General features: G+C 46.3%; 2 protein-coding genes across 4 annotated transcripts; one reads left to right on the forward strand and one right to left on the reverse strand.

Moving 5' to 3' along the window:
- The first annotated feature begins 23,071 nt into the window (after nt 1-23,071).
- On the forward strand, nt 23,072-121,496 carry il15l (interleukin 15, like). 3 transcript variants are annotated; one of them, XM_073063784.1, is made up of 7 exons: nt 23,094-23,191; nt 26,487-26,663; nt 75,335-75,551; nt 88,357-88,407; nt 91,465-91,605; nt 104,830-105,204; nt 120,418-121,496. In XM_073063784.1, exons 3-6 carry the CDS (start codon nt 75,435-75,437, stop codon nt 104,947-104,949), a joined length of 429 nt encoding a protein of 142 aa, XP_072919885.1. In that variant the 5' UTR covers nt 23,094-23,191; nt 26,487-26,663; nt 75,335-75,434; the 3' UTR covers nt 104,950-105,204; nt 120,418-121,496. The 3 variants fall into 3 exon arrangements, with proteins under 3 accessions (XP_072919884.1, XP_072919886.1, XP_072919885.1); XM_073063783.1 differs by lacking the exon at nt 26,487-26,663 and having other exon boundaries at nt 23,072-23,191; XM_073063785.1 differs by lacking the exons at nt 26,487-26,663; nt 88,357-88,407 and having other exon boundaries at nt 23,072-23,191.
- On the reverse strand, nt 31,206-46,380 carry LOC140736646 (uncharacterized). The gene is made up of 4 exons (XM_073062457.1): nt 46,283-46,380; nt 34,036-34,165; nt 33,259-33,528; nt 31,206-32,861 (listed from the first exon to the last, which is right to left on the reverse strand). The coding sequence occupies exons 1-4, from the start codon at nt 46,378-46,380 to the stop codon at nt 32,493-32,495; spliced, it is 867 nt and encodes a 288-aa protein (XP_072918558.1). The 3' UTR covers nt 31,206-32,492.
- Nucleotides 121,497-131,255: the final 9,759 nt, after the last annotated feature.

Genomic DNA, 131,255 nt, shown 5'->3' on the forward strand with positions numbered 1-131,255 from the left:
CGTGCTAATTTTCAACGTATAACCAAATTATCCACTGTAAATAACCTCATCCACTCGGCACTCTGGAAATCCCCACAAACTTCTGGCCAAAGACTTTGAGCTTTCATTTTGGCAATAGGCATTCGCCCAAAGCTACTTTCCAGTGAGAAAGATGGATGCTGCTCGACCCGGGACTGACTCCAGCAGATTATTTCCCACTTCGAATTTCGGAGTGGACGTGGCTGTCAGCAAGTCGGTGAAGGAAGCATCGTCTGCCAGACAAGTAGTGCAAGGCCTATTCCCACACAAAATATGGTGACGGAGCTGCCGCATACTTAATACTTCAGTAAAATTCTAAATATGTTGTTTGATTAAGCATTCTTCCTTACTTACAGAATGCATTGTGGATAAGTAGCACACGTCAATACACGTCATGTCACGTGTATGCATCTTGCTTACAGTAAGAACAAAGTCAGATTCACATTCATGGCTCCCTTGTTTTCTTTTCTATTAGCTTTGTTTTTGGGCTTACGGAAATCTTACAGTGGCGACGAGGGGGGTGGGACACTGTGGAGGGCACAAGCAGTATGCCGGAAGTTCGAGAGTGCCGGGGCAGGGGTGCGTGAAGTTGCCATTACTAGGGAGAAGGTGCTTGGGAAACTTGAAGGTCTGAGGGTCAGTAAGGACAGTCAGTACACCCCAGGGTTCTGAAAGAGGTGGCTGGAGAGTCTGCCAGGGCATCAGTAATGATCTTTCATGGTTCCGGAGGACCGGAAAATTGCAAGTGTTACTCCACTATTCAAGAAGGGAGAGAGGCAGAACAAAGGAAATTATAGGCCAGTTAGTCTGACCTGAGAGGTTGAGAAGATGTTGGAGTCGATGGTGAAGGATGTGGTTTCGGGGGACTTGGAGGCACGTGATAAAATAGGCCGTAGTCAGAATGGTTTCGACAAGAGAGAATCTTGCCTGACACATCTGTTGGAATTCTTTGAAGAAGTAACAATCAGGATAGACAAAGGAGAATCAGCTGATGATGAGTATTTAGATTTTCAGAAGGCCTTTGACAAGCTGCCACACTTGTTTAACAAGTTACAAGCCCACGGTATTACAGGGAAGATTCTAGTACGGATAAAGCAGTGACTGATTGACAGGAGGCAAAGAGTGGGAATAAGGGGAGCCTTTTCTGGTTGGCTGCTGGTGACTAGTGATGTTCCACAGGGGCCTGTGCTGGGACCGGTTCTTTTTACGTTATCTGTCAATGACTTGGATGGCTTTGTGGATAAGTCCATGGACAATACGAAGGCAGGTTGAAGGGGCAGGTAGTTCTGAGGAAGTAGAGATGCTACAGAAGACTTGGACAGATTAGGAGAATGGGCAAAGAAATGGCAGATGGAATACAGTGTCGGGAAGTGAATGGTCATGCACTTTGGTAGACTGTTATATAGAGAGAAAGAGACTCATGAGTCCTCATTCAGGATTCCCTAAAGGTTAACTTCCAGGTTGAGTCAGTGGTGAGGAAGGCAAATGCAATGTCAGCATTCATTTCAAGAGGACAAGAATATAAAAAGCAAGGGTGTAACGTTGAGGCTTTATAAAGCACTGGTGAGGCCTCACTTGGAGTGTTGTGAGCAGTTTTGAGCCCCTTATCTTAGAAAGGATGTGCTGACATTGGAGATGGTTCAAGGGAGTTTCACGAAACTAATTCAGGGATTGAAATGCTTGTCATATGAAGAGTGTTTGATGGCTCTGGGCCTCTTCTCACTGGGATTCATTAGAATAAGAGGAACATCAGAAGTTTTGAGAGGATGGGACTTCAATCAGGCCCACTGCCCAAGTACAAGAGGTAGCAGCAGATCACTACAGCATAAAAGAGCTTTGACCAATGACCAATCAGTGTTTATGCGCATGAAAGGAAGGTGGGGGCAAGTGCAGTGGCAGTCATCTGAGTGGGCAGAGTCAGAGTGGTGATCCTGGGACTTCAGCTGTTCGAGGCTTCAGTCAGAGAAAGCAAAAAAAAAGAAAGACTTCTTTCTTCTTCCCTCCTTTATATCTGCTCAGCTAGGACATTAAGGATGCCAGGCAGGATAGTGGAATGCTCCTCTTGCGGGATGCGGGAACGGAGGGGGGCCTCCAGTGTCCCTGACGACTACAACTGCGAGAAGTGCGTCCAGCTGCAGCTTGTAACAATCTGCGTTAAGGAGTTGGAGCTGCAACTGGATGAACTCCATATCATTCGGAAGGCTGAGGGGGAGATAGCTAGGACATGTGCAGAGGTAGTTTCACTCAAGGTGCAGGACACAGTAGTCTAGGTGACAGGAAGGGGAAAGGGGATAAGGAGCCAGTGTAGAATACCCCTGTGGCCATCACCCTCAACAGAAGGTATATTGCTTTGGATACTGTCAAAAGGGGTGGGGGGAGAATGACTTTACAGGAAAGTCACAGTGGTTGGCTCTCTGGTGCTGGGCCTACCTCTGTGACTCAGAAGGGAAGGGTGGAGGAGGGATTGGTTAGGTGGCGATAGGGGATTCGTTAGGTAGGGAAATGGACAGAAGGTTCTGTGGGCAAGAACGGGATTCCCAGGTGGTATGTTGCCTCCCAGGTGCCAGGGTCTGGAATATCTCGGACCAAATCCTCAGCATTCTTAAATGGGAGGGTGAACAGCCAGAAGTCGTGATCCATGTAGGCACCAATGACATGAGTTGGACGGGTGACAAGGTTCCGCATAAGGAGTTCAGGAGTTAGGTGCTAAGTTAAAGAGCTGGACCTCCAGGGTTGAGAGTTTAGGATTGCTACCCATGACACATGTTAGTGAGGCCAGAAATAGGGATATTGTCCAGGTTAATGTGTGGCTGAGGAGGGAGGGCATAAGATGTTTTGGGTTAGTGGGCTCTGTTTCAGGGAAGGTCAGACCTGTACAGAAGGGACGGTTTGCACCTGAACTGGCGGGGGACTGATATCCCAGTGGGAAGGCTTGCTAATGCTGCACGGTGGGGTTTAAACTAGAGTTGCAGGGGGTTGGGAACCAGAGTGCAGATCAGTTAGTGGAGAAGCTCTGGAGGCAGATGTCGGTAAGATCTAGACAAAAAAAAAATGGACAAAGTTAGGAATCAAAAGTTTGAGCAAGGTGCAACTAGTCTCCTGGGCTGCAGACATTTCAATGCAAGAAGTATCATAGGAAAGGCGAATGATAGTGCTGATGATGAGGTAGCTCGTTTACAAACAGAGGCAATGTGTAGTGAGGAGAGGCTGTTGACTGGGCAAAATAGCAGTCAACAGGATGAGTCGCAATGTAAAAGGCAAACAAAATCAAAATACAGGACTGAAGGTGTTGTATCTGAATGCACGCAGTATATGGAATAAAGTCGATGAACTTACAGCACAGTTACAGATTGGCATGTATGATGTTGTAGGTATCACTCAATCGTGGCTGAAGGAAGATTACAGCTATGAGCTTAATGTCCAAGGACACACATTGTACTGAAAGGACAGGCAGGAAGGCAGAGGGGTGGCAATGCTCTGTTGGTAACAAATTAAATCAAACCATTAGAAAGAGGTGACATAGAGTTGGAATGTGTTGAATCATTGTGGACAGAGCTAAGGAACTGCAAGGGTAAAAAGACCCTGATGGGACTTGTATACAGACCCCCAAACAGCAGTAAGGATGAGAACTACAAATTACATTTGGGAGATAGAAAATGCACGCCAAAAGAGCAGTGTTACAATAGTCATGGGAGACTTCGATATGCAGATAAATTGGGAAAATCAGGCTGGTGTTGGTTTCCAGGAAGGGGAATTTCTAGAGTATTATGAGACGGCTTTTTAGAGCAGCTCATGGTTGAGCCCACTAGAGGATCAGCTATTCTAGATTAGGTGTTGTGCAATAAACCACAATTGATTAAAGAGCTTTAAGTAAAAGAACCCTTAGGAGAAAGTGACCATAATATGATTAAATTTACCCTGAAATTTGAGAAGGAGAAGTGAAAGTCAGATGGATCAGTATCACAGTGGAGTAAAGGGAATTACAGAAGCATAGGAGAGGATTTGGCCAGAATTGATTGGAAAAGAACACTGGCAGGGATGACGGCAGAGCAGCAATGGCTGGAATTTCCGGAAGCAATTCAGAAGACACGGGATAGATACATCCCAAAGAGGAAGAAGTATTCTAAAGCAAAGATGACACAACCGTGGCTAACAAGAGAAGTCAAAGCCAACATAAAAGCCAAAGAGAGGGCATTAAATAGAGCAAAAATTAGTGGGAAGTTAGAGGACTGGGAAGCTTTTAAAAACCAACAGAAGGGAACCAAAAATGTCATTAAGAAGGTAAAGATGGAATATGAAAGTAAGCTACCCAATAATATCTGAGAGGATACCAAAAGTTTCTTCAGATATACGAAGTGCCAAACTGTATATCAAACTGCTGGAAAACAAGGCTGGAGAGGTGGTAATGGGGAACAAGGAAATGGCGGATGGACTGAATAAGTATTTTGCATCAGTCTTCACTGTGGAAGACACTGGCAGTATAATGGAAGTTCCAGGTGTCAGGGGCATGAAGTGGGTGAAGATACCATAACTAGATAGCAAGTTCTGAAGGTAGATAAGTCACCTGAACCAGGTAGCATACACCCCGGGGTTCTGAAAGATGTGGCTGAAGAAACTGTGGAGGAATTAGCCATGATCTTTCAAGAATACCTAGAATGTGGAATGATTGCTGAAGACTGGAAATGTCACTCCACTCTTCAAGAAGGGGGAGAGACAGAAGAAAGGAGGCTACTGGTCAGTCAGTCTGACCTCAGAGCTTGGGAAGACGTTGGAGTCGATTATTAATCGTATGGAGGTCTCAGGGTACATGATAAAATAGGCCATAGTCAGCATGGTTTCCTCAAAAAAATCTTGCCTGACCAATCTGTTGGAATTCTTTGAAGAAGTAACAATCAGGATAGACAAAGGAGAATCAGCTGATGATGAGTATTTAGATTCTCAGAAGGACTTTGACAAGCTGCCACACTTGTTTAACAAGTTACAAGCCCATGGTATTACAGGAAAGATTCTAGCATGGATAAAACAGTGACTGATTGGCAGGAGGCAAAGAGTGGGAATAAGGGGAGCCTTTTCTGGTTGGCTGCTGGTGACTAGTGTTGTTCCACAGGGGCCTGTATTGGGACCGATTCTTTTTACATTATATGTCAATGATATGGATGATAGAATTGATGGCTTTGCTGTAAAGTTTGCTGATGATATGAAGATGGGTGGAGGGGCCAATAGTATTGAGGAAGTAGAGAGGCTGCAGAAGGACTTGGACAGATTAGGAGAATGGGCAAAGAAGTGACAGATGCAATACAGTGTCAACAAGTGTGTGGTCATGCACTTTGGTAGAAGGAATGAAAGGGTTGACTATTTTCTAAATGGAAAGAAAATACAAAAAACTGGGGTGGAAAGGGACTTGGGAGTGCTTGTGCAGATTCCATGGAGGTTCATTTACAGGTTGAGTCTGCAGCAAGGAAGGCAAATGTAATATTAGCATTCACTTCAAGAGGACTAGAAGATAAAGCAAGGATGTAATTAACGTTGATTCTTTACAAAGCACTGGGGAGGCCTCACTTGGAGTACTGAGAGCAGGCTTGGGCCCATTATCTTAGAAAGGATGTGCTGAAACTGGAGAGGGTCAAAGGAAGTTCATGAAAATGATCCCAGGATTGAATGGCTTGTCCTACAAGTTGTGTTCGATGGCTCTAGCCCTGTACTCACTAGAATTCAGAAGGCTGAAGGGTGACCTCATTGAAACCTATCGAATGGTGGACGTCTTTAATAATGTGGATGTGAAGAGATTGTTTCCTATGGTGGGAGAGTCTACGATCAGAGGACACAGCCTCAGAGTAGAAAGGTCTTTTAGAATGGAGATGAGGAGCAATTTATTTAGCCAGAGAGTGGTGAATCTGTGGAATTCCTTGCCAAAGGTAAATGCGGAGGCCATCTTTATGTATATTTAAGGCAGAGGTTGATGGGTTCTTAATTAGCCAGAACACGAAGGAGAAGGCAGGAGATTGGACTGAGAAGAAAATTGGATCAGGCATGATGAGATGGCAGAGCAGACACAGTGGGTCAAATAGCCTCATTCTGCTCCTATATCTTTCAGTCTTATGGTCTTGTAAACAAGCTCAAGGTGGCTGTTGAAGTGCAGCGAGATGTTTGAGTTTTTAAAAAGCATTGCAAGACATTCCTTAAGAAGCGCAGCTCACTTTCTTCACAAGAGGAGAAGACATTTAAGTTTTCAAGAGACAAGAATCAGACAAATTTGCAGGTTTGTAAACATTGAGTACTATGTAATAATAATGATCATTTTTTTAAAAAAGCCGAAATACTTGGCTACATCAGAAAAATAGACGTGTTTGAATGCACAAGGGATAATTGGCTACTGTATACAGAACAAATTGAGCAGTATTTTGAAGCAAATGAAATGAGAAGCAAGTGCCTGTTTGCTGAGTGCATTAGGGGGAAGACCATACAGTTTGCTTAGAAGTTTAACTGCCCCCGGGCAAACCAGCCGAAATGAGCTTTGCTGATGTCATGAAATTAATGCAGGAACATTTAGAACTGAAGTCATTGATGATTGCAAAATGATTTAGGTATCATAAATAGAATCAGGAGGAAGGGAGTCCATTTCAAAGTACATGGCTGAATTAAAGAGATTGTCTGAACATTGCTTGTTCAGTGATGAGCTTAATGATGCACTAAGAGAGAGTCTGGTGTGTGGAATCTTACAAGAAAGCATTCAAAAAATCAGCTCCTAACTGAAGCACAACTCACATTTAAAACAGTAGTTGAAATAGCTGTTATCAATGGACACAATTGAGTTTCAGTCACGAATGAAAAAGAGCACAAACAAAATTGCAGCGTCTAAGCAGAATCCTGTCTGGCCAAACAAATTGTGTTACGTTTGTGGCAGACGCTCACCTACACCAGACCAATGCAGGTTCAAAGGCGAAACTTGCGGAAAATGCAACGAAGTAGAACACATACAAAGAGCATGTTAGGTACTCAAGAATTAATGGACTCCACAGGGAAGAGAAAAAGATAAAAAGTCAAGTTGCAGTTTCAAAAAGAACACTGATCTGCATGCCGTTGATAAAAAATCTGATAATGATAAGAATGATGCAGGACTGGGTAAAGTTGAGGTTTACATTTGGAAGCTAACAATAGATAAGCACGAGGAGTGAACAGCAAATTAATTAAACTAGAACTGGACTTTGGCTCGGCTGTTTCAGTCATTCCACAAAATGGGTTTAAATAGCATTTCAAAGATCTGAACTGAATCCTGCAGATGGATTGTATCTTGAGCTGGAATTTATAGCAAAGCGAGGAGGAGTGTTGTGTATTTATAATTTGAGTAGAACTATAAACATATCATTTGATTAAGCACTATTTGATATTTACATAAAGCATTGTGGGTTATATGTAAAGTCATGTAAGTGGCATACGCCACATCATACTTACATGCCTCACCTAGAGTAAAATCAGAGTTAGATTTGCACTCCCAGCTCCCTTTTTTTCCTTTCAATGAGGGTTTTGTTTTGGAGTTACAGTGATAGTGACCCGGGTGCAATTGCGCCGTGTCCTCAAAGAGTTTGTACGTTCTCCCCATGACTGCATGGGATTTCTCCAGGTGCTCCTGTTTCCTATTATCTTCCAAAGACACGCGGGCTAGTGGAATTGGGCAACGCGGTCTTGATAAGCCAGGAAGGCCTGTTACCATGCTGTGCCTCTAAATAAACTAAACATGAGTTGTAATGAGTCCTTGAAAGTGAGTCTCTAGGTGTACAGGAGCGAGACAGATCTGCTGGTTGAGCGGTGTCGCAGCAACAACCTTGCCCTCATCATCAGTAAGACCACAGAATTGATTGTGGTCTTCAGAAATGGTAAAACGAGGGAACACACATCAGTTTTATCGAGGGATTATAAGTGGAAAGGGTGAGCAACTTCATAGTTCCTGGGTATCAACATCTATGAGGATCTATCCTGGGCCCAACATATTGCAGACATCCCACCTCTCCTGGAAGTTCTGGGAGTCTCCTGCATTTTGGTAGTGGCTCCCTGACGCCCGCAAATTATATACAATATCCTGGAAATAGACTTTTTGAGAGCGAGCGAGCAAGAGGGAGAGAGAGAGAGAGAGAGAGAGACAGAGAGAGCAAGTGACAGACGTAGTGAGGGAGAGCATCCTGATTGGTCTCTCTTTGTGCTAAGTAGACCAATCAGTTTTCTCTGTCGGCGGGCTTTACAGTCAACCTCTTTCTCTCTTTCATTGTCGGTCAGTTCAGTTTGGTGTCCTGCTGCGCCATGGCAGAGTGTTCCGAAAAACGAAAATATGAAACGTACTTCACCCCAGACTACACTAAAGTGTAGCCCTGCTTAACTGGGGTCAAAAATAATGACAGTGTTGTTCTCGCTGCACTGTTTGCAACTGTGACTTTTCTATTGCCCGTGGTGGGTTAAAATGTAAAAGACATGTTGAGGTGAGTTTAACAGATGTCATTCGTTCATTAGCATAGCTAACGTTATTTAAACTAGCTGGCTAGCTGCTAAGGAGCTACTCTATTGATGTCCTACGTGATGAGACCAAACTCCCTGTAGACTTGCTTAAAGTTGTAATAGAATAAAAGAATGACTCCATGATAATATAAGTACATATTTTAATGTCACATTTTCTGAATAAGACGATATAATAAGGATACAACTTGTGCTTCTATTTCTTTTAGGGACCACAATGAATCAGGGAGGCTAAGGCTGCTCAAGTATTTCACGGTTCTTTTCAGCAGAAAACCAAAGTCTGACAGAGAAGGTCACTAGAGCTGAGGTGTACTTTACATCGTCCATCGTTGAGCATAACCTGCCATTCCAGGCGTGTAAGTACACAGGCGGGCTATTCAGGAAAATGTTTCCTGATTCAGAAATAGCAAAACACTATGCCCACTCATCAACCAAGACAGCAGCTATTGTGAACATGGCACTGGAACCTAAATGTTGGGAGGTCTACCGGGGGGGGGGGGGGGGGGCGGGGGTAGTGGTGCTACCTCCCCGAAATGAGTTTTTGCAGGGTGTGATGTCTGATATTGATACAGTTACAAAGAATGCACAACAGAGGTTATATTTCATTAGGAGTTTGAGGAGAGTTGGGATGTCCCAAAGACACTTCCAAACTTCTACAGATATACCGTGGAGAGCATTCTAATTGCCTGCATCACCGTCTGGAATGGTGGAGGGGGTCTGCACAGAATCGAAATCAGCTGCAGGAAGTTGTAAATTCAGTGAGCTCCATCATGGACACCAGCCTCCCCAGCGTCCAGGGCATGTTAAAGGTGGAGTCCGACATTGAGAGCCCTCATCACTCAGGACCTGCAACCATCGGGGAGGAGGTACAGAGACTCGGGAACAGGCTCTGCCGCTCTCCCATCAGATTTCTGAAAGGACGCTGAACCCATGAACACTAACTCACTACTTTTTTCCCTCTTTTTGCAGTTCTTATTTAATTTAATTTTAAAAATTTTAAAAATATACTTAAATGTAATTTACAGTTTTTATTATTATGCATTGCAATGTACTGTTGCCACGTAAAAAAATTTCACAACACATGCTGATATTAAAGCTGATTCTGATTCTGAGGTTGTGGAATCAGTTCAGAGTTGATGTGTGAAGTTATCCACACTGGTTCAGGAGCCTGATGGTTGTGGGGTAATAACTGTTCCTGAACCTGGTGGTGTGGGACCTGAGGCTCATTGTGGTGAGTGAAGTTATCCACACTGGTTCAGGAGCCTGATGGTTGTGGGGTAATAACTGTTCCTGAACCTGGTGGTGTGGGACCTGAGGCTCATTGTGGTGAGTGAAGTTATCCACACTGGTTCAGGAGCCTGATGGTTGTGGGGTAATAACTGTTCCTGAACCTGGTGGTGTGGGTCCTGAGGCTCATTGTGGTGAGTGAAGTTATCCACACTGGTTCAGGAGCCTGATGGTTGTGGGGTAATAACTGTTCCTGAACCTGGTGGTGTGGGACCTGAGGCTCATTGTGGTGAGTGAAGTTATCCACACTGGTTCAGGAGCCTGATGGTTGTGGGGTAATAACTGTTCCTGAACCTGGTGGTGTGGGACCTGAGGCTCATTGTGGTGAGTGAAGTTATCCACACTGGTTCAGGAGCCTGATGGTTGTGGGGTAATAACTGTTCCTGAACCTGGTGGTGTGGGTCCTGAGGCTCATTGTGGTGAGTGAAGTTATCCACACTGGTTCAGGAGCCTGATGGTTGTGGGGTAATAACTGTTCCTGAACCTGGTGGTGTGGGACCTGAGGCTCATTGTGGTGAGTGAAGTTATCCACACTGGTTCAGGAGCCTGATGGTTGTGGGGTAATAACTGTTCCTGAACCTGGTGGTGTGGGACCTGAGGCTCATTGTGGTGAGTGAAGTTATCCACGCTGGTTCAGGAGCCTGATGGTTGTGGGGTAATAACTGTTCCTGAACCTGGTGGTGTGGGACCCAAGGCCACAATCAGGAGATTTCCGAGGTTGCTGGGAATGTTGGTGAGTTGATCCATTTGTCCTATGAGTATTTCTGTGATGAGACTATTCCCGTCAGTACCTCTCTGACCACCACAGCACACATGCATTCCTCAACACCCTGGTGCACTTAGCCTGTAGAGAGACAAGGAGGAGACCTGATGATAGCAGCCTACTCTGTGAGGGCAAACACCTTCCAAACCTTGCTCTTCAGTGCAGATTGGAAGTCATCCCATTCAGCAGCAAATTCGAAAAGGCCACCCAGCAGTTGGGAAATATTAGTAAGCTCGGCCAGAAGCTACTCCTGGCCATTGTGAAGTTTAAACACATCACCTTGGACCAGATCCTGCTGGCTGTAATGACCAAAGCAAAATTCCATGGGAAACTAAAGATGAAGTGGTTCCATCTGTCTTGCACTTCAGTAACAAATTTAGCTCAGACTCCAGCTAATGAAATGAGGCATATGCTAGCCAATGGGACACAGACATGGATGAGTTTGGCCAAGGGACTTGTTTAGGATTCCCTAAATGTAAATGTTGTGTATTTAATATTTCAGTAGTATTTGAGTAATATTGTAAACATATTGTCTGATTAAGCATCCTTGTTCATTTAAATAGTTCAGTGCAATCTGTAATATCTGCGAAAATATGTGAATTGCATGCATCTGCACACTATCATATGATATGTAAACAAATCCTTTAAAGTAAACACGAATTTAGACCCACCTTTCAGACTCCCGTCTCTTCCATTAAATTAGTTTAATGTTTTGAAGTTACAGAACATAATATTGGTGACTTGATATTTTTAAAACGGACCCGAGAAGGCTACTGGCCTGTTAAAGTGCAGTGAGACGTTCGAATTAAAAAACGCGGCAAGAAACGCTTGATTTAAAAAATGAAAAGCAGCCCAGCAGGTGCAGGCACAGTCAAGATTTGCAAAAAAACAGCACAGCATATGCTCTTCAGAAGGAAGATGCGGTCCAGTTTTTGAAAAAGTCAGAAAATGGACGACTTTATGGGTTTATAAAGGGAAAGAAAGAATTCACGGGTTCCTAAAACGTGAGCACCGGGTGATGATAATCATTAAAAAAGCAGAAATGACTGTCTATATTGGAAAGACTGACACGTTTGATTACACAACAGATAATTTATAGATAGATAGATAGATAGATAGATAGATACTTTATTCATCCCCATGGGGAAATTCAACTTTTTTTCCAATGTCCCATACACTTGTTGTAGCAAAACTAATTACATACAATACTTAACTCAGTAAAAAATATGATATGCATCTAAATCACTATCTCAAAAAGCATTAATAATAGCTTTTAAAAAGTTCTTAAGTCCTGGCGGTAGAATTGTAAAGCCTAATGGCATTGGGGAGTATTGACCTCTTCATCCTGTCTGAGGAGCATTGTATCGATAGTAACCTGTCGCTGAAACTGCTTCTCTGTCTCTGGATGGTGCTATGTAGAGGATGTTCAGAGTTATCCATAATTGACCGTAGCCTACTCAGCGCCCTTCGCTCAGCTACCAATGTTAAACTCTCCAGTACTTTGCCCACGACAGAGCCCGCCTTCCTTACCAGCTTATTAAGACGTGAGGCGTCCCTCTTCTTAATGCTTCCTCCCCAACACGCCACCACAAAGAAGAGGGCGCTCTCCACAACTGACCTATAGAACATCTTCAGCATCTCACTACAGACATTGAATGACGCCAACCTTCTTAGGAAGTACAGTCGACTCTGTGCCTTCCTGCACAAGGCATCTGTGTTGGCAGTCCAGTCTAGCTTCTCGTCTAACTGTACTCCCAGATACTTGTAGGTCTTAACCTGCTCCACACATTCTCCATTAATGATCACTGGCTCCATATGAGGCCTAGATCTCCTAAAGTCCACCACCATCTCCTTGGTCTTGGTGATATTGAGACGCAGGTAGTTTGAGTTGCACCATATCACAAAGTCCTCAATATACTGAGCGAATTGAGCAGTATTTTGAAGCAAATGAAATAACCAATGAAAAACAAGTACCAATTTTAGACAATAGATAATAGACAATAGACAATAGGTGTAGAAGTAGACCATTCGGCCCTTCAAGCCTGCACCACCATTTTGAGATCATGGCTGATCATCTACTATCAATACCCGGTTCCTGCCTTGTCCCCATATCCCTTGATTCCCCTATCCATAAGATTCCTATCTAGCTCCTTCTTGAAAGCATCCAGAGAATTGGCCTCCACTGCCTTCCGAGGCAGTGCATTCCAAACCCCCACAACTCTCTGGGAGAAGAAGTTTTTCCTTAACTCTGTCCTAAATGACCTACCCCTTATTCTCAAACCATGCCCTCTGGTACTGGACTCTCCCAGAATCTGGAACATATTTCCTGCCTCTATCTTGTCTAATCCCTTAATAATCTTATATGTTGCAATCAGATCCCCTCTCAATCTCCTTAATTCTAGCGTGTACAAGCCCAGTCTCGCTAACCTCTCTGCGTAAGACAGTCCTGACATCCCAGGAATTAACCTTGTGAATCTACGCTGCACTTTCTCTACAGCCAGGATGTCCTTCCTTAACCCTGGAGACCAAAACTGTACACAATACTCCAGGTGTGGTCTCACCAGGGCCCTGTTACAAATGAAAGAGGATTTCCTTGCTCTTGTACTCAATTCCCTTTGTAATAAAGGCCAACATTCCATTAGCCTTCTTCACTGCCTGCTGCACTTGCTCATTCACCTTCAGTGACTGATGAACAAGGACTCCTAGATCTCTTTGTATTTCTCCCTTACCTAACTCTACACCGTTCAGATAATAATCTGCCTTCCTGTTCTTACTCCCAAAGTGGATAACCTCACACTTATTCTAAGTGCACTTTGCTAAGTGCATTGGGTTCAAAGGCATATGGTTTGCTTCAAATTTTAACTACTCAAACCAAACCAGCAGAAATAGGCATTCCTGATACTGTTAAAGTAGTGCAGGAACATTTAGAACCAAAGTCATTATTGACTGCAGAACGCTTTAGATTTCATAACTAGAATTTAAAAAGGGATGCCCATTTCAGCATGCGTGGCTGAATTGAGGAGGTTACTAGCTCAGTAATGGGATTAATGATGCACTGAGGGATTGTTTTGTTTGTGGAATCTTAGAAGAATGCATTCAGAAATGGCTCCTAATTGAAGCACAACTTGCATTTAAATGAGCATTTGAGATCACTGCTTCAATGGAAACTGCAGACAGACCCAATTGCGTTACAATCAGGGATGAAAGTAAGTGAATAAATATCCTCAACCAATCATTTCTAGTAACTGTTGATCAGTTCTGCACATCGGCTTGGAGGAATTTTAGGTCATCCCTCCTTACAAAACTGTTTCAACTCTGGGATGTTGATGGGCTTCCTTGCATGAACCGCTCGCTTCAGGTCCTTCCACAACATTTCTATAGGATTAAGGTCAGGACTTGGACTCGGCCATTCCAAAGCATGAATTTTCTTCTTTTTAAACCATTCCCTTGTCTTTTGGATTATTGTCTTGTTGCATTATCTAACTTCTAGTAAGCTTCAAGCTGACGAACTGCTACCCTGACATTCGCCTGTAAAATGTCTTGATACAATTTTGAATTCATTGTTTTCTCAATGATCACAAGCTGTCCAGCAAAGCAGCCCCAAACTATGCTGCTCCTTCCTGCAAGCTTCACAGGATGAGGTTTTGGTGTCGGTGTGCAGTGCTCTTTTTCCTCCAAACATAGCGGCGTGCATTTCTGCCAAATAGTTCAACTTTTGTCTCATCTAGGACAAAAGCCTATTGACATTGTCCCAGAAGCATTGTAGAACATCCAGGTGGTCTCTTGCAAACTTGAGATGTGAAGCAGTGTTTGTTTTTTGGAGAGCAGTGGTTTCCTCTGTGGTGAACTTCCACCAGCACCGTTCTTGCTCAGTGTTTTTCTTACAGTGGGCACGCGAACAGAGACTTCAGCAAGTTCCAGAGATTTCTGCCAGTCTTTTGTTGTTACCCTTGGGTTCTTTTTCACCCCCTTAAGCTTTGCATGCTGTGCTTTTGATGTGATCTTAGCAGGGCGCCCACTCCTAGGGAGAGTAGCAACAGTCCTGAGTTTCCTCCATTTGTAGACAATTTTTCTGACTGGGGAAAGGAAAGATTAAGTCAGATCATAAATCTGCCTTGATGAAATGGCAGAGCAGACTTTACGGGTTGAATGGCCTAACTCTGCTCCTATATTTTACGGTCTTAGGTAGGTACATGGATGGAAAATAAATGGAGGGCTACGTGGAGGAAGGGTTAGATTGAACTTAGAATATGTTAAAAGGTCAGCAAGGCATTGTTCAAAGTAAATCTATTATCGAAGTACATATATGTCACCATATACGACCCTGAGATTCTTTGTCTTACGGGCATACTCAGTAAATCCAAGAAACACAGTAGAATCGATGAAAGACCACACCAAGAGGATGGACAAAAAAAGACAACAAAATGTGCAAATACAAATGAAAATAATAATATTAGTAATAAGAGAACACACTCACACAATTGAAGAAATGCAAACACCTGATGTTACGATGATATCCTAAAAGAGGTTATAAAAAATCCCCACAACTGAAAAGTACCAGAGTGATAATATTCATAAATTTTGGTCTAATAATTTACTTGTCTTCATCTATTAATAAATATCAACAGTTTTCTCAAGACTCCTGAAAAAGAACCCGGATTTTTGACAGGAGCTAAGAGGGGCAACCCTATCACTTGTTTACAAACTCTGTATAAAACTGCAGCATCATGTATCTCGCAGCTAATCACCACTCACTTAGACAACCATGATATACCTACAGAAAAGCAGAAAGCATGAAGTAACGGTGTGAAAGAACGCTGAGAGCAGCTGATAACAGATTCCACAATTCGAAATCAAGCCCAGCGGAAAAGCTGAAACCTTTCATGCTGTTATAGTGACTACCAAAAAGCATTGGATTCTGTCCCACACTCATGGTTAATACGTGCAAACTACACCCAATACTTCAGAAATTCCTTCAACTTCTGATAAAGCATTGGTATACACCCTATCTATTAATAACCGAGGAAGAATAACCATCGTTATCAGAATAAACCGACTGCCTGTAAGAAAACAAATCTCAAGGTTGTATAATTTATACATTCTTTGATAATAAATGCACTTTGAAACTTAAACATTTTGGAAACTTTGAAAAAAAGAAAGGGATTTTTTGAGGCCGACTCTCTAAGCTCACTATGGTTCTGTCTCGCTCTCTGATGTATTGAATTCAGATGAAATCAGGGTATCATATCTGGACCAACTAAATGAATTATACCTTGACACACTTTCTGTACGTGGATGAGTTGCCATTATCTGCTCCTTCATCAGTAAAGCTAAATTAATTAATTCAAACAGTAAAACTATTTTTGAAAGATATAAACATGAACTTCGGACTAGATAAGTGCAGAACATTAAACATAAAGAAAGGTGCGATAGAGCTAGTAGAACACAAAACAGAGCAGCCGGGTACAATACAACCGATGGATGAATATGAAACATATAAATATCTGGGATATCAACAAGCCAAGGAAATAGATGATAGTGCAATAAAGGGAAAAAGTCCAACAGAATTTATTTAAAGGCTTATGAAAATCTGCCAAACAGCTCAACAGTGTAAATATAACAAAGGCAATAAACACTTTTGCTATACCTATATTAACATTTTTTGGCTTAATATCTTGGTCCAAAACTGATCTGGAAAATTTACAAAGAAAACTAAGAATTGAAATGACAAATTTTTGTGAACACTGTATATTTGAATGCACTTAGATCAACACCTCCAAGGGCAGAAAGCGGAAGAGACATAAAAAATGTACACAACAGTCAGATAAAAGTTCACGGGATATACTTCCATCCATGAAGACAGGATTCAGCGCTCCACGCGAGCATGAGCAATTCTAATAAGAAGTACACGCCACTGAGCTTAAATGAAAGCACAACCCAGGAAATTGAAAAGGTTAACCGGTGGAAGACCATAAGAGCTTTTGTATCCACTGCCCAAGGTGGCAGGATGGTGAAACATCCCTACTAAAGATAGATAGATAGATAGATAGATAGATAGATAGATAGATAGATAGATAGATAGATAGATACTTTATTCATCCCCATGGGGAAATTCAACTTTTTTCCAATGTCCCATACACTTGTTGTAGCAAAACTAATTACATACAATACTTAACTCAGTAAAAAATATGATATGCATCTAAATCACTATCTCAAAAAGCATTAATAGTAGCTTTTAAAAAGTTCTTAAGTCCTGGCGGTAGAATTGTAAAGCCTAATGGCGTTGGGGAGTATTGACCTCTTCATCCTGTCTGAGGAGCATTGCATCGATAGTAACCTGTCGCTGAAACTGCTTCTCTGTCTCAGGAGGTGTAAGGCAATCCTTCTCTCCGCTAACCTACAGGTCACTCTTGGATAAGGTGCAGCGCCTGCTTAGTCCACCCCCCTCCCCCAGTCAGGGTCACGTGAAGCCACGGGAGCAGGTGGCAGACGGCCGTATGAGCAGCCGGTGCAGATCACAAGTCCTGGCTATGTGACCACTAACACCAGGCAGACAATCTCTGAAGAGTATTGATAATGGCTGGGGTCACCCGACTTGTAAAGACACTGCCCGGAAGAAGGCAATGGCAAACCATTTCTGTAGAAAAATTTGTGGAGAACAATCACGGTCAAAGACTGTGACTGCCCACGTCGTACAACAAACACGGCAAATAATGATGAGGATGATGCATTTCTTTGTTCTATTGTGAATGCCTGCAAGAGAATGAATCTCAGGGTTGTATATGGTGACGTTGATAATAAATTTACTTTGAAGGTTGAAGTTGAATTTTCAGCTTCTGTGGGATCTGAGTATTCAGTAATCAGCCATCGTATTTCTTCCTCTCCATCTGCAATTACACCGTAGGCACATCAAGAACTATAAAGCATTTCAAGACATTCTTAAATGCGCTTCGAGGCACTAGACAAATAGGTCATTCTTTCTTTGACAAATAATGCGCTGATTTATATTTCTTTAATTTCCTCGACAAATTACACGCACACATTACATTTGAAACAAGCCAAAGACAAAATAAACTTCCTCAGCAATGATTGACAGAGAATTACCCTTTTTCTTTCCAGTCCTGATGAAGGGTCTCAGCCCAAAGCATTCACTGCTTATTCCCCTCCAGAGATGCTGCCTGACCTACCGAGTTCCTCTAGCATTTTGTGTGTCCTCTCCTGCCTTCATGATATGCCCATCAATGCCTCCGGTGCCCTTCCTCCTTCCCTTTCTCCCACGGTCCTGCTCTTCTCCTATTGGATTCCTTTACCTCTTCCACCCGTCAAATCAAATCAAATCAAGTTTAATTATCATATAAATACAAACAAGCAAAGCAGCGTTCCTCTGGGGCCAAGGTGCAAAACATACACAGCACTTTCAAAGCAGTGAACAAATATAGTCATGCAAGAAAATACATATATAGTCCAAGACACTGAGAAACATGTCCCACAAATTGATGGTCCAGTGCCCAGTCATCCAGCCTGTCATCCCACTGATCAAACAGTGGGGGGCAGCACCAACAGGAAAGACAGCCTCCAGCGCCTCGTTCTCCGACCCACCTGTCAACTCCTCTGATCAACACTGATACTGTAGAGCTGCTGCACCCAAAGTTTTTGGAGTTGAATATACTCTTGCAATCATTAAAAAAAAAACACATTTAAGAAAGAAATGTTAAATTTCTTAATCAGCTCTCAGTTTCTCACTTTATTATCCCCTCCCCCGCCTACCCACCTCCTCCCTCACCTGGTCCCACCTATCACCTGCCAGCTTGCACTCCTCCCCCTTCCCCACCTTCTTATCCTCACTTCCACCCAATTCCTTTCCAGTTCTGTCCGACACGTTGACTGTTGATTCCACTCCACAGACGCTGCCTGACCCGCTGAGTTCCGCCAGCATTTTGTGTGTGCTGCCCTGGATTTCCAGCTTCTTCAGAATCTCGTGTCTTCAGCTGGGCTTCTGCCACCTTCCTTTCTGGTCCTGAAGAAGCGCCTAGGCCCGAAACATCGACTGTTCATTTCCCTCATAGATGCCGCCTAACCTACTGAGTTCCTCCTGAGTTTGGTGTCTGAATTGCCCAGCAATCTTTATTCTGAATTAGGGCATTCTTTGCAGTCAATCACAGCAGGTCCAGGAAGCTCTTGTGCAGATTAAATTTCAATGTTCCAACACAGAACAAATTTTAGATCGGGTCACTTATGGTTGGAGAGACAGCGGAGAGGAGAATGGTGGAATCTGTAATTAACTTATTACTGATAAAATGTCAATTGAACAAAAGAAACTTGGCCAAATGTAACCGAAGTTAAATTGTAATTGGGTATTACTCCAGTTAGGTAAGTGCTTCAATGTTGTTCAATGTGGTTCACATAATCTTACCAGGTAATCAGTGCCATGTTAACAAAATAATATCGCTTCTCTGAAACAAAGAGGGCTCTGCGTAGACCAAACATTTCTTGTTTTTTTTTAACCTTACTTAGAGATACAGCGCGGAACAGGCCTTTCCCGTCAAAACATTTGCAACGGCCAAGTGCGGAGCGAGACAGATGCTGAGGCTGTCGACAGTTCACTGACTTTAACGAGAACACTTAAAGGAAAAGAAATACAATAAAAACTAGGCCAACTTGACCATAATCTAAAATTCTCAAACTGAAAGTTAACGCCAACACCGTGACTGGAAACAATAACTGAATATTAAATGAATAGCTCTTCTTTATGGCATCTTGTGGAGGCGGTAGTCCTCTTTCTCGGGCAAGGGTGCGGGAAAGCAGGGAGAGTAAACATGATTGTGCTTTTGATCAAGTATCAGCAAGACTAATGTGAAAAGAAGGGCGTTAAATACTCCCATAATGAAACTCTGGTTAGCTGGAGCGTGCAAACTCACGGGCCAATTGCCGAACCTTTTCCACGGTCTATGTAGACCCTGCAGCAGAGACCATGATAGTGACACTTACATCCCACACCACCCAGCAACCCACCCATTCCACACTAGCCTCAGCGCAGGACAGTTTACGGTGACACATTAACCTACTAGCTGGTACGTCTTTGGACTGTGGGAGGAAACTGGGGCACCTGGAGGAAGCAGGTAAGGACACATAGAAAAGGCTTGGTCCAAAAACAGAGCAGCGGTGAACAATAACTGTAAAAACAGATTGCAAAAATATCAAGCCAAGAGCGGGCACAAAACAAGAAAGAACAGAAATTAAGCACAACAGGCAACAAGGTAAAGTTTAGACACGGAGAGTGAAGGCCAGGAGCAAATGGTTGAGTCAGCTGGTTCGACGAGTGAACAAGGACTGTGGATGAGAACCGGGGTTAAATAAGCTGCCGGTGATGAGGCAGGTAACTTTATTGGCTAGGTGGAGACTGGGAGGTGCCTGCGTGTGTAGACTGGCGGTGCCAGTGGGAGCAGGCCTGACAAAACTCATATGTTCCTGAGGAAGGGCTCACAAATTCCTTAAGATAGCGTCGTAGTTGAACTCTGAACCCTGATGCCCGAGTTGTAATAGCATCCTGCTGACCCTTGCGTGTACTTTTCAGAAACAGAATCAGGATTGATTCAGAATAGAATGGAATAGAATCAGAATCACTGGTCTTCTATGATGTGAAATTGGTTGTTTTGCGGCAGCTGTGCAGCAAAAAGGAATGAACTTACTATAAATGACAAAATAAATAAATTGTGCAAAAATAAAAGAACAAGGCTGTAGTGTTCATGGGCTGTTCTGAAACCATCAAAGTATAGGATTTGGGACATTACATTGCGGTTGTGGAAGTTGCTGATGAGGCTGCACTTGCAGTGCTGTGTACAGTTTGCAAAGTTCAAAAGTACACTTATTATCAAAGTATGTATACTTTATGCAACTTGAGATTCGTCTCCTAACATGCAGCCACTAAACAAAGAAACCCCAATGAACCCGTTAATAAAAGGCCAACAAACACCCAGTGTGCAGAGAGTAAAAAAAAAACAAACTGTGCAAAAAGATGCAAAATCCTGACAGAAGTCTACAAGGTAAGTCCAGAGACCCTTAGTTCAGCGCAGAGTGGAACAGCGAGCTGAACCGGCCCATCCCTTGCCTCAGGCCCCGACGCACAAACCTCTTCAACCTGGCCTGGTGCCTAATTCATCATCCAAATGTCGGGTGTAATGGCTTCGATATGCTCTGGGTCCTGGACCCTGCCTCCACGACTTTGCCTGTACCCCACCTTTCCAATTTGGCCTGGCGCTTAAATCGATCGAACCTCAGGACCTCAGTTCCTGAGCCGCCGCCTCGCCTCACGTTGGTTCTGCCACATGGAATCACCTCCAAGTCCAAAGGGAAGTTACGGGCCATTGTTTACGGGGATCATTTGCCAGCAAAACAAAAAAACAGCGATTAACAAGTACTTCATTGTTTTCATCGTTTGACTGGCCACCAGCCAGAAGTCGCTGAGATTCACCAGCACCAACTTAAGCCAGAAATAGGAAGGCATGCTTAAACTGGAAAGTACACTTAAGTCATTTACAAGAATGTTGTCAGCCCCTGAAGACTTGGCTTAGAGGAAAGACTGTCCAGTTTAGGTATTTATTCCTTGGAATGTAGGAGGCAGAGGGGGTGATACCGAAGGTTTAAACCGGAAGAACAAAGGCTGAGGTCAGTGAGTCCGGAGATGGACTCAATGAGCTGAATAGCCTAATTTCACTCCTGTGTCTTATGGCCTCACGATGATTGGGGTCTTATGCTCATCCACTAGCCACACGGCTGAGCACAAATCAGTGGCCACCGCCTGTTAATGAAAATTTCTAATCAGCCGATCGCGTGGCAGCAACTCAATGCACAAAAACATGGACGTGGTCAAGAGGTCCGGCTGTTTTTCAGACCGAGCATCGGAATGGGAGAGAAATGTGATCTCAGTGACTTAGACGGTGGAATGGTTGATGGTGTGGTCTGAGTATCTGGGATCTGCAGGCACAGCAGGTTCTAGAACGTGCAGAGAATGGTGTAAGAAACAAAAAAAACATTCAGCGATCGGTAGCTCTGTGGGCAAAAGCACTTTGTTAATGAGAGCCGTCAGAGGAGAATGGACAGATTAGTTCAGGATAACAGGAAAGAGACAGTAACTCAAATAACCACACATTACAACAGTGGTGAGCAGAAAAGCGTCTCTGAATGCACAACACGTCGAACCTTGAAGTGGACAGGTTACAACAGCAGAAGACCACGGACATACACTCAGCGATCACTAATTCGTGACAGGAGGTACCATTGTGTATAGTTGTGAACGATCCAACATGGCCTTTGGCGCTCCCTCGCTGGTAAAACCATGGCTGAGGATGAGGAGACACCCCTCAGAACCTCCTTCCGCCTGAGGTGCGAGTACTCCTACCATTCACGACGAGATGTGGCGGGACAGCAGGATATGAGTCACTTCTCCGGGTCTGAACCAAGTGTGCCGCGCCCTTCTGCACACCACCAGGCTCCCCCCCAGAGGGCTACAACCTCAGAACAAGGGATAATCCACAACATGAGGCCATAGGCCAGCATCAGGTCTGTCCCAAGTCTCTACCACTGAGGGTAACTTAATGTCACACAATACTGGGGAGGGGGAGGGGAAGGGTAGAAGATCCTTGTCTGCACAGGGGTTAGTCGGGGGTGAACAAAAGATCATCCATTACTCCCTCTGGTCCATCACCGACCGACCACCATCAATCCTCGGCAACAGCCCTCTTCAGGAAATGGCCGGGTCAGTCACCACCCACTCGTTGATAGTTCCCCCCCCCAGTGGATATTCTGTGCCCCGCTCCCCCCCCCACTGCTATTCAGTGTGGTGGAGCTTGGAGCAAAGGAAGTACAGGGAAAAGGCTGAAGAATGGAGTTGGGAGGGGAAAGTAAATTTGCCATGATAGAATGGCAATGGGCTGAATGGCCTAATTCTGCTCCAATGCATCATGGAGTTGTCAGCTGAGGGAGGGGTAGGAGGAGGAAGGAATCCAGAAGAGATTTCCCTGCCCATGTTTGACCAGACTCCAGGAGATTTTGTGGGATTTAGAATCCATTTCCCCTGGACCACTGGTTCCCCTAGGTAGCCTTGCCTCTGTTGTGGTGGTTCAAACGTGACACTTGGAACGTCTTCCAACCCCCGACCCCTCAACCCCCAAAATCTCTAGATCGCCGCCAAACGTAATTACCCCACCCCAGCTCAAATACCCCCCCCTCCTTCGTCCTCCCCTCCTCTTCCCCCACCACCCTCCCCGCCCGAGGCCAACCTCTCCAACGCGCACATAACGCTGGAGGGACTCAGCCGGTCGGGCAGCATCCACAGAGATTTCGAGCCGAGGCCCTTCTTCAGGTCTCAAAGCTGAGGGAGAGATAGGAGGTGGGAATCAGGATTCCCTTCCTCCAATAGATTTCGTGAGCCCTCCCCTTTGAGATTCCCGATATTATTTATTTTGCTTCTGAAAACCTTTTTCTACGCTCCACTTCCTTCTTCTGGGAGGGAGTGTCTCTGATGGAAACGAGCTGGCGGGACAAAGTTCCCAGCTTGGATGTTGGTCGAACTATTCTGTCCCGGGCGGTGATCGGAAGCTCTACGTTCATTTACATAAGGTAAGGGAGATAATAGACGCGGTCTTGTAAATTATTGATGCGTGCTTTCCAGTTTAAGGTCAGTCAGTGTGTGTGAAGCCACAAAAAGAAACTGGAACGACTTATTGAGGTCTTAAGCCTCTCCTCCAGGTTTCCTGCGGCTGAGGGAATACCCTGCTTCTTGTCTCCTGACAGATCCCTCTTCACCTGCACCTTGGTCGTTTAAAGATAACTTTTACTTGTGACGCGTACAGTGAAGTGTGTGTCCTTCTTGTTTTGCGCCGACGGCCAGCACAGTCCGAGGATGCGCCAACATAACCTGCCCTCGACTCACCTTAACCTATTCGCCTTTGGAATATGGAAGAAAACCGGAGCCCCCGTTGGAAGCTCATTTACCCTGATGAAGGGTCTCGGCCCGAATCGTCGAATTCGTTTCCACAGCTGCTACCCGACCTGCTGAGTTCTTCCAGTAGTCTCTGCGTTTTCTGAATCGTTTGGGTATATGGGGAACCCCACGTGGTGGTGGGGAGATCGCGCACACTCCCTACACACAGCGACGGGAGTCCAACCCGCTGTCATAGGTTTACTACCCCCCGACTCGGTTTCCCGGCGGGCAGGACCCACTCGGCCCATCGTGAATGCGCCAGCTGTCCAGCACAGGCAGCGCCGTCCAGACCCACACTTAACCTCCCATGGTCCGCTCTGCTGGAGGCTGCGTTTGAAGCGGCGCCCGCCGCAGTGAGCTCCCGACTCATCATTTTTTGATGTGGTGCCGTTTCACGCTTAATTCCATCCCGCTCCTCCGCTTTGTCTTATCCCGCAGCTCGAGTCCCGGCTTGTCAAACCCCAGCCGATTGTCAAATGAGCGCTTCAGCTGCTTGCACCGTCGTCTCTGGCGTGGAGCGACCGGGCAAAGCTGCGGAAAGATGCGAACTCGGCCAGCCCCATCCCGGCACTAGCCTCCCCAGCATCGAGAACGTCTTCAAACGGCGAAATGCCTGCAAACGGGACGACATCAGTCACTAAGGGTCTTCCCCATCATCCAGGACATGCCCTCTTCTCATTGCCATCTTCAGGAGCCTGAAGGCACACACTCGGCCATTCAGGGACAACTTCTTCCCCTCTGCCATCAGATTTCTGAACCCATGAACACTACCTCACTACTTTTTGCTGGTTTTTGCTCCATTTGGTTAATTTAACTTAATATTTACTGTATTTATACACATGTGTGTATGTATGTATGTCTTATTGTAATTTATAGTTTTTAAATTATGAATTGCAAATGTACTAGTACACATACACTGGTGACATTAAACCTGATTCTGATGTTGAAAGGAGTAATTCAGCACTGTACCCTATGCAAAGGTACAATGAAAACTTACTCCCAGCAGCGTCACAGGCAAATAGCAGCAGACAAGCAGCATTCACAAGCAAATATAAGTAAATGCAACTTTTACAAGAAAGAATGCAAGTAGAATTTTTAATAAGACCATGTTAGGGTGTATTCTGGAGTAATTTTCGATAACATGTTAGGATGTATTCTGGAGTAGTTTTCGATAAGACCATGTTAGGGTGTATTCTGGAGTAATATTTGATAAGACCATGTTAGGGTGTATTCTGGAGTAATATTTGATAAGACCATGTTCGGGTGTATTCTGGAGTAATATTTGATAAGACCATGTTAGGGTGTATTCTGGAGTAATATTTGATAAGACCATGTTAGGGTGTATTCTGGAGTAGTTTTCGATAAGACCATGTTAGGGTGTATTCTGGAGTAGTTTTCGATAAGACCATGTTAGGGTGTATTCTGGAGTAATATTTGATAAGGCCATGTTAGGGTGTATTCTGGAGTAGTTTTCGATAAGACCATGTTAGGGTGTATTCTGGAGTAGTTTTCGATAAGACCATGTTCGGGTGTATTCTGGAGTAATATTTGATAAGACCATGTTAGGGTGTATTCTGGAGTAATTTTCGATAAGACCATGTTATGGTGTATTTTGGAGTAGTTTTCGATAAGACCATGTTAGGGTGTATTCTGGAGTAGTTTTCGATAAGACCATGTTAGGGTGTATTCTGGAGTAGTTTTCGATAAGACCATGTTAGGGTGTATTCTGGAGTAATATTTGATAAGGCCATGTTAGGGTGTATTCTGGAGTAATTTTCGATAAGACCATGTTAGGGTGTATTTTGGAGTAGTTTTCGATAAGACCATGTTAGGGTGTATTCTGGAGTAGTTTTCGATAAGACCATGTTAGGGTGTATTCTGGAGTAATATTTGATAAGACCATGTTAGGGTGTATTCTGGAGTAATTTTCGATAAGACCATGTTCGGGTGTATTCTGGAGTAATTTTCGATAAGACCATGTTCGGGTGTATTCTGGAGTAATTTTCGATAAGACCATGTTCGGGTGTATTCTGGAGTAATATTCGATAAGACCATGTTAGGGTGTATTCTGGAGTAATTTTCAATAAGACCACATTAGGGTGTATGGAGTTGGGGAGTGAGGCCATTGCGGTCATTCACATAGAGACCACCTCAAGCCCTCCTGCACCTCAACGAGAGGGTCTGAGAAACGAGTTGTCAAGATTCTGGTCACCTTTTCTCAGGACATGGAGTGTGACCTGTTACCTGTGAGCCTGATACATTTACCTTGCGGATGGTCTCTACTGATTTTTAGCACCACAATTAAACTGCAATCAGACAACGGGAAGGGAGACATCGGGCATACGAAGGACGAAGCTGCATTTTAAAGACTGCTGGTTAAATTTCTGGAATAATCTTTGCCTAGAGTATTGTAGGTAGCCAACGGGGATGATAGCGAAGGTGAGGGTGAACATAGAGATATGATGGGTTATTGGGGAAGTGGGTCCAAAGTACAGGGCTCTTTTGCTGCCCTTCTTGACTGGATCCTCTGTAAGGTTTGGCCTTTCCTGGGATGAATTTATTTTTGTCCAGAAGTGGCTGTAAGGGAGTATTCTAGAGTTATGGACTATAGCAAATATTAATTTCAACAGCAACCAGTCTGCAGACCTGGATGTGGAATGTAGATTGAGTTTAAAATGCAGCTCAGAACAGTGGTCTTCCTGGAGCTGCAGACCAGGGTCGACTGTAAACCCATTCACCTGAGATATCAATGCAGCCCAGAGACAGCAGCGATTAACGACAATCATTTTGGGTGTGTTGGTGTGAAGAACTAGGTGTTTGAAAATTATGTGCTACTCAACAGAAGCATTATGAATGCATTGTAACTGTAGAAATTGTCCTGTTGTGACCTTTGTTCTTTAACATATAAAATGTGATGTAATATTGGGTTAGGAGGCCTCTTCTTCCAAGACTGTAACTGGATGATGCCTGCTGGTTGTGCAGTATAAAGACTTCTACAGCATCAACTTTGGTATCTCCTGGTGACGTTGATCATAGTCACAACATTTGGAGGCTCATCCAGGATATGTTTGTGACTCATCATGTGGCAATCAAACGAATCCTAAGTGGGTGAGTATTTTTAAGATTAGCACTCACACATGGATCTGCTCAGGTCAATGACCACGGGATCGCAAAATTTCACTAACACAGCGGAGAGTGGAACTGGTAGATATAGAGGCAGTGTAGTGTGTGCGTGTGCGTGTATTTTTGTAAGAAACTAGGCATTTTTGGATAATTTGGTGGGACAGGGCCAAAGTGATCATGGTGATTAGGGGTGTGCCAGTTGGTTGAAGAACAGAGTGATTGAAGGGATGTAGCTGTTCCTGAACCTGGTGGTGTGGGACTGACGGTAGCTGTGAGAAGATGACATGGCCAGGATGGTGGGGATCTTTGATGATGGATGCTGCCTTTGTGAGGCAGCGCCTCCTGTAGATATGGCCGATGGTTGGGAAGGATGTGCCCGTGATGTTCTGGGCTGAGTTCTTGTCTCTGTGCAGCTTCGCCGTGTTCCTGTGCACTCAAATGGCCACAGCACACCACAGTGCAAAGAGTCAGGACACGTTCAGCAGTACTTTGGAGAGGGAGCAGAAGAGGGTTACCAGGACACTGCCTGGTTTAGAGGGCATGTGCTATCATGAGAGGCCCAATTAACCTGGTGCTGTTTTCTCTGGAGCAGCGGAGGCTGAGGGAAGATCTGATAGAGGCTTATCAGATTACGAGAGGCGTAGAAACAACAGACAGGGACTTTTCTCCGCCAGCGTAGGAATGTCTAAATCCAGTGACCATGCATTGAGGATGAGACAGGGTAGGTCCAAGGGGGATGTGAGGGGAAAGCGTTTTACTCAGAGGGTCTTGGATGCCTGGAATGCGCTGCCTGGTGTGGTGGTAGAGGCAAATACATTAGAGGCTTTTAAGGGACGTTTGGATAGACACATGGATGTGAGGAGGATGGAGTGATATGGACATGGTGTAGGGAGGAGGGATTAGTGTTTGGGTGTTTTTGATTTGCACTTTAGCTGGTTCAGCACAACATTGTGGGCCGAATGGCCTGTTCCTGTGCTGACCTCTTCTACGTTCTAGTACATTGGTCGAAGTTCATAACACACTCGGTGACAAACCAAACATCCTTAACCTCCTAAAGCAGGTGTCCCCAGCCTGGGATCCAAGGGCCCCTCAGCAACGAAGGCAAATGCGATGGACTAGAATATAAAAGCAAGGATGTAATATTACGGCTTTATAAGACACTATTGAGGCCTCACTTGTAGTATTGTGAGCAGTTTTGGCAGAGAGGTTCAATGGGCCATATCCATATTCCTGTATCCATATGTCCATAACCCTTCATCTTCCTCACATCCATGTGTATAACCAAACATCTTTTAAAAGCCTCTAATGTATTTGCCCCTACCACCATACCAGGCAGCACATTCCAGGCATCCATAACTCTCCCAGTAATGTGCTTAACCCTCACACCCTCTTTGAACCTACCAGCTTTCACCTGCAATATTTGCCTTCTGACATTAGTCATTTCAGCCCTGGGGAAATAGATACTCCCTGACCACTCTATCTATGCCTTTCATAATCTTGTAAACCTCTATCAGATCTCCATAAGACATAGGAGCAGAATCAGGCCATTTGGCCCATCGAGCCTGCTCCACCATTCAATCATGGCTGATCTTTTCTTTCCCCCCTCCTCACCCCCATTTCCCGGCCTTCGCCCCATAACCTTTGATACCATGGCCAATCAAGAACCTATCAACCTCAGACCTAAATACACCCAAAGATCTGGCTTGTGGTAACAAATTCCAAAAATTCACCACCCTCTGGCTAAAGAAATTTCTCCTCATCTCTGTTTTAAATGGATGCCCCTCTATTCTGAGGCTGTGCCCTCTTGTCCTCGTGTCTCCCCCCACCATGGGAAACATCCTTTTCACATCTACTTTGTCGAGGCCTTTCGACATTCAAAAGGTTTCAATGAGATCCCCCTCATCCATCTGAATTCCAGCGAGTACAGACGCTGAGACATCAAATGTTCCTCATATGATAACCCTTTCATTCCTGGAATCATCCTTGTGAACCTCCTCTGGACCCTCTCCAATGCCAGCACATCTTTTCTAAGATGAGGGGTCCAAAACTGTTCACAATACTCAAGGTGAGGCCTCGCCAACGCCTTACAAAGCCTCAGCATCACATCCCTGCTCTTGTATTCTAGACCTCTTGCAGTGAATGCCAACGTGGCGTTTGCCTTCCTCGCTGTCGAGTCCACTTGCAAGTTCACCTTCAGAATGTTCTGCACAAGGACTCCCAAGTCACTCTGCATCTCAGATTGTTTTATTTTCTCCCCATTTAGAAAATTGCCTGCACATTTATTTCTTCTACCAAAGTGCATGACCTTACATTTTCCAGCCTTCTCCCTTCTAACAGTAACTTTTCTCACACCTTTCAACATCTGGCACACTGTTAGTGTCTTCCACGGTGAACCACATGCAAAATACTCATTCCGTTCATCAGCCGTCTGCTTGTCCCCTGCCATTATTTCTCCAGCCTCACTTTCTAGTAGTCTATATCCACTCTCACCTCTCTTATTTTTCATACACTTGAAAAAGCTTTTACTATTCCCTTTGATATTGTTTTCTAGCTTGCTTTCATATTAAATCTTTTCCCTCCTAATGATTATTTTAGTTGCTTTCTGTAGGTTTTTAAAACTTCGCATCCTCTGTCTTCCTGCTACCTTTTGCTTTGATCTATGCTGTTTCATTTGCCGTTACATTAGCTTAGACTTTCCTTGTCTGCGACGTTGAATTATTTTGCCTTTTGAGTATTTCTTTGCTCTTGGGTTACATCTTGTCACACTGTGGGGGGCATTGGGGCTGGGGGAGGACCCAAATGCAGGACACAAACACGTTTTTATAAGGTTAACTAAAATAGTTTATTACTCTTTACAAGGAGAACCATGATGCAAGGATAGAACAGGGAAATCAAGGAGAGCAAAGAGGAAATGGGAATAGGCGTAGTGGACGAGGGATCAGGCCCGGGACTAGGCTGGGACTCAGGGTCTGGGGTGCCAGGACTTAAAGATCAGGGATCAGAGCCAGGACTCAGAACACAGACCCTGCACTTGGAGAACAGGAACACCACGGCCAGCACTTGGAGACCAGGAACACCACGGCCAGCACTTGGAGACCAGGAACACCACGGCCAGCACTTGGAGACCAGGAACACCACGGCCAGCACTTGGAGACCAGGAACACCACGGCCAGCACTTGGAGACCAGGAACACCACGGCCAGCACTTGGAGACCAGGAACACCACGGCCAGCACTTGATACTCAAACACAGGACATGAAACACTGAGCCGGGACTCCGCCTTAAGACACCAGGCATGGAGCCAGGACCCTTTAACACCGGGTCAGAACCCTTCTAGGGTACAGGGCCCGGACCCCTCTTTAGACAGGACATGGACACGGAGACCACACAACGACAGTCCATTCGAGTAGCGGCAAACGGCCTGCCTACTGCGCTGGATACACGACGACAAAACAACAGACGGTACTATCACTGGACGCAAGTTTGTTCCAAGCTGCGGGAGCTCTTAACTCACCCCTGGTGGGTTAACCTTGCCCGGACCCACTCTGGCAAGGGAAGGCGAATTGCTGGCACTTGCTGCGGGAGAAGTCTTGGTTTGCTCCGGCAAGATGATTTTGGCTGCCGGTAGCTATGATGACTTCGCTAATGTTTCATAACGCTCTCGCCCCAAACGGCTGAAGCCAGGGGCTTATAAACTGCTGGTTCAGTCGAGAGTAAATTACCTTAATCACCAAGATCAAGGGACACGTGAAACAGGGAATTAAAGGGGAACAAGGAATCAATGGACCAGATCATAACACAACCTAGATAAATTTAAAGGGAAACCGATCCGGACCATGACACATCTATCCTGCACCTTCCTCATCTTTCCCAGAAACTCACACCGTTGCTGCTCTGCTGTCATCCCTGCCAGCATCTCCTTCCAATTTACTTCGTAAGCACAGAATACTCTGCAGATGCTAGCGTCAAAGCAACACACACAACAGGCTGGAGGAATTCAGCAGGTTGGGCAGCATCCATGGAAATGAACAGTCAATGTTTCCGGCCGACACCTTTCATCAGGACAGTGTGTTGTGTGTGTCCAATTTACTTTGGCTAACAAATCTCACATACCACCGTAACTTCCTTTACTCCACTGAAGTACTACTATGTCAGACTTTCCATTCTCCCTATCAAATTTCAAGTAAAACTCAATCATATTGTGATATCTGGCTATCAGATTTCCCCTCAGCCTCCAACGCTCCAGAGAAAACAGCCGATGTTTATCTAGCCCCTTGTGATAGCACACGCCCTGTAGACCAGCATTATCCTGGTAAACCTCTTCTGCTTCCACTCCAAAGCCTGTTGTCCAGATGTTCCAGAGCAGACCCAGAGAAATCTGCTGTTGGTTTGTTGTTTGCCAGCCAAGCTTGCCCTGTGGGACGTTATTTTGTACAAATCCTCCCATAGCCATCGATGATGCATCTGTAATTTCAGTCTGGTCCAAGGTTGCCCCTTTGCACTTGAATAAAGTTATCTAAAGTTCAAATTTCAAAGTAAATTTTATTATCGAAGTACATATGTCACCATGTACAACCCTGAAATTCTTTTCTTGTGGGCATACACAGCACATCCATAGAATAACAACCATAACAGGATCAAGAAAGATCAAACAGAATTCAGAAGACAAAATAAACAGTGCAAAAGCAAATATAAATAAATAACAATAAATAACGAGAACGTGAGATAGTGAGATAAAGAGTCCTTGAAGTGAGATAAGTGGTTGTGGGATATTTCAGTGATGGGGCAAATGAGTTTATTTAACTCCTTTTGTTCAGGAGCCTGGTGGTTGAGGGGTAGTGACTGTTGCTGAACCTGTTGGTGAGAGTCCTGAGGCTCCTGTACCTTCTGCCTGATGGCAGCAGCGAGATGAGAGCGTGGCTGGAGTGGTGCGGGTCTCTGATAACGGATGCCGCTTTTCCAGCGACAGCGTTTCACGTGGATGTGCTCCTGCAGGCTTGTGTGCGTGTCCGGGAGAAAGAAGTGGTGGGGACCGATCATTGTGGACACCGCCCCTCCCAGCAAGATGCCTCTTCTAAAAGCTCCCTTCTGGAAAGCACTTAAAGGACTATTGAAACAAAAACTTCACACATCTTAAAACTTCCTTCCCTCAGTCAGTTAATCTGGTCAAGCATTTTAGTTATTCCCCCCCCCCCCATACCCCGTCTGTCTGTTACCTCAGCACAGTAAACACTTTAAACCACTTTTTATAATGCTGTTTACATTGCAAATACATGCTGATGTTTATGCACATTTTATCCCATATCTATCCTTTAACCTTTAACTTGATATTATTCTTTTTCGTTGTTCTTTTCTTTTTGTTGTATGTCCCACCCTGACCAACGCACCAGGGCAAATTCCTCATACACAGCACTGGTGGCTAAAGTTGACTCTTGATGAATCCGTGAGCGTGATCCAGTCCACCCAGCTCAAAGCAACCCAGATGTGTCCCTCCTCCTCCTCTTGATGAATCCATGAGCGTGATCCAGTCCACCCGGCTCAAAGCAACCCAGATGTGTCCCTCCTCCTCCTCTTGATGAATCCTTGAACGTGATCCAGTCCACCCGGCTCAAAGCAATCCAGATGTGTCCCTCCTCCTCCTCTTGATGAATCCTAGAGCATGATCCAGTCCACCCAGCTCAAAGCAATCCAGATGTGTCCCTCCTCCTCCTCTTGAATCCGTGAGCGTGATCCAGTCCACCCGGCTCAAAGCAATCCAGATGTGTCCCTCCTCCTCCTCTTGATGAATCCGTGAGCGTGATCCAGTCCACCCGGCTCAAAGCAATCCAGATGTGTCCCTCCTCCTCCTCCTCTTGATGAATCCTTGAACGTGATCCAGTCCACCCAGCTCAAAGCAATCCAGATGTGTCCCTCCTCCTCCTCTTGATGAATCCGTGAGCGTGATCCAGTCCACCCGGCTCAAAGCAACCCAGATGTGTCCCTCCTCCTCTTCTGTCCAGCCCTTCGCAGTCCTCATCACCTGGGTTCTGCTCTTCGGTCTCTGTCTGTGCACATCTGGCCAGAAAGTCAGATTTACCAAGGTGCGGATGCTGTGAGGGTTGGAGTGCGAGGCATTCTTCGCGGCGGTCGAGTGCGTTGGATCCACATTTTCGGGGGAGCTTGAAGCGTGCAAGGCTCCCCACCCCTATTCAAAGGCACATTTAATGTCAGAGAAATGTATACAACGTACATCCTGAAATGCTTTCTCTTCGCAAACATCCACAAAAACAGAAGAGTGCCCCCAAAGAATGAATGACAGTTAAATGTTAGAACCCCAAAGTCCCCCCCAGCTCCCCCCCCCACATGTAAGCAGCAGTAAGCAACAATCCCCCCTCCTCCACCGGCAAAAAAAAGCATCGCACCCCCCACCGAGCACTCGCGCGTGAGCAAAGACACAGACTTGAGTTTACCCCAAAGACTACTCGTTCACCCGGCATTCGACATATCACAGGCTCTCTCTCTCTCTCTCCCTAATGAGGGAGAAAGGGGTGTCTCTGTTTCACAGCAAGAGGGGAGACGTAACAAACAACTCGCTGATTTACCATGTTGAAAGTCCGTTGCGTCGCTTTTTCCGAGCTCTGTGTCCAAAGATCTCGGGTCTGTGGGCACACAGCCAGAGATCTTCCGTCTCCCACGACACGCCGATCTCCTGCCGGGACACCGAGCTCCAGTCTGCCCGCCTCCAGAGCCACGGGATCCCGGAACTCCAAAGGTGAGCTAAGCTCTTGGCACGTCGAATAACGGTAGTCATGAAATCCCAAGGGCGGGTCCCATTCCCGCAAAGAATCGGAGTTGGGGTCTTCAAAAGAACCCTGAAAGGGAAAAATAGAGATATTAAAGATGGAAATAGGGCTGTTTCTGAAGAAGCGAGTTAGGTGCCGTTGTCTCCTCCTATAGCAGCTTTCTACAGGAGCGCCGTCGAGAGTGTCCAGTTCGGCTGCATCATTGCGCGGCTCGGAAGCTGCAAGGCATCGGGACACAAGACGCCACAGAGGAGGACTAAAAACTACCAAGAGAATCACCGGCTCTCCCTCCCCCCTATTTGTGACATTTAAAATTTCAAAGTTCAAAGTAAATTTATTTCCAAAGTATATGTATGTCACAATTTGCGACCCTGAAATTCATTTTCTTTCTGGCATACTCGGTAAATCCATAATAGAATAATAACCACAATGGCATCAATGGAAGACCGCACCGACTTGGGTATTCAACCAGGGTGCACAAGTGTCACCAGCGAGGTCTTGTCACTACAACAGCGAGCTGGTTGTTGCCTAATACTCTGCACTAAATGAATTTAAAATTATACTTTATTAACTTACGTATTTACAGTAATATTTTGTTTTATGTGCCGTATGCGATATGTGTATTGTGGTCCGGAGGAACGTAGTTTCATTTAGTTGCGTATGTGTATAATCAGAAGACAATAAACTTGAACTTGATGTGCTGATACTAGACAGACAGAAACTTCTTCAAACTGGGCTAATTAAAGACTCCCATCACAATGTGATAGGTTTGGAGGGTTCACCCCTTCAATCGGATTGGTGGATTTGGAGTTAAAATGCTTTGGTCTGATTGGAGGGTTTGGGTGTACGGTCCTTTGATCTGATCGGAAGGTTTGGGGGTGGACCCCTTCAATCTGATTGGTGGGTTTGGGTGTACAGTCCTTCGATCTGATTGGTGGTTTTGAGGGTACAACACTTAAATCCCGTGATCATAGCACTCAGTTCCTCAGAAATCAGCTCAATGCCTGCCTGGGGGGCTGTAGACTGCAGTCGGGAGGGCAGCGGAGAGCTCCCATGGAAGGTAGATCAGCGGGCACCTCACTGCCGAATGTTCCAGTTAGTTAGTTAATTTGAGCTTTATTGTTATTGTTGAGGACAACGAGTTTACAGTGCTAATCCATTCAGCGCAAAACAGTATACTATCACTTCAATTACTAAAAATACAATAAAATAATGTCTGAGTTATTTAGAATGACATCTAAGTTACAACAGAATTAAAAACCAGCAAGTCTGTACAGTACTGGAGCACGATCCAGTTGCACAACAGCCTTGGATGTCTGCACAGAGTTCAGAATCAGGTTTAATGTCACCGGTGTACGTCATGAAATTTGTTAACTGTACAGCAGCAGTACAATGCAATACACAGTAATAGAGAAAATGGTGAAATACAGTAGATATAAATATATATAATAGCTAATGGGTTCGATGCCCATTCAGAAATCAGATGGCAGAGGGGAAGAAGCTGTTCCTGAATTGCTGAGTGTGTGCCTTCAGGCTCCTGTACCTCCTCCCTGATAGTAGCAATAAGAAGAGGGTATGTCCTGAGTAATGGGGGGTCCTTAATGATGGATGTGCCTTTTTGAGGCATTGCTTCTTGAAGATGTTCTGGATATTACGGAGGCTAGTGCTCATGATGGAGCTGACTAATTTTATAACTGTCTATGGCTTACTGTGATCCTGAGCAGTTGCTCCATCCCTATACTAAACGGTGATGCAGCCAGTTAGGATGCTCTCCATGGTACATCTGTCGGCATTTGCAAGTGTCTTTGTTGACACACCATATCTCCTCAAACTCCCAATGAAATATAGCCGCTGTCATGTCTTCTCTGTAGCTGCATCGATGTGTTGGGACCAGGTTAGGTCTTCAGAAAAATTGACACCCAGAAACTTGAAATTGGTCACTCTTCCCGCTTCCATATGATTCCCATATGGAATTCCCATATGAATCTTATGATTCCATATGTCATAAGAGGAACGAATGATGGCTCAGGGCCTGTACTCACTGGAATTCAGAAAAATGGGGGGGGGGGGAATCTCATTGAAACCTATCAAATATTGAAAGACCTCAGCAGAGTGGATGTGGAGAAGATGTTTCCTACCGTGAGAGATTCTAGGACTAGAGGACGTAGCCTCAGAACAGAGGGGTGTCCTTTTAAAACGGAGTGGAGGAGGAATTTCTTTAGCCAGAGTGTGGTGAATCTCTGGAATTCATTGTCACAGGTGGCTGTGGAGGTCAAGTCATTGGGTGTATTCAAGGCAAAGGTTGATAGACTCTTAATTATTCAGGATATTAAGGGATGTGGGGAGAAGGCAGGAAATTGGAGCTGAGAGGGAAATGAATCAGTCATGATGAAATGGCAGAGAGGTTCAATGGGCCATATCCATATTCCTGTATCCATATGTCCATATCCCTTCATCTTCCTCACATCCATGTGTATAACCAAACATCTCTTAAAAGCCTCTAATGTATTTGCCCCTACCACCATACCAGGCAGTGCATTCCAGGCATCCATAACTCTCCCAGTAATGTGCTTAACCCTCACACCCTCTTTGAACCTACCAGCTTTCACCTGCAATATTTGCCTTCTGACATTAGTCATTTCAGCCCTGGGGAAATAGATACTCCCTGACCACTCCATCTATGCCTTTCATAATCTTGTAAACCTCTATCAGATCTCCATAAGACATAGGAGCAGAATCAGGCCATTTGGCCCATCGAGCCTGCTCCACCATTCAATCATGGCTGATCTTTTCTTTCCCCCCTCCTCACCCCCATTTCCCGGCCTTCGCCCCATAACCTTTGATACCATGGCCAATCAAGAACCTATCAACCTCAGACCTAAATACACCCAAAGATCTGGCTTGTGGTAACAAATTCCAAAAATTCACCACCATCTGACTAAAGAAATTTCTCCACATCTCTGTTTTAAATGGATGCCCCTCTATTCTGAGGCTGTGCCCTCTTGTCCTCATGTCTCCCCCCACCATGGGAAACATCCTTTTCACATCTACTTTGTCGAGGCCTTTCGACATTCAAAAGGTTTCAATGAGATCCCCCTCATCCATCTGAATTCCAGCAAGTACAGACCCAGAGCCATCAAACGTTCCTCATATGATAACTCTTTCATTCATGGAATCATCCTTATGAACCTCCCCTGGACCCTCTCCAATGCCAGCACATCTTTTCTAAGATGAGGGGTCCAAAACTGTTCACAATACTCAAGGTGAGGCCTCGCCAACACCTTACAAAGCCTCAGCAACACATCCCTGCTCTTGTATTCTAGACCTCTTGCAGTGAATGCCAACGTGGCGTTTGCCTTCCTCACTGTCGAGTCCACTTGCAAGTTCACCTTCAGAATGTTCTGCACAAGGACTCCCAAGTCCCTTTGCATCTCAGATTGTTTTATTTTCTCCCCATTTAGAAAATTGCCTGCACATTTATTTCTTCTACCAAAGTGCATGACCATACATTTTCCAGCCTTCTCCCTTCTAACAGTAACTTTTCTCACACCTTTCAACATCTGGCACACTGTTAGTGTCTTCCACGGTGAACCACATGCAAAATACCCATTCCGTTCATCAGCCGTCTCCTTGTCCTCTGCCATTATTTCTCCAGCCTCACTTTCTAGTAGTCTATATCCACTCTCACCTCTCTTATTTTTCATACACTTGAAAAAGCTTTTACTATTCCCTTTGATATTGTTTTCTAGCTTGCTTTCATATTAAATCTTTTCCCTCCTAATGATTATTTTAGTTGCTTTCTGTAGGTTTTTAAAACTTCGCATCCTCTGTCTTCCTGCTACCTTTTGCTTTGATCTATGCTGTTTCATTTGCCGTTACATTAGCTTAGACTTTCCTTGTCTGCGACAGTTGAATTATTTTGCCTTTTGAGTATTTCTTTGTTTTTGGAATACATAAATCTTGCACCTTCCTCATTTTTCCTAGAAACTCACATCGTTGCTGCTCTGCTGTCATCCGGTCAGCAGCTCCTTCCAATTTACTTTGGCTAACAAATCTCACATACCACCGTAACTTCCTTTACTCCACTGAAGTACTACTATGTCAGACTTTCCATTCTCCCTATCAAATTTCAAGTAAAACTCAATCATATTGTGATATCTGGCTATCAGATTTCCCCTCAGCCTCCAACACTCCAGAGAAAACAGCTGATGTTTATCTAGCCCCTTGTGATAGCACACGCCCTGTAGACCAGCATTATCCTGGTAAACCTCTTCTGCTTCCACTCCAAAGCCTGTTGTCCAGATGTCACAGAGCAGACCCAGAGAAATCTGCTGTTGGTTTGTTGTATGCCAGCCAAGCTTGCCCTGTGGGAAGTTATTTTGTACAAATCCTCCCATAGCCATCGATGATGCATCTGTAATTTCAGTCTGGTCCAACATTGCTTCTTTACACTCCAGTCTTCTTTGTAGCTGCATCGATGTGTTGGGACCAGGTTAGGTCTTCAGAAAAATTGACACCCAGAAACTTGAAATTGGTCTCTCTTCCCGCTTCTGACCCCTCCATGAGGACTGGCGTGCGTTTCTGTATCCCCTGCTGGGTGTGTAGGAGATTGGACAGGTGATCACTGGGCTGGGATGAGTCCATCACAATGGAGTGAGCCCGTAGACAATGTGAGTTGTAGGTGGTAGTTGTGTCCCAATGATGTGCTCGGCAGCCCTGATCACTCGCTGAAGTGAGTCTCTCTGGTCCATCTTGTTGCAGCTAGTGTACCATGCCAGTTGGCAGTACGACAGCGTAGTGATTAGCACAACGCTTGACAGTACAGACGAGCCCGGTTCATCTCCTGCTGTTGTCTGTAAGGAGTTTACATGTTCTCCCCACAACCCACGTGGGTTTCCTCCCGGTGCTCCAGCTTCCACCCACAGCACAAAGTAGGGTAATTGTCATTGTAACTATCCCGTGATCAGGCTAGGGTTAAATCAGGGGATTGTGGGCACAGTTCGAAGGGCCAGAAGGGCCTGTTCTGCACTGTGTCCCGATAGATAGATAGATAGATTCTGTCATGCAGTAGGTCAGTATGCTCTCAATTACACATTGGTAAAAGTTTACCAGCTGCTTTTGAGTCTGACTAGGCCGAGTGGAACAAGAACTTGGGGAGACTAGGTCAGTTGGATCAAGATTGGGAGGCGGGGGTGGAGAGAGACGCTGTGGGGAGCAAGAACGAGGGGTGGAGGGACAGACTAGGTCAGGTGGAACAAGAACATGTGGGGGGGGGGGGTTGAGACTAGGCTGCAGTGGAATAAGAAGGGGGTGAGGCCAACACATTTCTGTGCCGTGATTAGCTTACTAATAGGCAGACATTACCACCTCTTCCCTTTCCCAGTCCATGCGGTGGATGGTAAAAACTGTGGTCACCCCGTGGTTAGCACGATGCAATTACAGCTCAGAGTTCAATTCTGACATCTTCTGTAAGAAAGTTTGTTCGTGGCTTTCTTCTGGAGCTTCGGGAGACGGGAAGGAGGCCAGCTGGAGGCAATAGGTGAAGCCAGGTGGGTGGGAAAGGTGAAGAGCTGGAGAGGAAGGAATTTGATAGGAAAGGAGAGCGGATCATAGGTGAAAAGGAAGAGGGAGCTGATAGGCAGGTAAGGGGACGAGATGAGAGGCCAGAGTGGAGTTTGAACATTCTCCTTGTGACTGCGTTGGGCCCTCTGATTTCCTCCCACAGTCCAAAGCTGTACCGGTTAGTAGGTTAATTAGTCATGGTAAATAGTCCAGTAATTAGGCGAGGATTAAATCAGTGGGTTGCTGGGAGGTGCAGCTCATTGGGCCGGAATGTCCTGTTCCGTGTTGTTTCTCAGTAATAAATTAATAAATAAACAGCCCTCAGGCTGGAGTGCGATGACAGGAGAGTTAGGCGTGAGCCACTTTTCTGACAAACAGAGCCAGCAGCAGTTGCTCATCTCCCTCTGATAGAGCGATCTTCCTTTGAGGTCTTTGACCTTGTTTTCCGATGACTGCACATCAGCCAGGAGGTTGCCGGCGGTGTGAGGGGAGACCTTAGGACCCTGCGGATCAGTCCTACCTGGAGCCTTGCCCGGCAGCCATGTTTCCTGAGTACCGTGTACCGTTCGGGTCACCTACTGGGAAATTGCTGGGACTTGAGGACCTGAGTTTTCAGAAAAGGCTGAATAGTTTAGGAATTTATTCCTTGTAGAGTAGGAGGGTGAGGGAAGGTTTGATAGACGCTGAACGTCTCTTGTGTTTGAGGGAAATGGTTCAGCAGAAATGTCTCCAGCCGAGGCGTTTGTGAAACCATGAACAAGCTCGTCCCTCCCGGCAAAGTCTGCTTGTTTTCTAAGAGCTCAGTATGACTTCCCCTTGGTTCCCTCATGGAAGTCTGGTGTTACATAATCATTGTAAATTACTCTCTCAGCAAACCCGGTCATTCTGAATCATTTCTGGACACGCAACCCAGGTGCCTCTGCTCTTGTGGGCCTCCAAGAATGGCACCTTGTATTCACTAGAATACTTCAACCCTCGATGTTGTGCCGACCCATATATTCCTTTAAAAAAAAGTACTAAACCCACACTAAACCCCATAACCCTCTATTCTTCTTTCATCCATGTGCCTGTCCAAGAGGCTCTTAAATACCCCTAATGTTATAGCCTCCACCACCATCCCTGGCAGGTCATTCCAGGCACCCACAACCCTCTGTGTAAAAAAACTTACCCCTGATATCTCCCTAACTTCCCTCCCTTAACTTTGTACATATGCCCTCTGGTGTTCGCTATTCATGCCCTGGGAAACAGGGTACTGGCTATCCACCCTATCTATGCCTCTCATAATCTTGTAGACCTCTATTGAGTCCCCTCTCATCCTTCTACGCTCCAAAGAGAAAAGTCCCAGCTCTTCTAACTTTGCCTCATAAGACTTGTTTTCCAATCCAAGCAACATCCTGGTAAATCGCCTCCGCACCCTCTCCATAGCTTCCACACCCTTTCTATAATGAGGTGACCAGAACTGAACACAATACTCTAAGTGCGGTCTCACCAGAGATTTGTAGAGTTGCAACATGACCTCTCTACTCTTGAACTCAATCCCTCTATTAATGAAGCCTAGCATCCCACAGGCCTTCTTAACTACCCCATCAACCTGTGCAGCGACCTTGAGGGATGTATGGATTTGAATCCCAAGGTTCCTCTGTTCATCCACACTCTTAAGTAACCGACCATTAACCCTGTACTCAGCCTTCTGGTTTGTCCTTCATCACCTCACACTTAGCTGGATTGAACTCCATCTGCCATTTTTCTGCCCAACTCTGCAGCCTGTCTATATCCTCTCGTAACCTTCGACCACCTACAGCTCCATCTACAACTCCTCCAATCTTCGTGTCATCCACAAACTTACTCACCCATCCTTCCACCTCTACATCCAGGTCATTTATAAAAATCACAAACAGCAGGGGTCCCAGGACAGATCCCTGCGGCAATCCACTAGTCACCGAGCTCCAGGCAGAATACTTTCCTTCCACTACTACCCTCTGCTTTCTTCCTTTAAACCAATTTTTTATCCAAACAGCCAAGGTTCCACTGATCCCATGCCTCATGACTTTCTGGATGAGTCTCTCATGGGGGACCTTGTCAAATGCCTTGCTAAAATCCATGTAGACCACATCTATTGCCCTACCCTCATCAATTTCTTTTGTTACCTCTTCAAAAACCTTAATTAGGCTCGTGAGGCACGACCTTCCCTTCACAAAGCCATGTTGACTATCCTTGAGTAGACTGTACTTCTCCAAATGCTCATAAATCATATCCTTAAGAATCCTTTCCAATAGTTTGCAGACCACCGACATAAGACTCACTGGTCTATAGTTCCCAGGATTCTCCCTATTACGTTTTTTAAACAAGGGAACTACATTTGCCATTCTCCAATCCTCCGGCACCTCCCCTGCAGCCAAAGAGGATTCAAAGATCATAGCTACTGCTCCAGCAATCTCTTTTCTCACTTCCCACAGCAACCTGGGGTGTATCACGTCTGGCCCTGGGGACTTATCAATCTTGATGTTTTTAAGAAGATCCAATACTTCTTCTTCCTTAATCTCCACATTATCCAGCACACAGGCCTGTTCTATTTTGACCTCACCCTAATCAAGGTCCTTTTCACTTGTGAATACTGAAGCAAAGTATTCATTTAGTACCTGCCCAACATCCTCCGCCTCCAGGCACTTGTTGCCTTCTTTATTCTTTAGCGGTCCCAGCTTCGTTCTCGTCATCCTCCTGTTCTTCACATATGCATAGAATGCCTTGGGGTTCTCCGTAATCCTACATGCCAAGGCCTTCTCATGCCCCCCTTCGAGCTCTCCTAAATCCTTTCTTTAGCTCCTTCCTGGCTACCCTGTATTTCTCATGAACCCCTCCTGCTTCCTGCTTCTTATAACTAACATATGCTTCCTTCTTCCTCTTGACGAGTTGCCTCATGTGTTTCGTCAGCCACGGTTCCCTTTTCCTACCATTTTTTCCTTGCCTCAGTGGGACAAACCTATCCTGAACCCAGCTCAAGTAGTCCCTAAACTTCCTCCACATTACTTCTGTGCTTTCACCCTTGAACATCTGTTTCCAATTTACTCTCGCTAGTTCCTGCCTCATCCCTTCATGGTTAGCCCTTCCCCAATTAAGCACTTTCCCATTTTGTCTGTTTTTATCCTTTTCCATAGCTATGCTGAAGCTAAGGGAGTTGTGGTCACTCTCACCAAAATGCTCCCCCACTAAGAGGACTGCCACCTGACCAGGTACATTACCCAGAACTACAAAGTTTGTAGATCCAGTATAGCCTCTCTGCTCATCAGCCAGTCCACATACTGTGTCAGGAATCCTTCTTGAACACACCTGACAAATTCCCCAGAAGAGATCCCAATGATCCAGAATTCTGAACCCCAACCACGCATTCATCTGCCATAACTTCCTGTTCCTACCCTCTCTGTCTCGTGGCACAGGCTGCAATCCCCAGATTACCACCCTTGAGGTCCTGCTTTTTAACTTCTTTTCTAACTCCCTATATTCCTTCTTCAGGACCTCATTCCTACTCCTATCTATGTCATTGGGCCCCACGTGGACCACAACATCTGGCTGCTCACCCTCTCTCCTGAGAATACCGATAGCTCCATCTGAGATATCGCAGACACTGGCACCAGGGAGGCAACAGACCATCCAGGATTCTCGATCTCTCTCACAGAACCTCTTATCTGTCCCCCTTTAATCGCAGTTTAAGAATAAGGGGTAGGCCATTTAGAACAGAGATGCAGAAAAACGTTTTCACCCAGAGAGTGGTGGATATGTGGAATGCTCTGCCCCAGAAGGCAGTGGAGGCCAAGTCTCTGGATGCATTCAAGAGAGAGTTAGATAGAGCTCTTATAGATAGTGGGGTCAAGGGATATGGGGAGAGCGCAGGAACGGGGTACTGATTGTGTATGATCAGCCATGATCACAGTGAATGGTGGTGCTGGCTAGAAGGGCCGAATGGCCTACTCCTGCACCTACTATCTATTAATCTATCTATTAACCCCTAATTATCGAATCCCCTATCACTACTGCTCTCCTCTTTTCCCTCCTTCCCTTCTGAGCTGAGGGTCCAGTCTCGGTGCCAGAGACACAACCACTGCTACTTGTCCCTGGTAGGTCGGCCCCACCAACAGTATCCAAAATGGTATACTTATTGATGATGGGAATGGCCACAGGGGTGCCCTGCTCATTCTGTCTATTCCCCTTCCCTCTCCTGACAGTCACCCAACTACCTGTCTCCTGACTCCTAGGGGTGACTATCTCCCTGAAACTCCTGTCTATTTCTGCCTCTGCCTCCCGAATGATCCGAAGTTCATCCAGCTCCAGCTCCAGTTCCCTAACACGGTTTGTCAGGAGCTGCAGCTGGATGCACCTTTTGCAGGTGTAGTCATCAGGGACAATTGTGCTCGCCCTGACTTCCCACATATTGCAAACGGAGCACTCAACTGCCCTAACTGCTGCCCCCATTACCTACTCCTCAGTTAATTAAGTTAATTAAAGAACTTACCTGGCCTTACCTCACCGGGAGCAAGCTCGTCCTCAGCCTCTGCTCGCCGAAGCCTCAAAGCTCCACTCCTTCACTAGCTGCTCTGCTTGAGCTAGCCCCCTTTTATTTGTTTGAGCTTTTCAATTTTCGATTGCCCAATCAGCTGCTTTCTGCTGAGTATTCAGCGTAACCTCTCCTCCCTCTCCCAGTCTGGGGTCGTGCTGGCAGACTGAACTGAAATGCTGACTGCACTTGGATCAGACTGTATAATTCTTAGATCGGGCTGTTAAATTGATATTTTCTTTGCATCTTAACAAGTAATCTTCCCACCCCCATTCCGACATGTCAGTCCATGGCCCCCTCTACTGCCGCGATGAGGTCACACTCAGGGTGGAGGGGCAACAGCTTGTGTTCTGTCTGAGTAGCCTCCAATCTGATGGCGTAAACACTGATTCCTCAAACTATAGACCAGTGAGTCTTTCCTCAGTGGTTGGTAAGTTGATGGAGAAGACCCTGAGAGGCAGGATTTATGAACATTTGGAGAGGCATGATATGATTAGGAATAGTCAGCATGGCTTTGTCAAAGGCAGGTCGTGCCTTACGAACCTGATTGAATTTTTTGAGCTTGTGACTAAACACGTTGATGAAGGTAGAGCAGTAGATGTAGTGTGTATGGATTTCAGCAAGACATTTGATAAAGTACCCCATGCAAGGCTTATTGAGAAAGTAAGGAGGCATGGGATCCAAGGGGACATTGCTTTGTGGATCCAGAACTGGCTTGCCCACAGAAGGCGAAGAGTGGTTGTAGACGGGTCATATTCTGCATGGAGGTCAGTGACCAGTGGTGTGCCTCAGGGATCTGTTCTGGGACCCTTACTCTTAGTGATTTTTATAAATGACCTGGATGAGGAAGTGGAGGGATGGGTTAGTAAGTTTGCTGATGACACAAAGGTTGGGGGGTGTTGTGGATAGTGTGGAGGACTGTCAGGGGTGACAACAGGACATTGATAGGATGCAAAACTGGGCTGAGAAGTGGCAGATGGAGTTCAACCCAGATAAGTGTGAAGTGGTTCATTTAGGTAGGTCAAATATGATGGCAGAATATAGTATTAATTGTAAGACTCTTGGCAATGTGGAGGATCAGAGGGATCTTGGGGCTCGAGTCCATAGGACGCTCAAAGCAGCTGCGCAGGTTGACTCTGTGGTTAGGCATATGGTGTATTGGCCTTTATCAATCATGGAATTGAATTTAGGAGCCGAGAAGTAATGTTGCAGTTATATAGGACCCTGGTCAGACCCCACTTGGAGTACTGTGCTCAGTTCTGGTTGCCTCACTACAGGAAGGATGTGGAAATCATAGAAAGGGTGCAGAGGAAATTTACAAGGATGTTGCCTGGATTGGGGAGCATGCCTTATGAGAATAGGTTGAGTGAACTCGGCCTTTTCTCCTTGGAGCGATGGAGGATGAGAGGTGACCTGATAGAGGTGTATAAGATGATGAGAGGCATTGATCGTGTGGATAGTCAGAGGCTTTTTCCTAGGACTGAAAGGGTTGCTGCAAGAGGACACAGGTTTAAGGTGCTGGGGAGTAGGTACAGAGGATATGTCAGGGGTAAGTTTTTTACTCAGAGAGAGGTGAGTATGTAGAATGGGCTGCTGGCAACGGTGGTGGAGGCAGATATGACAGGGTCTTTTAAGAGTCTTTTGGATATGTACATGGAGCTTAGAAAAAAAGAAGGCTATGGGTAACTCTAGTAATTTCTAAGATAGGGACATGTTCAGCACAACTTTGTGAGCAGAGGGGCCTTATTGTGCTCTAGGTTTGCTATGTTTCTATGTTTCAAATTTCTCAAATTCCCTGCTTCTCTGTTCCCCATTCCCATTTCTCACCTATCTCCTTCCTCTGGTGCTCCTCCCCGCTTCCGTTCTTCCATGGTCTTCTATCCTCCCCGATCAGTTTCCCCGTTCTCTTCCAACAATCGACTTCCCAGCTCTTTACTTCACCCTCCTCCTCTCCCGGTTTCACCCATCACCTGCCATATTGTACTTCTTCTTCCCCTCCCCCCAGCTTCTAACTCCGACTTCTCTTCTTTGTCTCCAGTCCTGATGAAGAGTCTCGGCCCGGAACATCAACTCTTCACTCATTTCCATAGGTGCTGAGTTCCTTCAGAATTTTGGGCCTGTTGCTTTGGATTTCCAGCATCTCATGGTCTTCTTGAGTTTGTGCTTGTACTTTAAGTAGTTTTTATGTACATGAAACTGTTTAATATGCTTCCTCGTGGTCACAGTATGTACATGCAGTTGCTCAGTGTCCCCTACTCATTACATCCGTATGATTCTGGAAAGTTCTGGAAGCTTCTCTTGGTATCACTTTTTTTTTCATTATCTCAGTGATGCAATGTGGAGTAGGTCCTTCTGGCCCTTTGAGCCAGACCGCTCCAGCAACCCGACTAATCCTAACCTAATGACGGGACCGTTTTCAACGACCAGTTAACCTACCCGGCACACCTTTGGACCTGTGGGAGGAATCCGAAGAAATCCCACGCGATCCGTGCAGAGCCTCCGTACAGAAAACTCCGGAACTGAACTCTGAACTCCGGAACACCCCGAGCAGGATTAGTGTCACATTAACCGCCGTGGCACCCTCGGTATTACCTGAAAAAGGGCTTTCTGATTGTCTGACTCTTACCTGCAAATCTGAATGGAATGTTTTGTATGGGTTTAAAAAGGGCTGTCTGTGAGGTAGCAACACTTTCACCTCTCCTCTTCACTCACTCGACCTCTATCCATTTGGCAAGGATGTTGCCAGTGTCACGAGCACTGTGGGACTCTGCAGTTTGCCCTAGAGCTCCGGGCTTCTCAAGCACCTGCATTTTCGTGCTCGAGAGAAGTACAATGCTTTCATAGGCTTTCCAAAACCTGTCCCGCCTAAGCATACCCAGGCCTACCTGGACAAGGCAGAAATATTTTCATCTTACATTGTGGGCAACATCTTCAATGAGTTGAATTAGGAATTGAAATAAAAATTATAGGTAATTTCAGAACGATTGTGTGATAGGGAGATTTTATGGTGATTTTCATAATCAACAGCCTGAAATCCATCAGATACAGCCAAAAGTATTCAGGAAGCAAAGTCCTCATTATCCAGTGTGGTTATCGTAACTAGAGCAGTTAAGCCCTCTGTTTGACCTGCTGGGTTTAATTGTGACTGACACGGGTTTCTTGCATTCTGTGATTATTTACAGGGCCTCTCGCTTAGCTCTGTGGTGGAGTCCTTGAGTTTGTGGAGAATGATTTGTTTCATGGTGCTGCTCCGAAACTCTGTCGGTATTCCTGTGTCTAACCTCTTGTTTCCGACTCTTGGGATTCACTTTAGAACAGAGCTCCCAGCCTTTATTAGGCCACGGACCCTTCCATTAACCGAGGGTTTTCGTGGACCCCAGGTTGGGAAGCCCTGCTTTAGAAGGTCAAACTTGGACGGGTGACAGGTTAATGGCGAGGTTCCTAACAGTGTAGAGGAGCAGACGTATCTCAGGGTCCCTCCTGGGTCAAGTCGTTGCCAGCACCCTCCGTGACAGACGCATCTGAGTCCAGTTCCACCAGTGGCCACCACAACAACCAGCTTTCAGTACTGAGGTTTATAAGATCATTCGGGGCAGAGATAAAGTGCACGGTCACAGTCTTTTCCCCAGGGTAGGGCAGGCTAAAACCAGAGGGCATAGGGTAAAGGTGAGAGGGGATGGATTTATAAGGGAAAGGTTTCTTTCCTACACAGAGGTGGGTGTGTTTTGGAATGATCTGTAACGTTTCAAGGACATTGGAATTGAAAAGGTTTAGTGGGATCTGGGCCCAAATGCAGGCTATTAAGGCTAATTCAGGTTGGCATGGGTGAGTCGGGCCGGAGGACCTGTGCCTCTGCCATGCCACTCTAATGGGACCGTAAAACCATATAGGAGAGGAATCAGGCCATTTGGCCCATCGAGTCTGCTCTGCCATTTCATCGTGGCTCATCCATTTCCCTCTCAGCCCCAATCTCCTGCCTTCTCTCTGTATCCCCTCATGCCCTGACTAATCAAGAATATATCAACTTCTGCCTTAACCTTACCCAATGACTTGGCCTCCACAGCCGCCTGTGGCAACAAGTTCCACAGATTCTCCACTCTCTGGCTAAAGAAATTCCTCCTCATCTCCGTTCTAAGTGAACACCCCTCTATTCTGAGGCCGTATCCTCTGGTCTTAGACTTACCCACCATAGGAAACGTCCTCTCCACATCCACTTTATCTAGGCCTTTCAACATTCAATAGGTTTCAGTGAGATTCCCCCTCACTCTTCTGAATTCCAGTGAGTACAGTCCTGGAGCCATCAAATGCTCCTCATATGACAAGCCTTTCAATTCCGGAATCATTCTCGTGAACGTCCTCTGAACCCTCTCCAATGTCGACACGTCCTTTCTCAGATAAGAGGCCCAGAACTGCTGACAATACTGTAAGTGAGGCCTCACCAGTGCTTTTTAAAGCCTCAGTATTACATCCTTGCTTTGTCGTTCTAGTCCTCTTTTCACATCCTGGATCAGCTGTAGTCTGCATACAGACAAATTCCCATGGGGTGCGGCATTGTCAGCTAGGGAAGCTGAAAGTCAGCCAAATTATCTAGGAAAGTGTCAAGAGATTCACTTCAAGTCAAGTCAAGTCACTTTTTATTGTCATTTCGACCATAACTGCTGGTACAGTACATAGTTAAAACGAGACAATGTTTTTCAGGACCCTGGTGCTACATAAAACAGTACAAAAACTACACTGAACTACGTGAAAACAACAAAAAAACTACACTAGACTACAGACCTACCCAGGACTGCATAAAGTGCACAAAACAGTGCAGGCATTACAATAAATAATGAACAAAACAATAGGCACAGTAGAGGGCAGTAAGTTGTTGTCAGACCAATCTCTGGGTATTGAGGAGTCTGATAGCTTGGGCGAGAAACTGTTACTTAGTCTGGTCGTGAGAGCTCGAATGCTTCGGTGCCTTTTCCCAGATGGCAGGAGGGAGAAGAGATTGTATGAGGGGTGCGTGGGGTCCTTCATAATGCTGTTTGCTTTGCGGATGCAGCGTGTGGTGTAAATGTCCGTAATGGCTTTAGAAGAGGGTTCCCAACCTTTATTATGCCATTGGTCCCTACCATTAACCCAGGGGTCTGTGAACCCCAGGTTGGATTCCCTGCTTTAGAAGGTCAAACTTGAAGGAAAAGTAAAGGGTTAATGGCAGGATGCTTAACAGTCTGGAGGAACAGATGTACCTTGTGCTCCACAAGTCGATAGGCTGGTGAATAAGAGCTATGGTGTGTGGGCCTTCGTTAGTCAGGGGATTTACTTCAAGATCTGCGAGATAATGTTGCAGCTCTATGAAACCCTGGTTAGACCACAGTCGGAATATTGTATTCAGTTCTGGTCGCCTCATTACGGGAAGGATGTGGAAGCATTGGAGAAGGTGCAGAGGAGATTTACCAGGACGCTGTCTGGATTAGAGAGGGTGCAGAGGAGATTTACCAGGACGCTGCCTGGATTAGAGAGGATGCAGAGGAGATTTCCAGGACGCTGCCTGGATTAGAGAGGGTGCAGAGGAGATTTACCAGGATGCTGCCTGGATTAGAGAGGGTGCAGAGGAGATTTACCAGGATGCTGCCTGGATTAGAGAGGGTGCAGAGGAGATTTACCAGGATGCTGCCTGGATTAGAGAGGGTGCAGAGGAGATATGCCAGGGTGCTGTCTGGATTAGAGAGGGTGCAGAGGAGATTCACCAGGACGCTGCCTGGATTACAGAGGGTGCAGAGGAGATTTACCAGGGTGCTGCCTGGATTAGAGAGGGTGCAGAGGAGATTTACCAGGATGCTGTCTGGATTAGAGAGGGTGCAGAGGAGATTCACCAGGACGCTGCCTGGATTAGAGAGGGTGCAGAGGAGATTTACCAGGATGCTGTCTGGATTAGAGAGAGTGCAGAGGAGATTTACCAGGATGCTGTCTGGATTAGAGAGGGTGCAGAGGAGATTTACCAGGATGATGTCCAGATTAGAGAGGGTGCAGAGAAGATTTACCAGGATGCTGCCTGGATTAGAGAGGGTGCAGAGGAGATTCACCAGGATGCTGTCTGGATTAGAGAGGGTGCAGAGGAGATTTACCAGGATGATGTCTGGATTAGAGAGGGTGCAGAGGAGATTTACCAGGATGCTGCCTGGATTAGAGAGGGTGCAGAGGAGATTTCCAGGATGCTGCCTGGATTAGAGAGGGTGCAGAGGAGATTTACCAGGATGCTGCCTGGATTAGAGAGAGTGCAGAGAAGATTCACCAGGACGCTGCCTGGATTAGAGAGGGTGCAGAGGAGATTCACCAGGATGCTGTCTGGATTAGAGAGGGTGCAGAGGAGATTTACCAGGATGCTGCCTGGATTGGAGAGGATGCAGAGGAGATTTCCAGGATGCTGCCTGGATTAGAGAGGGTGCAGAGGAGATTTACCAGGATGCTGCCTGGATTAGAGAGAGTGCAGAGGAGATTCACCAGGATGCTGCCTGGATTAGAGAGGGTGCAGGGGAGATTCACCAGGATGCTGATCGGATTAGAGAGGGTGCAGAGGAGATTCACCAGGATGCTGTCTGGATTAGAGAGGGTGCAGAGGAGATTTACCAGGATGCTGCCCGGATTAGAGAGGGTGCAGAGGAGATTTACCAGGACGCTGTCTGGATTAGAGAGGGTGCAGAGGAGATTTACCAGGATGCTGTCTGGATTAGAGAGGGTGCAGAGGAGAGTTACCAGGACGCTGCCTGGATTAGAGAGGGTGCAGAGGAGATTCACCAGGATGCTGTCTGGATTAGAGAGGGTGCAGAGGAGATTCACCAGGATGCTGCCTGGATTGGAGAGCGTGTCTTATGAGGGTAGGGTGAGTAAGGTAGAGCTTTTCTCTTTGGAGCGAAGGAGGATGAGAGCTGACTTGATGGAGGTGTACAGGATGATAAGAGGCATAGACTGAGTGGACAGCCCGAGACTTTTTCCCAGGGCCATTCCATCTTGGGAATAATATGAGGGAGCATATTTTTAAGGTGATTGGAGGAGAGTATATGGTGGATGTCAGAGGTAGTTTTTTTTACACAGAGTGTGGTGGGTGTGTGGGACACACAGCCGGGGTGATGGTAGCAACAGATACATTAGGGATATTTGAGAGACTCTTAGATGGGCACATGGAGAAAGGAAGAACGGAGACGTTTGTGGGAGGAAATGATTTAGAGAAGGTTAAAAGTTGTGAGCAGGTGGGTCTGTATTACCATATAACCATATATTGCACTGTATTGCACTGAATGTTTTCTGTTCTACCAGTGCCACTTCTAAACGTCCTTGCAACTGTGTGGGATTCAAATTCCTCTCCTCAGATTGTCTCGGATTATAGTTCAGATTGGCTTCTTTCAGTTTATGTTTTATTTGTCTCCTGTGTTCTTCCTTGTTGCCGTTTGCGGGAATCTGTTATATTTTTGTACGAAGGAGGGGGTGGGGGGGTTGGGGTTTGATGTCCTTGTTGCTGTTTGGTGTGATTGCGAGATTTGATTTTTTTGTGTGGGTGGGGGGGGGGTTTATTTGTTTCTCTTTGAGCAGCTACCATGGATTTCTTTGTTTCGTGGCTGTCTGGAGAAGGTGAATTTCAGTTGTATACTGCATACGTATTATGACAATCAATGTACCTTCAACCTTTGAACCATCCTCTAGATTTCCCATCCAGTAATGTCACCGCAAAACCTTTCCATCATCCACAAGGCACAAGCCGAGAGTGTGATGGAACACTCTTCACTTGCCTGGATGGGTTTGATTACTGGCATCAATGTCCTACCCTAAGATAAAGCTGAAAATTAGCTTTATTTATCACATGTACATCAAAATATTCTGCGAAATGAATCGTCTTTGTCAAATCAAATTGTTGAGGCTTGTGCTTGGTCAGAACGCAAATGTCGGCATGCTTCCCACAGTAACGAAGATTGCCCACAACTTATTAACCTTAACCATACGTCTGTAGTAAGCAGGACACCTTCAAGGAGCAACAACTCAAAAAGGCGGCATCTATCATTAAGGACCCCCGTCACCCAGGACATGCCCTCTTCTCACTGTTACCATCAGGGAGGAGGTACAGGAGCCTGAAGACACACACTCAGCGATTCAGGAACAGCTTCTTCCTCTCTGCCATCAGGGAGGAGGTACAGGAGCCTGAAGACACACGCTCAATATTTCAGGAACAGATTTTTCCCCTCTGCCATCAGATTTCTGAATGGACATTGAACCCATGAACACTACGCCACTACTTTTTCTCTCTACTTTCGCACTATTTATTTAGTTTTCTATATATAAAAATTTCTATTGTAATGTATAGTTTTTTATGATGTATTGCACTACGCAAAACCACAAATTTCACAACGTACAATATGTTGTGGATGATGGCATATTGTGTATGGTCATGTACTTTGGTAGAAGGAATGTATGTGTAGACTATTTTCTAAGTGAGGAGAAAATTCAGAAATTGGAGGTGCAACGGGACTTGGGAGTGAGTCCTTGTGCAGGATTCCCTAAAGGTTAACTTGCAGATTGAACTGGTGGTAAGTAAAGCAGAGGGCTGCAACATAAAAGCAAGGATGTCGTGTTGAGGCTTTAAAAGGCACTGGTAACACTGCACTTTGAGTATCGTCAGCAGGTCTGGACGCCTTATCTAAGACAGGATATGCTGGTATAGCAGTGGTGCCAGAGGCAGTTCACAAGAGTGCTCCCAGGAATGAATGGGTTAATCAATGAGGAGCGTTTGATGACTGCGGGACTATACTTGCTGGAGTTTAGAAGAATGGTGGGGGTAGGATTACATTGAAACCCACCGTATATTAAAAGGCCTCTGTATCTTCTCCCTGATGGTAGAAATGGGGAGAGGGCCATGCTCTCTTATCCCTGCTGCATGGGGAAGGAGGTAAGGAGGCCTTGGGTCCCACAGCACCAGGGGCAGGAATAGTTATTACCCCTCAACCATCAGCTTAACTTTGTCATGAATGGTCTCAAGCCTGGATGCATAAGAAGGAGGATTGGCTATGAGGCTAGGAACCCCATCCTTTAAAAGAACAAGAGGTACAGTCATGTCAACAACCATCAGGCTCCTGAACCAGTGTGGATAACTTCACTCACCACAATGAGCCTCAGGTCCCACACCACCAGGTTCGGGAACAGTTATTACCCCACAACCATCAGGCTCCTGAACCAGTGTGGATAACTTCACTCACCACAATGAGCCTCAGGTCCCACACCACCAGGTTCAGGAACAGTTATTACCCCACAACCATCAGGCTCCTGAACCAGTGTGGGTAACTTCACTCACCACAATGAGCCTCAGGTCCCACACCACCAGGTTCAGGAACAGTTATTACCCCACAACCATCAGGCTCCTGAACCAGTGTGGATAACTTAACTCACCACAATGAGCCTCAGGTCCCACACCACCAGGTTCAGGGACAGTTATTACCCCACAACCATCAGGCTCCTGAACCGGTGTGGATAACTTCACTCACCACAATGAGCCTCAGGTCCCACACCACCAGGCTCAGGGACAGTTATTACCCCACAACCATCAGGCTCCTGAACCAGTGTGGATAACTTCACTCACCACAATGAGCCTCAGGTCCCACACCACCAGGTTCAGGAACAGTTATTACCCCACAACCATCAGGCTCCTGAACCTGTGTGGGTAACTTCACTCACCACAATGAGCCTCAGGTCCCACACCACCAGGTTCAGGAACAGTTATTACCCCACAACCATCAGGCTCCTGAACCGGTGTGGATAACTTCACTCACCACAATGAGCCTCAGTTCCCACACCACCAGGTTCAGGAACAGTTATTACCCCACAACCATCAGGCTCCTGAACCGGTGTGGATAACTTCACTCACCACAATGAGCCTCAGGTCCCACACCACCAGGTTCAGGACCAGTTATTACCCCAGAACCATCAGGCTCCTGAACCAGTGTGGATAACTTCACTCACCACAATGAGCCTCAGGTCCCACACCACCAGGTTCAGGAACAGTTATTACCCCACAACCATAAGGCTCCTGAACCAGTGTGGATAATTTTACTCACCTCAACTCCCAACTGATTCCTCAACCTACAAACTTACTTTCAAGAGCAAACACGAGGAAATCTGCAGATGCTAGAAATTCAAACAACACACACAAAATGCTAGTCCTGACGAAGGGTCTTGGCCCGAAACGTCGACAGTGCTTCTCCTTATAGATGCTGCCTGGCCTGCTGTGTTCCACCAGCATTTTGTGTGTGTTGTTTGAACTTACTTTCAAGCAGTCTATAACTCTTGTTCATGTTAGTATTTATTTATTTACTATTAATATTGTTATTTAGCTAGTTTGTCTTCTTTTGCACAATGATTGTTTGCTCGTAGGTAGTTTTGCATCGATTCTATTGTGTTTTTTTGTCCTACTGTGAATGCCTGTGAGAAAACGAATCTCAGTGTAGTATCTGGTGATCTACATTGATATATACCAGATGGGGTCTCCCCCTCCTGTCTACGAGCCTGTGCTGATCAGCTGGCTCCCATCTTCACTCAGCTCTTTAACAGATCTCTGGAGCTGAGTGAGGTTCCGACTTGCTTCAAGCGCTCTACCATCATCCCGGTCCCCAAGAAACCCACCATCACAGGACTGAACGACTACAGACCTGTCGCACTGACATCTGTAGTCATGAAATCCTTTGAACGCTTGGTGTTGAACCACCTGAAGACCCTCACCAGCAGCCTGCTGGATCCCCTGCAGTTTGCCTACCGGGCAAATAGGTCAGTAGACGATGCAGTCAACCTGGGACTGCACTATATCCTGCAACATCTGGATCGTCCTGGGACCTATGCTCAGATGCTGTTTGTGGATTTCAGTTCGGCGTTTAACACCATCGTCCCTCATACCCTCTGCTCCAAATTGTCTCACCTTACTGTGCCACCTGACCTCTGCGATTGGATTTACAGCTTCCTGAGCAACAGAAGTCAGCAGGTAAGGATGGGACAGGTCACCTCGGATATTCGAATCACCAACACCGGCGCCCCCCAGGGGTGTGTCCTCTCTCCACTGCTGTTCTCCCTCTACACCAATGACTGCACCTCCTCCAACCCCTATGTGAAGCTTTTGAAGTTTGCAGACGACACTACCGTCATCGGACTCATCCAGAATAGTGATGAGTCTGCATATCGACAGCAGGTGGACCAACTGGCGCTCTGGTGCAGTCGGAACAATCTGGAGCTGAACACGCTCAAGACAAAGGAGATGATAGTGGATTTCAGCAGACATCCCCCCGCTATGTCTCCCCTCACAGTCCTCAGCAGCCCTGTGTCCACCGTGGAGAACTTCAGGTTCCTGGGAACCACCATCTCTCAGGATCTGAAGTGGGAGCAGAACATCAGCTCCATCCTGAAGAAGGCCCAGCAGTGGATGTATTTCCTGCGGCTCTTGAGGAAATACGGTCTGCCTCAGGAATTGCTGCTGCAGTTCTACACTGCAGTCATTGAGTCTGTCCTGTGCACCTCCATCAGTGTGTGGTTTGGAGCCGCCACCAAGCAGGATAGAACCAGACTACAGCGCACAGTGAGGACTGCCGAGCGCATCATTGGAGCCTCCCTGCCCTCTATTGTGGACCTGTACTCTTCCAGGTTGAAGAAGAGGGCGGGGAACATCATAAAGGACTCCTCCCATCCTGCGCACGGACTGTTTGATCTGCTTCCGTCTGGTAGGCGCTTCAGATCCCTCCAGACTAAGACTAATAGGCACTGGAGAAGTTTTTTCCCTACTGCAATCACTTTGCTGAACAGTTAACTGCCGGTTAACTGTCAGCTAACTATTACTTGGATTGCACTACCTGTATGTACAATTTATATTTTCATTTATATTTATCATTATTATTGTTATGAGCAGAGAGACAACATCTGCTGGAAGTAAATTCCTTGTATGTGCATAGGTACTTGGCGATTAAAGTCTGATTCTGATTCTGATTCTGATTCTGATACTGAACGTACTGTGATAATAAATTTATTTTGGCCTTTGATTAAAAAAATTAATTAATAAATGAAAAATAAATTGATCTAGTCTTTCAGCCCTACTGTTTATAAAATTATTTGAGGGAAAAAGTCTTTAACAATAATTAATAATCTCTCTGAGTATATATTAGTATTACTAAAGTGTTTATTGTAATCAGGTCTGGAAAACAATGATACCGCATCCATCGCCACACAAAGTTCTTTGGGGCTTTATCTGGTATTCCAGATTTTAGATTCCACACCAGTACATTCCTGCATCCGAATGTTATCACGTATCTTTTTGATTAACATTTTTTGTGGAATGTTTTCATTCCTTGGCACCACTTCCTGTCACATCAGACACGAGTGGCTCTCAGAACCAAAGAGAGCTCCATTACTCCATGTTCCCAGCAGTGGTCTTCATTTCCCCCTCACCCATCCAACCCCTTGTTAGATTTAGGTGAATAATTGAAATTTTTCTTGTTGTCTAACTTTCCTATGCTTGCTTCTATTTTTATATAATCATGTACATACATGTTACGCTGGGCAACAAAGATTTTGCTTCCCAAATGCTTTTGGGTGTATCTATTTTATGTCGCTGAAAATCACCATGACATTTCCCTATGACGCACCATTTTTTAAAAAATCGCCCGTTTTTGTTATTTAATTCATAATTCAAGTCAGAATACCTGATGCCAAGATTAAGGAAAGCATTTTTATTGGTCCACAAATCATGACAGGCAATTCGAAGAACCTCTAGTGGGACCTGAGAAAATCACATGGAAGGGTTGCAAGGATGTTGTTGAACATTTTAACACAGAACAGGGAAAGGTACAGCACAGAAATAGACCATTCGGGCCATAGTCTTGTGCCAAACCAGCTAACAAGCAAATCAGAAACACCCAAACACTAATCCCTCCTCCCTACACCATGTCCATATCCCTCCATCTTCCTCACATCCAAATGTCTCTTAAAAGCCTTTACCACTGTACCGGGCAACACATTTCAGGCATCCACCACTCTCTGAGTAAAAAAGTTACCCCTCACATCCTCCCCTTAACCTACCCCCCTCTCACTTTCAATGCATGCCCTCTGGTATTAGGCAATTCTACCCTGGGAAACAGATACTCTCTGTCCACTCTATCCATGCCTCTCACAATCTTATAAACCTCCATCAGATCTTCCCTCAGCCTCTGCCACTCCAGAGAAAACAACCCAAATTTATCCAGCCTCTCATGACAGCACATACCCTCTAAACCAGGCAGCATCCTGGTAAACCTCTTCTGCACCCTCTCCAGAGCCTCAACATCCTCCCTATAGTGGGGTGACCAGACCTGTATGCAATACTGCAGGTGTGGCCTAATTAGAGTTTTATAAATTTGCAACATAACTTGCTGACTTTTGAACTCAATGCCTTGACTAATAAAAGCAAGCATTCCATAAGCCTTCTTAACCACCTCATTGACCTGTGTAGCCACTTCCAAGGAGCTATGAACGTGGATCCCAGGATCTCTCTGCTCAACATCACTGTTGAGGGACTTGCCCTCATCTCACAATTATCTGGGTTAACCTCCATCTGTCATTTCCCTCTCCATACCTGCAACTGATCTACATCGAACTGTATTCTTTGCCAGTCTTCTACACTATCCACAACTCTACCAGTCTTGGTATCATCCACAAACTTACTAACCCATCCATCTACAGTTCCATCCAGATCATTTACATAGATCACAAACAGCAGCGGTCCTAGCGCAGATCCCTGTGGACACCACTAATCACAGACCTCCAGCTCGAATAAGCCCCTTCAACCACTCCCCTCTATCTCCTATGCACAAGCCATTTATGAATCCAAACAGCAAATTCATTGCAGATCCTTTGCATCTGAATCTTCAGGATTCACTTCCCATTAGGGACTTTGTCAAATGCCTTACTAAAATCCATGTAGACAACATCCAGTGCCCTACCTTCATCAATCTCCCTCGTCACCTTGTCAAAAAACTCAGTCAAGTTGCACGCAGAAAGCCATGCTGGCTCCCCCAGATAGGCCCTGGGTTTGCAAATGCTTGTAGATTCTTTCGTAGAAACATAGAATCATAGAAAATCTACAGCAAATTACAGGCCCTTCGGCCCACAAAGCTGTGCCAAACATGTTCTTACCTGAGAAATTACCCAGGGTTATCCATAGCCCTCTGTTTTTCTGGAGCTCCATGTACCTGTCTAGAAGTCTCTTAAAAGATCCTCTCATATCCACCTCCACCACCGTTGACGCAGCCCATTCCACGCACTCACCACACTCTGACAAAGAACTTACCCCTGACATCTCCTCTGTACCTACTCCCCAGCACCTTAAACCTGTGCCCTCTCGTGCCAGCCATTTCAGCCCTGGGAAAAAGCCTCTGACTATCCACACGATCAATGCCTCTCATCATCTTATACACCTCTATCAGGTCACCTCTCATCCTCCGTCGCTCCGAGGAGAAAAGGCCGAGTTCATTCAACCTATTCTCATAAGGCATGCTCCCTAATCCAGGCAACATCCTTGTAAATCTCCTCTGCACCCTTTCTATGGCTTCCTCATCCTTCTGATAGTGAGGTGACCAGGACTGAGCACAGTACTCCAAGTGGGGTCTGACCAGAGTCCTATATAGATGCAACATTACCTCTCAACTCTTAAACTCAATCCCACGACTGATGAAGGCAAATGCACCGTATATCTTCTTAACCACAGAGTCAACCTGGGCAGCTGCTTTGAGTGTCCTATGGACTGGGACCCCAAAATCCCTCTGATCCTCCACACTGCCAAGAGTCTTACCATTAATACTATATTCTGCCATCATATTTAACCTACCAAAGTGAACCACCTCACACTTATCTGGCAAACACGAGGAAATCTGCAGATGCTGGAAATTCAAACAACACACACAAAATGCTGGTGGAACACAGCTGGCCAGGCAGCATCTATAAGGAGAGGCACTGTCAACGTTTCGGGCCGAGACCCTTCGTCAGGACACTTATTTGGGTTGAACTCCATCTGCCACTTCTCAGCCCATTTTGCATCCTATCAATTTCCCGCTGTAACCTCTGACAGCCCTCCACACTATTCACAACACCTCCAACCTTTGTGTCATCAGCAAATTTACTAAACTATCCCTCCACTTGGTCATCATAAAATCATCATTTATAAAAATCACGAAGAGTAGGGGTCCTAGCACACCACTGGTGACCGACCTCCATGCTAAATATGACCCGTCTACAACCACTCTTTGCCTTCTGTGGGCAAGCCCGTTCTGGATCCACAAAGCAATGTCCCCCTGGATCCCATGCCTCCTTACTTTCTCAATAAGCCTGGCATGGGGTACCTTATCAAATGCCTTTCTGAAATCCATATACACTACATCTACTGCTCTACCTTCATCAATGTGTTTAGTCACATCCTCAAAAAATTCAATCAGGCTCGTAAGGCATGACCTGCCCTTGACAAAGCCTCGCTGACTATTCCTAATCATATTATGAGAATGTAAGAATTTTCTCCAGCAATTTCCCTAGAGTGAGACTCACCAGTCAAGAGTTCCCAGGATTTTTCCTTGTTCCCTTCTTAAATAGAGGTACAACATTAGCCATTCTCCAGTCTTCCGGGACCTTGCCTGTGGCTAGGGAGGGCACAAAGATACTGTTCAAGGGCCCAGCAATCCTGAGAGAACATGTCACGCAACTGGAGCTGCCGCTCAGTGACCTTCCACCCATATAGGAGAATGAGGAGGTGACGGACAGGAGCTACAGGGAGTTAGACACCCCCAGGTTGCAGGAGACAGGCAACTAGGTGACTGTTAGGAGGAAGAGGGCAAATGCACAGCCAGTGCAGAGTACACCTGTGGCCGTTCCCCTCAGTAATAAATACACCACTTTAGATACTATTGAGGTGGATGACCAACTGTGGGGAGTGAATCTGGCGGCCCAGAAGAGCTGAGAGGTGAAGAGGGCTGCAGTGTTTATAGGGGATTCTGTAGTCAGAGGAACAGAGACGAGGTTCTGTGGACGCAATAGAAACTTCCGGATGGTATGTTGCCTCCCTGGTGCCAGGATCAGGGATGTCTTGGATCAGGCCCCTGACATTTTCAAGGGCGAGCGTGAGCAGCCAGACATGATGGTGCATGTTGGCAAGGTGAGGAGGTCCTGGAGAGAGATTTTCGGGAGCTAGGAAGAAGGCTGAGACTCAGGACCTCCAGGGTAGTAATCTCAGGATTGCTGCCTGTGCCCGTCCAGTGAGGAAAAGAATAGGATAATTCGGCAGGTGAATGCGTGACTGAGGAACTGGTCAGGGAGCAGGGGTTCAGATTTATGGATCATTGGGACAAAAGGGACGGGTTACACCTGAACTCGAGGGTGTCCATTATCCTTGTGGCAGGTTGGCCAGAGTTGGTCAGGTGGATTTAAACTAATTTGGCAGGGGGGTGGGAACTGGAGTGGTAGTGCTGAAGATAAGGTAGTTGGTTTACAAACAGAGGAGATGTGTGATGAGACTCCGAGCAAGGAGAGGCTGATGATGGGGCAAAACTGCAGTCAGCAGGATGAGCTGCAATGTAAAAGGTGGACAGAATTGTAAAGGTGAATACAGGACTGAAGGTGTTATATTTGAGTTCCTCGTGTTTGCGAGATAAATTTGTAGCACAGTTACAGATTGGCGTGTATGATGTTGTGGGTACTGCTGAATCATGGCTGAGGGAAGATTATAGCTGGAAGTTTAATGTCCAAGGATACAGGTTGGATCAAAAGGACAGGCAGGATGACAGAGGGGATGACATGGCTCTGATGGTAAAAAAAATTGAAATCAAGTCATCAGAAAGAAGTGTGCAGAGGGTTGGAAAGTGTTGAATCATTATGGATGGAGCTAAGGGAAGGGTAAAAGGACACTGAAGGGTGTTATATACAGACCCCAAACAGTATTAAGGATTTAGTCTACAAAGTACAATGGGAGATACAAAATGCATGTCAAAAGGGAAACATTACAATAGTCACAGGGATTTCAATATGCAGGTAGATTGGGAAAACCTGGTTGGTGCTGGCTTCCAGGAGGGGGAGTTTCTAGAATGCTAAATTTATTATCTGGTTAATAATTCATCTATCTGTGCACGCCATTCCTTAATTCAGTTTAAGACAGTACACAGGGCCCATATGTCAAAAGACAAATTAGCGTATATTTTTTCTAATATAAGCCCTATTTGTGACAGCTGTAATGCAGAAGTGGCTACTCTAACTCACATGTTTTGGTCTTGTGTAAATTTAAATAATATCTGGAGGGACGTGTTTAGAATATTATCCAAAGTTATAGGTGTGGATGTACAACCCAAAGCACTCATGGCAATTTTAGGGATTATTCCAGAGGAAACATAGAGTTTCTGCTTCCACTCAACATGTGACAGCCTTTTCAACTTTATTGGCTAGGAGAGCTATCTTGTTATACTGGAAAGATTCTAATCCACCTACTGTTTTTAACTGGCTCTCCTCCATTATGTCATGTTTAAGTTTAGAGAAAATTAGAAGCCAGCCGTTTGACACATCTTTTAATTTTGAGCAAGTCTAGTGACCCTTTATTCAATATTTTCATATGATTAAATTTTTAAAATTTATTTATTTTTCTTTATTTTCTATAGGGAAATTTTTCCTTATCCGCAAAGGTTCGGAGGTGACTGAGAGGATGTTTTTCTCCTCCTTTTTCTTTTAATTTTATCCTCAAATGGACTGCCCAATCTTTCTTTTCTTTTTTTTCTTTTAGTTTAGTTTAGTTTAGAGGGGGTTTTTTCCTTTTATATAATAAAATTTCCAATCTTTTTTTATGATTTGTTAAGAGAAGTTGTGATCTCTTGTTTATATAATATATATAACAGCGTAACATTATACTTATTTGATTTTGACAATATATACTTTTTTGTTGTTTATACATCTTTTATATTATGTGTTTGCTAAAACTTCTCTGATATGTATATTTTTCTTACTGGAAAATCAATAAAAAAAGATTGAAAATGAAAATGAATGCCCATGAGACGGCTTTTTAGAGCAGCTCATGGTTGACCCCACTAGGGAATCAGCTATTCTGGATTTGGGATTGTGCAATAATCCAGAATTCATTAGAGAGCTTAAAGCAAAAGAACCCTTAGGGAAAATTGATCCTAATATGATTAAATTTACCCTGAAATTTGAGGAGAAGCTGAAGTCAGATGTATTTGCATGACAGTGGAGTAAAGAGAATAGGAGGCATAGGAGAGGATTTGGCCAGAATTAATAGGAAAAGAACACCAGCAGGGATGATGGCAGAGCAGGAATGGCTGGAAGTTCTGGAAGCAATTCAGAAGGCATGGGATAGACACATCCCAAAGAGGAAGAAGCATTCTAAAGGCAAGGTGGCCCAACTGTGGCCGACAAGAGAAGTCAAAGTCAACATAAAAGCACAAGAGAGGGCTTATTATAGAGCAAAAATTAGTGGGTTGGGAAGCTTTAACAAACCAACAGAAGACAACTAAAAAAGTCAGTAAGAAGGTAAAGATGGAATACGGAAGTTAACTGGCCAATAATATTAAAGAGAATGCCAAAAATTTCCTCAGATACATAAGGTGTAAAAGAGAGTCAAGAGTGGATATCGGACTGCTGGAAAATGATGCTGGAGAGGTAGTAATGGGGGACAACAAAATGGCAGACAAACTGAATAAGTATTTTGCCTCAGTCTTCACTGTAGAAGACACTAGCAGTATGGTGGAAGTTCCAGGTGTCAGGGGTCATGAAGTGTGTGAAGTTACCATAACTAGAGAGAAGGTTCTTCGGAAACAGAAAGGTCTGAAGGTAGATAAGTTGCCTGGACCAGATGGTGTCCACCCCAGGGTTCAGAAAAAGGTGGCTGAAGGGATTGTGGAGACATTAGTAATATTTTTTCAAGAATCACTGGATTCTGGAATGGTTCTGGAAGACTAGAACATTGAAAATGTCTCTCCATTCTTCAAGAAGGGAGAGAGTTTAGAAGAATGGAAATTATAGGCCAGTTAGTCTGACCTCAGAGGTTGGGAAGACATTGGAGCTGATTCTTAAGGATGTGATTTCGGGGTACTTGGAAGCACGTGATAAAATAGACCGTAGTCAGCATGGTTTCCTCAAGGGGAAATCTTGCCTGACAAATCTGTCGGAATCATTTGAAGAAATAAAAAGAAAGATAGACAAAGGAGAATCAGTTGATGTATATTTGGATGTTCAGAAGAACTTTGACAAGGTGCCACACGTGAGGCTGCTTAACAAGCCACGAGCCCACGGTATTACAGGGAAGATCCTAGCATGGATAAAGCAGTGGCTGACTGGCAGGAGGTAAAGAGTGGGAATAAAGTGGGCCTTTTCTGGTTGGCTGCTGGTGACTAGTGTTGTTCCACAGGGGTCTGTGTTAGGACTGATTCTTTATACGTTATATGTTAATGATTTGCCTGATGGTGTTGATGGCTTTGTTGCAAAGTTTCCAGACGATATGAAGATAGGTGGAGGGGCTGTAGTTTTGAGCAAGCAGACAGGCTACCGAAGGACTTGGATAGATTAGGAGAATGGGGAAAAAAGTGGCATATTGAATACAGTGTCGAGAAGTGTATGGTCATGCACTTTGGTAAAAGAAATGAAAGGGTTGACTATTTTCTAAATGGAGAGAAAATACAAAAAACTGAGGTGCAGAGGGACTTGGGAGTGCTTGTGCAGGATTCCCTGAAGGTTAATTTTCAGGTTGAGCCTGTGGTGAGGAAGGTAAATACAATATCAGCATTCATTTCAAGAGGACTAGAATATACAAGTAAGGATGTAACGTTGAGGCTTTATAAAGCACTGATGAGGCCTCACTTGGTGTATTCTGAGCAGTTTTGGGCCTCTTAGCTTAAAAGGATGTGCTGAAACTAGAAAGAGTTCAAAGGAGGTTCACAAAAATGATTCAAGGATTGAATAGCTTGTCATATGAAGAATGCTTGCTGGCTCTGGACTTGTATTCATTGGAATTCAGAAGAATGAGGAGTGACCTAATTGAAACCTATCAAATGGTGAACGTTCTTGATAGAGTTGATGTGGAAAGGATGTTTCCTATGGAGGGAGTCTCTACCGCCAGGGGGACAGAGTCTCAGAGTAGGGGTGTCCATTTAGAGCAGAGAAGAGGAGGGATTTCTTTAGCCAGAGAGGAGTGAATCTGTGGACATCTTTGCCACAGGCATCTGTGGAGGTCAAGTCTGTTTGTATATTTAAGGGAGCAGTTGATAGATTCTTCATTGGTCAGTGCATGAAGGGAGAAGGCTGGAGACTGGAATGAGAGGAAAATTGGATCAGCCATGATGAAATGGCAGTGTAGACTTGATGGGCCAAACGGCCCAATTCTGCTCCTATGTCTTCTGGTCAATCTCGTCTCTTGCCTCTTGCCTCCTTCAATGATGTGGGTAAATTTCACCAGGCTCTGGAGACCTATCCTCCTTAATACATTGGGAAATCCAACACTTCCTCCTCCTTGACCTCAGAATGCCCTAACATAGTCATAAACTCAGCACTGATTTCTTGATCCTTCGCACTTTTATCCTTGGTAAATACTCAACCAAAGTACTCATTGTATTCCACTGACATTCTCTGCATGCAAGTAAGTGTTCCCCCACTTTGTCCTAGTTAAATTTTCTTGGCAATTGCAGAGCACCAAACTACGTGCTGCTGGTTGACAACATGCTTACAAAACCATGAAGTGCAACAGGTCACGAAGGATTAATTTTTCTGCATTGCCATTTAGACTTCTTCCTTGCAAATCTTGGTGCTGTGAGGTTGAACGAGCCTCTGTCTGGGTAGCCTCCAATCTGATGGCATGTGTATCAATTTCTGCTTCTGGTAAACTAAATTTTCACTCCCATTCCCTTCTTCTAGTTCCCACTCTGGACCCTTGCCTCTTCTCATCTGCCTATCACTACCCCTGGGTCTCCTCCTCCTTCCCTTTCTCCTATGGTTCACTCTCCTCTCCTATCAGATTCCTTCTTCTGCAGCCCTTTACCTTTCCCACCCACCTGCCTTCACCTATCACCTTCCAGCTAACCTCCTTCCCCTCTCCCCACATTTTTATTCCGGCATTCTCCCCCTTCCTTTTCAGTGCTGAAGAAGGGTACCGGTCCAAAACATCAACTGTTCATTCTCTTTACACAGATGTTGCCTGGCCTCTGCTGAGTTCCTCCAGCAACTTGTGTGTGATGGTATTGTTTCCACCCCTTGAAAATTTTTCATGTCCGGAAGTGGAAATCTGTATTCATGCCATCGGGTTGGGGGCTACACCGATGGAAAGTAGGGTGTTACCGCTTCACCCTGAGACTGGGGTCACACTCGCAGAGAATGAGCACGGCAGTTAATCAGATAACGTGCAAGATAGAATGAGAGCTCAGGAGTTCATATTGGCTGTACAAGAGGTCCGTTTAAGAGTCTGATGACAGCAGGATAGAAGTTGTCCTTAAGCCTGTTCGTACATGTATCCCCAACCCTTTGTACCTTTCGCATGATCAGAGGGTTGGAGAAGAGCGAATGAACGGGGTGGAAAGTGTCTCTGATTATGTCGTCTGCTTCACCGCGGAGCGGCAAGTTGAGGCTGAGTCACTGGAGGGCAGGCGGGTTTCTCGGGTGCATCCACGGGTCTGCAAGTCGTGGGCAGAGCAGATGCCAGACCAAGTTGTGATGCTGAGCCATCATCATTACAGTGCCTCTGAAAAGTCTTCATCCCCCCCCCCGCCCCGCCCGCCCGGAAGTTTTCATGTTTTATCGTTTTACAACATTGAATCACAGTGGATTTAATTTGGTTTTTTTGACACTTATCGACAGAAAAGACTCTTTTGTGTTAAAGTGAAAACAGATGTCTACAAGTTGTTTTAAATGTGTTACAATTATTAAACACAAAATAATTGGTTGCATTAGTATCCAACCCTTTCATGTCAGTGTTCAGTAGATGCAGCTTTGGCAGCAATTACAGCCTCGAGCCTGTGTGGATGGGTCTCTATCAGCTTTGCGCATCTGGACACTGCAATTTTCCCCATTCTTCTTTACAAAACTGCCCAAGCTTTGTGGCAAATTGCATGGGGATCGTGAGTGAACAGCCCTTTTCGAGTCCAGCCACAAATTCTCAATTTGATTGAGGTCTGGACCCTGACTTGGCCACCCCAGGGCATTAATTTTGTAGTTTTTAAGCTATTTCTATGTGGCATCGGCTTGATGCTTTGGGTTATTGTCTTGCTGGAAAACCAATCTTTTCCCACGTCACAGACTTCTTCCAGATTGGAGTCAGGTTTTCCTCGAGCATCTCCCTGCATCTTGCTGTATTCATTTTACCCTCTACCTTCACAAACTTTCCAGGGCCTGCTGCAGTGAAGCCTCCCCAGAGCATGATGCAGCCACCACCATGCTTCAGGGCAGGGATGGTGTGTTTTTGATGAAATGCGGTATTTGGCTTATGCCAAACATAGTGCTTAATGTGATGGCCAAAAAGCTCGATTTCGGTTTCACCAGACCGTAGAACCTTCTTCCAGCTGATTTCAGAGTCTCCCACATGCCTTCTGGCGAAGTCTAGCTGAGATTTCATGTGAGATTTTTCAACAGTGGCTTTCTCTTTGTCACTCTCCCATAAAGCTGTGACTGGTGAATCACCCAGGCAACAGTTGTTGTTTGCACAGTCTCTCCCATCTCAGCCACTGAAGCTTGTAACTCCTCCGGAGTTGTCACAGGTTTCTTGGTGGCCTCCCTCACCAGTCCCCTTCTTGCACGGTCACTCAGTTTGTGAGGATGGTCTGCTCTAGGCAGATTTACAGCTGTGCCATATTCTTTCCATTTCTTGATGATTGACTTAACTGTACTCCAAACGATATTCAGTGACTTGGAAATTTTCTTGTATCCATCTCCTGATGTGTGCTTTTCAATAACCGTTTTGGGAAGTTACTTGGTGTGTTATTTTGTCTTCATGGTGTAGTTTTTGCCAGGATACTGACTCGTCAGCAGTTGGACCTTCCAGATACAGGTGTATTTTTACTACAGTCAGTTGAAACACCGTGACTGCACACGGATGATATCCATTTAACTAATTATGTGACTTCTGAAACCTATTGGCTGCACCAGTGATGTGTGTGTGTTGTATTAAAGGCGGGGGTGAACACTTATGCGATCAATTAATTTGTGTTTTTATTTGTAATTAATTTTGATTACTTTGTAAAGTTCTGTTGACATGAGAGTCTTTTTCTGTCGATCAGTGTAAAAAAAAGCCAAATTACATCCACTGTGATTCAATATTGTAAAACAGTAAAATATGAAAACTTCCGAGGGGAGTGAATACTTCTTATAGGCAGTGTATGTGCTGTGTCGTATGACATCCATAACCACGATTGTTCTTGGCAAATTTTTCCGCAGAAGTGGTTTGCCTTCTTCTGGGCAGTGTCTTTACAAGATGGATGGCCCTAGCCATAATCAATACTCTTCAGAGATTGTCTGCCTGGCGTCAGTGGTCACATAACCAGGACTTGTGATATACACCAACTGCTCATACGACCATCCACCAACTGCTCCCCTGGCTTCGCATGACCGTGATTGGTGGGGGCGGGGGGGGGGGGGGGTGCCTAAGAAGGTGCTACACCTTGTCTAAGGGTGACCTGCAGGCTGGCAGAGGGAAGGAGCGCCTTACACCTCCTTGGGTAGAGAGGCATCTCCACTCCGCCACCCCATCCTGTGGTACATATGTGTAAAAGGAAATTGGCGAAAGTCTAATGGGATATGTACTGAATCCCGTTAGCCTCCTGAGGAAGCAGGAGCGCTGGTGAGATTCCTTGCTCATAGCGTCCATGCGGCTGAACTAGGACAAGCTATTGGTATTAACACAAAAGAACTTGAAAACAGAGCATCTCACAACTTCAAGGTTTCTCTTTTTATCCTACTGCAGTATGCAAGAACTGTTCCGATAGTTTATCATGTCTCAGTAGTGATAAGACTAATTGTTTCCTCTTACTTTGAAATTTAGCCATTTGGACTTCATAACTAATCTTACAAACCTTTTTTCTAATCTGATCTCTGAACAACAACACAAGAGGCGGGATGTTTCCTAATCACCAGCTGCTACTGGAGGAAGGCCCCAGGCGATCCTTTTCTCTCTTCCTCTCTTTTGACGGAGATTGAGTTGGGGGGGGGGGGGGGGGCTTGGAGAAGCGGTGCAGAAGAGCGAGTTGCCGGCCTCCGCTCTTGTTGTTGCGGGAGAGATACCTTTCTGCCCCTCGTTGGTGCGGGAGAGCGTAGCTGAGATCCTGAAGTGCTGGGTTATGGACCATATTTTTGGATGGATTCTGAATTTGGGTATCTTTGGAGGGAGCTTCTGCTGTTGCTTGCATGGTGGGGGTGGCGGAGGGAGGGTGTCGGTGCTTCCGCCTGGGTGAGGGGTGAAGGGGGGGTCAATGCTCTCGCTGCTGCTTGTGTGAAGGGAGGGGGGTCTTTGGACTGTGATGCTTCGATGTGGGTTCTTGTTCTGTGGATGTCTGTGAGAAGTAGGGATTTCAGGTTGTATGCTGTATATATGCTCTGATATCAAAATGAACGTGTTACGAACATTTTTGTTCACCTCATTAGCTTGTGGTGTATCTGCACTTGGGAATAGCTATTCCCAGATCTGAGTGTTTTAAGGGAGCAGTCTCACCGTTCTCAGACCCTGGGAGGTTGGAAACCAGCGTTCTGACTGAGTTATTTCTGTGATATTAAAATGAACCTGTGAACCTTTGAATTGGGAATCCACTTTGGGGAGTAAGTCAGAGATCTTACACCAGGTCTAGCTGGTGCAGATCACTGGGTGAGCGTGAGGGCATCTGTCATTACCATAGCCCTGGGCAAATACTGATGGTGGACATGGGGATGAGCTTCCATTAGTGGGAGAGTCTAGGACTAGAGGGCACAACCTCAGAGTAAAGGGATATCAGAACAGAGGTGAGGAGAAATTTCGTTAGTCAGAGTGCGGTGCATCCAATTCATTTGCTACAGAGGGCTGTGGAGGCCAAGTCATTGGATCTATTTAAGGCAGAGGCAGATAGGTTCTTGATTAGTAAGGGAGTTAATTGGAGAATGGAATTGAGAAAAGAAAAATGCTTGAATGAGATAGCAGACTCAATGGGCTGAATGGCCTAATTCTGCCCCTATATTTATTTGTTGAGATACAGTGTGGAACAGGCTCTTTGGGCCCTTCATGCCGTGCTGCCCAGCAATCTCCCGATTTAACGCTAACCTAATTATGGGACAAATTACAATGACCAATTAACAAACCAACTAGTAGGTGTTTGGACTGTGGGAGGAAACCGGAGCACCTGGAGGAAACCCACGTGGTCACAGGGAGAACGTACAAACTCCTTACAGGCAGCGGCGGGAATTAAACACGGGTCACCAGTTCCACCCCAACATCTTCCGGTGTTATGGGTATCCATAGATCATGGGACCATATGGGTGTCCATGTTCTTGGTACCAGAGGATAATTAAGTAAATACTGGGGGCTTCAGTTGGCAGATGGACAGCCAGGCATGGATTGAGGCACCTATTGGAGTTGTGTGATGGTTTAGGCCAATCTAGAAATTACAAAGATTGCCAGAGGGCAGTTGCTCAGCTCCTAGGGGGCTAATGGAATCTGCTGGCATCTTGGAGGTGGAAAGGATTTTCTGGGAATGGCTGATAGACACAGCTCGACAGCCTGTTCCCCTCAGGTAGTCCATAAATTCAGGAAACAGCAGCAGGAGTGACTTTAAGGTTTCTGGCTATGGAATTTTGGATGTTCTTTTTGAGGTAGAATGTTCCAGGAGAACAGGAATTCTTGGAATCACTTTCTGTCGGAATACAAAAAACACAAAAACCCACAGAAGAAGTTTCTGCCATCGTACTGGGTTGAACTGGCCTGAATTTTGTGGATCCGACCTCTCGACGTCTTTGTTGGTTGATGTTTTGTATTCTGTGTTTTTTGCTCGTTTTTACCATAGGCATGATTTGTTTTGTCTTTGCAGGTTGGTGTGTGTGTGTGTGTGGGGGGGGGGGTTTGATTTTTTTTCTTTGAACTGCTGTTTCTTTGTTTCGTGGCTGTCTGTGGGGAAGACGAATCTCAGGGTTGTATATTGCGGACAAACTTTTGATAATTAATGCACTTTGAATCGTTGAAACTTGAATCAAACCAGACAATGGAGTGTGCTTGGTGGGATGTAGCAGGGACCCTACAGAGAATTTGTGTCAGCTTCCTTAGAAATCCATAAATTCTGCAAAAAAGACCTTGGCTCGGATTGTAATGATTCATGAGCAAAGGGTAAATAATACCTCCTACTAAATCATACAATTTTCCAAAGGCTCGAAATGTTCCAAGAAAATATGGGCGTGTGAGATAACTTCTTAAACCTTACTGGGGAGATTACCAATACCCCTGTTGCTAAGAGCGCAGAAAAGAATTTGTTGACTTAAACTAAATTCTTGGAAGAGAACTCTGTCAAGCTTGGCTGATTTCCATTCAGCTTTACAACAGTTCTTCACTGTAATGAGGCAAACTTTGTGCTGGTAATACAGAGAAATAAAGTTAAAGCAACAGGTCATTCTTTTAGGCTGAAAGATATTTTTTAAAACAGTGAAATATGCAGAGTGCATGGGACTTCCTGCCCGCTCACTTTGCACGTACAAGTTCCGTGATGTTCAGCGGAAGAACCTAACACGGTAATAGAGAGAGCTAAAGGTGTTAAGTTCAAGTGGCAGACAGAGGAGGTTCTCTAGTGAAACTTTTTGCTTTAATAGAAAGATGAGATGATAAGACATAGGAGCAGCATTAGGCCATTTGGCCCTTCAAATCTTCTCCACTATTCTATCATGGCTGATATATTATCCCTCTTAAAACCATTCTTCTGCCTTCTCCTCATAACTTTTGACATCCGGACTAACCAAGAATCTATCAACCTCCTCTTTAAATACACCCAATGACTTGGCCTCCACAGCTGTCTGTGGCAATGAATTCCACAGATTCAGCACTGTCTGTCTAAAGAAGTTCCTCCTCATTTCTGTTCTGATATCCCTTTATTCTGTGGCTATGCCCTCTAGTCCTAAACTAACGAAATCACCATCTCCACGTCCACCAGCTCCTGGTTGTCTGTGTTTTCCCTGGGGATTTTCCCTTATCTCTGTTCTAAAGGGATGTCCTTCTTATCTGAGGTTGTGCTCTCTTATCCTAGACTTCCCCACCATAGAAAACATCTTCTCCACCTCCACTCTATCGTGTGTGTGGCATCCGTCAGTCTCGAGAGACCGTGGATCTGCGCCTGGAGTTTCCAGGGTGCAGGCCTGGGCAGGGTTGTATGGGAGACCGGCAGTTGCCCAAGCTGCAGGCCTTCCCCTCTCCACACCACCGATGTTGTCCAAGGGAAGGGCACTAGGACCCAAGCAGCTTGGCACCGGCGTCGTCGCAGAGCAATGTGTTGTTAAGTGCCTTGCTCAAGGACACAAACACGCTGCCTCAGCTGAGGCTCGAACCGGTGACCTTCAGGTTACTAGTCTGATGCCTTGCCCACTAGGCCACGCGCCAACACACCACTCTATCCAGGCCTTTCAATATTCAATATGTTGCAATGAGATCCCCCGTCATTCTTTTAAACTCCAGTGAGTACAGACCCGGAGCCATCAAACACTCTTCATTAAATAACCCTTCCATTCTCAGGATCATTTTCATAAACCTGCTTTCCTCCCTCTCCAATGCCAGCACATCTATTCTTAGATAAGAGGCCCAAAACTGCTCACAGTACTGTTTCTGTGATCTGACCAACACCATATAAATCCCCAGCATTAAATCCTTGTTTTTTATATTCTAGTCTTCTTGGAATGAATACCTCACATTGGCCTTCCTTACCACCAAATCAATTTGCAAGCTAATCTTTAGCGAATCCTGCACAAGGACTCCCGAATCCTGTTGCCCCTCCACCTATCTTCGTGTCATCCACAAACTTGGCCACAAAGCCATCAATTCTGTCATCCAAGTCGTTGACATATAACATGAACAGAAGCAGTCCCAACACAGACCTCCATGGAACACCACTAGTCACCTGCAACAAACCAGAAAAGGCTCCCTTTATTCCCACTTTTTGCCTCCTGCCAATCAGCCAGTCTTCTATCCATGTCCCCATCTTTCCTGTAATACCATTGGCCCTTATCTTGTTAAGCAGCCTCATGTGTAGTACCTTGTCAAAGACCTTCTGAAATTCCAAGTACACAACATCTACCAATTCTCCTTTCTCTGTCCTGCTCGTTATTTCTTCAAATGATTCCGACAGATTTGTCAGACAAGATTTTCCCTTAAGGAAACCATGCTGACTTTGGCCTACTTTATCATGTGCCTCCAAGCACCCTGAAATCTCATCCTTAAATAATGGACTCCAATATTCTTTAGCCAGAGAGCAGTGAATCTGTGGAATTTGTTGCCGCAAGGGGCTGTAGGGGGTATAGTTGGCCAGCTATGTCGCAAAGGTACCTGCAGACAGTAAGACTGCGATCACATTCAATCCAGCGGCAGATGTAATAACTACAGTAATTTACGTTCAATAGGTACATTTAATGTCGGAGAAATGTATACAATACACATCGTGAAATTCTTTTTCTTGGCAAACATCCACGAAAGCAGAGGAGTGCCCCGAAGAATGAATGACAGTTAAATGTTAGAACCCCAAAGACCCCCCCCAGCTCCCCCCTCCTGCGCATAAGCGGCAGCAAAGCGACAGTCCCCCCCCCTCCACCAGCAAAAAAACATCGACACCCCCAAGAGCACTCAGGCGTGCAGCAAAGCATCTATAAAGTCACCAACTTGCAGAACCCCAAAGACTACTTGTTCACCCAGTAATTCGACTCAAGCTCTCTCTCTCTCTCTCTCTCCCTCCCTCCCTCCCTCATAAAGGAAAAAGAGGCGTCCCTGTTTCACAGTGAGAGGGGAGACATAACGAAACAACTTGCTGGTTTATGGTGTTCAAAGTCTGTTGTGTTGCTTTTTCCGAGCTCCGTGCCCAAAGAACTCGGGTCTCCGGACCACCAACCTCCAGAGCTGCAAACGCCTGGCACCCTGCGCCAGTCTTCCAGGCCGCATATTTTGAAGTACTTTTACCCCCAAGGGGTTCATGGACTCCATGTTAAGAACACCTGTCTTATGATCTTAAAGTATTGAATAACAAAAGACACTTACAGGAGCAAGCAACTGCCTGGTGATCACGGGGAATGTTCACAGTCTGTGGGTGGTTTCATATTTGTTCACATTCCAAATTTTTGAACTCCTCTTAGCCATGCCTGTCTGAGCTAATCCATTGGCCCGTATCCCTCTAAACAAGGGGTTCCCAACCTTTTCTATGCTATGCACCCCTACTCTTAACTGAGGGGTGAATGGATCCTAGGTTGGGAATCCCTTTGTATCCTTGTGCTTGTTCAAATCCCTGTCTAAGCAATGCAACTGGAAACCACCCACCACCAGTCTAAACCAGTGTATCTTCAAGGTGGGGCCCAGGTGCCCTGAAGTCCTTCTGGACAAATCCTGGGGACCGGCTTCTGCGTGATCATCTCACGGTGGGAAACTGGACACTTCGTTCCGAGGTCCGGACTAGTGGCCACCTTCTGGAGGAACTCAGCAGGACAAGCAGCATCAATGGAGGGGGAATAAATAGTCGAGGTTTCGGGCTGAAAACTTCACCAGCGTCTCGTCCATGTTGCTCCACGTCTATTCTAGACCTTTTAATATTCGATTGGTTTTAATGAGATGCCCCCTCCCCTCATTCTTTTAAACTCCCGCGGGTAGACGTTTGATTTTGGTAACGACAGATGTTCAAAGTTCAAAGTAAATTTATTATCGAATACGTACATGTCAGCAGCTACAAAGTTGAGAATCTTTTTTTGCACAACAGAGTCAGGGAAAAACTACACACAAAAACACAAAACAGCCCATGTGCAGAAAGAAATCTCTGAATACTATCCTGCATTGTGGAAAAAGGTCAAGATGTTCTTCATTGCCTTCCCAACATCATATTTAGCAGAGCGTGGTTTCAAAGTCGTGATAAATATCACTGCCGTATGTCATGAAATTTGTTGGCTTTGCGCAGCAGTACAATGCAATACATAATAATAGAGAAAAAACTCAGTTATATTAAGTATATATATTAAATAGTTACATTAGACAAGTAGTGCAAAAACAGAAATAAAAAAGTAGTGAGGTAGTGTTGATGGATTCAATGTCCATTCGGAAATCGGATGGCCGAGGGGAAGAAGCTGTTCCTGAATCACTGAGTGTGTGTCTTCAGGCTCCTGTATCTCCTCCCTGATGGCAGAGGGGAAGAAGCTGTTCCTGAATCACTGAGTGTGTGTCTTCAGGCTCCTGTACCTCCTCCCTGATGGCAGAGGGGAAGAAGCTGTTCCTGAATCGCTGAGTGTGTGTCTTCAGGCTCCTGTACCTCCTCCCTGATGGCAGAGGGGAAGAAGCTGTTCCTGAATCGCTGAGTGTGTGTCTTCAGGCTCCTGTACCTCCTCCCTGATGGTAGCCATGAGAACAAGGCATTATCTGGGTGATGAGGGTCCTTAATGATGGACGCTGCCTTTCTGAGGCTTCGTTCCTGGAAGTTTCCCTGGATATTACAGAGGCCGGTGCCCATGACGGAGCTGACTGAGTTTACAACTCTCTGAAGCTTATTTCAATCCTGTGCAGAAGCTCCACCACCCCCACACCAGATGGTGATGCAGCCTGTTAGAATGCTCTCCACAGCACATCTGCAGAAATTTTTGAGTGTTTTCTGAGACATACAAAATCTCCTCAATCTCCTAATGCAACACAGATGCTGTCTTGCCTTCTTTGTAGCTGCATCAATAAGTTGGGCCCTGGATAGATCCTCAGAGATATTGACATGTCGGAACTTGAAAATTCTCACTCTTTTCACTTCTAATCCTTTCGATGAGGAGGGGTGTCTTTCCCGTTCTGAAGTCCACAGTCAGTTCAGTCTGAATGCACAATCAGTGCTGTCACCCAACTTCTTTCTAGGCAATGAAACAAGTTACTGAATGTGGGGATCTCAGACTCCCTGTGAGTGACGTTCCAAAAGACCACAAGATATGGGAACAGTATTTGGCCATTTGCCCCTCGGAGTCCGCTCCGCTATTTTATCATGGCTGACCTATTTCCCTCTCAGCCCCAATCCCTTCATGTGCTGACCATCCTTCTCCCTGGGTGCCTTCATGCCCTGACCAGTCAAGAATCTATCAATCTCTGCCTGAAAGACTTGGCCTCCACAGCTGCCTGTGGCAATGAATTCCACAGATTCACCACTCTCTGGCTCAAGAAATTCCACCTTACCTCCTCCCTAACACCCCTCTACTCTGGTCCTCTGCTCCTGGACTCCTCCATTATAGGAAACATTCTCTCTCTCCCCCATCCATCAATATTCGATAGGTTTCAAATGGAATACCCCTCACCCTTTCCTTTAAACTCTAGTGAGCACAGGCCCAGAACCATCAAAGAGTCCTCATACCTTTCATTCCTGGAATCTTTCTCATCAACCTGCCCTGGAACGCCAGCACATCCTTTCTTAGATAAGGTGTCCGTATGATGCCTCACCAGTGCCTTATAAAGCCTCAGCAACTCATACTCATTTTTATATTCAAGTCCTTTCAAAATTAATGCTAGGCCCAGGCCTCTACTCTGAATTCATTGCTGATGGTTGGTTTGCTTTTCAGAAGATGAAGCCTGCTGGCGGGAGACGGGCAATTGTGTGGAGAAGTGGAAACATTCCTGAGGCATCCCCAGTACTTAGCGGCCAACCCTGAAGAGCCAGACATGATGAGTCAGTACTACTGTTGTCTCCCGCTGTGTGTTGTCATGGCGATGGCTCGGGGCACAATCGGGTGTTTGAACGAGGCCATCATCGATCTGGTTGACCTGCGGAATATCATGGTAAGGGTCGTTGTGTCTCATAGCCATGTACATTCAAAGATTCATCCAACCCCTTCTGCTCTCTATCTGACCTCTCATCAAAATCTATCGGTGTGACCCTCTGTTCTCCTTTCAATGCTTTACCTGTAAGACCATCAAACATAGTTTGAAGTTCAAAATATATATACTACCTGCATGCCTGTCTATGTCTGTATGTGCGTGTCTGTGTTTGTGTGTATCTGTGTGTATGTGTATGTGTGCATGCGTGCGTGTGTGTGTGCGTGTGTGTCTGTGTGTGTGTGAATATGTGTATGTCTGTGTGTGCGTGTGTGTGTATGTCTATATGTCTGTGTGTGTGTCTGTGTGTCTGTGTGTGTGTCTGGGTGTGTGTGTGTCTGTGTGTATGTATATCTGTGTGTGCATGTGTGTGTATGTCTATATGTCTCTGTGTTTCTGTGTGTGTGCGTGTGTCTGTGTGTGTGTGTGTGTGTGTGTGTCTGTGTCTGTGTGTGTATGTGTGTGTGCGTCTGTGTGTGTGTATGTGTGTGTGTATGTGTGTGTGCGAGTGTGTGTATGTGTGTGTGTATGTGTGTGTGTATGTGTGTGTGTGCGTGTGTGTGTATGTGTGTGTGCGTGTGTGTGTATGTGTGTGCGTCTGTGTCTGTATCTGTGTGTGTGTGTGTGTGTGTGTGTGTGTGTCTGTGAGTGTTTCATGATGAAGGCTGATGAAGGAACTCTTCTCCATCGACGCTGCCTGACCTGCTGAGTTCCTCCAGCTTTGTGTGTGTTGTTCTGGATTTCCAGCATCTGCAGAATCACTTGTGGCTATTTTTGTCAGATCTGGGAAGCTTCCAGAATGTGCAAGTTTACACATGTGAAGTGGCAGAGGTGAGGGAAGTACACAGATACTGGCTGCCATTCACAGCTTTTCAGCCAGTCCGAATCAATACCAAAGTTCAAAAGTTGAAAGTACATTCATTATCAAAGTATGTTTAAATTATATAACCTTGAGATACGTCTTACGGGCAGTCACAAAGCAAAAAACATGGAAGAACGCATTTTTTTAAAAAGACGCTCAGAGAAAAAGAATAAAATGCAAATCATGCAAACAATAAGAGCAAACAAGAGCATTCCAAATCAGATTGAGTCCATAGACCCGAAGCCCAGAACCCAGAACCCAGAGCCCAGAGCCCAGAGCCTGGAACCCAAAGCCCGGAGCCCAGAGCCCAGAGCCCAGAGCCCGAAGCCCAGAACCCAGAGCCCAAAGCCCGGAACCCAGAGCCCAGAGCCCAGAGCCCAGAGCCCAGAGCCTGGAGCCCAAAGCCCGGAGCCCAGAGACCAGAGCCCAGAACCCGGAGCACGGAACCCGGAACCCAGAGCCCGGAGCCTGGAGCCCGGAACCTGGAACCCGGAACCCAGAGCCCAGAGTCCAGAGCCCAGAGCCCAGAGTCCAGAGCCTGGAACCCGGAGCCCAGAGCCTGGAACCCGGAACCCGGAACCCAGAGCCCAGAGCCCAGAGCCTGGAACCCGGAGCCCAGAGTCCAGAGCCTGGAACCAGGAGCCCAGAGTCCAGAGCCTGGAACCCGGAGCCCAGAGTCCAGAGCCTGGAACCCAGAGCCCAGAGTCCAGAGCCTGGAACCCAGAGCCCAGAGCCCAGAGCCTGGAACCCAGAGCCCAGAGTCCAGAGCCCAGAGCCTGGAACCCGGAACCCGGAACCCAGAGCCCAGAGCCTGGAACCCGGAACCCGGAACCCAGAGCCCAGAGCCTGGAACCCGGAGCCCAGAGTCCAGAGCCCAGAGCCTGGAAACCGGAACCCGGAACCCAGAGCCCAGAGCCCAGAGTCCAGAGCCCGGAGCCCAGAGTCCAGAGCCTGGAACCCGGAGCCCAGAGCCTGGAACCCGGAACCCGGAACCCAGAGCCTGGAACCCAGAGCCCAGAGCCTGGAACCCGGAACCCGGAACCCAGAGCCCAGAGCCCAGAGCCTGGAACCCGGTGCCCAGAGCCCAGAGCCTGGAACCTGGAACCCGGAACCCAGAGCCCAGAGCCCAGAGTCCAGAGCCCGGAGCCCAGAGTCCAGAGCCTGGAACCCAGAGCCCAGAGCCTGGAACCCGGAGCCCAGAGTCCAAAGCCTGGAACCCAGAGCCTGGAACCCGGTGCCCAGAGCCCAGAGCCTGGAACCCGGAATCCGGAACCCAGAGCCCAGAGCCCAGAGTCCAGAGCCCGGAGCCCAGAGCCCAGAGTCCAGAGCCCGGAGCCCAGAGTCCAGAGCCTGGAACCCAGAGCCCAGAGCCCAGAGCCTGGAACCCGGAGCCCAAGAGTCCAAAGCCTGGAACCCAGAGCCCAGAGCCCAGAGCCTGGAACCCGGTGCCCAGAGCCCAGAGCCTGGAACCTGGAACCCGGAACCCAGAGCCCAGAGCCCAGAGCCCGGAGCCCAGAGTGCAGAGCCCGGAGCCCAGAGCCCAGAGTCCAGAGTCCAGAGCCCGGAGCCCAGAGTCCAGAGCCCAGAGTCCAGAGCCCAGAGCCTGGAACCCAGAACCCGGAGCCCAGAGCCTGGAGCCCAGAGCCTGGAACCCAGAGCCCAGAGCCTGGAACCCAGAGTCCAGAGCCCGGAGCCCAGAGTCCAGAGCCCAGAGCCTGGAACCCAGAACCCGGAGCCCAGAGCCTGGAGCCCAGAGCCTGGAACCCAGAGCCCAGAGCCTGGAACCCAGAGTCCAGAGCCCGGAGCCCAGAGCCCAGAGCCCAGAGCCCAGAGCCCGGAACCCAGAGCCCAGAGCCCAGAGCCTGAAACCCGGAACCCAGAACCCAGAGCCCAGAGCCCGGAGCCCGGAGCCCAGAGCCTAGAACAGCTGGCGTAGGCCCTTGGCCTCAGTTTCAGCTCAACGTATAGCAGGGCAAATCACCGTGAAACTTACAGACACGGAGCGCATAGCAGCCGAAGCAAGTTCGCAGGAGAGCGGAGTAAAACATCACCGAGCTGAACTCACTCGACTCTTGCCTTCAGTCCATCTGGCCTGGCATTTAAATTTTCCGAGCACTGGGTCAACCCCGCACTCGGAGCCAGGTCCCGCCACAGCGATACGCTCTGGGCTGCTTCTGGCCCGTACTCGGCCTTCCCAAATCGGAATGTGTTTCCAAAAGGGCGCAGCGGTTCAGTGGATCCGTCTCGATCCGGGCGACACACTGCCTGTCTTTTCCCTGGTCACCACTCCTTCTGCAGATCTCCCCTGTTTGTCAGGGTCTCGCAGACACTCTCCTCACTGCCCAGCCTTGCCTGGAGTTTAAAACTGGGTTTTTCTCACTGAGATACGTCATGAAATTGGTTGCTCTGTAGCAGCACTACGGTGCAATGCATAACAATGACAACAATGATTGCATTTGTACCATTTAATATCAGAGAATGAGTCAGCATACAACCTGAAACTCTTAACTCTCCACGGACATCCACGAAACAGAATAAAAGCCCCAAAGAATGAATGACAGGCAAATGTTAGAACCCCCAAAGCCCCTCCCTCCTCCCAATTACAAGCAGCATCCAGAACATCCACCCTCTCCCCTCCCTCTCACCCCACCTACTCCAGCAAAAGCATCAGCCCCACCAGGCAAGCAATTGCAAAGCCCCCAAAGAGGCGTTGATCTAGGGTCCATCAGAAACGACTGTCCACCCCAACACTTCAACATCTCGGACAGGCTCTTCCTCGCGAGCGAGGGAGATGGCTGCTACAACAAGGAAGAGCGGGAGATGAGCAGCTCGCCGTTTCCACGTCACAACCTGCTCTCCCGCTTGCCTGGGCCCTCCGACTCGCTCTCGCCATCAAGAAAGGGAGCGCAGGCATGATTCTTCCGACGCCGCCTGCTGTCGCCACGTTTCAATCTTCTGCGACACTTCGTTCAGCGGCATCGGCGAGGAACCGGTTCGCCCGCGAAGGCGCACGCCTTCTAGGCTGCAGCGGGAGATATCCGGGCGCCGGGCCCCATGGTGCACCCGGGAGCCAGAAGACACCGCCCGCGGAGAAATGTAGTCTGAGCAGCGGCTGTAGATCACGGACTCAGACAGGACCTCGGCCACCTTGAAAAGAGAGACATCAGAAAAGAAGAAGATACTGTTTATTAAGTTACGAATTAAACAAATAGTGCAAGCAATTCTGACTGAGGCCAGGTGCACTCACATACACTGTGAAGAAGTGCTTTGAGAGGTTAGTTTTAGCCGGAATCAGCTCCTGCCTAAGCAGGGACTTGGACCTGATGCAATTTACCTATCGCCGCAATAGTTCTACAGTGGATACAATTCCAGTGCCTCTCCGTTCGGCCTTGGGTCTCCTAGAAACCACGAATAGCTACATCAGGATGCTGGTTATTGATTACAGATCAGTATCCAATGCAATCATACCTTCATTTCCAATCAACAAGCTCCAAATCCTGGGCCTCTGTCCCTCTGAATTCTTGACTTCCTCACTGGAAGAGACCACGATCAGTGCAGATTGGAAACGACGTCTCCACCTCGCTGACAGTCAACCCTGGCACTCCACAGGGATGTGTGTGATGCACCATCAATGACTCTCGGAGACGTGAGGCGAGATAGGCTTTTATTCGCTGGAAGAAAGCACCGTCAGCAGCAAGAGACCATCACACAACATCCTGGAGACTGAGGGAGGAGCAGTGCCTCCAATCGCCTTTATACAGGTGTCTGTGTGAGGAGCCACAGGAGCAGTCAGCAGGGGGCGTGTCCAGACAGGTATACGTAGTTCACCACGGTGTGCTCAGCCCACGGTTCTGCTCTCTCTATGCCCGTGACGGTGTGGCTCGGCAGAGCTCAAATGCACAACTATCAGGACTGGAAGGGAGGGGTGGAATCAGAGTGAGGAGATGGGGGGAGGGGAGGAAGAAGTGCAAGGTGGTAGGTGTTAGGTAAAATAGGGAGGGGTGGAGGGGGTGAAGTAAAGAGCTGGGAAGTCAATTGGTGAAAGGGCTGGAGGGGAGGGAATCTGATAGGAGAGGGTATGAGACCATGGAAGAAAGGGAGGGGGGTGGGAAACCAGAGGGAGGTGATGGGCAGGGAAGGAGACAGGGTGAGAGAGGAAAATGGGAGTGCGGAATGGTGAAAGGGAGGAAGGGAGGGGCAATTACCAGAAGTTTACAGAACCGATGTTCATGCCATCAGGTTGGGGGCTACCCAGATGGACTATGAGGTGTTGCTCCTCCAACCTGAGTGTGGTACCCAATTCAAACGTACTGCAGGCTGTGAAACAGTTCGAGTTGAAGGCCAAGCCTGGGTTTGCCAGTAACACAGCCATGCCAGGGGCATTCTCAGTGGAACTGAGACAAGAGAGACGCTGGAACCAGAAAGCAATATATACAGCACTGTGCAAAGCTCTTAAACACACTGATATAGCTAGAAAGCCTTCGATTTTTGCACAGAACTGTATTTGTCAGGTGGACTGGAGAGCGACTTTGTAAATCTGGCAGGAGCAAAAAATGCTGGGAATAGCGAGGGTGGAGCGCCGCTAGTGGGACAGGTGATAGAGAAGGGGTGTCGGAGGGGTGGGGGTGACGGTGTGGTTGCAAACACCGCCAGCCTTGAGACACCAGGCAAGGTCATTTGATTCCGAACAATTGGTTTATTGATCATTACAGATTGTCTCTCTGGTGCTTCCCGCTCCCTCCCCTCTCTCTACCTCTTTGCACTCTCAGTCCACAATAGAGACCTTGAGCAGAATCAGGTGTATCATCCCTTTCTTTTTGCAGAAGCAGTACAGTGCAGTCCATAAAATTACCACAGTGCAAAAGTCTCCCTAGCTACATGAGGGGTGATTGATAAGTTCATGGCCTAAGGTAGAAGGAGTCAATTTTAGAAAACCTAGCACATTTATTTTTCAACATAGTCCCCTCCTACATTTACACACTTAGTCCAGCGGTCATGGAGCATACGGATCTTGGACCTCCAGAAAATGTCCACAGCATGAGTGAATGATAAGTTTGTGGCCTAAGGTAGAAGGAGCCGAGTTATACAGCTCTCGTTACATACACGTGCAGTCAACTCTCAGTGATCATGCAGGAAGTTTGAAGTTAATAATGCATCACCATCTACCTTAGGCCACAAACTTATCAATCACCCCAGTGAGTTATTAACTGATGAGTTATGAACTTCAAACTTTCTGCATAATCACTCAAAGAGTTGAACTGCATGTGCTGTGGACATTTTCTGGAGGTCCACAACCGCTGGACTAAGTGTGTAAATGTAGGAGGGGACTATGTTGAAAAATAAATGTGCTAGGTTTTCTAAAATTGACTCCTTCTACCTTAGGCCACGAACTTATCAATCAACCCTGGATTCTATGTGCCTAAGACTTTTCCACAGACAGCCATGAGACCTGTTCAAAGAAAATCATCAAACCCCCACTGCACAAAAAAAAAGCAAATTACGCAAATAGCAAAAAAAAAAATCAAGCAAAATACACAGAATGTAAAACAACATCCCACAAAATCATCGGAAGAACCCAAGCACATTCCGTTCAGTGCAATCTAGCACTTCGTTACTCGCCATCTACAGCTTGCCCCGATCAAAATGCACAAAATATCATCACAGAAGGGTGTGGGCAGAATCCAGAACCACATCGTAACATGAACTACTGAACCCAATCCTCAGACAGTGCCAATTAGATTTTGCCCAAGGCCAAGGACTCCAGCAGGATCGAGCGAAAGGGACAGAGAAACCATTGAAATGCAGACACCGTCCTCCAGGAGCAACAGGTGGTTAGGACTCACTTTTTGTTACCCGGGAATAGAATATAGACGTGAGGTCAAGGTGCAACCATAAACAACACTGGTTAGGCTGAATTCAGGTTACCACACTATAGGAAGGGGATGATTGCACTGGAAAGGATGCAGAGCTGATTCACTGAGACGAACCCGCCCAGGATGGAGCACTTTGGTGGTGAAGAGGGACCAGGTTTGCTTTTCTTCGAGTCTGAGGGAAGCCTGATAGAGGTTGACAAATTTTGAGTTCAAAGCTCGGAGTACACTTATTAGCGAAGTGTGTATGTATTATCCAACCTTGAGGTTTGTCTCCTAACAGGCAGCCACATAACAATTCTCAACCGCAGTGCGGGAAGAACGGAGTAAACATCACAGAGCAGCGAGCAGACCTCGCCTCTGGTCCTGACACCCTGCCTTTTAAATCCATCTGGGTTGGCATTTCAATTGTCCGAATAGCAGGTCGTTCCTCACTCTGAGACACAGGCCCTGTCACATCCCGGGCCTGGACCCTGCCGCCACATTCTGGCCTGTACCAGAAATCAGCCTGGTGCTTAGATGAATCAAACCGCGCTTGGCTTGAGTGGACGGGCTCCAAAACTCCTCCACTCCACACTCCCTAACTCCATCTTGACAATCACCACCTCATCCTGACCACTTCTCCTCAAACACGTCTCGACCTTCACTCGCCTCTTCATTGCTTGTGATGATTGTTTACCATCATTTTTTCAGAGAAAGCGTTTGGCTGAGAGGCTTGAATAGGATCAACGTTGAGAAATTTTTGAACCCCCCGCTATAGAAAATACACGATGGTTGGTGTGAGGCGATGGGTCTGGCTCCATGTTTGTGTAATTCTACATAAATACACTCAGTGACACCTTTATGAGGGACAGGAGGCTCTGAGTGTAAATGCAAGCAAGTAAAAGCTAAGTGGGTCTCATCTGTGGCAAGGCACAGGAAGAAAGGGTGGGGCAGATGGGGGTCTCGTCAGCTGTGGTTGGCAGCTCATCTCAGAAAAGGAGCATTGTGTGAAGTTTTGGTCACCGAATTACAGGAAGGATATTAATAAGGTTGAAAGAGTGCAGGGAAGGTTTACGAGGATGTTGCCGGAGCTTGAGAAACTGAGTTACAGAGAAAGGTTGGATAGGTTAGGACTTTACTCCCTGGAGCGTAGAAGAATGAGGGGAGATTTGATAGAGGTATAAAAAATTATGATGGGTATAGATAGAGTGAATGCAAGCAGACTTTTTCCACTGAGGCCAGGGGAGAAAAAAAACCCCCAGAGGACATGGGTTAAGGGTGAAGGGGGAAAAGTTTAAAAGGAACATTGATGAGGGCTTCTTCACGCAGAGACTGGTGGGAGTGTGGAATGAGCTGCCAGATGAAGTGGTAATTGCGGGCTCACTTTTAACACTTAAGAAAAACTTGGACAGGTACATGGATGAGAGGGGTATGGAGGGATATGGGCCAGGTGCAGGTCAGTGGGACTAGGCAGAAAAATGGTTCGGCACAGCCAAGGGCTAAAAGGCCTGTTTCTGTGCTGTAATGGTCTATGGAAACTCTGATCTCAAACCTCTGCTGCCTTGCAGCTGTACCAACTCATGGGGAAGGCTTTGGGAGTAAATCCCCAAGGCGTTTGCATCATCTACCCGATGGGAGAGAGAGGAGAGAACATTTGGGCTGGGTGGGTTGATTATGCTGGCTGCTTACCAAGGCCATGAGAGGTGTAGAACAAGTCCCTGGATGTGATAAATCTCTATCTATTTCTCCTCCGAGAGACATGCTGAGTTCGCCCTTTCCCTTGTTTCTGTTTTCCAGCATCTGAAAGTTTAGATTGTTTTGGTTTCTGCTCGAAGTCCATCCAGACAAAATGCTGAAGGAACTCAGCCGGTCAAGCAGCATCTATGGAAATGAATAAACAGCCAATGTTTCGGGCCGGGACCCTTCTTCAGGACTGGAAAGGATGGGGAGGGAGGTCAGAGTAAGGGGGGTGGGTGGAGGGGAGGAAGAGATGACAGGGGACACCGGAGGGAAGTGATAGACAGGTAAGGAAAGAGGGTGAAGAGAGGGAAATAAGAAAGGGAAATGGTGAAGCGGTGGGGGGTGGGGGGGCAATATGGCATGAACATCGATTTCTCGAACTTCCAGTAGTCACCATTCCCCATTCCTGCTTCCCTCTCTCACATCTTCTTACCTGCCCATCACCTCCCTGGTGCTCATCCCCTTGCTCTTCCTTCCATGGTCTTCTGTCCTCCCATATCAGATTCCTTCTTATCCAGCTCTTCATCTTCTTTCACCAGTCAACTTCCCAGCTCTTTACTTCACCCCTTCCCCTCTCCCGGTTTCACCGGTCACCTGTCATCTTGTACTTCTTCCTCCCCTCCCCACACCTTCCTACTCTGACTTCTCCCCTTCCTTCCCATCCCGATGAAGGGCCCGAAACATTGACTGTTTACTCTGTCCCATCCACGCTGCCTGGCCTGTTGAGTTCATCCAGCATCTTCTGTCCGTTGCTTTGGATTTCCAGCACCTGAGTCAGTCCAGGCAAGCTGGACTGCAGTTCACGACGGATGCTGTTAACGGGACTGTGCTCTGTTCACTGCTAATTCACGTAGATGCAGCTAGTGGGTTGGATTCTGAAGTTCACCTTATGACGTTCCTCATTTCTGGTCGCTCCCTTTCTCTGTTATTTTGTGCGATTTTGATCGGGATGTACTGGCTCGGCAGTCTTCGGTCAACGAACAACACTGCGCTAGACTGAACTGAATTGAACGGTCCTAGACTGCTTGGATTACTTTGTGGTTTCAGGTTTTATATTCTGAGTTTTCTCACTCGGTTTATTTTGCCGTTTGCGCGATTTGTTCTCTTCTTTGTGTGTTAGGGTTCGATGTTTTTCTTTGAACGTGCTTCATGGTGTTTCATGTGGTCCGTGGGGAAGACAAATCTCAATTGTATACAGTACTGCACACACAAGTTGATAACAAATGAACTTTGAATCTTTGAGCCTGATTCAGATCCAGCGCTGGCACCCTAAAGTGCTGAATAGGTGTCTTTGCTGCTGGTCCACTTCTGTAAGTCCCAAAAACCAGCTTCATAGGTGTAAATTCTAACTGCTGTTTTAAAAACTGATGCTGAGCTTGCAGAAGATTTGTGCATGAAGTATAAATTTAATCCAATGTTTATCAGCTACAATATTGGCATGAAACATCTAATAATGACAGTGAATTTCAACTGCAGGCCGTTCAGATGGCACTGGTGAAGTACAGCGATGACTTACTGGCACCAAGTACAGCTACTAACTAATAAACTTCTCTCGGGCTTCAGCCGGGTCACAGATATCAATTCCGACTGATGTTTTGATGACAGCTCTGCCATCTTCATCAGGGATGATGCCTGGGCATCTCTAGCCCAGTGGTGCTGATACCTCCACCATCCACCCCTCCTGATTGGTTAGTCCTCGTCCAATCAGATTTCCACGGTCCAACCTTGTTTACAATTGAATTCCAGTTCTTACTTTGAGCGAGAACTTCACCTTTGTTAAAGTTCTTTTCCTGTGGTTTTATTTCAATGGCTTTCTTCACCAGGCAGCCCCCAAAGCCATTGGCACGGCACATTAGTTTCCATGCTGTTAAAGTCAATCCTACGGCCATTGCGAATGCAATGTTCTGCTACCGCTGACTTCTCTGGGTAACCCCAGTGGGTACACCTCCTGTGCTCCTTGATGCGGGTTTCCACGCCGCGTCCCGTCTGGCCGATATCCGCTGCTCCGCGTTCACAGGGAGTTCTGTAAGCACCGGCTGCCCTGAGTCCCAGGTCATATATCAGCACTGCGTCCAATGCATCATCCTTCGCCATCTCCAAAGTGATCCTACCCTCAAACAGATCTTTACTCTCTCTATCTCTCTCTCTCTCTCTCTACTTTCCACAGGGTTCACTCCCTCTGTGATTCCCTTATCCATTCATCCCACCCCACTAACCTCCCTCCCGGCAGCCCAAGTACTACACCGGCCCCTCCTCCCTCACCTCCACTCAGGGCCCAAGCAGTCCTTCCAACACTTCACCCGAAAATCCACCGGGGTCGTCTATTGCGTCCAGTGCTCTCACTGCAGCCTCCCCTACGGTGGTGAGACCCATTGTGAACTGGGGGACCAGTCCGTCGAGCACCTCTGCCCCGAAAAGTGGAAATTCCCAGTGGCCAAACATCTTAATTCCGATTCCTATTCCCGTCGGAGATGTCAGTCCACGGCCTCCTCTTGTAACCACCTTACATTCCGTTTGGGTAGCCTCCAACCTGACGGCATGAATATTGGTTTCTCCTTCTGGTAAAAAAACTCCCTCCCCCCTCCCCTCTTCTCCTATTCCCCACCCTGGCCTTTTATGTCTTCTCACCTGCCTATCACCTCCGCTGGGTCCCCTCCTCCTTCCCTTTCTCCTATGGTCTACTCCCCTCTCCAGCCCTTTACCTTTCCTACCCACCTGGCTTCGCCTATCACCTTCCAGCTACCCCCTCTCCCCTTCCCCTCACCTTCTTATTCTGGCGTCTTTCCCCACCCCCCACCCCCCGCCTTCCTTTCCAGTCCCGACGAAGGGTCTCAGCCCAAATTGTTGACTGTTCATTCATTTCCACGGATGCTGCCTGACCTGCTGAGTTCCTCCAGCATCTTGTGTCTACATCATGAAATTTATTTTTTGTGGCAGCAGTACAATGCAATAAATAATAAAATTACTATCAGTTACAAAAAGAATATGTGGTATAAATCTAATCTAAGCTGGAAAATAATTAAGTAGTGCATGATTTCAATGTCCATTCAGAAATCAGATGGCAGAGGGGAAGAAGCTGTTCCTGAATCACTGAGTGTGTGTCTTCAGGCTCCTGTACCTCCTCCCTGATGGCAGCGGGGAAGAAGCTGTTCCTGAATCACTGAGTGTGTGTCTTCAGGCTCCTGTACCTCCTCCCTGATGGCAGAGAGGAAGAAGCTGTTCCTGAATCACTGAGTGTGTGTCTTCAGGCTCCTGTACCTCCTCCCTGATGGCAGAGGGGAAGAAGCTGTTCCTGAATCACTGAGTGTGTATCTTCAGGCTCCTGTACCTCCTCCCTGATGGCAGAGGGGAAGAAGCTGTTCCTGAATCACTGAGTGTGTGTCTTCAGGCTCCTGTACCTCCTCCCTGATGGTAGCAATGAGAAGAGGGCATGTCCTGGGTGATGGGGGTTCTTACTGATAGATGCCGCCTTTTAGAGGCATATTCTTTTGAATATGTCCCGGATGCTGTGGGGGGGGGGGGGGGGGCAGTGCTCGTGATCGAGCTGGCTGAGTTTACAAATTTCTGCATCTTTTTCGATCTTTTACAGTTTTGCAAATCAAAACTGAAGTACTGAGGAACTGAGCTCTAATGGAGGGTCTTCAACCTGATCTGTTCCTGTCTCCACAGATGCTGCCTGCCCTGCCGATTGTTCCAGCATTTTGTGTCAGTTAGGTGGTTAGTTAGTTAATTATCTATCTATCTATCTATCTATCTATCTATCTATCTATCTATCTATCTATCTATCTATCTATCTATCTATCTATCTATCTATCCGTCTAGTTATCTGTCTCTTTATTTTTGTCTGTCCATCTGTCTGTCTGTCCATCTCAAACAAGAGAAAATCTGCAGATGCTGGAAATCCAAGCAACGCACACAAAATTCTGGAGGAGCTCAGCAGGCCAGGCAGCATCTATGGGAAAAAGTACAGTCGACGTTTCAGGCCGAAACCCTTTGACAGTTTGTTTATTTAGAGATACAGCGCTAAACAAGCTCTTCTGGTTCACCGAGTCGCACTGTCCATCGACCCACCGATTTAACCCAAGCCTAATCATAGGACAATTCACAATCACCAACTAACCAGTCGGGCTTTGGAAGGTGGGAGGAAGGCAGAGGAAACCCACGTGGGGAGAACATACAAATGGCGCCGGAACTGAACTCCAAACTCCGCCGCCTCAAGCTGTAACACTGTCACGGCAACCGCTGTGGTACTGTGGCGCCTGATCAAAGTTTGTGAGAACTGATTTTTAAAACGAGAAATATTCATTTCTTTCAGGAAAGTGAAGGTGACATCAATCTCTACTGCCCCACTCTGGAATTTATAGAAGTAAGTGATTGGTTTGTTACCGTCACGTGTATCAAAAGAAAAGGTTTGTGACTTTAGGATTGGTTTGTGTATAACATACAGTACTATGCAAAGGTCTGAGCCACATATATACAGTTTGGGTGCCTAAGACTGTTGCACAGTACTGTAGTAATTTTATGTATTGCACTGTAAAAAAAAAACAAATTTCACGACTCATGTGAGTGATGATAAACCTGATTCTGATATGGATCTCTATCGAGGAATGAGAGTGGGAAGGGGGCAGGGAGAGGGGAATCATGGTTGGAAAAAGTGGAAGGGAATGGGAAGCACCAGAGAGACATTCTGTTATGATCGATCAACCAATTGTTTGGAATCAAATGACCTTTACCTGGTGTCTCAGGGCTGGGTGTGACTGTACCCGCACCACCCCCCACCCCTGGCACTCCTTCTTTGCCACCTGTCCCACACCCCACCAGCGGCACTCCCCTCGCTATTCCCAACATCCTTTGCTCCCACCAGATTTACAATTTGCTCTCCACTCCACGTTGGCACATACTATATACAATACACATACTAGTTATATATATATATATGTGCCTAAAACTTTTGCGTAGTAGTGTAGGTCAAGATGACAACCAGAGCAAAAATGGCTAATACCAGAGGGCATAATTTTAAGGTAATTTGAGCAAAGTATGGGTGGGGGGGGGGGTGTCAGATGTAAGTTTTTTGCACAAAGATTGGTATGCACGTGGGCAAAAGAAAAGGGCTCTGTGGGAGGAAAAGGTTATATTGATCATAGATTACATTAAAAGACTTGGCACCGTGTAGCAGATCAAAAGGCCTGCACAGTGCTCTGATGTTCTATGCTCAGTGCCCACATTACAACGGTAACACAATTTGTTTGGCCGGGCCAGTTTCTGTTTCGATGCTTAAATTTTATTCACCCTCTCTTTCATTGGTTATTTACTGAGAAACAACGCAGAGTAGATCCTTCTGGTCCTTTGAGCTATGCCAGCCAGCAATCCCCCGATTTAATCCTAGCCAAATCACGGGACAATTTACAATGCCCGATTAATTTACAAACCCGGTATGTCTATGAACTGTGGGAGGAAACCGGAGCACTCAGAGGAAACCCACACAGTCCACGGTGGGGGGGACGGGGGGGACGTACAAACCCCTTACAGGCAGCAGCAGGAATTGAACTTTGGCCGCCTGTACGTTAAAGCATTTTGCTACCGTGCTGCCCTACAGACTGCAACTCAATTGTGTCGCTGTCTATGGTTTCCATTGAAACTGTGATTTCCACTGCTCTTGTAAATGTAAGCTCTGCTTCACTTATAGGAGCCATTTTTGAATGTTTTCTTGTAATATTCCACAAAAGAAACAATCCCTTAGTGCATTATTAATCCTATTACCAAACTGACAATGCTCAAGCAATCTCTTCAATTCAGCCATGTTCGCCGAAATGGACTCCCCTTCTTTTTGACTCCACTTAAAAAACCTAACGTGTTCTGCAATCAACCATGGCTTTGGTTCCAAATGTCCCTGATTTACTTTGACGATATCAGGAGAGCTCATTTCTGCAGGTTTGAAGCAAACTCTATGCTTTTAAGCCCAATGAACTCAGTAAAATTGGCACTCGCTTCTCATTGCTTATTTCATTTGATTCAAAATATTGTTCCAATAATTCAGTACACGTGAACCAATTGGTTGTTACGTAATCTCTTCAATGTAGCTAGCCATTTATGATTTTTTTTTTAATGATTGTTCTCACCCGGTACTCACTCCTTATGAACCCTGAACTCTTCCGTTCACGGCCCTTCTTTTAAACTCGATGGCGTTACATGCGTTGGGCTGTTTCTTTTAACTCGACCTGTCCTTGCAGCATTTTATTTTAGTTTGAATGTCGCGCTCCTCTTTAACAGGTCAGTCGTCGTCTTGGGGTCGTTTTAAAAATACCTCGGTGCCAACGTTATGTTTTGCACCTTCAAAACATGCGATTAATTCAAATGAAGATATGGGAGTCCAAGATTACGGGTGTTACTTCATCTTTACTTTAATTGAGGCACATACATATCACGTGCTAGCGTGATGACTTGTGCAATTAACAGATTTCTATATATAACCCTTAGTTAATTATTTAAATGAACAAGAATAATTAATCACAGGTTCTGTCAAAGGGTCTCAGCCCGAAACGTCGACTGTACTCTTTTCTGTAGATGCTGCCTAGTCTGGTGAGTTCCTCCAGCATTTTGTATGTGTTCCCTCATTGACAAGGCAGTTTAGCCCACAGAACTACTGCTCACTGGATGTTTTCTTTTCTTTATCACACCATTCTCTGTAAACTCCAGGGTTTGTTGTGTGTGAAAATCCCAGGAGATCAGCAGTTTCTGAGATACTCAAACCACCCTGTCTGGCACCAACAATCATCCAACAGTCAAAGTCACTTAGATCACATTCCCTCCCCCATTCTGATGTTTGGTCTGAACAACAACTGAACCTCTTGACCATGGCTGCATGCTTTTATGCATTGAGTTGCTGCCAAATGATTGGCTGATTAGATTCGGAGGAACTCGAATGAGCAGCGCTGCAGGTTGTAACATCTAAACAGCGAGTTGTTGGTCTCCCCTCTCGTCTGTTGCAGGAATTATATCTCTCTCTCCCCCTCCCTTGTGAGAGAGAAAGTCTGTCTGAGATGGACTCTAGATCTTAGTCTCTGGGGCTTTGCTACTGCTTGCGTGGTGAGAGGAGGGGTTGATGCTTTGGCTGGAGCAAATCGAGGGAAGGGGCAAGGGTTGATGCTTTTGCCTCTGCTTGTGTGTGGGAGTGCAGAGGGGTCTCTGGGGTTCTGACATTCTCTGTCATTCATTCTTTGGGGATTTTCTTCTGTTTCGTGGATGTCTGTGAAGAGTAAGAATTTCAGGTTGTATACTGTATACATTCTCTGATATTAAATGAAACCATTGAAAGACCGAGTAACAAGCAGGTATACCTAAAATGGCCATTGAATGTAGATTCTATGCTTACCTGCTGTATTTTTTGTCCTAATACAAACACTGTGATATTTGTTTTGCACAGATTTGTGGGAAGGAGACGCTGAAATGTTTTAAGAGTGAACTTTTTGTCTTGGGCTTTGAATTCGATGGGCTTTTGAAGCAAAATGTGTCTCAGCTCATTGGCAGCTTAAATGAAAAACTCGACTCCTTCATTTCACACCTGGTAAGTATCACTATTCCTCCGCAAACATCGGTTAAGTCTTTGGTGTCACCACAGCAGAGGCTTCACGGGGTTGAGTGACTTGGAAACAAATACAGGGAGTTACATTTTAAAAACTTCGTAAAAAGTTTAAAGACAATTTATTATCAAAGTACATATATATCACCAGAGATGTACCGGCTGGTAGGTTGCTTGGTCATTGTAAATTGTCCCATGATTAGGCTAGGGTTAAATCTGGGATTGCTGGCCAGTATGGCTCGAAGGGCTGGGATAACCTGTTCCGTGCTGATCTCAATAAATAAAATAAATAAAAAGGTTGGCACAGCATCATGGGACACAGGGCTGTAATGTTCTCTGTGCTATCGGTAATCACAGTGTCTGATGTGATCTAACTGGTTCTACATCAATGGCTCAACCTGAGATCCATCTGGACCATCTGGTGACACTGTTTCACACGGACGAGGGGCTGGGTTTGACAGGGGGCTCTTGTTCACGTCCAGGAGATCAGTCTCAAAGGTCAAAAAATTCAAAGTAAGTTTATTACTGAAGTACATATATGTCACCAAATCCTGGTCTGAGGTTCGTTTTCTTGTAGGATTCACAGTAGAACAAAGAATGACAATAGAATCAATGGAAAAACTCTGAACAAAGTCTGACAAGCGGCCAATATGCAAAAGAAGGCAAACTGTGTAAATACAAAAAAATAATAATTATAACTAAATAAGTGATGAAATAATTTTGAGGATATGAGTTATAGAGTCCTTGAAAGTGTGTCCGTGGGTTGTGGAATCAGTTCTGTGTTGAGGTGAGTGAAGTTATCCACGCCAGTTCAGGAGCCTGATGGTTGAGCTGTCCCTGATCCTGGTGCTGTGGGATCTGAGGCTCCTGTAGGGTCCTCGATGATGCATGCTGCTTTCCTGTATGTGTAATGGTCAGTTTGGTTAAGGTGTGACACCCCATGCTTGGAACATTATCAACATTTCAATGGAATATCTAGTTACAATGAGTTCACTGGGTTCCTCTGACTATGGAACGAAAGCCTACATTTTAAGCCAAATTTCCGTCACTCCTCAGCTTCTTTGTTCCTCACCTACTTCACTTACATGTTGGTTCTGGAACTGATCCTGTGAGAAGCGTAAAGGATTACAGGAGTCACAGGAAAGGAATTTGGAAATTTTTTTCCACACGTTGAGTGTTGATGTTTTCTTGAATGGGTTTCATGATGGTTCTCTGTTTTGTGGCGGCCTGCAGGAGGGTGAACCGGTGAGCTGTATCCTGTATGCATACTTGGATAATAAATGCACTTTGAATCCTTGAATATTTGAATCTTTAATTCTTTAAATCTTTGAACCTTCAAATCTCCACATATCCCACATCAAAGGATAGGTCCAAAGACGTACAGGAATAAAAGGAGGAGGAGAAGATGGCGGCGCAACGCAGTGCGCGCGTGGCCTCTCTGGAGATGGACATCTGTTCCGTGTTAAGTAGAGATCCGTGCACAATCCCGATTTGATGGAGGCAGGTGTGACAGCGTGGAGGAACGTCTGGAGAAACTTCTGAAATGCCCGCTTCGCTGCCGCTGCTACTGTGTGGTCCGGAATCTCCGGAGGAGAAGGCCTCCAAGACCTCGGCTTTGATTGTCTCGGCGGCCGGGACGAGGTGGAAGGCGCTCGGCAGAGGATGGTGCTCGGGAGGCTGTATCGGAGGGGCTGGTCGGAGGCTCGAAGTTTTCGGACGGACTCAGAGTCTGCTGTCGTCGGGTGCTTCCAAGGCATCAGCTGTCGGTGCCTGGACGTTTATGGCAGGGAGAGTTTCTCCCTTTTTGCTGCCTGAGATCGGGACTATCGGAGTCGATCAGGACTTGAGACTTTTTTAACCGTGCCCATGGTCTGCTTTTATCAAATTAGGGTATTGCTTTGCACTGCTGTAACTATATGTTATAATTATGTGGTTTTTTGTCAGTGTGAGTCTTTGGTTTGTCCTTTTTTTGTGTGATATCACTTTGGAGGAACATTGTACCATTTCTTATTGCATGCATGCATTTCTAAACGACAATAAACGAGGACTGTGCTGTATCTTGAAGGAGTTTGGATTGACCATAAGATATAGGAGCAGGATTAGACCCTCTGGCCCATCAAGTCTGCCCCACCATTTCATCATGGCTGATCCACTTTCCCTCTGGGCCCCAATCTCCTGCCTTCTCCCCGTATCCCTTCATGCCCTGACTAATCAAGAACCTATCAACCTTTGCCTTAAACACACCCAATGACTTGGCCTCCACAACACCTATGGCAATGAATTCCACAGATTCACCACTCTCTGGCTAAAGAAATTCCTCTTCATTTCCAGTCTAAAAGGATGCCACTCTATTCTGAGGCTGGTCCTAGACTCCCCCACCTTAAGCTTCATTTTCCTGTGGGCTTTCTCAATAAAGTTATCCCCACTGGTTCTAGAGCCTGATGGCTGAGGGGTAATAATGGTTCCCGAACCTGGTGGTGTTGGTCCTGAGGCTCCTGTACCTCCGTCTCAATGATAACAGCAAGCAGAAGCATGCCCTGGGCGGTCAAAGTTCAAAGTAAATTTATTATCAAAGTACATATATGTCGACACATACAACCCTGAGATTCACTTTCTTGTGGGCATACTCAATAAATCTAAAGAATAATAACCATTACAGATCAATGAAAGACCACACCTACTTGGGAGTTCAACCAGTGTGCAGAAGACAACAAACTGGAAATACAAAAAATAAGAAATGATAATTAATAGGAATAATTAATAAACAAGCAATAAATATGATGAAGAGTCCTGGAAAGGGAGTCCATTGGTTGTGGGAGCATTTCAATAATGGGGCAAGTGAAGTTATGCCTGTTAGGACTCAGGCCCATTCTAGGCCTTCCTGACAGGGGCAGACATAGTTCCCTAAGGGTTTTTTTTTCCAGAACTGATTGGCTCGCTTGCCTTTGATCATTGTCTCTGCATCTTCCCAATTAACGTCTGTGTATTTAAATCCAGCTTCCTGTACCTTACCTTGCTCGGTCTTAAAATAGCAGCGAGAGCCTCTGGTGCTATTGTATTTTCTGCTTGCCATTTAGAATCATAGAGTGATAGAAATGCCCAGCATGGAAACAGGCCCATCGAGTCCATGTAGAACCATTTAAACCACCCACTCCCATCATCCTGCACTGGGACCAATAGCCCTCCATACCCCTACCATCCTTGTACCTATCCAACTCCTCTTGAACATTGGAATCGAGCTCGCAAGCACCAGTTGTACTGGCAGCTCATTCCGCACTCTCACCACCCTCTGAGTGAAGAAGTTTCCCCTCTTGTTCCCCTTAAACTTTTCACCTTTCACCCTTAACCCATGACCTCTCATTGTAGTCCACCCAACCTCAAAGGAAAAAAGCCTGCTTCATTTACTCTATCTATAATTCTTTTAATTTTGTACACCTCTGTCGAGTCTCTTCTCACTCTTCTACATTGCAAGGAATAAAGTCCTAACCTATTCATTCTCTCCTTATAACTCAGGTCCTCCAGACCCAGCAACATCCTTGTAAATTTTCTCTGCACTTTTTCAACCTTATTTACATCTTTCCTGTAGATACGTTACAGGGTGATTCATTTCTAGATCTTGGATTACTGAGTTTGTGTTTGGCTTTGAGTTGCACTGGTCGCCTGTGTTTGACCATCTTGGCTAAAAGAATGTACAACTTCCTTTTGAATTTGCTCGTCATTCCTGTCTGCATCATGGTTCCTACAATTGGGTTCACTCACAACCTTCAGTGACAGAGCGCTGGACTTTACGCAGATTCAGAATAACAGCTCCACCTCGCTGACGGTCAACACTGGCGTACGTCAGGGATATGTGTTAGCCCGCTGCTCTACTCTCTCTATACTATGACAGTGTGGCCAGGCACAGCTCAAATGCCATCTGTAAATTTGCTGACAATACAACCACTGTTGGCAGAATCTCAGATGGCGATGAGAGGGCATACAGGAGCGCGATATACCAGCTGGTTGAGTGGTGTCGCAGCAACAACCTTGCACTCAGTGCCAGTAAGACCAAAGAACTGATTGTGCACTTCAGAAAGTGTAAGACGAGGGAACACACGCTGGCCCTTGTGGAGGCATCAGAAGTGGAGAGGGCGAGCAATTTCAAGTTCCTGGGTGTCAATATCTCTGAGGACCTAACCTGGACCCAACATACCAATGCAGCTGTCACATCTGTTATACAGCTGTCATACCAATGTCACATCTGACAGCAAACGTCAGAATCATTTTTATAAACTATCTAAGGTGATTCGGAGAAAGAGCTAACAGGAAAGGTGGGGCTGGACATTGAAAGTGCCCAGGATGCTGGAGAGGCTGCTGCCCGTGATGGAGCTGACTGCGTTCACAACCCCCTGCAGCTCATATTAAAGATCCCATGGCCACTCCCTCAAAGAACATGGACTCAGCCAGCTATACTGGCTGGGACTGATCTCCCAAACGCTTGCAGCAGAGAAGCTGCTGGAAATACTCAGCAAGTCAGGCAGCACTCATGGTGAGGTAGAACACATTAATATTCAGGTTTCTACTAGCAAATCTATCACTAACGACCTCCACCATCCAGGACGATGCCCTTTTCTCAATACCACCATCAGGGAGGAGGTACAGGAGCCTGATGACACACACTCAATGATAGATAGATAGATAGATAGATAGATAGATAGATACTTTATTCATCCCCATGGGGAAATTCAACTTTTTTCCAATGTCCCATACACTTGTTGTAGCAAAACTAATTACATACAATACTTAACTCTGTAAAAAATATGATATGCATCTAAATCACCATCTCAAAAAGCATTAATAATAGCTTTAAAAAGTTCTTAAGTCCTGGCGGTAGAATTGTAAAGCCTAATGGCATTGGGGAGTATTGACCTCTTCATCCTGTCTGAGGAGCATTGCATCGATAGTAACCTGTCGCTGAAACTGCTTCTCTGTCTCTGGATGGTGCTATGTAGAGGATGTTCAGAGTTATCCATAATTGACCGTAGCCTACTCAGCGCCCTTCGCTCAGCTACCGATGTTAAACTCTCCAGTACTTTGCCCACAACAGAGCCCGCCTTCCTTACCAGCTTATTAAGACGTGAGGCGTCCCTCTTCTTAATGTTTCCTCCCCAACACGCCACCACAAAGAAGAGGGCGCTCTCCACAACTGACCTATAGAACATCTTCGGCATCTCACTACAGACATTGAATGACGCCAACCTTCTTAGGAAGTACATTCGACTCTGTGCCTTCCTGCACAAGGCATCTGTGTTGGCAGTCCAGTCTAGCTTCTCGTCTAACTGTACTCCCAGATACTTGTAGGTCTTAACCTGCTCCACACATTCTCCATTAATGATCACTGGCTCCATATGAGGCCTAGATCTCCTAAAGTCCACCACCATCTCCTTGGTCTTGGTGATATTGAGACGCAGGTAGTTTGAGTTGCACCATATCACAAAGTCCTGTATCAGTTTCCTATACTCCTCCTCCTGTCCATTCCTGACACACCCCACTATGGCCGTGTCATCAGCGAACTTCTGCACATGGCAGGACTCCGAGTTATATTGGAAGTCTGATGTGTACAGGGTGAACAGGACCGGAGAGAGTACGGTTCCCTGCGGCGCCCCTGTGCTGCTGACCACCGTGTCAGACCTACAGTCTCCCAACCGCACATACTGAGGTCTATCTGTCAAGTAGTCCACTATCCAATCCACCATGTGAGAGTCTACTCCCATCTCCGTTAGTTTGTGCTTTAAGATCTTGGGCTGGATGGTGTTAAAGGCACTAGAGAAGTCAAGGAATGTAATCCTCACAGCACAACTGACCCCCTCTAGGTGAGAGAGTGATTTGTGCAGCAAATACGTGATAGCATCCTCCACTCCCACCTTCTCCTTATACGCAAACTGAAGAGGATCCTGGGCGTGCCTGGTTTGTGGCCTCAGATTCTGTATTATCAGCCGCTCCATGGTCTTCATCACGTGCGACGTCAAGGAAGAGAGGAATCTTCCTCTCTGCGATCGGATTTCTTAACAACCCCACTGTTCCTCTTCGGAGTCAGAATCATGTTCAATATAACTGGCATATGTCATGAAATTTGGTTTTTTACTATAGCAGTACTTTGTAATTCATAGTAATAAAAACTGTAAATGACAAATATATATAAAACAGAGATAATTTAGTTTTTAATTTAAATAATTTAAGTTTAAAAAATGGATGGATGGGTGGATTACACCTTCCCTCCACTAACCTGCAGCTCACCCTTGGACAAGGTGTGGTATCTGCTCACCCCCCATCAGGGTCACGTGAAGCCATGGGAGCCGGTGGTGGATGGTCATACGAGCAGCCGGTGCAGATCACAAGTCCTGGTTATGCGTCCTGACCCCAGGCAGACAGTCTCTGAACAGTATTGATAATGGCTGGAGGCCACCCGTCTTGTAAAGACACTGCCCAGACAAAGACAATGGCAAACCACTTCTGTGGAAAAATTTGCCAAGAACAGTCACGGTCATGGAAAGACCGCGATCACCCACGTCGTACGACAGGGCACAGAATGATGATGATGACAGTGAAGGAGGCTTCGGAGAGGGTAGAGAAGAGGCTCACCAGGATGCCCCCTGGATTAGAGAGTGTGAGTCATAAGGAGAGGCTGGACGAACCCGGGTTCTTTTCTCTAGACTGAGCAGAGGCCTGATAGAAGTTTATAGAATTATGAGAGGTGGAGATTGTGTAAACTATCAGAGTCTTTTTCCCAAGATCAAGGTATCAAATCGTAGAGGATTTCCGTTTAAGGTGAGAGGGGTTAGATTTAAAGGAGATGTTTCATTTACACGGAGTTTGGTGCTTGTCCGGAACAGGCTGCCACAGGAGGTTGTGGAAGCAAATACAATAGAGGTGTTTAAGAGGCTGCTTGACGGTGAATGGCTCAATGGTCCATTTGATATCAGAGAATGGATACAATATACAACCTGAAATCCTTACTCGTCACAGACATCCGCAGAACAAAAGATAAACCCCAAAAAGGCTACAGGGCCCCACTCCAAAGGCATACATCTTCCAGGTCGCCCCTGGAGACTTCGAAAAACGCTAGGCCACTCGGCGAGATCCGAGAGCGGGAACCCGCTGCCACGTAGAACCGCGTGGAAGAGATGTAGTTTAATTCGGCATTGTGTTCAGTGCACTGTGAGCTGGAGGGCCTGTTCCGGTGCTGGACTGTTTTATGTTCTTTGACCCCTGCCTCACAGACCAGGGTGCTGGGTACTCACTGTGTGCAATTTGCACATTTTCTGTGTGACAGATTCTTTATAGATAGGCAACAATATCTCCAACAACTCCTGCGCACTGCTGCCAGAGGAAGGTGTCTGCGTTCGACTGCTCTCTCCTTCTCCCCCTGTCATTCAATGCTGCCAGATGGTGGTGCCAAAGTCTTACGCCTTGAGCAAAGTTGAATCGACGGGGTTTGTGGATTTGACTCTGTAGTTCACGTTATGATGTGTTTTTGGTTTCTGGTCGCTCCTTTTTTGATTGTTATTTTGGGCGATTTTGATCAGGGCAGGCCGACTCTGCGGCCTACAGTCAATGAACGATGCAGGGCTACATTGAACTGAACTGAGCTGAGACGGAACATCCCCTGACTGTTTCAAAGACTCTGTGGTTTGATCTTTTATATTCTGTGTCTCTTGTTCTCTTTCTGCCACATTCTTTGTGCATTGGGGGCTAGATGTTTTCCCTTGGGCGGACTGCATGGTGTTTCTTTGCTTGGTGGCTGTCCGTGGGAAGACGAATCTCAGGGCTAGGGTTAGGTTATTACACTTTGATAATAAATGTCCTCTGAATCTTTGAAGCTTGAATCCACCATTTCGATCAGGACAGGTGCACCGCATGGCTGTGTCCTGAGCATCCCGCTCCTCTCGCCTTACACTCATGGCTGCGAGGCTAAATGCAGCTCTGACACCATACTTGAGTCTGCTGACAACACCACTGTCACTGGCCGAAACAAGGGTGGTGACGAATCGGCGTGGAGGAGGGAGATTGAAAACCTGGCTGAACTGTGCCACAATAACCTCCTCTCACTCAACGTCAGAAAAGCGAGGAGCTGCTTGTTGCCTCCAGGAGGAAGTCCTTGCTATGAGACTTGGGGTGGAGAGGGTCAGTAACTTTAAATTCCTTGGCATTATCAAGGATCTGTCCTGGAAGCAGCACCATCACGGCAGAGCCTGTACTTCCTTAGAAGTTTATGCAGTTCCATCATGTCATCCAAAACTTTGACAGACTTCTACAGATGTGTGGTGGAGAGTGTATTGACCGGCTGCATCACGGCCTGGTTTGGAAACACCAATGCCCTTGAATGGGAGATCCTCCTAAGTAGCGGGGAAATCAATAACAGGTGACGGATAACGGCAGATTTCATCACAAGGAAAGCCTTCCCTGTCGTTATGCACATCTACAGAGAGCAGTAGCATCAGGAACCTCCTTGCTCACTGCTGCCGTTGGGACGGATGTACTGAAGATATTAATCATTGTACGGAAGTGTGTGTGAACTCATGGAAATGGCAACTGTTCCTATCTAGTGTAAACTAGTCCTAATGAAGGGTCCCGGCCCGAAACGTCGACTCTTTACTCCCCTCATACCCCTGCCTGACCTGCTGAGTTCCTCCAGTATTTCCAGCACCTGCAGAATCTCTTGTATGAACCACTGTAAACAAGTGTGAACAAGCATAATCTGGTGCAGTTATTTATTCACTTGTTGGCTTATTGAGATACAGCACATAACTGGCCCATCCAAACCTTCGAGCCGTGTCACCCGGCCATCCCCCCAATTTAGCCCTAGTCGAATCACAGGACTATTTACCATGACCAATTAAACTGCCAACCAGTACGTCTTTGGACTGTGGGAGCAAACTAGAGAAAAATCGTATGGTCTTGAGGGGAACGTACAAACTCCTTACAGAGGACAAGGGAATTGAAGCTGGTATGTTGGTATTGTAAAGCGCTGTGCTAACCACTATGCCACGATGCCTGTGATTGTTAACCATTGAAAACTAGCAAAAATGAGTGTCAACTCATAGAGATGTTAACCATCATAAGATAGAGTAAACCAGTGGGGGTATTTGTCACCATAAACCAGTGGGGGTGTTCATCACTGTAAACTAGTGGGGGTGTTAGTCACTGTAAATCAATGGGGGTGTTAGTCACCATAAATCTGGGGGTGTTAGTCACTGTAAACCAGTGGGGGTGTTCATCACTGTAAACTAGTGGGGGTGTTAGTCACTGTAAATCAGTGAGGGTGTTAATCACTGTAAATCAATGGGGGTGTTAGTCACCATAAATCTGGGGGTGTTAATCACTGTAAATCAATGGGGGTGTTAGTCACTGTAAATCAATGGGGGTGTTAGTCACCATAAATCTGGGGGTGTTAATCACTGTAAATCAATGGGGGTGTTAGTCACTGTAAATCAATGGGGGTGTTAGTCACCATAAATCTGGGGGTGTTAGTCACTGTATACCAGTTGGGGTGTTAGTCACTGTAAACCAGTGAGGGTGTTAATCACTGTAAACCAGTGGGGGTGTTAGTCACCATAAATCTGGGGGTGTTAGTCACTGTATACCAGTTGGGGTGTTAGTCACTGTAAACCAGTGAGGGTGTTAATCACTGTAAACCAGTGGGGGTGTTAGTCACTGTAAACCAGTGGGGGTGTTCATCACTGTAAACCAGTGGGGGTGTTAGTCACTGTAAACCAGTGGGGGTGTTAGTCACTGTAAACCAGTGAGGGTGTTAATCACTGTAAACCAGTGGGGGTGTTAGTCACTGTAAACCAGTGGGGGTGTTAGTCACTGTAAACCAGTGAGGGTGTTAATCACTGTAAACCAGTGGGGGTGTTAGTCACCATAACTCTGGGGGTGTTAGTCACTGTATACCAGTTGGGGTGTTAGTCACTGTAAACCAGTGAGGGTGTTAGTCACTGTAAACCAGTGGGGGTGTTAGTCACTGTAAACCAGTGGGGGTGTTCATCACTGTAAACCAGTGGGGGTGTTAGTCACTGTAAACCAGTGGGGGTGTTAGTCACTGTAAACCAGTGAGGGTGTTAATCACTGTAAACCAGTGGGGGTGTTAGTCACTGTAAACCAGTGGGGGTGTTAGTCACTGTAAACCAGTGAGGGTGTTAATCACTGTAAACCAGTGGGGGTGTTAGTCACCATAAATCTGGGGGTGTTAGTCACTGTATACCAGTTGGGGTGTTAGTCACTGTAAACCAGTGAGGGTGTTAATCACTGTAAACCAGTGGGGGTGTTAGTCACTGTAAACCAGTGGGGGTGTTAGTCACTGTAAACCAGTGGGGGTGTTCATCACTGTAAACCAGTGGGGGTGTTAGTCACTGTAAACCAGTGGGGGTGTTAGTCACTGTAAACCAGTGGGGGTGTTCATCACTGTAAACTAGTGGGGGTGTTAGTCACTGTAAACCAGTGAGGGTGTTAATCACTGTAAACCAGTGGGGGTGTTAGTCACTGTAAACCAGTGGGGGTGTTAGTCACTGTAAACCAGTGGGGGTGTTCATCACTGTAAGCCAATGGGGGTGTTAGTCACCATAAATCTGGGGGTGTTAATCACTGTAAATCAATGGGGGTGTTAGTCACTGTAAATCAATGGGGGTGTTAGTCACCATAAATCTGGGGGTGTTAGTCACTGTATACCAGTTGGGGTGTTAGTCACTGTAAATCAATGGGGGTGTTAGTCACCATAAATCTGGGGGTGTTAGTCACTGTATACCAGTTGGGGTGTTAGTCACTGTAAACCAGTGAGGGTGTTAATCACCATAAATCTGGGGGTGTTAGTCACTGTATACCAGTTGGGGTGTTAGTCACTGTAAACCAGTGGGGGTGTTAGTCACCATAAATCTGGGGGTGTTAGTCACTGTATACCAGTTGGGGTGTTAGTCACTGTAAACCAGTGAGGGTGTTAATCACTGTAAACCAGTGGGGGTGTTAGTCACTGTAAACCAGTGGGGGTGTTAGTCACTGTAAACCAGTGGGGGTGTTCATCACTGTAAACCAGTGGGGGTGTTAGTCACTGTAAACCAGTGGGGGTGTTCATCACTGTAAACTAGTGGGGGTGTTAGTCACTGTAAATCAGTGAGGGTGTTAATCACTGTAAACCAGTGGGGGTGTTAGTCACCATAAATCTGGGGGTGTTAGTCACTGTAAACCAGTGAGGGTGTTAATCACTGTAAATCAATGGGGGTGTTAGTCACTGTAAACCAGTGGGGGTGTTCATCACTGTAAACCAGTGAGGGTGTTAGTCACTGTAAACCAGTGGGGGTATTTGTCACCATAAACCAGTGGGGGTGTTCATCACTGTATACCAGTGAGGGTGTTAATCACTGTAAATCAATGGGGGTGTTAGTCACCATAAATCTGGGGGTGTTAGCCACCATAAATCTGGGGGTGTTAGCCACTGTATACCAGTTGGGGTGTTAGTCACAGTTAACTACTGGAGGTGTTACTGTAAACCAATGGGGGTGTTAGTTGCTAAAAACCAGTGAGGGTGTTGGTCGCTGTAAACCAGTGGGGACATTCATCAATGTGTATCAGTGGGGGCTTTTGTTACTGTAAACCAGTGGGAGTATTTGTCTGTGAATTGAATTGAATTGAATGATCTTTATTGTCATTATACATAGATACAATGAAACTCTGTTTGGCTTCCTCTCAGGCAATTAAACAAAGCGGTAGATAAAAACAAGACAGTGATAGAAAAACAGTATTAAATAGATAAGTAGCAGAAAATAAGTTTTGCCGCAGCACCAGAATATCACAGTAATGCACAAAGTGTCGTTAGTGCAAGTATTTGAGTCCTTGTGTGTGCTCACAGTTTCAGTCATTGTTCTGTGGGAGTGGTGTGATGGAGACCACAGCTCTGGGGTAGAAGCTGTTCCTCAGTCTATTTGTTCTGGCTTTTAGTGTCCTGAACCTTTTGCTGGACGGAAGCGGGTCAAACAGGGAGTGGCCGGGGTGAGTGGTGTCTCTGGTTATGCTGATTGCTTTCCTCCTGAGTCTGCTGGAATAGATGATGGAATAAACAAGTGGGGACATTCATCACTGTAAACTAGTGGGGCTTTCGTCACTGTAAACCAGTGGGTGGGGTTTTGTCACTGTAAACCAGTGCAGTATTTTGTCACTGTGAACCAGTGCAGTATTTTCTCACTGTGAACCAGGTGGGACATTCATCACTGTGAACCAGTGGGGGATTTTGTCACTGTGAACCAGTGCAGGATTTTGTCACTGTGAACCAGTGCGGGATTTTGTCACTGTGAACCAATGGGGGATTTTGTCACTGTGAACCAGTGCAGGATTTTGTCACTGTGAACCAATGGGGTATTTTGTCACTGTGAACCAGTGGGGGATTTTGTCACTGTGAACCAGTGCAGTATTTTGTCACTGTGAACCAGTGCAGGATTTTGTCACTGTGAACCAATGGGGTATTTTGTCACTGTGAACCAATGGGGGATTTAGTCACTGTGAACCAGTGGGGGATTTTGTCACTGTAAACCAATGGGGGATTTTGTCACTGTGAACCAGTGGGGGATTTTGTCACTGTGAACCAATGGGTGAATTTGTCACTGTGAACCAGGTGGGACATTCATCGCTGTGAACCAGTGGGGGATTTTGTCACTGTAAACCAGTGGGGGATTTTGTCACTGTGAACCAGTGGGGGATTTTGTCACTGTGAACCAATGGGGGAATTTGTCATTGTGAACCAGTAGGGGATTTTGTCACTGTGAACCAGTGCAGTATTTTGTCACTGTGAACCAATGGAGGATTTTGTCACTGTGAACCAGTGGGGTATTTTGTCACTGTGAACCAATGGGGGATTTTGTCACTGTGAACCAATGGAGGATTTTGTCATTGTGAACCAGTAGGGGATTTTGTCACTGTGAACCAGTGGGGTATTTTGTCACTGTGAACCAATGGGGGATTTTGTCACTGTGAACCAGTAGGGGATTTTGTCACTGTGAACCAGTGGGGGATTTTGTCACTGTGAACCAATGGGGGATTTTGTCACTGTGAACCAGTGCAGTATTTTGTCACTGTGAACCAGTGCGGGATTTTGTCACTGTGAACCAGTGGGGGATTTTGTCACTGTGAACCAGTGGGGGATTTTGTCACTGTAAACACTTTCTGCCTCTGCCTCCTCTGCAGAAAGCATCGACTGGCTGCCAACGTTGTGAGATCTACAACGAGGAACCGGCCAAAGTTTTCCTCAGTAACCTGATTCGCTTTCTGCAGTACCACAACCGGTATATTTGTCAGAAGCTATAGCTTTGACCATCAGCTCAAAAAGCACTACAACTGGTTCAGTTGTTCCACACCATGGCTTTGACCACTACCTCAAAAAGTGCCTCATTAGCTCCCGGACTCCGCCTGGATGCGGAGGTGCTATCCAAATGCAGGGTCACCTTCTGTGGATGGATTACAACGAGAGGACAGGCTTTCTGGGGGCAGTCCCTGGTCTTCAGTAAGGAGAAGGAACATTCTGGAAAGGACATGGGACTCTGCATATGGACGCTGAGTAAGGTAAGATGATCATGCAATACTTTACATGGGGGAGAAGTATTTGTGCTTATATTGGAATTGTGTCAGTACATCCACCATCTGTTCACTTTGTGCAACAAGTCTTTGCTCTCCAGCTTCTAAAAATCAGGAGGAAAAAAACTTAACCATTCAGCCCCTCAACCCAATTCCCACATTCCTGGATGCACTGTATACGGCCTCCTCCAAAGAGTCTGAGCACTTACAGCACAGAAAAGGCCTTCAGCCATATAGGCCTTGCCAAACTTTTATTCTGTCTAATCTTGCTCCACATCGAGGGAACAGCCCTCCACAGCCCTCCACATCCCTCCCATCCATATAACTATTGTAATTTTGTTTATGTATTGCTATCAAAACTGCTCCACCACTTCCAATTGCCAGCATGTTTCAGTACTCAGTACTTTGATTTATGAAGGCCAAAGTGCCTAAAGCTCTTTGTGTGACCCGATCTACATGTAATGCCACTTCCAAGGAATTCTGGATTTCTATTCCCAGATGAGGTGGAGATACATCACTACCAAAGGAGGTGGAAGTTGCTCCTTCCCTCCACTAGCCTGCAGGTTACACTTGGGCAAGGTGTAGCACCTGCTTAGCCCCCACACCGATCAGGGTCATGTGAAGACATGGGAGTGGGTGGTGGACAGTTGTACGAGCAGCCGGTGCAGATCACAAGTCCTGGTTATCTGACCACTGACACCAGGCAGACAATTGCTGAAGAGTATTGATAATGGCTGGGGTCACCCGTCTTGTAAAGACACTGCCCAGAATAAGGTAATTGCAAACTACTTATGTAGAAAAATTAGCCAAGAACAAACATGGTCACCATGATTGCCCACATCAATACAACACGGCGCATAATGATGATGATGACAATTCCCAGATCCCTCTGCTCCACCACACTCCTCAGTGCCCTACCCTTCACTGTGTCCATCCGACCCTAGTTTGTCCTCCCAAAGTGCAACACTTTGCAGCCCTCTGTATTAAATTCCACCTGCCTTTTTTCCAACCCATTTTACAAGCGGGTCCAGATCCTGCTGGAAGCTTTGATAGCCTCCCACTGTGAGGAGTTTGACGCCGATTACTAAAACTAGGCGTCTTAGGGATAAAGGGCAGTTACTCACCCACCCTGTGGAAAAGCAGGCCTCTTGATTCAACCCTACTGGTAACCTCTGTGCCCTCGGATTTGGGAGATTGTAGGAAACTGAATGATCTCAATCCCGCTGTTTAACTGCTGACCCTTTCAGAGCTGAATGTCTCTCCGTAACCTACACAGAACTCTATACGAGGTCAAAATGGGGTCAAAAACAGAGTTAAGATAAGGAACTGGCCACCCAGTAGATAAATGGGAGGAGAAATCTCTTCCAAAGGAGGTGCCCCCCCCCTCAAGTTCCTTTTCACCATTTCACCTTTTATTCTAAACCCATGACCTGTAGTTCTAGTCTTGCCCACCTCAGTGGAGAAAACCTGCTTGCATTTATCCTATCTGTGCCCTGCATAATTTTGTATACCTCTATCAAATCTCCCCTCAATCTCTGACTGGAGAATATAATTGGGATTAGTGTAAGAAAGCGGGGCTGTTACAGATACGTCGCAATGAAGTAAGAGGTCAGACATGAACGGGTTACAATGAAAGGTAGAACACACGTGAAGGGCTGAATGGCCTTCTCCTGCTTCTGTTCACTGTGTTTTCCTGAGAAGGCCATATTGATCTTCAAAGATCCCCACCTTCTCACAGCTCCCATCGGGCAGGAGGTACAGAATCCTGAAGTCCCACACCACCAGGTTCAGGAACAGCTACTTTCCTTCACCCATTCTGTTCTTGAACTAACTGGCACACCCCTAATCACCATGATCACTTTGGCCCTGTCCCACCAAATTATCCAAAAATGTCTAGTCTCTTACATAAACACACGTGCACGCACACACCACACTGCCTCTGTATCTACCAGTTCCACTCTCCGATGTGTTAGTGAAATTCTGCAATCCCGTGGTCATTGACCTGAGCAGATCCATGTGTGAGTGCTAATCTTAAAAATACTCACCCACTTAGACTGCTGAGTTTGATTGCCACACGATGGGTCACAAACATATCCTGGATGAGCCCCCAAATGTTGTGACTATGATCAACGTCACCAGGAGACACCGAAGTTGATGCTGTAAAAGTCTTTATACTGCACAACCAGCAGGCATCATACAGTTACTGTCTTGGAAGAAGAGGCCTCCTAACCCAATATTACATCACATTTTATATGTTAAAGAACAAAGGTCACAACAGGACAGTTTCTACAGTTACAATACAGTTACAGTTCATAATGCTTCCTTTCAGTTGCACATAATTTTCAAACACCTAGATCTTCACACCAACACACCCAAAATGATCATCGTTAATCGCCACTGTCTCTGGGCTGCATTGATATCTCAGGTGAATGGGTTTACAGTCGACCCAAGTTTGCAGCTCCAGGAAGACCATTGTTCTGAGCTGCATTTTAAACTCAATCTACATTCCACATCCAGGTCTGCAGACTGGTTGCTGTTGAAATTAATATTTGCTATAGTTCATAATTCTAGAATACTCCCTTACAGCCACAAAGACGATTCATTTCGCAGAATATTTTGATGTACATGTGATAAATAAAGCTAATCTTCAGCTTTATCTTAGGGTAGGACATTGATGCCAGTAATCAAACCCATCCAGGCAAGTGAAGAGTGTTCCATCATACTCTCGGCTTGTGCCTTGTGGATGATGGAAAGGTTTTGCGGTGACATTACTGGATGGGAAATCTAGAGGATGGTTCAAAGGTTGAAGGTACATTGATTGTCATAATACGTATGCAGTATATAACTGAAATTCACCTTCTCCAGACAGCCACGAAACAAAGAAATCCATGGTAGCTGCTCAAAGAGAAACAACTAAACCCTCCCACACAAAAAAATCAAATCTCGCAATCACACCAAACAGCAACAAGGACATCAAACCCCAACCCCCCCACCCCCTCCTTCGTACAAAAATATAACAGATTCCCGCAAACGGCAACAAGGAAGAACACAGGAGACAAATAAAACATAAACTGAAAGAAGCCAATCTGAACTATAATCCGAGACAATCTGAGGAGAGGAATTTGAATCCCACACAGTTGCAAGGACGTTTAGAAGTGGCACTGGTAGAACAGAAAACATTCAGTGCAATACAGACCCACCTGCTCACAACTTTTAACCTTCTCTAAATCATTTCCTCCCACAAACGTCTCCGTTCTTCCTTTCTCCATGTGCCCATCTAAGAGTCTCTCAAATATCCCTAATGTATCTGCTGCTACCATCACCCCGGCTGTGTGTCCCACGCACCCACCACACTCTGTGTAAAAAAAAGCTACCTCTGACATCCACCATATACTCTCCTCCAATCACCTTAAAAATATGCTCCCTCATATTATTCCCAAGATGGAATGGCCCTGGGAAAAAGTCTCGGGCTGTCCACTCAGTCTATGCCTCTTATCATCCTGTACGCCTCCATCAAGTCAGCTCTCATCCTCCTTCGCTCCAAAGAGAAAAGCTCTACCTTACTCACCCTACCCTCATAAGACACGCTCTCCAATCCAGACAGCATCCTGGTAAATCTCCTCTGCACCCTCTCTAATCCAGGCAGCATCCTGGTGAATCTCCTCTGCACCCTCTCTAATCCAGACAGCATCCTGGTAACTCTCCTCTGCACCCTCTCTAATCCAGACAGCATCCTGGTAAATCTCCTCTGCACGCTCTCTAATCCAGACAGCGTCCCGGTGAATCTCCTCTGCACCCTCTCTAATCCGGGCAGCATCCTGGTGAATCTCCTCTGCACCCTCTCTAATCCAGGCAGCATCCTGGTGAATCTCCTCTGCACCCTCTCTAATCCAGGCAGCATCCTGGTAAATCTCCTCTGCACCCTCTCTAATCCAGACAGCATCCTGGTAAATCTCCTCTGCACCCTCTCTAATCCAGGCAGCATCCTGGTGAATCTCCTCTGCACCCTCTCTAATCCAGGCAGCATCCTGGTAAATCTCCTCTGCACCCTCTCTAATCCAGACAGCATCCTGGTAAATCTCCTCTGCACCCTCTCTAATCCAGACAGCACCCTGGGAAATCTCCTCTGCACCCTCTCTAATCCAGGCAGCATCCTGGCAAATCTCCTCTGCACCTTCTCCAATGCTTCCACATCCTTCCCTAATGAGGCGACCAGAACTGAACACAATATTCCGACTGTGGTCTAACCAGGGTTTCATAGAGCTGCAACATTATCTCGCAGATCTTGAAGTAAATCCCCTGACTAACGAAGGCCCACACACCATAGCTCTTATTCACCAGCCTATCGACTTGTGGAGCACAAGGTACATCTGTTCCTCCAGACTGTTAAGCATCCTGCCATAAACCCTTTACTTTTCCTTCAAGTTTGACCTTCTAAAGCAGGGGATCCAACCTGGGGTCCACAGACCCCTGGGTTAATGGTAGGGACCAATGGCATAATAAAGGTTGGGAACCCTCTTCTAAAGCCATTACGGACATTTACACTGCACTCTGCATCCGCAAAGCAAACAGCATTATGAAGGACCCCACGCACCCCTCATACAATCTCTTCTCCCTCCTGCCATCTGGGGAAAGGCACCGAAGCATTCGGGCTCTCACGACCAGACTAAGTAACAGTTTCTCGCCCAAGCTATCAGACTCCTCAATACCCAGAGATTGGTCTGACAACAACTTACTGCCCTCTACTGTGCCTATTGTATTGTTCATTATTTATTGTAATGCCTGCACTGTTTTGTGCACTTTATGCAGTCCTGGGTAGGTCCGTAGTCTAGTGTAGTTTTTTTGTTGTTTTCACGTAGTTCAGTGTAGTTTTTGTACTGTTTTATGTAGCACCAGGGTCCTGAAAAACATTGTCTCGTTTTAACTATGTACTGTACCAGCAGTTATAGTGGAAATGACAATAAAAGTGACTTGACTTGACTTGAAGTGAATCTCTTGACACTTTCCTGGATAATTTGGCTGACTTTCAGCTTCCCTAGCTGACAATGCTGCACCCCATGGGAATTTGTCTGTATGCAGACTATAGCTGATCCAGGATGTGAAAAGAGGACTAGAACGACAAAGCAAGGATGTAATACTGAGGCTTTAAAAAGCACTGGTGAGGCCTCACTTACAGTATTGTCAGCAGTTCTGGGCCTCTTATCTGAGAAAGGACGTGTCGACATTGGAGAGGGTTCAGAGGACGTTCACGAGAATGATTCCGGAATTGAAAGGCTTGTCATATGAGGAGCATTTGATGGCTCCAGGACTGTACTCACTGGAATTCAGAAGAGTGAGCGGGAATCTCACTGAAACCTATTGAATGTTGAAAGGCCTAGATAAAGTGGATGTGGAGAGGACGTTTCCTATGGTGGGTAAGTTTAAGACCAGAGGATACGGCCTCAGAATAGAGGGGTGTTCACTTAGAACGGAGATGAGGAGGAATTTCTTTAGCCAGAGAGTGGAGAATCTGTGGAACTTGTTGCCACAGGCGGCTGTGGAGGTCAAGTCATTGGGTAAGGTTAAGGCAGAAGTTGATATATTCTTGATTAGTCAGGGCATGAGGGGATACAGAGAGAAGGCAGGAGATTGGGGCTGAGAGGGAAATGGATGAGCCATGATGAAATGGCAGAGCAGACTCGATGGGCCAAATGGCCTGATTCCTCTCCTATATGGTTTTACGGTCCCATTAGAGTGGCATGGCAGAGGCACAGGTCCTCCGGCCCGACTCACCCATGCCAACCTGAATTAGCCTCAATAGCCTGTATTTGGGCCCAGATCCCACTAAACCTTTTCAATTCCAATGTCCTTGAAACGTTACAGATCATTCCAAAACACACCCACCTCTGTGTAGGAAAGAAACCTTTTCCTTATAAATCCATCCCCTCTCACCTTTACCCTATGCCCTTTGGTTTTAGCCTGCCCTACCCTGGGGAAAAGACTGTGACCGTGCACTTTATCTCTGCCCCGAATGATCTTATAAACCTCAGTACTGAAAGCTGGTTGTTGTGGTGGCCGCTGGTGCAACTGGACTCAGATGCGTCTGTCACGGAGGGTGCTGGCAACGACTTGACCCAGGAGGGACCCTGAGATATGTCTGCTCCTCTACACTGTTAGGAACCTCGCCATTAACCTGTCACCCGTCCAAGTTTGACCTTCTAAAGCAGGGCTTCCCAACCTGGGGTCCACGAAAACCCTCGGTTAATGGAAGGGTCCGTGGCCTAATAAAGGCTGGGAGCTCTGTTCTAAAGTGAATCCCAAGAGTCGGAAACAAGAGGTTAGACACAGGAATACCGACAGAGTTTCAGAGCAACACCATGAAACAAATCATTCTCCACAAACTCAAGGACTCCACCACAGAGCTAAGCGAGAGGCCCTGTAAATAATCACAGAATGCAAGAAACCCGTGTCAGTCACAATTAAACCCAGCAGGTCAAACAGAGGGCTTAACTGCTCGAGTTACGATAACCACACTGGATAATGAGGACCTTGCTTCCTGAATACTTTTGGCTGTATCTGATGGATTTCAGGCTGTTGATTATGAAAATCACCATAAAATCTCCCTATCACACAATCGTTCTGAAACTACCTATAATTTTTATTTCAATTCCTAATTCAACTCAATGAAGATGTTGCCCACAATGTAAGATGAAAATATTTCTGCCTTGTCCAGGTAGGCCTGGGTATGCTTAGGCGGGACAGGTTTTAGAAAGCCTATGAAAGCATCGTACTTCTCTCGAGCACGAAAATGCAGGTGCTTGAGAAGCCCGGAGCTGTACGGCAAACTGCAGAGTCCCACAGTGCTCGTGACACTGGCAACATCCTTGCCAAATGGATAGAGGTCGAGTGAGTGAAGAGGAGAGGTGAAAGTGTTGCTACCTCACAGACAGCCCTTTTTAAACCCATACAAAACATTCCATTCAGATTTGCAAGTAAGAGTCAGACAATCAGAAAGCCCTTTTTCAGGTAATACCGAGGGTGCCACGGCGGTTAATGTGACACTAATCCTGCTCGGGGTGTTCCGGAGTTCAGAGTTTAGTTCCGGAGTTTTCTGTAAGGAGGCTCTGCACGGATCGCGTGGGATTTCTTCGGATTCCTCCCACAGGTCCAAAGGTGTGCCGGGTAGGTTAACTGGTCGTTGAAAACGGTCCCGTCATTAGGTTAGGATTAGTCGGGTTGCTGGAGTGGTCTGGCTCAAAGGGCCAGAAGGACCTACTCCACATTGCATCACTGAGATAATGAAAAAAAAGTGATACCAAGAGAAGCTTCCAGAACTTTCCAGAATCATACGGATGTAATGAGTAGGGGACACTGAGCAACTGCATGTACATACTGTGACCACGAGGAAGCATATTGAACAGTTTCATGTACATAAAAACCACTTTAAGTGCGAGCACAAACTCAAGAAGACCATGAGATGCTGGAAATCCAAAGCAACAGGCCCAAAATTCTGAAGGAACTCAGCACCTATAGAAATGAGTAAAGAGTTGATGTTCCGGGCCGAGACTCTTCATCAGGACTGGAGACAAAGAAGAGAAGTCGGAGTTAGAAGCTGGGGGGAGGGGAAGAAGAAGTACAATATGGCAGGTGATGGGTGAAACCGGGAGAGGAGGAGGGTGAAGTAAAGAGCTGGGAAGTCGATTGTTGGAAGAGAACGGGGAAACTGATCGTGGAGGATAGAAGACCATGGAAGAACGGGAGCGGGGAGGAGCACCAGAGGGAGGAGATGGGCAGGCAAGGAGATAGGTGAGAAATGGGAATGGGGAATAGAGAAGCGGGGAATTTGAGAAATTTGAGGAATCAGTGTTTACGCCATCAGATTGGAGGCTACTCAGACAGAAAACAAGCTGTTGCCCCTCCACCCTGAGTGTGACCTCATCGCGGCAGTAGCTGATCCAAGTGCAGTCAGCATTTCAGTTCAGTCTGCCAGCACGACCCCAGACTGGGAGAGGGAGGAGAGGTTACGCTGAATACAAGGTGCCATTCTCTGAGGGTTTCAGTTCAGTTCAGTCTGCCAGCACGACCCCAGACAGGGAGAGGGAGGAGAGGTTACGCTGAATACAAGTTGCCATTCTCGGAGGCCCACAAGAGCAGAGGCACCTGGGTTGCGTGTCCAGAAATGATTCAGAGTGACCGGGTTTGCTGAGAGAGTAATTTACAATGATTATGTAACACCAGACTTCCATGAGGGAACCAAGGGGAAGTCATACTGAGCTCTTAGAAAACAAGCAGACTTTGCCGGGAGGGACGAGCTTGTTCATGGTTTCACAAACGCCTCGGCTGGAGACATTTCTGCTGAACCATTTCCCTCAAACACAAGAGACGTTCAGCGTCTATCAAACCTTCCCTCACCCTCCTACTCTACAAGGAATAAATTCCTAAACTATTCAGCCTTTTCTGAAAACTCAGGTCCTCAAGTCCCAGCAATTTCCCAGTAGGTGACCCGAACGGTACACGGTACTCAGGAAACATGGCTGCCGGGCAGGGCTCCAGGTAGGACTGATCCGCAGGGTCCTAAGGTCTCCCCTCACGCCGCCGGAAACCTCCTGGCTGATGTGCAAAGACCTCAAAGGAAGATCGCTCTATCAGAGGGAGATGAGCAACTGCTGCTGGCTCTGTTTGTCAGAAAAGTGGCTCACGCTTAACTCTCCTGTCATCGCACTCCAGCCTGAGGGCTGGTTATTTATTAATTTATTACTGGGAAACAACACGGAACAGGACATTCCGGCCCAATGAGCTGCACCTCCCAGCAACCCACTGATTTAATCCTCGCCTAATTACAGGACTATTTACCATGACTAATTAACCTACTAACCGGTACAGCTTTGGACTGTGGGAGGAAATTAGAGGGCCCAACGCAGTCACAAGGAGAATGTTCAAACTCCACTCTGGCCTCTCATCTTGTCCCCTTACCTGCCTATCAGCTCCCTCTTCCTTTTCACCTATGATCCGCTCTCCTTTCCTATCAAATTCCTTCCTCTCCAGTTCTTCACCTTTCCCACCCACCTGGCTTCACCTATTGCCTCCAGCTGGCCTCCTTCCCGTCTCCCGAAGCTCCGGAAGAAAGCCACGAACAAACTTTCTTACAGAAGATGTCAGAATTGAACTCTGAGCTGTAATTGCATCGTGCTAACCACGGGGTGACCACAGTTTTTACCATCCACCGCATGGACTGGGAAAGGGAAGAGGTGGTAATGTCTGCCTATTAGTAAGCTAATCACGGCACAGAAATGTGTTGGCCTCACCCCCTTCTTATTCCACTGCAGCCTAGTCTCAACCCCCCCCCCCCCCACATGTTCTTGTTCCACCTGACCTAGTCTGCCCCTCCACCCCTCGTTCTTGCTCCCCTGGCCTAGTCTGCCCCCATTCTTGTTCCCCCAGCTAGTCTACCTTCTTGCTCCACCTGGCTAGACTCCCCCCAGTCTTGCTCCCCACAGCGTTTCTCTCCACCCCCGCCTCCCAATCTTGATCCAACTGACCTAGTCTCCCCAAGTTCTTGCTCCACTCGGTCTAGTCAGACTCAAAAGCTGTTGGTAAACTTTTACCAATGTGTAATTGAGAGCATACTGACCTACTGCATGACAGAATTTATCTATCTATCTATCTATCGGGACACAGTGCAGAACAGGCCCTTCTGGCCCTTCGAACTGTGCCCACAATCCCCTGATTTAACCCTAGCCTAATCACGGGATAGTTACAATGACAATTACCCTACTTTGTGCTGTGGGTGGAAGCTGGAGCACCGGGAGGAAACCCACGTGGGTTGTGGGGAGAACATGTAAACTCCTTACAGGCAACAGCAGGAGATGAACCGGGCTCGTCTGTACTGTCGAGCGTTGTGCTAATCACTACACTGTCGTACTGCCAACTAGCTGCAACAAGATGGACCAGAGAGCACTTCAGCGAGTGATCAGGGCTGCCGAGCACATCATTGGGACACAACTACCACCTACAACTCACATTGTCTACGGGCTCACTCCATTGTGATGGACTCATCCCAGCCCAGTGATCACCTGTCCAATCTCCTACACACCCAGCAGGGGATACAGAAACACACGCCAGTCCTCATGGAGGGGTCAGAAGCGGGAAGAGTGACCAATTTCAAGTTTCTGGGTGTCAATTTTTCTGAAGACCTAACGAAGGTCCCAACACATCGATGCAGCTACAAAGAAGACTGCAGTGTAAAGAAGCAACGTTGGACCAGACTGAAATTACAGATGCATCATCGATGGCTATGGGAGGATTTGTACAAAATAACTTCCCACAGGGCAAGCTTGGCTGGCAAACAACAAACCAAAAGCAGATTTCTCTGGGTCTGCTCTGGAACATCTGGACAACAGGCTTTGGAGTGGAAGCAGAAGAGGTTTACCAGGATAATGCTGGTCTACAGGGCGTGTGCTATCACAAGGGGCTAGATAAACATCAGCTGTTTTCTCTGGAGCGTTGGAGGCTGAGGGGAAATCTGATAGCCAGATATCACAATATGATTGAGTTTTACTTGAAATTTGATAGGGAGAATGGAAAGTCTGACATAGTAGTACTTCAGTGGAGTAAAGGAAGTTACGGTGGTATGTGAGATTTGTTAGCCAAAGTAAATTGGAAGGAGCTGCTGACCGGATGACAGCAGAGCAGCAACAATGTGAGTTTCTAGGAAAAATGAGGAAGGTGCAAGATTTATGTATTCCAAAAACAAAGAAATACTCAAAAGGCAAAATAATTCAACTGTCGCAGACAAGGAAAGTCTAAGCTAATGTAACGGCAAATGAAACAGCATAGATCAAAGCAAAAGGTAGCAGGAAGACAGAGGATGCGAAGTTTTAAAAACCTACAGAAAGCAACTAAAATAATCATTAGGAGGGAAAAGATTTAATATGAAAGCAAGCTAGAAAACAATATCAAAGGGAATAGTAAAAGCTTTTTCAAGTGTATGAAAAATAAGAGAGGTGAGAGTGGATATAGACTACTAGAAAGTGAGGTTGGAGAAATAATGGCAGAGGACAAGGAGACGGCTGATGAACGGAATGAGTATTTTGCATGTGGTTCACCGTGGAAGACACTAACAGTGTGCCAGATGTTGAAAGGTGTGAGAAAAGTTACTGTTAGAAGGGAGAAGGCTGGAAAATGTATGGTCATGCACTTTGGTAGAAGAAATAAATGTGCAGGCAATTTTCTAAATGGGGAGAAAATAAAACAATCTGAGATGCAAAGGGACTTGGGAGTCCTTGTGCAGAACATCCTGAAGGTGAACTTGCAAGTGGACTCGACAGTGAGGAAGGCAAACGCCACATTGGCATTCACTGCAAGAGGTCTAGAATACAAGAGCAGGGATGTGATGCTGAGGCTTTGTAAGGTGTTGGCGAGGCTTCACCTTGAGTATTGTGAACAGTTTTGGACCCCTCATCTTAGAAAAGATGTGCTGGCATTGGAGAGGGTCCAGGGGAGGTTCACAAGGATGATTCCAGGAATGAAAGGGTTATCATATGAGGAACGTTTGATGGCTGTGGGTCTGTACCCGCTGGAATTCAGATGGATGAGGGGGATCTCATTGAAACCTTTTGAATGTCGAAAGGCCTCGACAAAGTAGATGTGAAAAGGATGTTTCCCATGGTGAGGGGAGACACGAGGACAAGAGGGCACAGCCTCAGAATAGAGGGGCATCCATTTAAAACAGAGATGTGGAGAAATTTCTTTAGCCAGAGGGTGGTGAATTTTTGGAATTTGTTACCACAAGCCAGATCTTTGGGTGTATTTAGGTCTGAGGTTGATAGGTTCTTGATTGGCCATGGTATCAAAGGTTATGGGGCGAAGGCCGGGAAATGGGGGTGAGGAGGGGGGAAAGAAAAGATCAGCCATGATTGAATGGTGGAGCAGGCTCGATGGGCCAAATGGCCTGATTCTGCTCCTATGTCTTATGGAGGTCTGATAGAGGTTTACAAGATTATGAAAGGCATAGATGGAGTGGTCAGGGAGTATCTATTTCCCCAGGGCTGAAATGACTAATGTCAGAAGGCAAATATTGCAGGTGAAAGCTGGTAGGTTCAAAGAGGGTGTGAGGGTTAAGCACATTACTGGGAGAGTTATGGATGCCTGGAATGCACTGCCTGGTATGGTGGTAGGGGCAAATACATTAGAGGCTTTTAAGAGATGTTTGGTTATACACATGGATGTGAGGAAGATGAAGGGATATGGACATATGGATACAGGAATATGGATATGGCCCATTGAACCTCTCTGCCATTTCATCATGACTGATCCATTTCCCTCTCAGCTCCAATTTCCTGCCTTCTCCCCGCATCCCTTAATATCCTGAATAATTAAGAGTCTATCAACCTTTGCCTTGAATATGCCCAATGACTTGGCCTCCACAGCCACCTGTGACAATGAATTCCAGAGATTCACCACACTCTGGCTAAAGAAATTCCTCCTCCACTCCGTTTTAAAAGGACACCCCTCTGTTCTGAGGCTACGTCCTCTAGTCCTAGAATCTCTCACGGTAGGAAACATCTTCTCCACATCCACTCTGTTGAGGTCTTTCAATGTTTGATAGGTTTCAATGAGATGCCCCCCCCCCCCCCATTTTTCTGAATTCCAGTGAGTACAGGCCCCGAGCCATCATTCGTTCCTCTTATGGCATATGGAATCATTTTCATGATCCTTCTTTGACCCCTCTTCAATAGCAGCACATTCTTTCTCAGTTATGATGATGACATCAACTCAGACCAGTGTTGGGAATTTTCATGCCTTACAAGGCATGAAAGACTGTGTGGCACACCACTCCTCACACAGACAAATGGCCCAAAACTGCTCACAATACTACAAGTGAGGCCGTAATAGTGTCTTATAAAGCCGTAATATTACATCCTTGCTTTTATATTCTAGTCCTGTTGAAATGAATGCCAGCATTGCATTTGCCTTCGTTACTGAGGGGCCCTTGGATCCCAGGCTGGGGACATCTGCTTTAGGAGGTTAAGGATGTTTGGTTTGTCACCGAGTGTGTTATGAACTTCGACCAATGTACTAGAACGTAGAAGAGGTCAGCACAGGAACAGGCCATTCGGCCCACAATGTTGTGCTGAACCAGCTAAAGTGCAAATCAAAAACACCCAAACACTAATCCCTCCTCCCTACACCATGTCCATATCCCTCCATCTTCCTCACATCCATGTGCCTATCCAAACGTCCCTTAAAAGCCTCTAATGTTTTTGCCTCTACCACCACACCAGGCAGCGCATTCCAGGCATCCAAGACCCTCTGAGTAAAACGCTTTCCCCTCACATCCCCCTTGGACCTACCCCGTCTCATCCTCAATGCATGGTCGCTGGATTTAGACATTCCTACGCTGGCGGAGAAAAGTCCCTGTCTGTTGTTTCTACGCCTCTCGTAATCTGATAAGCCTCTATCAGATCTTCCCTCAGCCTCCGCTGCTCCAGAGAAAACAGCACCAGGTTAATCGGGCCTCTCATGATAGCACATGCCCTCTAAACCAGGCAGTGTCCTGGTAACCCTCTTCTGCTCCCTCTCCAAAGTACTGCTGAACGTGTCCTGACTCTTTGCACTGTGGTGTGCTGTGGCCATTTGAGTGCACAGGAACACGGCGAAGCTGCACAGAGACAAGAACTCAGCCCAGAACATCACGGGCACATCCTTCCCAACCATCGGTCATATCTACAGAAGGTGCTGCCTCACAAAGGCAGCATCCATCATCAAAGATCCCCACCATCCTGGCCATGTCATCTTCTCACAGCTACCGTCAGTCCCACACCACCAGGTTCAGGAACAGCTACATCCCTTCAATCACTCTGTTCTTCAACCAACTGGCACATCCTGAATCACCATGATCACTTTGGCCCTGTCCCACCAAATTATCCAAAAATGTCTAGTTTCTTACAAAAATACACGCACACGCACACACTACACTGCTTCTATATCTACCAGTTCCACTCTCCGCTGTGTTAGTGAAATTTTGCGATCGCATGGTCATTGACCTGAGCAGATCCATGTGTGAGTGCTAATCTTAAGAATACTCACCCACTTAGACTGCTGAGTTTGATTGCCACATGATGGGTACCAAACATATCCTGGACGAGCCCCCAAATGTTGTGACTATGATCAACGTCACCAGGAGACACCGAAGTTGATGCTGTAGAAGTCTTTATACTGCACAACCAGCAGGCATCATACAGTTACAGTCTTGGAAGAAGAGGCCTCCTAACCCAATATTACATCACATTTTATATGTTAAAGAACAAAGGTTACAACAGGACAATTTCTACAGTTACAATGCATTCATAATGCTTCCGTTGAGTAGCACATAATTTTTGAACATCTAGATCTTCACACCAACACACCCAAAATTATCGCTGTTAATCGCCGCTGTCTCTGGACTGCATTGATGTGTAGCCTTCGTGCCCCCAGTTGGCCCCCCTTCGCCTAGGGTGAACCGCTGTCACCCCGCCAATAGTGCAATACTTTGGTGTAAATACGGAGTAATGCCCCCCAGTACACGCTTGCAACACAAGTACCAGACAATACACCCAAAAGCGAATAAATAATTGCAACTTTATAGTTAACTCTTAGTGATGGGTTAGTAGAAATAGATAATCTAAAGGCATCAAATAAATAAGATTATCAGTTTGTGCGCATAATATTTTAATACGTTGGAGCTCACGCCTCCAGTTCCACCCACAATGACCTTCCGAGCCTTCGGCCACAATCCGAACCGCCGACGTCCAGTATCCATCGCTCTGGAACCGCTGTCCACTCCTCGCACATCCGTCCTCCACGCTCTCCTCCCGAAAAAGACCACAAACTCTCCTCAGCTTACACATACAAGATAGCATAACCATTCTCCATTGTTTATTTTCCCCAAAAATACCAGACATAAAAACCCATTACAGCATTACAGAGAAGCCATTTTGTTAGCCTGAACAGTTAACACCACGGTTACTGGTACTGGGAGTCCTATAGATGCATTTGCAGACACCTCAGGTGAATGGTTTACAATCGACCCCGGTCTGCAGCTTCAGGAAGACCACTGTTCTGAGCTGCATTTTAAATTCAATCTATAATCCAGATCGGTTTGTTGCTGTCGAAATTAATATTGGCAATATTGCATAACTCCAGAATACACTCTAACGACAGTTAATCTGTGGTTTCATCTAGAGTCTACAAGTTAAAGGAAGGATTTACTGGGAAGGCTGAAGAGTAAATGAAGAATTTCTCCGAGTGACCATGGCACTTCGAATGGGACAGAAAAATGTTTGGCAAACAGAAGAAAGATTGGCAGAAGACCCAGCTTTTAAAAGATCATAGCAACTACCTACTAGAAATGGGGAGACCAATTAGCACCTACCAGCACTGCCTCCACAGACTAGATGGGCTGAATGGCCTAATTTTGCTCCTAGGTTTTATAGTCTTATGGATCTTGTCTACACTTCTCACTGCCTTGGGAAAACAGCCAGTATAATCAAAGACACCACCCATCCCAGACTTTCTCTTTTTTTCCCCTTTCCAATCAAAGCCTTGAAAGCTTGTACCACAAGCGTGCTGTTATAAAACTATTGAACATTTCCCTAGTATAAGATGGACTCTTATCTACCTCATTATGATTTTGCACCTTATTGTCTATTTGCACTGAACTTTCTCCACAGCTGTTACACTTGCGTAAGTATTCCTTTGCTATTTGCCCTTGTACTACCTCAATGCCCTGATGTGATGAACCGATCCATATGGGTGGCCTGCAAAACAACTTTTTTTTAAAATTTTAAGTGTGACAATAATAAACCAATTTGCCTTTGCAATATCCAGTACAAATAATCTAGATGTTGATTGCAGCTTCCATTGTGGGAGCTTGTCATGCATTAGTAATCGGGTGTGTAGTACCCGTGAACTGCTGATCTGTGGGATGAGATGTCTTCAAACTGAGGCATTGACCTAACACCTCTGAGGCTTAATGTCTGCAACTCCAAGAGACAGGGGCCAAGAACTCGATTCAAAGATTCAAAGTACATTTATTATACTGGACAACAAACCTTTTTTGAACCTGTTGCTTCCTCAGAATTTTTTTTAATTTATGATAGACTGCTTGAAGCTGAACACAAATATAATTTCAGACTACTTGTATCACCTGGGAATGTAGAGAAACAAGAAATTAACTTCTTTGAATATTATCTGTTTAAATGCATAATGGTGTGGATGCTTTGCAATAGTTCAAACTAAGCTAAAAATGTTTTTTGTTTGTACTCAGTGTCTGAGGCTTCTCATTTAAGTGTCCAACAATAATCAGCCAGTATTGATGGATTCCAGTTGCCCTGATACCGTTTCTCCATGACCGCAATGTCCTGGTGAAACCTTTCACCGTGCTCGTCACTGACAGCACCAAGATTTGCAGGGAAGAAGTCTAAATGGGAATGCAGAAAATGAATCTTTAGTGACATGTTGCACTTCATGGTTTTGTTTGCTTGAAGCATGTTGTCAACCAACTACATGTAGTTTGGTGTTCTGAATGTTGCCAAGAAAAGTTTCAACATCCTTGGATGCCTTCCATGTGATTTTCTCTGGTCCCACTAGAAGTTCTTCAAACTGCCTGTCATTGATGACCTGTTTGGTTTGTGGACCAACAAAAGTGCCTGCCTTAAACATGGCATCAAGTATTCTGACTTGAATTATGAATTGAAATAACAAATATAGGCGATTACAAAAACAGAAGGTGCACGATAGTGAAATTTCATGGTGATTTTCAAGGTCAGCAGCCCAAAATCTATAAGAGACATCCAAAAGTATTCAGGAAGCAAAATCTTTGTTGTCCAGTGTTACCAAATTGCGTATGTTGAGATTAGTCTTCCCATAGATGGCCATAAAACAAAGAAAGAAAACCATGGAACCCGTTGTTACGTATCCCGTAACTGGATCACTTACCAGCAAAGATAGAGAGGTCCGCTGAAGTCTGATGGTACCATTTTCAAACGTTTTTATTTATAAAGGGGCACAAAAGTAAGGTTAATACAAACATTCAGATACCATAAGTCGTCAATACTCAATCTAAAGTGCAGGTATAGTAATAACCAATAAGAAATAAACTCTATCGTTGTCTAGGGGTAATGTATATATTGTCCGCTGTATATCTGAAAGTCTCTTGCGGTCACTGCAGTTCCACCAGCTGCCGTCTTTTGTGGTGTCGCGTTGGTGCACTTTGTTAAAGAGAGAGAGATAGAGATTAAATGAAACAGTTACCTGGCGGGGTTTTCCAACCTTTAGGAGTTCGATTCGTCAGAGTCTCGTTGGGGAATGGACGCTCACTTGTGGCCTCCCCTGTAGCTAATCCGTTCTTTCGTGGTGAGGTCGCCAATCCCAGGCAAGGAAAAGACGCACACGAACCCCACCACCGGCTGTCGCTATTAAACGCTGTCGCAGGATTTCGAGCGTGTCTTCTGGTGCGTCTGGGGGGCCGTCTTTACAACCCCTCTTTTATCTGAACTCACGGGGTCTCAGATGTCAATCAGGTTGGGATGATGCAATCTCTCTCCATCTCTCCACCCACGTTGCCCTGAGGGTATACACGTAGTACAGTTCCCAATTCACAAAGGTGTCTCCACGAGACAATGACCACAGTCGCCAGCTTTGCCTCGCCGTGAAACGAGAGACACCGCACGTATCTCTCTCTTCTCTTGGGTCATTGACCCCCCCCCCCTTCACTAGGGCTCTGGCGATTCTCACAAAGGAGGGGGCTGGGATCATAACACCATTCAAAGAAAAACATCAAGCCCCCAATGTGCAAAAAAAAGAACAAGTCAACCAAGTGGTAAAAACAAGAGGGAGAAACGCAGAATATGAAACACCAAACCACAGCTTATGAACTAGTCTAGGCATATTCACTTCAATTCAATCCATTATCTGCAGGCTGCAGTGCCAGTTCCCCCAATCAAAATCGCACAAAATAGCAGCAAAAACAGGAGTAACCAGGGCATTGGACGAAGATATGGGGGGGGGGGGGGATGTCAGAGGTAAGTTCTTCCACTCAGAGAGTGGTGAGTGAATGGAATACACTGTGTGGGATGGTGGTAGAGGCAGATACATTAGGGATATTTAATGAACGCGTAGATAGGAACATGGATGATGGGAAAATGGTTCTGTGGGAGGGAAGGGTTAGACTGATCTTAGAGTAGGTTAAGAGGATGGCACATGAAGGGCTGAACGGCCTGTGGTATGCTGTTGCATGGGACAGGAAGCCTGAAAAGTGACCTAATAGAGGACTTTGAAATGATGACGTGGGATTGATGCATCTATAAATTAGCGAATGACACAACTATTGTTGGCGGAATCTCAGATGGTGACGAGGGGGCGTACAGGAGTGAGATACATCAGCTTGTTGAGTGGTGTCGCAGCAACAATCTTGCACTCAACGTCAGTAAGAGTAAAGAACTAGTTGTGGACTTCAGAGGGAGCAGAAGTGGAGGGAGTGAGTAGTTTCCGGTTCCTGGGTGTTAATGTCTCTGAGAACCAAACCTGCTCCCAGCGTATTGATGCAGCTATCGAGAAGGCAACTGTATTTCACTAGGACCTTGAGGAGATTTAGAATGTCATCTAAAACACTGGAAAATTTGTACAGATGTACCCTGGCTGCATCACCGTCAAGTATGGGAAGGGGAGCTACTGAACAAGATTGAAGTAATCTGCAGAGTTGTAAAATCAGTCCGCTCCATCATGGGTATTGGCCTCCATAGTATCCTAGACATCTTCAAGGAGCAATGCTTCAAAAAGGCAGTGACCATCATTAAGGACATGGTGTTCATCAACATCATTAAGCTCATCACCCAGGACATGCCCTCTTCTCATGGCTACCATCAGGGAGGAGGTACAGGAGCCTGAAGACACACACTCAGTGATTCAGGAACAGCTTCTTCCTCTCTGCCATCAGGGAGGAGGTACAGAAGCCTGAAGGCACACACACAGTGATTCAGGAACAGCTTCTTCCCCTCTGCCATCAGGGAGGAGGTACAGGAGCCTGAAGACCCACACTCAACGATTCAGGAACAGCTTCTTCCCCTCTGCCATCAGGGAGGAGGTACAGGAGCCTGAAGGCACACACTCAGTGATTCAGGAACAGCTTCTTCCCCTCTGCCATCAGGGAGGAGGTACAGGAGCCTGAAGACACACACTCAACGATTCAGGAACAGCTTCTTCCCCTCTGCCATCAGGGAGGAGGTACAGGAGCCTGAAGACACACACTCAACGATTCAGGAACAGCTTCTTCCCCTCTGCCATCAGGGAGGAGGTACAGGAGCCTGAAGACACACACTCAGTGATTCAGGAACTGCTTCTTCCCCTCTGCCATCAGGGAGGGGGTACAGGAGCCTGAAGACACACACTCAGTGATTCAGGAACAGCTTCTTCCCCTCTGCCATCAGGGAGGAGGTACAGGAGCCTGAAGACACACACTCAGTGATTCAGGAACTGCTTCTTCCCCTCTGCCGTCAGGGAGGAGGTACAGGAGCCTGAAGACACACACTCAGTGATTCAGGAACAGCTTCTTCCCCTCTGCCGTCAGGGAGGAGGTATAGGAGCCTGAAGGCACACACTCAGTGATTCAGGAACAGCTTCTTCCCCTCTGCCATCAGGGAGGAGGTACAGGAGCCTGAAGACACACACTCAGTGATTCAGGAACTGCTTCTTCCCCTCTGCCGTCAGGGAGGAGGTACAGGAGCCTGAAGACACACACTCAGTGATTCAGGAACAGCTTCTTCCCCTCTGCCGTCAGGGAGGAGGTATAGGAGCCTGAAGACACACACTCAGTGATTCAGGAACTGCTTCTTCCCCTCTGCCATCAGGGAGGAGGTACAGGAGCCTGAAGACACACACTCAGTGATTCAGGAACTGCTTCTTCCCCTCTGCCGTCAGGGAGGAGGTACAGGAGCCTGAAGACACACACTCGACGATTCAGGAACAGCTTCTTCCCCTCTGCCATCAGGGAGGAGGTACAGGAGCCTGAAGACACACACTCAACGATTCAGGAACAGCTTCTTCCCCTCTGCCGTCAGGGAGGAGGTATAGGAGCCTGAAGGTGGAAAGGTTCACACCTCGGTTAGAACATAATCAAGATATTCGGCAAGAAACCCTTCAAAGTACATTTATTGCAGTGGACAGCCCACCAACAGCCATGAAACAAAGAAAATCATCAAACCCCACCCCCCACACTAAGAAAAATAAATCACACTTACAGCAAAAAAAAGCAGAATACACAGAATATAAAATACAAATTTCAAAGCTTCCAGACATATTCAGTTCAGCTACATTCAGTGCAAACTAGCCCTATGTCATTCGCTACCTGCAGGTCGCAGTAATAATTCACCCGAATCAAAATCGCACTAATTAGCAACAAAAATAGGAGTGATGAGAAAAACATCATAACGTGAAATACAAAGTCCAATCCACAGATTGCATCAATTAAACCTTGCCCAAGGTTCTGGACTCTGGTGCCATCCTTCAGCAGTATCGAGGGAGGGAGAGAGAGCAGGTGAGAGGGAGAGGGAGAGACCGTTCGAATGCCAGAACCTTCCTCTGGGAGCAGCGGGCGAGAGGAAGAGAAAGAGAGGGACCAGACACACTCATCCACCTGTGTCCAGTAGTTGGGCTGTCCCCATGTTGGAGGCCTGTCTGTGTGTGAATGCGTGGGTGGGTTAGAAATGGGCTTGTTTTCCTGTCTGTGTGTGAGTGAGAAAGGGGCTTGTTTTCTTGCCTCTGTGTGAGTGAGAAAGGGGCTTGTTTTCCTGTCTGTGTGTGAGTGAGAAAGGGGCTTGTTTTCCTGTCTGTGTGTGAGTGTGGATAAGTGAGAAAGGGGCTTGTTTTCCTGTCTGTGTGTGAGTGAGAAAGGGGCTTGTTTTCCTGTCTGTGTGTGTGTGTGAGAAAGGGGCTTGTTTTCCTGTCTGTGTGTGTGTGTGAGAAAGGGGCTTGTTTTCCTGTCTGTGTGTGAGTGAGAAAAGGGTTGTTTTCCTGTCTGTGTGTGTGTGTGAGAAAGGGGCTTGTTTTCCTGTCTGTGTGTGAGTGAGAAAGGGGTTGTTTTCCTGTCTGTGTGTGTGTGTGTGTGAATGAGAAAGGGGCTTGTTTACCTGTCTATGTGTGAGTGAGAAAGGGGTTGTTTTCCTGTCTGTGTGTGAGTGAGAAAGGGGGTTGTTTTCCTGTCTGTGTGTGAGTGTGTGTGTGTGTGTGTGTGTGTGTATGTGAATGAGAAAGGGGCTTGTTTTCCTGTCTGTGTGGGTGTGTGTGTGTGTGTGTGTGTGAATGAGAAAGGGGCTTGTTTTCCTGTCTGTGTGTGTGTGTGAATGAGAAAGGGGCTTGTTTACCTGTCTGTGTGTGAGTGAGAAAGGGGTTGTTTTCCTGTCTGTGTGTGAGTGAGAAAGGGGGTTGTTTTCTTGTCTGTGTGTGTGTGTGTGTGTGTGTGTGTGTGTGTGTGTGTGTGTGTGTGTGTGTGTGTGTGTGTGTGTGTGTGTGTGTGAATGAGAAAGGGGCTTGTTTTCCTGTCTGTGTGTGAGTGAAAAAGGGGCTTGTTTTCCTGTCCGTGTGTGAATGGGAAAGGGGTTGTTTTCCTGTCTGTGTGTGTGAGTGAGAAATGGGCTTGTTTTCCTGTCAGTGTGTGAGTGAGTGTGTGAGTGAGAAAGGGGCTTGTTTTCCTGTCTGTGTGTGTGTGTGAGAAAGGGGCTTGTTTTCCTGTCTGTGTGTGAGTGAGAAAGGGGCTTGTTTTCCTGTCTGTGTGTGTGTGTGAGAAAGGGGCTTGTTTTCCTGTCTGTGTGTGAGTGAGAAAAGGGTTGTTTTCCTGTCTGTGTGTGTGTGTGTGAGAAAGGGGCTTGTTTTCCTGTCTGTGTGTGAGTGAGAAAGGGGTTGTTTTCCTGTATGTGTGTGTGTGTGTGTGTGTGAATGAGAAAGGGGCTTGTTTACCTGTCTATGTGTGAGTGAGAAAGGGGTTGTTTTCCTGTCTGTGTGTGAGTGAGAAAGGGGGTTGTTTTCCTGTCTGTGTGTGAGTGTGTGTGTGTGTGTGTGTGTGTGTGTGTGTGTGTGTGTGTGTGTGTGTGTGTGTGTGTGTATGTGAATGAGAAAGGGGCTTGTTTTCCTGTCTGTGTGGGTGTGTGTGTGTGTGTGTGTGTGAATGAGAAAGGGGCTTGTTTTCCTGTCTGTGTGTGTGTGTGAATGAGAAAGGGGCTTGTTTACCTGTCTGTGTGTGAGTGAGAAAGGGGTTGTTTTCCTGTCTGTGTGTGAGTGAGAATGGGGGTTGTTTTATTGTCTGTGTGTGTGTGTGTGTGTGTGTGTGTGTGTGTGTGTGTGTGTGTGTGTGTGTGTGTGTGTGTGTGTGTGTGTGTGTGTGTGTGTGTGTGAATGAGAAAGGGGCTTGTTTTCCTGTCTGTGTGGGTGTGTGTGTGTGTGTGTGAATGAGAAAGGGGCTTGTTTTCCTGTCTGTGTGTGAGTGAAAAAGGGGCTTGTTTTCCTGTCCGTGTGTGAATGGGAAAGGGGTTGTTTTCCTGTCTGTGTGTGTGAGTGAGAAATGGGCTTGTTTTCCTGTCAGTGTGTGAGTGAGAAAGGGGCTTGTTTTCCTATCTGTGTGTGAGTGAGAAAGGGGCTTGTTTTCCTGTCTGTGTGTGAGTGAGAAAGGGGCTTGTTTTCCTGTCCGTGTGTGTGAGTGAGAAAGGGGCTTGTTTTCCTGTCTGTGTGTGAGTGAGAAAGGGGCTTGTTTTCCTCTGTGTGTGTGTGTGTGTGTGTGTGTGTGTGAGTGAGAAAGGGGCTTGTTTTCCTGTCTGTGTGTGAGTGAGAAGGGGGCTTGTTTTCCTGTCTGTGTGTGTGAGTGAGAAAGGGGCTTGTTTTCCTGTCTGTGTGTGAGTGAGAAAGGGGCTTGTTTTCCTGTCTGTGTGTGTGTGTGTGTATGAGTGTGTGAGTGAGAAAGGGGTTTGTTTTCCTGTTAGTGTGTGTGTGTATGAGTGTGTGAGTAAGAAAGGGGTTTGTTTTCCTGTTAGTGTGTGAGTGAGAAAGGGGCTTGTTTTCGTGTGTGTGTGTGTGTGTGTGTGTGTGTGTGTGTGTGTGTGTGAGAAAGGGGCTTGTTTTCCTGCCTTTGTGTGTGTGTGTGTGAGTGTGTGAGTGAGAAAGGGGCTTGTTTTCCTGTCTGTGTGTGAGTGAGAAAGGGGCTTTTTTTCCTGTCTGTGTGTGAGTGAGAAAGGGGCTTGTTTTCCTGTCTGTGTGTGAGTGAGAAAGGGGCTTGTTTTCCTGTCTGTGTGTGTGAGTGAGAAAGGGGCTTGTTTTCCTGTCTGTGTGTGTGAGTGTGTGAGTGAGAAAGGGGCTTGTTTTCCTGTCTGTGTGTGTGAGTGAGAAAGGGGCTTGTTTTCCTGTCTGTGTGTGTGAGTGAGAAAGGGGTTGTTTTCCTGCCTCTGTGTGTGTGTGTGTGTGTGAGTGAGAAAGGGGCTTGTTTTCCTGTCTGTGTGTGAGTGAGAAAGGGGCTTGTTTTCCTGCCTCTGTGTGTGTGAATGTGTGAATGAGAAAGATGCTTGTTTTCCTGTCTGTGTGTGAGTGAATGTGTGAATGAGAATGGGGCTTGTTTTCCTGTCTCTGTGTGTGTGAATGTGTGAATGAGAAAGGGGCTTGTTTTCCTGCCTCTGTGTGTGTGAATGTGTGAATGAGAAAGGGGCTTGTTTTCCTGTCTCTGTGTGTGTGAATGAGAAAGGGGCTTGTTTTCCTGTCTGTGTGTGAGTGAATGTGTGAATGAGAAAGGGGTTGTTTTCCTGTCTGTGTGTGAGTGAGAAATGGGCTTGTTTTCCTGTCTGTGTCTGAGTGTGTTGGTGAGTGAGAAAGAGGATTGCTTTCCTGTCTGTGTGGGTGAGTGAGAAAGGGGTTGTTTTCTTATCTGTGTGAGTGTGTGTGTGAATGAGAAAGGGGCTTGTTTTCCTGTCTGTGTGCGAGTGAGAAATGGGCTTGTTTTCCTGTCTGTGTCTGAGTGTGTTGGTGAGTGAGAAAGGGGATTGCTTTCCTGTCTGTGTGGGTGAGTGAGAAAGGGGATTGCTTTCCTGTCTGTGTGGGTGAGTGACAAAGGGGTTGTTTTCTTATCTCTGTGTGTGTGTGTGTGAATGAGAAAGGGGCTTGTTTTCCTGTCTGTGTGTGAGTGAGAAATGGGCTTGTTTTCCTGTCTGTGTCTGAGTGTGTTGGTGAGTGAGAAAGGGGATTGCTTTTCTGTCTGTGTGGGTGTGAGAAAGGGGCTTGTTTTCCTGTCTGTGTGGGTGAGTGAGAAAGGGGCTTGTTTTCCTGTCTGTGTGGGTGAGTGAGAAAGGGGCTTGTTTTCCTGTCTGTGTGTGTGAGTGAGAAAGGGGATTGCTTTCCTGTCTGTGTGGGTGAGTGAGAAAGGGGCTTGTTTTCCTGTCTGTGTCTGAGTGTGTTGGTGAGTGAGAAAGGGGCTCACTTTCCTGTTGCCTTCTATTTCGCTGTTTCTGTAGTGCTGTTCTGCTGAACTTTAATAGCACCAGAGTGTGTGCCGACATTTGCAAGCTGCCTCCGCCCCCCAAATGTGTTGGCTGTTAACACATAATGGCACATTTCATGATCAGAATCAGGTTTAATATCACCAGCAGATATCCTGAGATTTGCTGATTTTGCAGCAGTTGACCAAAATATGAATTACAGTAAGTGTGTGTGTGTGTGTGTGTGTGTGTGTGTGTGTGTGTGTGTGTGTGTGTGTGTGTGTGTGTGTGTATATGAGAGAGTAGTGAGGTATTTTTCATGGAGTCAATGTCCATTCAAAAATTGAATGGCAGAGGGGAAGAAGCTGTTCCTGAATCATTGAGTGTGTGTCTTCAGGTTCCTGTACCACCTCCCTGATGGTAGCAGTGAGAACAAGGCATGTCCTGTATGTTGGGGGTCCTTTTACTGTATTTTTCAATGGATGTGTTAAGTAAGTCTGAATCTGCAAAGATCCAAGCAACACACACACAACGCTGGAGGAACTCAGCAGGTCAGACAGTGTCTACGGACAGAGTAACACACACAAAATGCTGGAGGAACTCAGCAGGTCAGACAGTGTCTATGGACAGAGTAACACACACAAAATGCTGGAGGAACTCAGCAGGCCAGACAGTGTCTATGGACAGAGTAACACACACAAAATGCTGGAGGAACTCAGCAGGCCAGACAGTGTCTATGGTCAGAGTAACACACACAAAATGCTGGAGGAACTCAGCAGGTCAGACAGTGTCTATGGACAGAGTAACACACACAAAATGCTGGAGGAACTCAGCAGGCCAGACAGTGTCTATGGTCAGAGTAACACACACAAAATGCTGGAGGAACTCAGCAGGTCAGACAGTGTCTATGGACAGAGCAACACACACAAAATGCTGGAGGAACTCAGCAGGTCAGACAGTGTCTATGGACAGAGTAACACACACAAAATGCTGGAGGAACTCAGCAGGTCAGACAGTGTCTACGGACAGAGTAACACACACAAAATGCTGGAGGAACTCAGCAGGTCAGACAGTGTCTACGGACAGAGTAACACACACAAAATGCTGGAGGAACTCAGCAGGTCAGGCAGTGTCAATGGACAGAGTAACACACACAAAATGCTGGAGGAACTCAGCAGGTCAGACAGTGTCTATGGACAGAGTAACACACACAAAATGCTGGAGGAACTCGGCAGGCCAGACAGTGTCTATGGACAGAGTAACACACACAAAATGCTGGAGGAACTCGGCAGGTCAGACAGTGTCTATGGACAGAGTAACACACACAAAATGCTGGAGGAACTCAGCAGGCCAGACAGTGTCTATGGTCAGAGTAACACACACAAAATGCTGGAGGAACTCAGCAGGTCAGACAGTGTCTATGGACAGAGCAACACACACAAAATGCTGGAGGAACTCAGCAGGTCAGACAGTGTCTATGGACAGAGTAACACACACAAAATGCTGGAGGAACTCAGCAGGTCAGACAGTGTCTACGGACAGAGTAACACACACAAAATGCTGGAGGAACTCAGC

This window comes from Hemitrygon akajei, chromosome 12, assembly GCF_048418815.1.
Source record: "Hemitrygon akajei chromosome 12, sHemAka1.3, whole genome shotgun sequence".
Lineage (NCBI taxonomy): Eukaryota > Metazoa > Chordata > Chondrichthyes > Myliobatiformes > Dasyatidae > Hemitrygon > Hemitrygon akajei.

Excerpts from the sequence above, each read along its gene's own strand:
- LOC140736646 (XM_073062457.1), bottom strand. The coding sequence starts at position 46,380 with ATGCAGGTGCTTGAGAAGCCCGGAGCTCTAGGGCAAACTGCAGAGTCC. Across the intron at positions 34,166-46,282 it reads GCCAAATGGATAGAGGTCGA|TATCAGCACATCAAGTTCAA; the intron begins GTGAGTGAAGAG and ends CTGTCTGTCTAG. Across the intron at positions 32,862-33,258 it reads CGCAACGGACTTTCAACATG|GGGTGGGGAGCCTTGCACGC; the intron begins GTAAATCAGCGA and ends GCCTTTGAATAG.
- il15l (XM_073063783.1), top strand. The coding sequence starts at position 75,435 with ATGATGAGTCAGTACTACTGTTGTCTCCCGCTGTGTGTTGTCATGGCG. Across the intron at positions 75,552-88,356 it reads TTGACCTGCGGAATATCATG|GAAAGTGAAGGTGACATCAA; the intron begins GTAAGGGTCGTT and ends CATTTCTTTCAG. Across the intron at positions 91,606-104,829 it reads ACTCCTTCATTTCACACCTG|AAAGCATCGACTGGCTGCCA; the intron begins GTAAGTATCACT and ends CCTCCTCTGCAG.